This window comes from Oncorhynchus mykiss, chromosome 31 (genome assembly GCF_013265735.2).
Source record: "Oncorhynchus mykiss isolate Arlee chromosome 31, USDA_OmykA_1.1, whole genome shotgun sequence".
Classification (NCBI taxonomy): domain Eukaryota; kingdom Metazoa; phylum Chordata; class Actinopteri; order Salmoniformes; family Salmonidae; genus Oncorhynchus; species Oncorhynchus mykiss.
This window is the reverse complement of record NC_050571.1, coordinates 21999711-22143889: the sequence shown is the minus strand read 5'-3', so window position 1 is coordinate 22143889 and position 144179 is coordinate 21999711. Positions and strand designations below refer to the sequence as shown.

Genomic DNA, 144179 nt, shown 5'->3' with positions numbered 1-144179 from the left:
GTTTTCTTCCAGAATGGTCCTGTATTTGGCTCCATCCATCTTCCCATCAATTTTAACCATCTTCCCTGTCCCTGCTGAAGAAAAGCAGGCCCAAACCATGATGCTGCCACCACCATGTTTGACAGTGGGGATGGTGTGTTCAGCTGTGTTGCTTTTACGCCAAACATAACGTTTTGCATTGTTGCCAAAAAGTTCAATTTTGGTTTCATCTGACCAGAGCACCTTCTTCCACATGTTTGGTGTGTCTCCCAGGTGGCTTGTGGCAAACTTTAAACGACACTTTTTATGGATATCTTTAAGAAATGGCTTTCTTCTTGCCACTCTTCCATAAAGGCCAGATTTGTGCAATATACAACTGATTGTTGTCCTATGGACAGAGTCTCCCACCTCAGCTGTAGATCTCTGCAGTTCATCCAGAGTGATCATGGGCTGCATCTCTGATCAGTCTTCTCCTTGTATGAGCTGAAAGTTTAGAGGGACGGCCAGGTCTTGGTAGATTTGCATTGGTCTGATACTCCTTCCATTTCAATATTATCGCTTGCACAGTGCTCCTTGGGATGTTTAAAGCTTGGGAAATCTTTTAGTATCCAAATCCGGCTTTAAACTTCTTCACAACAGTATCTCGGACCTGCCTGGTGTGTTCCTTGTTCTTCATGATGCTCTCTGCGCTTTTAACGGACCTCTGAGACTATCACAGTGCAGGTGCATTTATATGGAGACTTGATTACACACAGGTGGATTGTATTTATCATCATTAGTCATTTAGGTCAACATTGGATCATTCAGAGATCCTCACTGAACTTCTGGAGAGAGTTTGCTGCACTGAAAGTAAAGGGGCTGAATAATTTTGCACACCCAATTTTTCAGTTTTTGAGTTGTTAAACAAGTTTGAAATATCCAATAAATGTCGTTCCACTTCATGATTGTGTCCCACTTGTTGTTGATTCTTCACAAAAAAAATACAGTTTTATATCTTTATGTTTGAAGCCTGAAATGTGGCAAAAGGTCGCAAAGTTCAAGGGGGGCAAATACTTTCGCAAGGCACTGTATCTGTACCATAGGTCTATAATATAATAATAATTTGGGAAAGGACAGGGAGTACGTCTCAAGGTCCCAAGGTCTCCCTAATCTTTGTCGACTGGGTAGTGGGACGGTATGTGCGTAGGATACCTACTGTTTGTGTGGAAGTATGTGCGTAGGATACCTACTGTTGTGTGTATGTATGTGCGCAGCTGTAAAATGGATGTCTTTGTATTCTTGGCTTTAGAACGTTCTCTGAATAAACTGTACTAACCTTTGTCTTTGACTAATTATTATTATAATACCCATGGTCTTACAAACCTTGGGGATTGGTCAGAGCTAATAATTGTTAGTTATTATCATTGGGATTGAACATTCTCGTGACACATATACACTAAGTATACCAAACATTAAGAACACCTTCCTAATATTGAGTGCAACCCCCCTCAGAATAGTCTCAATTCAAGATGTGGAAAGCGTTCCACAGGGTTGCTGGCCCAATTTGTCTCCAATGTTCCCAGTTGTGTCCGGTTGGCTGGATGTCCTTTGGGTGGTGGACCATTCTTAATACACACAGGAAACTGTTGAGAGTGAAAACCCAGCAGTGTTGCAGTTCTTGACACAAACCAGTGCGCCTGGCACTTACTATCATACCCATTCAAAGGCACTTAAATGTGTTTGTCTTGCTCATTCAACCTCTGAATGGCACACCTACACAGTACATGTCTCAATTGTCTCAAGGCTTAAAAATGCATCTTTAAATTGTCCCCTCCCCTTCATCTACTCTGATTGAAGTGGATTTAATAAATGGCATCAATAAGGAGTCATAGCTTTTAGCTGGATTCACCTGGTCAGTCTATGTCATGGAAAGAGCAGGTGTTATTAATGTTTTGTACACTCAGTGTAGGAAGTACATACTGTAAAACACCCTCATTGATGTTTAGCTACACATGCTGACTCGGTTAGAATGTTCTCTGGACAGTGTTTTGTTTAACAGATCTTTTAAAAGTTTCTCTTCACATCGTGATATTTATTTTACACGTAGCTGGATGATCCACTGAAGCTAATCTAGTTGTGGTTGAGATGTTGTTGGGTTGTAGTTGCTGTTGGGTTATGGTTGGGTTGGGTTTTGGATAGGTTGTGACTGGGCTGTGTTTGGGTTGGGTTGTGATTGGGTTGTGGTAGGGTTGTGGTTGTGTTGTGGTTTGGTTGTGTTTGAGTTGTGGTTAGGTTCTGGTTGTGGTTGTAGTTGGGTTGTGGTTGGATTGTGGTTATGGTCGGGTTGTGGTTGTGGTTAGATGTCTAACCCATATACAGAGTGTTAACAGGTTCAAAACAAAAACAAGCTCAGCCCCCACAGTTATGGCTACTGGCACCGTTCACTGCAGCTGGCTACATTACCACACAGCTATAGCTACTGTTTGGCACCGTTCACTGCAGCTAGCTACATGCAGCTAGCTACATGCAATCAGTTTAGTCTACCCCTCTCTTTTTACCTTTTCTTTTTGTAAAACTCAGGTTATCTGGAGTCATTCCACAGAGGCCTGCTGAAAAATACCCCAAAGCAGAGGCGTTTGGTTTATGCAAACATGAGGGAGCAGTGGTGTAAAGTGCTTAATAAAAATACTTGAAAGTACTACTTAAGTCGTTTTTTGTGGTATCTGTACTTTACTTTAATATTGATATTTTGTACAACTTTTACTTTTACCTCACCACATTCCTAAAGAAAATAATGTACTTTTTACTCCATTCATTTTCCCTGACACCCAAAAGTACTCGTTACATTTTGAATGCTTAGCAGGACAGGAAAATGGTCCAATTCACACACTTACCAAGAGAACACTCCTGATCATCTTTACTGCCTCTGATCTGACAGACTCACTAAACACAAATTATTTGTTTGTAAATTATGTCGGAGTGTTGGAGTGTGCCCCTGGCTATTCGTAAATTAATAAAACACAAAAATAGTGCTGTCTGGTTTACTTAATATTAGGAATTTGAAATAATTTATACTTTTACTTCTACAGTTGATACTTATGTCATGTACTGTCATGTTGTGTCTTGTCTCTGTCCTTTCCCTTCACCCTGTCTCCCTCTGCTGGTCGTTGTTAGGTTACCTTTTCTCCCCCGCTTTCCCCCAGCTGTTCCTTGTCTCCTCTAACTACCCATTCACCCCGTTTCCCACCTGTTCCCTTTTTCCCTCTGATTAGGTCCCTATATCTCTCTCTGTTTCTGTTCCTGTCCTTGTCGGATTCTTGTTTGTTGTGTTTCATGCCTGAGCCAGACTATCGTCATGTTTGCTGTAACCTTGTCCTGTCCTGTCGGAATCTGCCGGTCTATCTGAGCCTACCTATGTTTGGTTATTAAAGAAGCTCTGTTTAAGTTAGTTCGCTTTTGGGTCCTCATTCACTCACCATAACAGAAGAATCCGACCCTGCTTAGCTTCCGAGATCAGACGAGATCAGGCGTACTCAGGCCGGTGTGGCCGTAAGCACCCAAGTCTCCAACCTCACAGAACAGGTTCACCATCTCCGCCTCGATCCACCGGCCACTTCCAGGGCTTTCGAATCTCCGGAGCCCAGAATCAATAACCCGCCGTGTTACTCTGGGGAGCCCACTGAATGCCGCTCGTTCCTCACCCAGTGTGATATTGTGTTTTCTCTCCAGCCCAACACTTACTCCAGGAGCACTGCTCGTGTCGCCTACGTCATATCTCTCCTTATTGGACGGGCTCGTGAGTGGGGCACGGCAATCTGGGAGGCAAGGGCTGAGTGTACTAACCAGTATCAGGACTTTAAGGAGGAGATGATACGGGTTTTTGATCGATCTGTTTTTGGGGAGGAGGCTTCCAGGGCCCTGTCTTCCCTATGTCAAGGCAATCGATCCATAACAGACTACTCTATTGAGTTTCGCACTCTTGCTGTCTCCAGTGGCTGGAACGAGCCGGCCTTGCTCGCTCGTCTTCTGGAGGGTTTCCGCGCAGAGGTAAAGGATGAGATTCTCTCCCGGGAGGTTCCTTCCAGCGTGGATTCCTTGATTGAACTCGCTATTCGCATTGAGCGACGGGTTGATCTTCGTCACCGAGCTCGTGGAAAGGAGCTCGCGCTCTCCGTCGCCTCCCTCTCCGCATCACTACCATCTTCCTCTGCCGGCTCGGGTGCTGAGCCCATGCAGCTGGGAGGTATCCGCATCTCGACTAAGGAGAGGGAACGGAGAATCACCAACCGCCTCTGTCTCTATTGCGGTTCCGCTGGTCATTTTGTCACTTCATGTCCAGTAAAAGGCCAGAGCTCGTCAGTAAGCGGAGGGCTACTGGTGAGCGCTACTACTCCTGTCTCTCCTTCAAGATCCTGCACTACCTTGTCGGTCCATCTACGCTGGACCGGTTCGTCAGCTTCCTGCAGTGCCTTAATAGACTCTGGGGCGGAGGGCTGTTTTATGGACGAGACCTGGGCTCGGGAACATGACATTCCTCTCAGACAGTTAAAGGAGCCCACGGCCTTGTTCGCCCTGGATGGTAGTCCTCTCCCCAGGATTCAGCGTGAGACGCTACCTTTAACCCTCACTGTTTCTGGTAATCATAGTGAAACCATTTATTTTTTAATTTTTCGTTCACCTTTTACACCTGTTGTTTTGGGCCATCCCTGGCTAGTTTGTCATAATCCTTCCATTAATTGGTCTAGTAATTCTATCCTCTCCTGGAACGTCTCTTGTCATGTGAAATGTTTAATGTCTGCTATCCCTCCTGTTTCCTCTGTCTCTTCTTCACAGGAGGAGCCTGGTGATTTGACAGGGGTGCCGGAGGAATATCACGATCTGCGCACGGTGTTCAGTCGGTCCAGGGCCACCTCTCTTCCTCCACACCGGTCGTATGATTGTAGTATTGATCTCCTTCCGGGAACCACCCCCCCCCCCGGGGTAGACTATACTCTCTGTCGGCTCCCGAACGTAAGGCTCTCGAAGATTATTTGTCTGTAGCTCTTGACGCCGGTACCATAGTCCCCTCCTCCTCTCCCGCCGGAGCGGGGGTTTTTTTTGTCAAGAAGAAGGACGGGTCTCTGCGTCCTGCATAGATTATCGAGGGCTGAATGACATAACAGTGAAGAATCGTTATCCGCTTCCTCTTATGTCTTCAGCCTTCGAGATCCTGCAGGGAGCCAGGTTTTTCACTAAGTTGGACCTTCGTAACGCTTACCATCTCGTGCGCATCAGGGAGGGGGACGAGTGGAAGACGGCGTTTAACACTCCGTTAGGGCACTTTGAATACCGGGTTCTTCCTTTCGGCCTCGCTAACGCTCCAGCTGTCTTTCAGGCATTAGTCAATGATGTCCTGAGAGACATGCTGAACATCTTTGTTTTCGTTTACCTTGACGATATCCTGATTTTTTCACCGTCACTCCAGATTCATGTTCAGCACGTTCGACGTGTCCTCCAGCGCCTTTTAGAGAATTGTCTTTTTGTGAAGGCTGAGAAGTGTACTTTTCATGCCTCCTCCGTCACATTTCTCGGTTCTGTTATTTCCGCTGAAGGCATTAAGATGGATCCCGCTAAGGTCCAAGCTGTCATTGATTGGCCCGTCCCTAAGTCACGCGTCGAGCTGCAGCGCTTTCTCGGCTTCGCGAACTTCTATCGTCGTTTCATCCGTAATTTCGGTCAGGTGGCAGCTCCTCTCACAGCCCTTACTTCTGTCAAGACGTGCTTTAAGTGGTCCGTTTCCGCCCAGGGAGCTTTTGATCTCCTCAAGAATCGTTTTACATCCGCTCCTATCCTTGTTACACCTGACGTCTCTAGACAGTTCGTTGTCGAGGTTGACGCGTCCGAGGTGGGCGTGGGAGCCATCCTTTCTCAGCGCTCCCTCTCTGACGACAAGGTCCACCCATGCGCGTATTTTTCTCATCGCCTGTCGCCGTCGGAACGTAACTATGATGTGGGTAACCGCGAACTGCTCGCCATCCGGTTAGCCCTAGGCGAATGGCGACAGTGGTTGGAGGGGGCGACCGTTCCTTTTGTCGTTTGGACTGACCATAGGAACCTCGAGTACATCCGTTCTGCCAAACGACTTAATTCGCGTCAGGCGCGTTGGGCGCTGTTTTTCGCTCGTTTCGAGTTCGTGATTTCTTATCGTCCGGGCTCTAAGAACACCAAGCCTGATGCTTTGTCTCGTCTCTTCAGTTCTTCAGTAGCCTCCACTGACCCCGAGGGGATTCTCCCTGAGGGGCGTGTTGTCGGGTTGACTGTCTGGGGAATTGAGAGGCAGGTAAAACAAGCGCTCACTCACACTCCGTCGCCGCGCGCTTGTCCTAGGAACCTTCTTTTCGTTCCCGTTCCTACTCGTCTGGCCGTTCTTCAGTGGGCTCACTCTGCCAAGTTAGCCGGCCACCCTGGCGTTCGGGGTACGCTTGCTTCCATTCGCCAGCGTTTTTGGTGGCCCACCCGGGAGCATGACACGCGTCGTTTCGTGGCTGCTTGTTCGGTCTGCGCGCAGACTAAGTCCGGTAACTCTCCTCCTGCCGGCCGTCTCAGGCCGCTTCCTATTCCCTCTCGACCGTGGTCTCACATCGCCTTAGATTTTGTCACCGGACTGCCTTCGTCAGCGGGGAAGACTGTTATTCTTACGGTTGTCGATAGGTTCTCTAAGGCGGCTCATTTCATTCCCCTTGCTAAGCTTCCTTCTGCTAAAGAGACGGCACAAATCATCATCGAGAATGTTTTCAGAATTCATGGCCTTCCGTCAGACGTCGTTTCGGACAGAGGTCCGCAATTCACGTCTCAATTTTGGAGGGAGTTTTGCCGTTTGATTGGGGCTTCCGTCAGTCTCTTTTCCGGCTTTCACCCCCAGTCTAACGGTCAAGCAGAACGGGCCAATCAGACTATTGGTCGCATCTTACGCAGTCTTTCTTTTCGCAACCCTGCGTCTTGGTCAGAACAGCTCCCCTGGGCAGAATACGCCCACAACTCGCTTCCTTCGTCTGCGACCGGGCTATCTCCTTTTCAGAGTAGCCTCGGGTACCAGCCTCCGCTGTTCTCATCTCAGTTCGCCGAGTCCAGCGTCCCCTCCGCTCAGGCTTTTGTCCAACGTTGCGAGCGCACCTGGAAGAGGGTCAGGTCTGCACTTTGCCGTTATAGGACGCAGACTGTGAGGGCTGCTAATAAGCGTAGAACTAAGAGTCCTAGATATTGTCGCGGTCAGAGAGTTTGGCTCTCCACTCAGAACCTTCCCCTTAAGACGGCTTCTCGCAAGTTGACCCCGCGGTTCATTGGTCCGTTCCGTATTTCTCGGGTCATTAATCCTGTCGCAGTTCGACTTCTTCTTCCGCGATACCTTCGTCGCGTCCACCCGGTCTTCCATGTCTCCTGCATCAAGCCCGTCCTTCGCGCCCCCGCTCGTCTTCCCCCCCCCCCCCCCCATCCTTGTCGAGGGCGCACCCATCTACAGGGTCCGTAGAATTTTGGACATGCGTCCTCGGGGCCGTGGTCACCAGTACCTCGTAGATTGGGAGGGGTACGGTCCTGAGGAGAGGAGTTGGGTTCCCTCTCGGGACGTGCTGGACCGTGCGCTGATCGAGGATTTCCTCCGTTGCCGCCAGGTTTCCTCCTCGAGTGCGCCAGGAGGCGCTCGGTGAGTGGGGGGGTACTGTCATGTACTGTCATGTTGTGTCTTGTCTCTGTCCTTTCCCTTCACCCTGTCTCCCTCTGCTGGTCGTTGTTAGGTTACCTTTTCTCCCCCGCTTTCCCCCAGCTGTTCCTTGTCTCCTCTAACTACCCATTCACCCCGTTTCCCACCTGTTCCCTTTTTCCCTCTGATTAGGTCCCTATATCTCTCTCTGTTTCTGTTCCTGTCCTTGTCGGATTCTTGTTTGTTGTGTTTCATGCCTGAGCCAGACTATCGTCATGTTTGCTGTAACCTTGTCCTGTCCTGTCGGAATCTGCCGGTCTATCTGAGCCTACCTATGTTTGGTTATTAAAGAAGCTCTGTTTAAGTTAGTTCGCTTTTGGGTCCTCATTCACTCACCATAACAACTTAAGTATATTTTACCAATTGCATTTACTTTTGATACTTAAGAATATTTAAAAACAAAAACTAGACTGAAGTAGTATTTTACTGTTTGACTTTCACTTTTACTTGAGTCATTTTCTATTAAGGTATCTTTACTTTTGAGTATGACAATTGGTTACTCTTTCCACTACTGTGAGGGAGTGGACACACCTTGCGGTTCTGGAGCACAACAACACTGTGGAACAGAAACCAGTAAGACACTGAAAGGTATAAAATCAAGATTACAACAGTAAAGACACAACCACCTCACTCTTCTCTCTGCAGATTCTCAAAACACAATACAAAAACATACCTACAAAATTCCTCTGCAAAGGGCTACTATTGACAATGATCTGTTACTGTTCCCCAGGCGCCAATGACGTGGATTTCGATTAAGGCAGCCCCACGCACCTCTCTGATTCAGAGGATTGGGTTAAATGCAGAAGACACATTTCAGTTAAATGCATTCAGTTGTACAACTGACTAGGTATCCCCCTTTCCATTTCCCTTTTCAAAGTCAATGTAGGGGGAGGTATACCGATAGTACTTTCAGATGAGGAAGGGGTTTTGGGTTGTGCAGAGTTATGCTTAGGCAGTAAATGTATTATTGTGTATGAGAGTGATTATGGTGCCATTTCTCCTCAATCTCCCATACACAACAATTCATACTGTGTACTAACCGCCTTCCTAAGACTTTCACACCTTCATTAGCCCCCCCCCCCCCCCCCCCCCCCCGGCCCATTCACTTTGACAGATTTTTACTCTCAAAAGTAGACATCATTGTCCTTAAACAATACGCTAGCCAGTTCCATTCGGTTTACACCTTCACCAACAAAGGCATGTTGCCCTAAGTCCCTTCCACAAAAAGTGCTAACACCACAACCATGTCTTTCCAGGAGATGTGCAGCACCAGCAAATCTTCTGCAAGAGGACGGCAGAGTCTTATGCAGCTGGTCGTTCACCACAGACAGGACAAGCCCATCGCCAAAAGCACAAAGAGTCTCATTTTCCCCAGCCCACCATGCTGAACACCATTACCAGTGTACCGAAACCGGATAAAAGTCTATGGCTGCGTTTACACAGGCCATTTACACAGGCAGCCCAGATGTGCTAGATTGGGGTTGGAGTGAAAACCTACAGGATGCTAGTGCTCTAGGAACAGGGTTGGAGAGCCCTTATGTAGAACCACCATAAAATAAATATGGATATTTTCTATCAATCTTTGACATTTGTCTGCCCTTATAGATTCCCAGAATATATTTATATAAGCTGTACAGGGCTCTGTAGCATCAAACAGATGCTATACATTCAGATATCCAAAGAATGTTTATTCGTCAAATTCTAAAGTGCAAGTGAGTGTACACTATTTAATGCTAACTCAAGTGAGCTGGGTATTCAATGTTACAGAATGTTACAGTATATGGTTTCAATCCCCGTCTTTGTCACAAACGGCTGTGACCGGGAGTCCCATAGGGCGGCGCACAATTGGCCCAGCTTCGTCTGGGTTAGGGGAGGGTTTGGCCAGGGGTGCTTTACTTGGGTTATCGCGCTCTTGTGGTTGGCTGGGCGCCGGAAGGGTGACTTCAGTCATCAGTTGAACAGTGTTTCCTCTGACACATTGGCGTGGCTAGGTTAAGCGGGCAGGTGTTAAGGAGCGTGGCTTGGCGGGTCATGTTTCGGAGGATGCAGCGCTGAGACAAGATTGTAATTGGGGAGAAAAAATTACAAAACAAAAAATTAACATACAAAAATAATAGTATGAACAGTGTCGTACAATTCAGTGTGTCTCAGGTGTAGAGACACACAAGTGCAGAGAACTGTAGCTAAAGATAGTTACCCCAGATAATGTGATTTACCCAAAGATTTTTGCAGACATCTTGTCTATTTCAAGTCTTCTCTCATTGATTGAGACAGGTGGGTGGCCACCCCAAAGTGCTGCATGTCATGATGACATAGACCTGTCTCGGTCAATGAGTAAGAAGACTTGATGGTGGCGCACATATTGTTGGATTACTTTATGGAGAAAAAAATAAAATAATAACAGAGCATTTTGTAAATTCTAACTGACCCCTGCATCTGGACACAGACATTTTATGAGACTACTGTTTCCCCGAATCGAGGATGAAGATGGCATCGCTAAGGTTGGTTGAAAAAACTTTGTGCTACATCAAACAGTACCTATCATATAATTCCCAGTAATGGATTCCAAAAATCGTTGGTTAAATCATATTATCTGGTGTAACAATCTGTAACTAAGAGAACTGGTGATCAACAGATGATGGGAGAGGTGGTCAAGAAGAAATTGTCATTCCAAGGAAACATGCAGAAGTTCAGGGAAAACTTCTAAAGCTGTGGGAGGAGTGTTGTCATGATCAAATGCCATTCAGCTCCTCATGAATCATCTGCTTGAAATCCATCATAATGTCTAATCCCTCAAGAGGGATACAGTTCTCTAACAATAACACACGCAGGCAAAGGAATTATGTTTCTCTATCTAGAATCCACTACAGGAAGAAGCCCAGGCACCACACAATATTGTCTGTAAGACAAAATACAGAAAAATATATACTCTATTGTACACTTTGAACAACAGTTCAACCGTGTCAGCATAACATCCACATTAGGTAGACCAGTTAAACATCCATACAGTACATATGCACAGGCAAGGAGATTACATTTACAACAATATCTAGCCTAATAGAAAGAAATAGGGCATAACCTTTGCACAGTGATCAGACCGTACAAATGAGCCTAGGTAGGTAGGCAAACAATATCTATCTACAGCCATGTCTATCAGTTATGCTTAGGCAAAACAAATTGTTGTAAAACCAGCTTCGGTTTCAAAGATTAACAACAGTATATTGTTGTATTATTATTTTTATCCTCACTGTTTGCTAGTAAATGTAGCTAGCTTGCTGGAAATGCAATACTTGCTATTTACATCTGTTTGGAATTCTATCTAGGGTCATGCCTATAATTTTGTGAGATTGAAATTCATCCAGTCATAATCATAACCAATGTCAACCCTTGTCAATTATGTTACATATCTCGCTAGTAAAATTATTTACGGTTGCTGATGTCACACATTTGCTAAAAAGTTACAAATACAAGATGTGGTGCATTACAAGTTAGCAGGTGCCAGGCTAACTAGCTAGCCAACTCAAGTCATGTGCTAACGTTGGTTGGTAAACCTAGCTTTAGGTGGCTGGTTGTAACGTTGTAGCTTGCTGCTTAGTAGTTAGCCATATCTATGACAAAAAAATAGAAGAGGTTTTACAATCGAGATACCAAAGCTTTCAGATTGTAAAACCACTTCTATTTTTAGTCATAGATATGGCTGTGTTACACTGGGGGGATCTGACCAGGCATCTGACCAGAAGGCGCTACAGAGGGTAGTGCATACGCCTAGTACATCACTGGGGCCAAGCTTCCTGACATCTAGGACCTATATACTAGGCGATGTCAGAGGAAGGCCCAAAAACGTGTTAAAGAATCCAGTCACTCAAGTCATAGACTGTTGAAAGCGGTACCGGAGCGCCATGTCTAGGACCAAAAGGCTCCTTAACAGCTTCTACCCCCAAGCCATAAGACTGCTGAACAACTCAACTAATCAAATGGCCACCCAGACTATTTACATTGACCCCCTCCCCCCTTTGTTTTTACACTGCTGCCAATCTCTGTTTATTATCTAGGCATTGTTGCCTTACAAATTTCCGCGATGTACAATTCCTGTGCTACTTTTTGATTGATTATATATATATTTTTGACTTTAGTTTATTTAGTCAATATTTTATTACCTCCATTTAATGAACTGCATTGTTGGTTGAGGGCTTGTAAGTAAGCATTTCACGGGTAAGGTCTACCTGTTCTATTCGGCGCATGTGACAAATCAAATTTGATTTGATTATAACATAGCGCCTTATAGTGCGATCAGTGTAACATAGAGCCTTATAGTGCAGTCAGTGTAACATAGAGCCTTATAGTGCAATCAGTGTAACATAGAGCCTTATAGTGCAATCAGTATAACATAGAGCCTTATAGTGTGACCAGTGTAACATAGAGCCTTATAGTGCAATCAGTATAACATAGAGCCTTATAGTGTGACCAGTATAACATAGAGCCTTATAGTGCAGTCAGTGTAACATAGAGCCTTATAGTGCAATCAGTATAACATAGAGCCTTATAGTGTGACCAGTGTAACATAGAGCCTTATAGTGCAATCAGTATAACATAGAGCCTTATAGTGTGATCAGTGTAACATAGAGCCTTATAGTGCAATCAGTATAACATAGAGCCTTATAGTGTGATCAGTGTAACATAGAGCCTTATAGTGCAGTCAGTGTAACATAGAGCCTTATAGTGCAGTCAGTGTAACATAGAGCCTTATAGTGCAGTCAGTGTAACATAGAGCCTTATAGTGCAATCAGTATAACATAGAGCCTTATAGTGCAATCAGTATAACATAGAGCCTTATAGTGCAATCAGTGTAACATAGAGCCTTATAGTGCAATCAGTATAACATAGAGCCTTATAGTGCAATCAGTATAACATAGAGCCTTATAGTGTGACCAGTGTAACATAGAGCCTTATAGTGCAATCAGTATAACATAGAGCCTTATAGTGCAATCAGTATAACATAGAGCCTTATAGTGTGACCAGTATAACATAGAGCCTTATAGTGTGACCAGTATAACATAGAGCCTAATAGTGTGACCAGTATAACATAGAGCCTTATAGTGCAGTCAGTGTAACATAGAGCCTTATAGTGCAATCAGTGTAACATAGAGCCTTATAGTGCAATCAGTATAACATAGAGCCTTATAGTGCAATCAGTATAACATAGAGCCTTATAGTGTGACCAGTGTAACATAGAGCCTTATAGTGCAATCAGTGTAACATAGAGCCTTATAGTGCAATCAGTATAACATAGAGCCTTATAGTGCAGTCAGTGTAACATAGAGCCTTATAGTGCAATCAGTATAACATAGAGCCTTATAGTGTGACCAGTGTAACATAGAGCCTTATAGTGCAATCAGTATAACATAGAGCCTTATAGTGTGATCAGTGTAACATAGAGCCTTATAGTGCAATCAGTATAACATAGAGCCTTATAGTGTGATCAGTGTAACATAGAGCCTTATAGTGCAGTCAGTGTAACATAGAGCCTTATAGTGCAGTCAGTGTAACATAGAGCCTTATAGTGCAGTCAGTGTAACATAGAGCCTTATAGTGCAATCAGTATAACATAGAGCCTTATAGTGCAATCAGTATAACATAGAGCCTTATAGTGCAATCAGTGTAACATAGAGCCTTATAGTGCAATCAGTATAACATAGAGCCTTATAGTGCAATCAGTATAACATAGAGCCTTATAGTGTGACCAGTGTAACATAGAGCCTTATAGTGCAATCAGTATAACATAGAGCCTTATAGTGCAATCAGTATAACATAGAGCCTTATAGTGTGACCAGTATAACATAGAGCCTTATAGTGTGACCAGTATAACATAGAGCCTAATAGTGTGACCAGTATAACATAGAGCCTTATAGTGCAGTCAGTGTAACATAGAGCCTTATAGTGCAATCAGTGTAACATAGAGCCTTATAGTGCAATCAGTATAACATAGAGCCTTATAGTGCAATCAGTATAACATAGAGCCTTATAGTGTGACCAGTGTAACATAGAGCCTTATAGTGCAATCAGTGTAACATAGAGCCTTATAGTGCAATCAGTATAACATAGAGCCTTATAGTGCAATCAGTATAACATAGAGCCTTATAGTGTGACCAGTGTAACATAGAGCCTTATAGTGCAATCAGTATAACATAGAGCCTTATAGTGCAATCAGTATAACATAGAGCCTTATAGTGTGACCAGTGTAACATAGAGCCTTATAGTGCAATCAGTATAACATAGAACCTTATAGTGTGACCAGTATAACATAGAGCCTTATAGTGCAATCAGTATAACATAGAGCCTTATAGTGTGACCAGTATAACATAGAGCCTTATAGTGTGACCAGTATAACATAGAGCCTAATAGTGTGACCAGTGTAACATAGAGCCTTATAGTGTGACCAGTGTAACATAGAGCCTTATAGTGCAATCAGTATAACATAGAGCCTTATAGTGTGACCAGTGTAACATAGAGCCTTATAGTGCAATCAGTATAACATAGAGCCTTATAGTGCAATCAGTATAACATAGAGCCTTATAGTGTGACCAGTGTAACATAGAGCCTTATAGTGCAATCAGTATAACATAGAGCCTTATAGTGTGACCAGTGTAACATAGAGCCTTATAGTGCAATCAGTATAACATAGAGCCTTATAGTGTGACCAGTATAACATAGAGCCTTATAGTGTGACCAGTATAACATAGAGCCTAATAGTGTGACCAGTATAACATAGAGCCTTTGCGAAATGCCACAAAGCAGGACAACTCCCCCCCAATACACCAGAAGCCGTCATAGGGTGTGGTGTATCATTCAGTGCGCGAAGCCCTGACCTGCCTTCCTCCAGGGCAATTATATGTGAAACACATCTCACTGTCCTCAGACATAATGAAAACAAGTACAGATTCCCCCAGGTTGAAAATCCCCTTTAAAGCCATAACATGGGACATTTCCCACAGTAAAAACAAATACAGTGTGTGAATAACTACTAAATGTGCCCAATCAGATCATACTAATGTATTTGAGTTAAATAGTCAATTTTCTGTACCATACAGAAAACTGTACCATACAGTCTGACTCTTGTCATTCCAATCAAATACTCTTCAATTAAAGAATATGAAAACAATTCTATTACATAAATTTAGGGAAGCAATTAACCACTACTGTAGTACCACTGCACATTTTGGGGGTTGTTTCTTGTTTGATTGGTCTCAAAAACATCCAAAACAATACATTAGTTGTGTTTTGGTCCGTAGTCCTGGCATTAGTGTGGCAATTGTTTTGGGCCAGAGTATGGTCGTCATGAAGCTGGACTGTGGGAAATGAGTCTGAAGGCTTAGCTGGAAAATCCTTCTGTCCACACAGGCCAACATCTTCTGCTGTGGCCCTGTCAAAGAGCAGACAGCTGTGGACTTTCCAGTTTGATTAGCCCTTCCTGTGTGGGACAGGAAGCAGACTCTCCCACTGGCTCGAGAGCCTCTCTCCCAAATAGCACCCTATTCCCTATATAGTGCACTACTTTTGAGTTTCTGGCACTATAAGGAATAGGGTGCTATTTGGGAAGCAACCTAGCTCTGGCTCTGGCCCCCATCCTCCGTCCTGACACCCTGCTGAGCAGAGATCACCCCCACATCTACACCCACACCCCCACATCTACACCCTCACGTCCATATCCCCCACATCTACACCCACACATCCACATCCCCCACATCTACACCCACATCCCCCACATCTACACCCACACATCTACACCCTCACGTCTACATCCCCCACATCTACACCCTCACGTCCACATCCCCCACATCTTCACCCACACATCCACATCCCCCACATCTACACCCTCACATCTACACCCTCACATCTACACCCACACATCTACACCCTCACCCCCACACCTACACCCTCACGTCTACATCCCCCACATGTACACCCCCACCCCCACATCTACACCCTCACGTCTACATCCTCCACATCTACACCCTCACATCCACATCCACACACCCCCACATCCACACACCCCACATCTACAACCTCACCCCCACATCTACACTCTCACGTCTACGTCCCCCACATCCACATCCTCACCCCCCCCACATCCACATCCACACACCCCAAATCCACACCCACACCCCCACAACTACACCCTCACGTCTACATCCACACACCCCAACATTCACATCCACACACCCCCACATCCACACACCCCACATCTTAACCCACACCCCCACATCTACACCCTCACATCCACATCCACACCCCCCACATCTAAACCCACACGTCCACACCCCCCACATCTACACCCACACATCTACACCCCCAGATCACCCCCCTCATGCACCCCCACATCAACACCAATACCCCCCACATCAACACCCACACCCACATATCCACACACACACATCTACATCTACACCCACACCCCCACATCCACAATCCCACCCACACACCTAAACTCCCAAATCTACACCCCCACGTCAACAGCCCCATCTCCACACCCCCACGTCAACAGCCCCATCTCCACACCCCCACATCTACATCCACACCCCCACATCTACATCTATGCCCACACTCTTCCTCTCCTCAACATAGTGCCATCTATTGTGAGTCCACTGTCGTCCTGTTGCCCTCCTGAGAAGAGCCATTCAGACAGATCGGACCCAAATGCAGTAGAGAATCATGTTTAGAAATCCATTGACTTTGCCTCAACCTGAAATTCATTAGAGCTCTACTTTAACTCTCAAGAAAATAATGAGGGCCTGTTGTTTGTTAGAAATCTCTGAGAGTAAAGCCTCTGTTTGCCTGTGGCTCCTGCCTGTTGGATGTGTTGGAGCATGGAGGACAAGACGTCATGGAGTGGTGTGGAAGTCATTTCAGGCTTTGAGGAGTGTCAAGCTAACCCCAGCAGGAGGCCCGCTGCTCATCTGAAAGGCTCTAATCGCCTCTCATCGTCCCTTCACCTCCACCGGGCGCCTGCCATCTGTTCCACCCAGTCAAGATGGCCACCACACGAGCCCTGGAGATGACAGAGTCACAGTCCCATGCAATGACAGTATCACACAGACCAGCTAACAAAGGGAGTTCATCTATATGGCACTGCAATTCTTCAGCTCTCTTTTTCTTGAGAGAGTGAGAAATGCAATGGAGCATTTATCACTTTAATAATGTTTAGATACTGCTTTACTCATCTCAAGAATGTCAATTCTGTATTCTAGTCTACTGTGTTTTAGTCAATGCCACTCCGACATTGCTCGTCCTAATATGAATATATATTTTTATTCCATTATTTTACGTTTAGATTTGTGTGTTGTTGTGAATTGTTAAGTACTATTGGACTGCTAGGAACCCAAGCATTTTGCTACACCCGCAATAACATCTGCTAAATATGTGTCTGTGACCAATAACATTTGATTTGATTTGATTTTCAGAGAGAGGGAGACTGAGAAAGGCCCTTGTTTGATGTGAATATGAAATGAACTCATGGGGTGAAATAGACTGTTTTGTTTCTCGTAACATAATTCTGGTAAACAGGTTGTTGTCATTTATCATTCTGGTAAACAGGTTGTTGTCATTTATCATTCATTATTCTGGTAAACAGGTTGTTGTGATTTATCATTCATTATTCTGGTAAACAGGTTGTTGTCATTTATCATTCATCATTCTGGTAAACAGGTTGTTGTCATTTATCATTCATTATTCTGGTAAACAGGTTGTTGTCATTTATCATTCATTATTCTGGTAAACAGGTTGTTGTCATTTATCATTCATTATTCTGGTAAACAGGTTGTTGTCATTTATCATTCTGGTAAACAGGTTGTTGTCATTTATCATTCTGGTAAACAGGTTGTTGTGATTTATCATTCATTATTCTGGTAAACAGGTTGTTGTGATTTATCATTCATCATTCTGGTAAACAGGTTGTTGTCATTTATCATTCATTATTCTGGTAAACGGGTTGTTGTCATTTATCATTCATTATTCTGGTAAACAGGTTGTTGTCATTTATCATTCATTATTCTGGTAAACAGGTTGTTGTCATTTATCATTCTGGTAAACAGGTTGTTGTCATTTATCATTCTGGTAAACAGGTTGTTGTGATTTATCATTCATCATTCTGGTAAACAGGTTGTCGTCATTTATCATTCATTATTCTGGTAAACAGGTTGTCGTCATTTATCATTCTGGTAAACAGGTTGTTGTCATTTATCATTCATTATTCTGGTAAACAGGTTGTTGTCATTTATCATTCTGGTAAACGGGTTGTTGTCATTTATCATTCATTATTCTGGAAAACAGGTTGTTGTCATTTATCATTCTGGTAAACAGGTTGTTGTGATTTATCATTCTGGTAAACAGGTTGTTGTCATTTATCATTCTGGTAAACAGGTTGTTGTCATTTATCATTCTGGTAAACAGGTTGTTGTCATTTATCATTCATTATTCTGGTAAACAGGTTGTTGTCATTTATCATTCATCATTCTGGTAAAGAGGTTGTTGTCATTTATCATTCATTATTCTGGTAAACAGGTTGTTGTCATTTATCATTCATTATTCTGGTAAACAGGTTGTTGTCATTTATCATTCATTATTCTGGTAAACAGGTTGTTGTCATTTATCATTCATTATTCTGGTAAACAGGTTGTTGTCATTTATCATTCTGGTAAACAGGTTGTTGTCATTTATCATTCTGGTAAACAGGTTGTTGTCATTTATCATTCATTATTCTGGTAAACAGGTTGTTGTCATTTATCATTCATTATTCTGGTAAACAGGTTGTTGTGATTTATCATTCATTATTCTGGTAAACAGGTTGTTGTCATTTATCATTCATTATTCTGGTAAACAGGTTGTTGTCATTTATCATTCATTATTCTAGGAAAACAGGTTGTTGTCATTTATCATTCTGGTAAACAGGTTGTTGTCATTTATCATTCATTATTCTGGTAAACAGGTTGTTGTCATTTATCATTCTGGTAAACAGGTTGTTGTCATTTATCATTCTGGTAAACAGGTTGTTGTGATTTATCATTCATCATTCTGGTAAACAGGTTGTTGTCATTTATCATTCATCATTCTGGTAAACAGGTTGTTGTCATTTATCATTCTGGTAAACAGGTTGTTGTGATTTATCATTCATCATTCTGGTAAACAGGTTGTTGTCATTTATCATTCATTATTCTGGTAAACGGGTTGTTGTCATTTATCATTCATTATTCTGGTAAACAGGTTGTTGTCATTTATCATTCTGGTAAACAGGTTGTTGTCATTTATCATTCATTATTCTGGTAAACGGTTTGTCGTCATTTATCATTCATTATTCTGGAAAACAGGTTGTCATTCATCCGTCAAATATCAAAATGGTGAGTTGGTGTTCAAAGACGGAATTAAAATAGTAATGCGTTGATACCAGTGGAGAGGGCACAGTCTCACAATAGAGAATATGAACATGAAGGCTGAGGCAGTGTTTTTGATGTTATTGTCATCGACCACACTCAGAGACCAAACATGAACTCTGGGTACATGTGCAGCTCTCTAGTCAAATATTTGTTCTGTAGCAGCCAATCGGTTTCAATACTGTTTGTACAGGCTTATCATGTTAACAAAGAGCAAACACAACAGAAAAACCCTTACAAATCTGATGGATATAGGCCTCATTTTTCACACAGTTAAAAAGACAGCAACATAAACCTAATGCTGACTTCTGAAATGTATCCACAATATGCATAGCATATCAACACTAATATCATATATCCGCAGGGCTAGAGGCGTCACTACAGACTCTGGTTCGATTTCAGGCTGTATCACAACTGGCCGTGATTGGGAGTGCCATAGGGTGACGCACAATTTTCCAGCATCCCCCGGGTTAGGGTTTGGCCAGGGTAGGCCGTCTTTGTAAATAAAAATGTGTTCTTAACTGAGTTCCCTAGGTAAATAATGGTGAAATAAAAAATACAAATAAAATAAAATTCCATCATCAATGGCTTCTCCATTCTCATAAAGCATTTTAGAAAAAGTCTCAGTGCCGTTTCCTCGCAAAGTGAGGTATTGAAAATGGTTAGAAACAGGGATGTCAATCATTTTGACCCATAAAAAAGTATTACTTTTTCAACAAAATCTCTTTCTCTGAGCGATTGTATTAGTATAAAATAATATAATTTCCCAATATTTTTGAGTATATAATATAGTTCAGTATTTGAATTATTTATTTTATACAATCATTTTTTCTCACTTTTTAAGGTTGCCACTTTTTAAGGCCACTGTTTATACAGTATATTCTCTACATTTGTTAAAATATCCACTATTGTTGTACCTCCAAGGCTTAAATTTCAGGAAGAATTTGAAAGAACATCCTTTCCAGGGTGTGTACATCTGCTTCCTATGCAGCACCAGGTCAGGCAGATGTCCACTGGTAAGTTTCCAGTGCCAGCATGCCATGCAAAGTAACTGGCAAAAAAAGGCAAAAAAGGCCATGGTGGCAAGGTAAATACAATATAGCAAGTAAAACACTGGAATGGTAGTTTTGCAATGGAAGAATGTGCAAAGTAGAAATAAAAATAATGGGGTGCAAAGGAGCAAAATAAATACATTAATTAAATACAGTTGGGAAAGAGGTAGTTGTTTGGGCTAAATTATAGGTGGGCTATGTACAGGTGCAGTAATCTGTGAGCTGCTCTGACAGTTGGTGCTTAAAGCTAGTGAGGGAGATAAGTGTTTCCAGTTTCAGAGATTTTTGTAGTTCGTTCCAGTCATTGGCAGCAGAGAACTGGAAAGAGAGGCGGCCAAAGAAAGAATTGGTTTTGGGGGTGACTAGAGAGATATACCTGCTGGAGCGTGTGCTACAGGTGGGAGATGCTATGGTGACCAGCGAGCTGAGATAAGGGGGGACTTTACCTAGCAGGGTCTTGTAGATGACATGGAGCCAGTGGGTTTGGCGACGAGTATGAAGCGAGGGCCAGCCAACGAGAGCGTACAGGTCGCAATGGTGGGTAGTATATGGGGCTTTGGTGACAAAACGGATTGCACTGTGATAGACTGCATCCAATTTGTTGAGTAGGGTATTGGAGGCTATTTTGTAAATGACATCGCCAAAGTCGAGGATTGGTAGGATGGTCAGTTTTACAAGGGTATATTTGGCAGCATGAGTGAAGGATGCTTTGTTGCGAAATAGGAAGCCAATTCTAGATTTAACTTTGGATTGGAGATGTTTGATATGGGTCTGGAAGGAGAGTTTACAGTCTAACCAGACACCTAAGTATTTGTAGTTGTCCACGTATTCTAAGTCAGAGCCGTCCAGAGTAGTGATGTTGGACAGGCGGGTAGGTGCAGGTAGCGATCGGTTGAAGAGCATGCATTTAGTTTTACTTGTATTTAAGAGCAATTGGAGGCCACGGAAGGAGAGTTGTATGGCATTGAAGCTTGCCTGGAGGGTTGTTAACACAGTGTCCAAAGAAGGGCCGGAAGTATACAGAATGATGTCGTCTGCGTAGAGGTGGATCAGAGACTCACCAGCAGCAAGAGCGACCTCATTGATGTATACAGAGAAGAGAGTCGGTCCAAGAATTGAACCCTGTGGCACCCCCATAGAGACTGCCAGAGGTCCGGACAACAGACCCTCCGATTTGACACACTGAACTCTATCAGAGAAGTAGTTGGTGAACCAGGCGAGGCAATCATTTGAGAAACCAAGGCTGTCGAGTCTGTCGATGAGGATGTGGTGATTGACAGAGTCGAAAGCCTTGGCCAGATCAATGAATATGGCTGCACAGTAATGTTTCTTATCGATGGCGGTTAAGATATCGTTTAGGACCTTTAGCGTGGCTGAGGTGCACCCATGACCAGCTCTGAAACCAGATTGCATAGCAGAGAAGGTATGGTGAGATTCGAAATGGTCGGTAATCTGTTTGCTGACTTGGCTTTCGAAGACCTTAGAAAGGCATGGTAGGATAGATATAGGTCAGTAGCAGTTTGGGTCAAGAGTGTCCCCCCCTTTGAAGAGGGGGATGACCGCAGCTGCTTTCCAATCTTTGGGAATCTCAGACGACACGAAAGAGAGGTTGAACAGGCTAGTAATAAGGGTGGCAACAATTTCGGCAGATAATTTTAGAAAGAAAGGGTCCAGATTGTCTAGCCCGGCTGATTTGTAGGGGTCCAGATTTTGCAGCTCTTTCAGAACATCAGCTGAATGGATTTGGGAGAAGGAGAAATGGGGAAGGCTTGGGCGAGTTGCTGTTGGGGGTGCAGTGCTGTTGACAGGGGTAGGAGTAGCCAGGTGGAAAGCATGGCCAGCAGTAGAAAAATGCTTATTGAAATTTTCAATTATGGTGGATTTATCAGTGGTGACAGTGTTTCCTATCTTCAGTGCAGTGGGCAGCTGGGAGGAGGTGTTCTTATTCTCCATGGACTTTACAGTGTCCCAGAACTTTTTTGAGTTAGTGTTGCAAGAAGCAAATTTCTGCTTGAAAAAGCTAGCCTTGGCTTTTCTAACTGCCTGTGTGTAATGGTTTCTAGCTTCCCTGAACAGCTGCATATCACGGGGGCTGTTCGATGCTAATGCAGAACGCCATAGGATGTTTTTGTGTTGGTTAAGGGCAGTCAGGTCTGGGGAGAACCAAGGGCTATATCTGTTCCTGGTTCTAAATTTCTTGAATGGGGCATGTTTATTTAAGATGGTTAGGAAGGCATTTAAAAAAAATATCCAGGCATCCTCTACTGACGGGATGAGGTCAATATCCTTCCAGGATACCCCGGCCAGGTCGATTAGAAAGGCCTGCTCGCTGAAGTGTTTCAGGGAGCGTTTTACAGTGATGAGAGGAGGTCGTTTGACCTCTGACCCATTACGGATGCAGGCAATGAGGCAGTGATCGCTGAGATCTTGGTTGAAGACAGCAGAGGTGTATTTAGAGGGGAAGTTGGTTAGGATGATATCTATGAGGGTGCCCGTGTTTAAGGCTTTGGGGAGGTACCTGGTAGGTTCATTGATAATTTGTGTGAGATTGAGGGCATCAAGTTTAGATTGTAGGATGGCTGGGGTGTTAAGCATGTTCCAGTTTAGGTCGCCTAGCAGCACGAGCTCTGAAGATAGATGGGGGGCAATCAGTTCACATATGGTGTCCAGAGCACAGCTGGGGGCAGAGGGTGGTCTATAGCAGGCAGCAACGGTGAGAGACTTGTTTTTAGAGAGGTGGATTTTTAAAAGTAGAAGTTCAAATTGTTTGGGTACAGACCTGGATAGTAGGACAGAACTCTGCAGGCTATCTTTGCAGTAGATTGCAACACCGCCCCCTTTGGCAGTTCTATCTTGTCTGAAAATGTTGTAGTTTGGAATTAAAATGTCTGAATTTTTGGTGGTCTTCCTAAGCCAGGATTCAGACACAGCTAGAACATCCGGGTTGGCAGAGTGTGCTAAAGCAGTGAATAGAACAAACTTAGGGAGGAGGCTTCTAATGTTAACATGCATGAAACCAAGGCTATTACGGTTACAGAAGTCGTCAAAAGAGAGCGCCTGGGGAATAGGAGTGGAGCTAGGCACTGCAGGGCCTGGATTCACCTCTACATCGCCAGAGGAACATAGGGGGAGTAGAATAAGGGTGTGGCTAAAAGCAATAAGAATTGGTCGTCTAGAAACATCATTGAAACCAGGAGATGTCATTGCATGTGTGGGTGGTGGAACTAATAGGTTGGATAAGGTATAGTGAGCAGGACTAGAGGCTCTACAGTGAAATAAGCCAATAAACACTAACCAGAACAGCAATGGACAAGACATATTGACATTAAGGAGAGGCATGCTTAGTCGAGTGATCAAAAGGGTCCAGTGGGTGGAGAGGTTGGTTGAGGGTCACGGCGATTTAGACAGCTAGCCAGGCCATCGGTAGCAAGCTAGCATAGGATGGAGGTATGTTGTTAGCCACCTCTTGCGTTCGGTCAGTAGATTAGTGGGGTTCCGTGTGGTAGAGGGGATTAATCCAAATCACACAACAACAACAAAAATAAGAACAATAGATTTAGTTATAGAGGCCCGAGAAGAAAACATAATAATAATAAAAATAAATAAATTGTCCGATTGTCTATTCAGATAGCAGCCGGTAAGACAGCTAACGGTTAGCGGGCCGCAGATGGGCGTTCAGGTAACGTCGCGACGGAGGAGCCAGCCGGATCTCCTTCAGGTAGATAACGTCGGCAGTCCAGTTGTGAAGGCCCGGTGGGGCTCCGCGTAGGCAGTAAAACGGGTCCGGATAGGTGACTGCAGCCCAGGAGTGAATGATGGAACTCAGGAGTGATTGACGGAGCTGGCTAGCACCGGAATAATTGATGTTTGCTCCGGAATCGACGAAAGCCGTTTGTCACACGGATAGCAGCTAGCTAGCTGTGAGATCCGGGTATGAATGTCCAGAGAGCAGTTGAAATCCAGGGACATGGAGAGAAAAATTGGTCCGGTATGTTCCGTTCCGAGCCGCGCTGCGCCGTACAAAACTGGCGATAGATTTTCGATAGATTTTCGAGCTAAAGGATAGCTGATGACCACAAACCGTGGTTAGCTGAATACTAACGATTTGCCAGTAAAGAAGCTAACTAGCTTCTGATTAGCTTCTGGATTAGCTTCTGGGCTAGCTCCTGGCTAGCTTCTGGCTAGTTTCTGGCTAGCTTCTTGGAGTTTCTGGCTAGCTTCTTGGAGGATTACAGATCTGAGGTAAATAATACTTTTTTATAAATATAAATTGGTGAGGCGGGTTGCAGGAGAGTGTTTTGAAGATGAGTTGATGGAAAATAAAAATAAAATGTATGTGAAAAAAAGTTGTAAATATATATATATACAGGACACGACAAGACGAGGACAAAAGACGTCTGAACTGCTATGCGATCTTGGAGTTGAGTGATATACATAGAGTTGAGTTGAGGGATATACATAGATAGGCGTATGTGCTTATGCCTCAACTGTGTCTTATGATGCTGTTCTCAGGAAAAATGGTACTGTTTTAGATTGAGTCCACATTATTAATTTGGTCCCTGGTAAAAGGTGATTATGGACAATAACATTAAAGGGGAAGGTTCTAACCGTGCAGTAGATAGCACCTGGGTCTCAGCTGGTACCTAGCTAGCCTGAAGCAAGCGCTTTATGACATGTACAGTCATTAGTGGGTCTGATTACATAGCACTGATCACATTCCTCCACCACGCCCCTTACAGCTGCTAACCCCGGCCAAAAGTGTTATTCCCTCCTCCTCCACCTCTTCCTCCTCCTCCTCTCATTCCCTTTCTTCATCTTAATTCCCAACGACATGTAAGTGAGTGTATTTTCCTGGGATGGCTGCAATCCCTGTCAATATCAGTCATCTAAAGCAGCCTGGGTAAAATAGTTTTTTATGGGTCTTCTAATCCCTCACTGTTTTGTATAATCTGAGCTGCCAAGAGGCTTCTTCTCCGTCCCTCTGATCGTTGTCTTGTCAGATTACTTATACAGAGTGTTTTACGCAGCTCCTTGAAGACGCACAGGGAAAGGACAGGGACAGGACAAGGACAGGACAGGGCCAGGACAGGGACAGGACAGGGACAGGACACGGACAGGGCCAGGGACAGGACAAGGACAGGACAGGACAGGGACAGGACAGGGACAGGGACATGACAAGGACAGGACAGGGCCAGGACAGGGACAGGACAGGGACAGGACAAGGACAAGGACAAGGACAGGGCCAGGGCCAGGGCCAGGGCCAGGGCCAGGGCCAGGACAGGGACAGGACAGGGACAGGATAGGGACAGTGACAGGACAGGGACAAGACAAGGACAGGACCAGGACAGGAAGGGACAGGACAGGACAGGACAGGGACAGGGACAGGACAGGGACAGGATAGGGACAGGACAGGGAAAAGACAAGGACAAGACAGGGACAGGACCAGAACAGGAAGGGACAGGGACAGGACAGGACAGGGCAGGGTCAGGACAGGACAGGGGCCGTGACTTTGGGGAAGAGGAGGGGGATAAAGACTCTTCATTTGACCTTTGTCAGGAGTGGACTGAGAGGAGTCAATCTAACCAGCATTGGTTGAAAGAACTCCAGTGTCAAGGCAAACAAACTATATCCCCTGACCTGCAACAAAGTTTAATTTAAATCTAGCTATACTGTAAGTGATGTGGCAGAACCCTTCCTTGCATAAAAATGCCAATTTCTTTTTATCATCTATGGTCACAACTGATTGTCTTTGACCGATAAAACACTGTTCAGTTTTCCTTTTGTTACATGATCCCCTAACAGGCTAAGAGTGGGGAACAGAGAGGGTCAAACGTCCTGGTTGTCTGTATGAATATTAGTGGGGGAAGACAGGAAGAGCCCCCCCCCCCCCCTGAAACTACCCACAGCCCAACCCACCCCACCATCCAACTCAAGGACAGGCTGACCTCTCTGTGTGTGCGACTCCACTGCCACAGAACACGTCTCCTAGCAGGTCATTGGTTCCCACATCATACTTTCTGATTTATCGCCTAATCCCAAGGAGTTCCACCCGCCTTCCGTCCAGCTGCTCACAGAGATGAGGAAGAAAACTATTAAAGCTGACCCTCCAACGTTTCTTCTGCTCTTTTCCCCCTTTTTGTCAGATTTTCAATGTCAAACATGTTGTATGTTTCAGGGTGTCATCTGATGGGCATTTGGAGCATAGTTCAGAGACATAGTCATTATACGGATGGCTGTGTGGCCAGCAGCACATTGGAAACCTGGGCACTGGAACAACCCAGGCTGTTGTGGGGAAATGAGGACAACCACAGTGCCAAGGCATCTATTTTTTACAAGTAGAGGACTAAACCTGTCATTGAGAGAGAGAAAAATAGTCCCAATTATCGACACATTCCCCAGTTGATCCTCTATTTTTGTATTAACTCTCCCCATAAGCAGTTGACAAATAATTGATGAGAAATTTGAAAGCATGTCAGGTGCAGGTGAGGTGAGGCCTCAGGAGAGTACATTCTCATTGTTTCTAGAGAAGACCGTATTTAACTTGAAGAAGCAGCAAAACTCTGTTATGTAGGCATCACTCCAGCTAATTGTTGCTGTGGCAGATTTTCTCATCAGTGCCAACCCAATTTCACAGCACAACTACTGCAGCGTCATGCTTAATGACAATAAAAAATAAAACACAATGTTTTAAATGCGAATAGGCATTGGTAAGAAGCCGAAAAAGAAAGGACATTCATATGAGCGCAACAGTAGCTATGTTGGTATTGTACTTTAAACTATGTGTAGGCAGGTTGCATGGGATTCAAACCTTCTCAAGCAGCCTTATTCATACTATTAGAGGATGAGCATCCACAAAAATGGGATTTGTACCGCATACAAGGGAAAGTATTGGATTCTTCACACACTACATCTTAAGGATCAGCCTCTTTTTAAAAATATTCACCTAAAATGACATACCCAAATCTAACTGCCTGTAGCTCAGGCCCTGAAGCAAGGATGTGCATTGTCTTGGTACCATTTGAAAGGAAACACTTTGGAGTTTGTGAAAATGTGAAAGGAATGTTGGAGAATATAACACAATAGATCTGGTAAAAGATAATACAAAGACAAAACCAACAGTTTTTTGTATTTTTTTTTTGTACCATCATCATTGAAATGCAAGAGAAAGGCCATAATATATTATTCCAGCCAAGGTGAAATTTAGATATTGACCACAAGATGGCAGCAGTGAATGTGCAAATTTTTAGTGTGATCCAATGAACCATTGCATTTCTGTTCAAAATGTTGTGTCAAGACTGCCCAAATGTGCCTAGTTTGTTTATTAATAATTGTTCATGTTCAAAACTGTGCACTCTCCTCAAACAATAGCTTGGTATTCATTCACCGTAGTAGCTAATGTAAATTGGACAGTAAAGAATTTAAGCTTTCTGTCAATATCAGATATGTCTATTTCCTGGGAAACGTTCTTGTTACTTACAACCTACGTTAGCTCAACTGTCCCACAGGGGACCCACCAATCCTAAAGAAGATTTAAGACATTATCCCATTACGCTACCTTTACAAGCTATTTTTATTAAACGAAAGCAGGCTTTGCTTTTATACTTACAAGACCACCAGGCTTGATTTAGTCAGCTGTTTTGTCTTGTGGTAATGTGGTGCCTGCCTGTATTTCCTTAAACCTTTATTTTGGCAAAATAACATTTCCTCATAATAACCTCCTTTTTTGTCATTAGGTGGTGGTGTGTTGGACACAGTAGCTCAGATAAATAAAGCAAGACCGCATTCCTGATTTCTGTAACGGTAAGCTTACCTGTGTAATAAGCTTAGAACCGCTTGTGTTTTAAACATGGTCCTGTTTTATCAATTGCTGTGTGTCACGTTCTGACCATAGTTCTGTTATTATATTCTTTGTTTTAGTATGGTCAGGGCGTGAGTTGGGGTGGGCAGTCTATGTTTGAGAATCATACTTAGGTAGCCTGTGTTTCACTTTTGGTTTGTGGGTGTTTTTTTCCGCGTGAGTGTTTGTTGAGGTATGAAGAATGCCGTTACAGAAACACCCACCACAAATAGACCAAGCAGCGTGGTAATGGGCAGCAGCAGCGATCACAGGACTCCTGGACATGGGAACGAGATCTGGACTATGTCACTACTTGGGAGGAGATAGACAGGTGGTCGGTCGACACAGGGAGAGTGCTGGAGCCCGCCTGGGATTCTCTGGAGCAGTGTGAGGAGGGATACCGGCGTATGGAGTCAGCACGGCGGCGTGGAAGGAAGCCCGATAGGCAGCCCCAAAAATGTATTGGGGGGGCACACGGGGAGTGTGGCGAAGTCAGGTAGGAGACCTGCGCCAACTTCCCGTGCTTACCGGAGAGAGAGAGGGACCGGGCAGGCACCGTGTTATGCGGTGGAGCGCACGGTGTCTCCGGTATGTGTGCATAGCCCGGTGCGGTACATTCCAGCTCCTCGTATCGGCCGGGCGAGAGTGGGCATTGAGCCAGGTGCCATGAAGCAGGCTCAGCGCATCTGGTCTCCAGTGCATCTCCTCGGGCCGGTGTGCATGGCACCAGCCTTACGCATGGTGTCCCCGGTTCGCCAGCACAGCCCAGTGCGGGCTATTCCACCTCGCCGCACTGGCCTGGCTACGGGGAGCATTCAACCAGGTAAGGTTGAGCAGGCTCGGTGCTCAAGAGCTCCAGTGCGCCTGCACGGTCCGGTCAATCCGGTGCAACCTCCACGCACCAGCCCTCCGGTGGCAGCCCCCCGCACCAGGCTGTCTCTCCGTCTTCTCCCTACAGGTGCTCCCACCTGTCCAGCGCTGCCAGAGCCTTCCTCATGCCCAACGCTGCCAGAGCCTTCCTCCTGTCCGGCGCTGCCAGAGTCTCCCGTCTGTCCTGAGCCGCCAGAGTCTCCCGTCTGTCCTGAGCCGCCAGAGTCTCCCGTCTGTCCTGAGCCGCCAGAGTCTCCCGTCTGTCCTGAGCCGCCAGAGTCATCAGTCTGTTCTGAGCCGCCAGAGCCGCCAGTCAGCCAGGAGCCGCCAGAGCTGCCAGTCAGCCAGGAGCCGCCAGAGCCGCCAGTCAGCCAGGAGCCGCCAGAGCTGCCAGCCAGCCAGGAGCCGCCAGAGACGTCAGCCAGCCAGGAGCCGCCAGAGCCATCAGTCAGCCAGGAGCCACCAGAGCCGTCAGTCAGCCAGGAGCCGCCAGAGCTGTCAGTCAGCCAGGAGCCGCCAGAGCCGTCAGTCAGCCAGGCGATGACAGAATCGTCCTTCACTCCGAAGCTGCCGGAGTCTCCCGCCTGTCCGGTGCTGTCGGAATCTCTCGTCCATTCGGGACCCGTGGCAAGGGTCCCCAGTCCGAGGTCGGCGGTGAGGGTCGCCGCTCATAAGAGGCCAAGGGGGCGGTTATATATATATACATGGATGGACTCTTCTCCCTCTCTGTCACGGGTGCCATGGTTGCCCTTAGTTTGATGATGTAATCCGGAGACAGGTGTTATATACAACAGCGTGTTGCCTTTTCGACTCAATCTGCATTTTTTGCAATCAAACACCAGAATTTCCTTAGCTTTCATACTCCATATTCCACTGGGCATTCCACTGATTTCAAAACTCAGTCCTCCAGAAAGTGGAAACAACACTTTTGCAGTTCAACCTTTCATCTTTCAAAAAAGCTGCGTTAGAAACAATTACCTACACATACTGACCAGGTCATGTTATAGACAGAAGCTTACTACATATAGCAGACCATTCAAACTCTTGTCCAGCCCATCCATATCTCAGCCAATCATGGCTAGCGGGAAGGTTCCTAACTTTTTCCGTGGCTAAACCAACTAGGGTCGTAACTTAACAGTTTAATTTGTATTTACAGATGGCATACAAGTTCGTTGTGAAAGTTCACATGTTCCAGAAGCTCTTTGTTTTTTTACACAGATCACTTCAGCCTTATATAAAAAACCTTCCTTGGCAAAATATAGCCAGCTAATGTTAGCTCTCATCTGACTGGTAACTTATTGTATCTGTGGTATAAGATTACTTAGCTAGTTAGCTAATGTTACAGCTGATGGCTAGCTAGCTACCTAACATTAGCTAATCAAAACAAAACCACATTAAGCTCACTAATAACAACTGACCCATTTTTCACGTTTAACAATTATCTGTATGCATTTATTGATTTTGGTATTTTTGGGGTATTTTATTAGGATCCCCATTAACTGTTGCATAAGCAACAGCTACTCTTCCTGGGGTCCACACAAAACATGAAACATGACATAATACAGAACATTAATAGACAAGAACAGCTCAGGGACAGAACTACACCAATTAATAATTGTTTTAAATAAAAAATAATGGCACACGTAGCCTACATATCAATACCAATACATGCACACAAACTATATAGGTTAAAGGGGAGAGGCATTGTGCCGTTAGATGCTGCTTGGTCTGTTTTTTTAAACCAGGTTTGCTGTTCATTTGAGCAATATTAGATGGGACATAGTTCCATGCAATAATGGCTCTTTATAATACTGTCGGTGGGGTAAGTATGTGTGTCAGAGCTCTGTGTAAATTGACTATACATATAATTTGGGATTTTCAACACAGTCTCTCCTCAACTCTTAGCCAAGAGAGACTTACATGCAGAGTATTTATATCAGCCCTCCGATTACAATGAAGAGCAAGACGTGCCACTCTGTTCTGGGCCAGCTGCAGCTTAACTAGGTATTTCCTTGCAGCACTCAACCACACGACTGGACAATAATCAAGATAAGACAAAACTAGAGCCTGCAGGACTTGCTTTTTGGAATGTGGTGTCAAAAAATCAGAGCATCTCTTTCTTACGGACAGACCTCTCCCCATCTTTACAACCGTTGAATCTATATGTTTTGACTATGACAGTTTACAATCTAAGGTAACGCCAAGTAATTTAGTCTCCTCAACTTGTTCAACATCCTCACCATTCATTACCAGATTCAGCTGAGGTCTAGAATTTAAGAAATTATTTATACCAAATACAATGCTCTTAGTTTTAGAGATGTTCAGGTGGTTGAATCATCAGCATACATGGACACACATGCTTTGTTTAATACCAGTGGCAGGTCATTGGTAAAAAATAAAATAGAAAGAGTAGAGGGCCTAGAGAGCTGCCCTACGGTACACCACACTTTACATGTTTGACATTAGAGAAGCTTCCGTTAAAGAAAACCGTTTGAGTTCTATTAATAGATAGCTCTAAATCCATGATATGGCAGAGGTTGAAAAGCCATAACACATACATTTTTTCAACAGCATGTTATGATCAATAATATCAAAGGCTGCACTGAAATCTAACAGTACAGCTCCTACAATATTCTTATTATCAATTTATTTCAGTTATTTGTGTCAGTGCAGTACATGTTGAGTGCCCTTCTCTGTAAGCATGCTGAAAGTCTATTGTTTTATATGTTTTACATCATCAACATAAGAGACACAGCTAAATCTTTTGTATGATCTCTTATACACTATTTTAGGCCCAGCTTTTGGACCATTGGCCTTCCTGGGTATAGCCACAATATTGTGATCACTGCATACAATGGGTACAGCTTCAGAACAATGTCCTACAGTATTAGTAAAATTGTGATTGATAAATGTGGATAATCTTGTCCCTGTAGTGTTTGTAAACCCTGATAGGTTGATTAATAATCTACCAGGGTAATCTGGCTATTAGGTTATTAATTATTGATTAATAAACTAATAGCCAGATTACAGGCACTGGTTACAGTGAGAAGCTTCCTCTTGAGCGGACAGCTTGATGAAAACCAGTCAATATTCAGGTCCCCAAGAAAGTAGACCTCTCTGTTTTCATCACATACACTAGCAAGCATTTCACACATATTATCTACACACTGACTGTTAGCATTTGGTGGCCTATAGCAACACCACAAAATAAAAGGCTTTAGATGTGCCAAGTTAACCTGCAACCACAACACTACAATAACATAAATTGACATAACACTTCAATTGACATAAGTTATGCTCTAAGCATTACAGGGATATGACTCTGAATATATACAGGGTGGACATTGAGCCTGTCATAGTAGATGTAAGTAATGTCCTCACGCATTCTGGCAGCTTTCATGGCTGGGATAAATTATTTCCTCTTCTGGTGCACAGCTTCAGGGTAGTCCTCGTTGAGAAAGATATGCTTTCCTCTCAAGTTCTTGGCTCTTTCCAAAACAGCTACCTTGTCCTTGAAGCTCAGGAACTTGACCACTATCGGCCTGGGCCTATCACCTGGGGAGGTGTTGGGTTTTCCAGTCCTGTGGGCGCGCTCCACCTCAATCTTCTGGTGGTCCATCTTCAATTTCTCAGAGATCATTTCCCTCACGTTGTCCTCAGACTCTGTCCAGGTCTCATGTGGTGATTCTGCAATTCCGTCCACAACCATGTTGTTCCACCTTGATAGTCCCTCAAGATAGTCTAATTTATCCATTTGAAGCTATTTTCTTGTTGTTGTAACAACTGCTTGTGGAACTATTTTTGTTTGTTTAAAAGATCCTTCACCTGTGATAGAGAGACACCAGAGAGACACCACTGTCCTCAACGGTTCTTCCGCCAGCTTTGGTCTTTGTCATGGTAGCTAGCAACGTAGGTTACACTGTTACCCCTCGCAGTTCCAGTCAGGGTAGGGGACAGGGAAGATTGAACACAACAAACAGCAGGGATCTAGACAGCCACAAACCCAAATCCGTGGTACCGGCCTGCATTCAAGCCCTCAAGAAACCCTGCTAGCTTAAACTTGGGGATAGGCGTCCCGCTAGCGGGACACCTGTCGACAACTTAGATAAAATGCTTCTTTATATCCCAAAAAGTCAGTTTAGTTGGCGCCATCGATTTGTGTAATCCACTCATTCAACAGACAGAGAAAGGAATCCAAAAAGCTACCACTAAACTTTGTTAAAAACAAGTCAAAATATGTTTCTGTCTAATCCTCAGGTACCCTAAAATGTAATTAAACTATAACATTTCATGCAGAAAGAACTATGTTCAATAGGAAAGCGATATTAGAAGGTGTGCATCCTCTTCATCACGCGCGCACAGACTGATTTAGTCCCAGTACTGAGTCCCAGTACTAAAACTCAAAATTCTTCCTCGTTTGGGAAGAAACAAGCCTGAAACCTTGAACAAAGACTACTGACATCCAGTGGAAGCCATAGGAATTGCATACTGGGAGCTGGATTACATTTTTTCTCTATACGTTCTAACGGAAGAGCATGTGCTCTCAAAATATAATTTTTTCTGGTTGGTTTTTCTTTGGATGTTTTCCTACCAGATCTATTGTGGTATAGTCTCCTACATTATCTTAACATTTCTACAAACTTCAGAGTGTTTTCTTTCCAATGGTACCAATTATATGCATATCCTGGCTTCAGGGCTTGAGAAACAGGCAGTTTACTTTGGGCACTTCAGCCAGGCGGAAATGGAGAAAAATAGACCCTAGCCCTAAGAAGATTTATTAATTAATAGGCAGCTGGCTAGCAGCTAGGCTAGCTGCTACGCCAAATAGCTCCTCAGACCCAGCCTTGGTTGGCAGGATCTCTGGACAGAGAGTAGCAGTCCCAGCAACTGATGTCAAATGCATCACGGGATCCAAACTAAAAAGTTAGCTAGCTACTAAGAAACTTTCAAAACAAAAAACCTTTCAAAACAACAAAGCGAGCTCTCCCTCATTCCGTGTTCAATAGGAAGTGTTCAACAGGAAGTGAAATTAACCTCAGCTTAAGTACCAACATATAGCTAGCTATCTGGTGCAGTCGGCGAGCAGTTTGTGTTGCTGAGTGACTGAGTTGCTGGCCTGTTTCAACAGAACTCTGAGATTTGGTTGGAAAAAGATGTTAGCATTGTCAGAAATGCTACGAAAAGGTAGCACATTGTTGTTTCTTAATGGACAGAAATGTGCAAGTGAGAGCGATGAATTATAAATTTAATAAAAACCTTTGCACATAAAAACATAGTCAATCTGGCATTGTTTATGTCCTATGGTCACTTTATGGATGCTATTGTCTCGTTCTATTCCGAAGTCTATAATATGAGCTAGCTACCCTAAAAAAATACTCTGAAAACTAAATTGCTACTACCCTGTTAAAATTCTGGTATGTGTTTCTCGGTAACAGACAGACGGCTCATGAAGAGAGTTGAGGAGTATGTTGTGTACCTCCAATCAAGTTGATTTGCGAATATTCATCATAATTGGCATCATATTTGTTTAGATATGATGTTAGGGAAATTTGATTTTAACAGTGAGCTTCAACCAATGCCTAGATAAGAGCCACAGACACCTAGTGGCAGGTAGAGAGACCTGTCAGAACACAGCAGGTACTCTGATTGTGTGTGTAGGTGAGTTGTCATCAAATGAGACATTGAGACACATATGGGGGTTAAAATCAAAATCAAAAAGTCAGTATCTGGTGTGGCCATCAGCTGCATTAAGTAATGCAGTGCATCTCCTCCTCATGGACTGCACCAGATGTGCCAGTTCTTGCTGTGTGATGTTACTCCACTCTTCCACCAAGGCACCTGCAAGTTCCCGGACATTTCTGGGGGGAATGGCCCTAGCCCTCACCCTCCGATCCAACAGGTCCCAGACATGCTCAATGGGATTGAGATCCAGACTCTTCGCTGGCAACGGAAAAACACTGACATTCCTGTCTTGCAGGAAATCACGCACAGAACGAGCAGTATGGCTAGTGGCATAGTCATGCTGGATGGTCATGTCAGGATGAGCCTGCAGTAAGGGTACCACGTGAGGGAGGAGGATGTCTTCCCTGTAACGCACAGCGTTGAGATCGCTTGCAATGACAACAAGCTCAGTCCGATAATGCTGTGACACACCTCAACCGACCATGACAGACCCTCGATCTCCAAATCGACCCCGCTCCAGAGTACAGGCCTTGGTGTAACGCTCATTCCTTCGACGATAAACGAGAATCCGACCATTACCCCTGGTGAGACAAAACCGCGACTCGTCAGTGAACAGCACATTTTGCCAGTCCTGCCTGGTCCAGCGACAGTGGGTTTGTGCCCATAGGCGATGTTGTTGCCGGTGACTTATACACACAAGTGTAAAGGGATGAAGAATATGTACATAAAGATATATGAATGAGTGATGGTACAGAACGGTACAGAACGGCATAGGCAAGATGCAGTAGATGGTATCAAGTACAGTATATACATATGAGATGAGTAATGTAGGGTATGTAAACATTATATTAAGTGGCATTGTTTAAAGTGGCTAGTGATACATTTTTTACATGTATGGCAGCAGCCACTCAATGTTAGTGGTGGCTGTTTAACAGTCTGATGGCCTTGAGATAGAAGCTGTTTTTCAGTCTCTCGGTCCCTGCTTTAATGCACCTGTACTGACCTCACCTTCTGGATGATAGCGGGGTGAACAGGCAGTGGCTCGGGTGGTTGGTGCTGTGACAAGAGAGGAGCTGGAGGAGCTGGAGGAGAGAGGAGCTGGAGGAGATAATCTTTATGGCCTTCCTGTGACATCGGGTGGTGTAGGTGTCCTGGAGGGGAGGTAGTTTGCCCCCGGTGATGTGTTGTGCAGACGTCACTACCCTCTGGAGAGCCTTACGGTTGTGGGCGGAGCAGTTGCCGTACCAGGCGGTGATACAGCCCGACAGGATGCTCTCAATTGTGCATCTGTAAAAGTTTGTGAGTGCTTTTGGTGACAAGCCGAATTTCCTCAGCCTCCTGAGGTTGAAGAGGAGCTGTTGAGCCTTCTTCACCACGCTGTCTGTGTCGGTGGACCAATTCAGTTTGTCCGTGATGTGTACTCCAAAAGATGTTTGTTTCTGTCGGCGCGATGCATGAAGAAACCAGCTGGCTGTACCGACTGCGATAGCGTGTCTCGAGGGAGCCATGTTTCCGTGAATCAAAGAACGTTACAGTCTCTGATGTCTCTCTGGAAGGCAACCCTTGCTCAGATTTCATCAACCTTGTTGTCAAGAGACTGGACATTGGCGAGTAGTATGCTCGGGAGCGGTGCGCGATGTGCCCGTCTACAGAGCCTGACCAGAAGACCGCTTCGTCTGCCCCTTTTACGGCGTCGTTGTTTTGGTTCGCCGGCTGGGATCCGATCCATTGTCCTGGGTGGTGGGAAAAATACAGGATCCGCTTCGGGAAAGTCGTATTCCTGGTCGTAATGATGGTGAGTTGACGTTGCTCTTATATCCAGTAGTTCCTCCCGACTGTATGTAATAAAACCTAAGATTACCTGGGGTACCAATGTAATAAATAACATGTAAAAAAAACGAAATACTGAATAGTTTCCTAGGAACCCGAAGTGAGGCAGCCATCTCTGTTGGCCCCGGAAGTTCCATCATGGTCACTGACTCCTTCCTCACTCCTTAGCAATATCCACTTTCACTCTTTCTACATCTATTGTTTTTCGTCCCAGTGAGCACAAGATGTTAAAAACACGTCTTTTCAACGTCTTTCAACCAAAAATATATATTTTTTTCTGCTCATAGGTTATTTATTATCATATGACCTTCCCTATCCCTCTGTGGTCCAGCAGGCTGAGTTTGGCCCTCATTAGACCACCAATTATCCCTCGTCATCTGTCTGTGACTCAGCACCCCTTCATCTGCTGTGTCCTCCTGGCCATGGTCCTGCCTCACTGAGAACAGGTGGGCTTCCCTCCTTCACTCCTTCCCTCCCTCTTCCCTCTCCTTCCCTCTTTCCTACCTTCCCTCTACTCATGAAGGAGCCACCGCCAACCTTTCATTTCACCAACGCCCAATGTGTCACGGCCTGTTACCTGTATCTTTCAAGTTCCCTGAATTGTTAGCCTATACAAATAACAGCTTTGAGAGAGTTTGCAGACCATAAAGTGTTGTGCATTTTAACTTGGTTTACGATAAAAACAACCCCAATATTGTCAAAAAAACAAAAGACACCAACACTAAAAGGAGAATGTGTTTGTGTGAGAGTACGAAGAGTATACTTTTCAAATCCTGTGGTTTGTTTACAATTCTAAAAAGGGTGTTATTGTTTGTTGTCAAGGGAGAATTAAAGGAAGGTGTGGTACTTGGACACTCAACGACACACCAATGGAATAATATCATGACTGTCTATGACGTAACACAAGTCATTTAAAGAGCAGAGCTTGCTTTGAATCAATGGGTTGCAGAAATTGCCAAATGTGTGTCAAAGGTCCTCGTGATTAATTCGGTTACGCAATATGCTCCCTGACAGTTCTCAATCAGGAGTGAGAGGAGTGAGAACCTGAAAGAGAGAGGAGCTGTGGAGATGGAGGAGAGAGAACCTGAAGGAGAAAGGAGCTTTGATGAAAATAGATCAAAAGTGAAGAGGAAAGCAGTCAAGAGTAGGAGGAAAGAGGAGACAGGAGATAAAGAGGAGACAGGAGTGAGGAGACAGGAGAGAGGAGATAGGAGACAGGACACAGAGAGGAGGCAGGAGATAAGAGACAGGAGATAGGAGACAGGAAAGAGGAGACATGAGAGAGGAGAGAGGAGATAGGAGACAAGACATAGAGAGGAGACAGGAGAGATGAGACATGAAATAGAGATGAGACTGGAGATAGATAGGAGACAGGAGATAGAGAGAAGGGAGGAGATATAGAGGAGGGAGGAGACAGGAGATAGAGAGGAGAGAGGTTAGAGGTTAGAGGAGATTGGTGCTGTGACAAGAGAGGAGCTGGAGGAGATAAGACCTGGAAGAGAGAGGAGTGTGGAGCTGGGTTAGAGACATAAGTGAGGAGAGGAGGTGAAGGCAAGAGCAGAGTAGAAGAGGAGGAGATGAAAAAAGAGAAAGAGGTGATGGAAGAGGAAGAGATGAAAAGAGAGAGCGGTGTGGAAGAGGAGGAGATGAAAAGAGAGAGCAGTGTTGAAGAGGAGGAGATGGAGCAAGAGAAAGAGAGAGAGAGAGAGAGAGAGAGAGAGAGAGAGAGAGAGAGAGAGAGAGAGAGAGAATGCACAAACCTAAGAAAGAAATTGAGAAGCCGATCCAACCAAAAACATAGAGACCCAGAAAACCTGAGCCTATGCCTTCACTATGATAAATCACTAAAACATTACAGAAATACGCTACGGAAAAAGAAGGAACAGGACGTCAGAAATCAGCTCAGTGTAATTGAAGAATCCAACCACTTCTGGGAAAATTGGAAAACTCGAAACAATCAACAACACGAAGAGTTATACAGTATATCCAAAATGGACAAACCACTTATCCATTCTTTTTGGCCCTATAACAAAGAACAAACAGCAAAAACATATTCATGTTCAAATTCAAATATTAGAATCAACTATTTAAGAACCCACTGGATTCTCCAATTACAATGAATGAACTACAGGACAAAATACAAAACCTCCAACCCAAAAAGGCTTGTGGTGTTGATGGTATCCTAAATGAAATTATAAAATATACTGATCACAAATTCCAATTGGCTACACTAAACTCTTTAACATCCTTCTCAGCTCTTGCATATTCCCCAATATTTGGAACCAAGGACTGATCACCCCAATCCACAAAAGTGGAGACAAATTTGACCCCAATAACTGCCAGGGGATATGCATCAAAAGCAACCTTGGGAAAATACTCTGCATTATCATTAACAGCAGACTCGTACATTTCATAATCCGAAAACAATGTAGTGAGCAAATGTCAAAAATGGCTTCTTACCAAATGACCGTACAACAGACCACCTATTCACCCTGCACACCCTAATTGACAAGCAAACAAACCAAAACAAAGGCAACATCTTCTAAAGCTTTCGACTCAATTTGGCAAATTAATGGAAAGTGGTGTTGGGGGAAATACGACATTATAAAATCCATGTACACAAACAAAAACTGTGTGTTAAAACTTGGCAAAAAACACACATTTCTTTCCACGGGGCCAGGGTGTGAGACAGGGATGCAGATTATGCCCCACCCTCTTCAACATACGAATTGGCGAGGGCACTAGAACAGTCTGCAGCACCCGGCCTCACCCTACTAGAATCTGAGGTCTACTGTTTGCTGATGATCTGGTGATTCTGTCCCCACCCAATGGAGAGGGCCTACAGCAGCTCCTAGATCTTCTGCACAGATTCTGTCAGACCTGGGCCCTGACAGTAAATCTCAGTAAGACAAAAATAATGGTGTTACAAATAACGTCCAGTTGCCAGGACCACAAATATAAATTTGATCTAGACACCGTTGCCCTAGAGCACACTAAACATCCGTGCCACAGGTTCACAAAGCTGTGAACGATCTGAGAGACAAGGGAAGAAAGGCCTTCTATGCCATCAAAAGGAACATCAAATTTGACATACCAATTAGGTTCTGGCTAAAAAATACTTGAATCAGTTATAGAACCCATTGCCCTTCAAGGTTGTGAGGTCTGGGGTCCGCTCACCAACCAAGAAATCACAAAATGGGACAAACACCAAATTGAGACTCCGCCTGCAGAATTCTGCAAAAATGTCCTTCCTCTACAACGTAAAACACTGCAGAGCAGAATTAGGCTGATACTCACTAATTATCAAAATCCAGAAAACTGCTGTTAGTTCAATTCTACAACCACCTAAAAGGAAGCGATTCCCAAACCTTCCATAGCAAAGCCATCACCTACAGAGAAATGAACCTGGAAAAGAGCCCTCAAGCAAGCTGGACAGCAACACAATTAGATCCAACCAAATCATGAGAAAACAAAAAGATAATTACATGACACATTGGAAAGAATTTACAAAAAATCTGAACAAACTAGAATGCATTTGGCCATAAACAGAGAGTACACAATGGCAGAATACCTGACCACTGTGACTGACCCAAAATTAAGGAAATCTTTGACTATGTACGGACTCAGTGAGCATAGCCTTGCTACTGAGAAAGGCCGCTGAAGGCAGACCTGGCTCTCAAGAGAAGACAGGCTATGTGCATACTGCCCACAAAATAAGATGGAAACTGAGCTGCACTTCCTAACCTCCTGCCAAATGTATGACCATATTAGAGACACATATTTCCCTCAGATTACACAGACCCACAAAGAATTCGAAAACAAATCCAAGTTTGATAAATTCCCGTATCTATTGGGTGAAGTACCACAGTGTGCCATCACAGCAGTAAGATTTGTGACCTGTCGCCACAAGAAAAGGGCAACCAGTGAAGAACAAACACCATTGTCAATACAACCTATATTTACAGTTTGGAGAACAAGTATTTGATACACTGCTGATTTTGCAGGTTTTCCTACTTACAAAGCATGTAGAGGTCTGCAATTTTATCATAGGTACACTTCAACTGTGAGAAACAGAATCAAAAACAAAAATCCAGAAAATCACATTGTATGATTTTTAAGCAATTAATTTGCATTTTATTGCATGACATACGTATTTGATCACCTACCAGCCAGTAAGAATTCATGCTCTCACAGACAGCAGTGTATCAAATACTTATTCTCCCCAATGTATGTTTATTTCTTTTCCCTTTTGTACTTTAACTATTTGCACATCATTGCAAAACTATATACAGACACAATATGACATTTGAAATGTCCTTATTCTTTTGGAACTTCTGCGAGTGTAATGTTTACTGTTAATTATTTACTGTTTATTTAACTTTTGTTTATGATCTATTTCACTTTCTTTGGCAATGTTAACATATGTTTCCCATGCCAATAAAGCCACTTAAATTGAAATTGTATTGAAATTGAATTGAAATTAAATTGAGAGAGAAAGACAGACAGACAGACAGACAGACAGACAGACAGACAGACAGACAGGGACACAGAGACACAGAGAGACAGAGCTCTCTCAGAGGTCTCTATGTGCCCCCAGGCAGAGCCATCTGGCTGCAGCCCACTGAAAGCCCCCCCCAGTGCATTTATCAGGGAAACACACAGAGAACAAATCACCTAATAAACTCCATACCAGGGGATAATTAACCAGGCAAGAACATTAAACAAGACCAGATTAATGTCAAAGGAGTGCCATTAGTTCTACTTACACAACAGCAACTGCCTGGTAGTCAGGCTTTTGCCAAAAGCCGAGATGAGAATGTTAACAAAAAGGATGAAAAGGGGGTTGGGAAGTGTAGAGTGCACTTGCCCTTTAAGGGGCCAGAGGTGGGTGGATGGTTATATTAGTTACATGAGTCTTGTGTTCTTTTATCCTATACAAAAGTAAATTTGGTTTCAGACGTCCTTCTGTGGGGGTTTAAAGAGGAGAAATAGTATTCTTGTGTGTATGGTAAAAGTGTTGGATTTTGTGTGTCTGGCTGGTTGGCTTTGTCTTTGGCTGTCTTCCCTGGTGGTATTTGCAGAGTTTGCCATCTGTCCTGTCATGTTGTAAACCTGTCGCTCTCTGGAGCGGAGGAGGAAGGAAGATTTTCACCAAGCAGCAGAATCATACTTGTGGTCTCAGCTTCTTACAGGGAAAAACTCCCATGTTAGCACAGATTTACTAATTCCTCCTTCTTTAACCTTCTCTCCCTCCCTCTCTCCCTCCCTCTTCCTTCGCTCTCATTCTCTCTCCTTTCAATCTCACACCAGATGGTCTGTATCTCAGATGCATGTCTCAGGGTGTAAATGTATTAATGAGTTCTCCACGTCTTTTTCCTTGGGAGTCTAGGCATGGGACTCACATTAGGGGGTGAAGAGCCTCGCCCTGACATAACCAACCCACATAAACCTCTCCAATAAGAGGCTGTTTACTTTACAACTTCTGGGAAGAAAACATGACTTCTCCTTTGATGATGCTTCATTAAAACATGTCTTGTTCATAGCTTTGGTAAAATAGCTTTTTACTGTGTAAGGAGGTTAACATGCTAAGGTCAAGTAGGGTTCGCTAGTGAGGATCCCTTAGCAATGTCTGAGTAGTGCCATTTCTTGCTACCTTATCATGTTTCACATAATTTACTGTGCAAATTGTAACAATCATGCTCAGTATATCAGTAGGGACAGTGAAGGGCTGTGGAAATAATGGCACATCTGTTGTATTGGCAACAATATAATATGCAATATTGTATTAACAGTTGGGCCTGCTCCAGTTATAACTGACCACATTAAGTTGTGATTATACACAGTCGCTTTTCAACTGTCATTGGTCAACAGTCCTGCAATATTCTATACTGAACACACTACTTACGTTAGGATTCTTGGGGAAGTGGGCAAAGCAGTGGACAGAACCAACTTTGAACTCTTCAACAATTCCGGGGGTGTCCTCAGCTACATTAGTATTCCAACACTGACAGGGGGTGCCCTGGTGTGTTGTTGGAGGGAGTGCGCAGGCAGCTGGCCAGCACCCCAGAGCACCCCCATCAATTGTCCTCTGGTTGGTTGTTCCATATTGATGAGGGCATCCAGCAGGTGTGAAGAGCTGCTGTTAACCTGACTAGAGTATTACACATGTGTCTGGTTCCTGCACACCTGGCCTGTCCTGGTGCCAGTGTCCTCTAGTAAGTCTATAGGCTCATTTACAACAAGGCCTTGTTCTTTGTCATAAAACGAACGGCAAAAGTTATTACCACACGAAAAAAAGAGTACGTTCAGACATTGGTCACAAGTTTTTGACCAGCCCAAATGACAGCCAGGTGTTCACAACCCTCTTTAATGTGAGAGAATAGGGTCTTGGTCATCTGATACACAGCATGGTTCTAGAAAAAGAAAGCCAGCTTAATAAATAACCAACATCGTAACAACGTGACCTATCTATAAGTCTGGTATTTTTCTGACTCGTGTACTTTGATATCTAATAATACATCATTGGGATTGTAACGATTCTCTTCTTGTGAAGTAGAGGCGGACCAAAGCGCAGCGTGGTGGTTGTTCATTGTAATTTATTGACGACACTATACATGAACAAACTAACGAAAAAACAAGAAACGTGAGAACTCAAAACAGCCCTGTCTGGTGCAAACACAAAAACAGGAACAATCACCCACAAACACACAGTGAAACCCAGGCTACCTAAGTATGATTCTCAATCAGAGACAACTAATGACACCTGCCTCTGATTGAGAACCATACTAGGCCGAAAACATAGAAATGCCCCAAAACATAGAAAAACAAACATAGACTGCCCACCCAACTCACGCCCTGACCATACTAAATAAATACAAAACAGAAATAGAGGTCAGAACGTGACAGTACCCCCCCCCAAAGGTGCGGACTCCGGCCGCAAAACCTTGACCTATAGGGGAGGGTCTGGGTGGGCGTCTGTCCGCGGGGGCGGCTCTGGCGCGGGACGCGGACCCCACTTCACCATTGTCTTAGTCCGCCTTATTGTCCGCCTCCCTGGCTTACTCACCATGGCCACCCCTCTCAATGACCCCACTGGACAGAGGGGCTGCTCGGGACAGAGGGGCAGCTCGGGACAGAGGTGAAGCAGCTGCTCGGGACAGAGGGACAACTGCTCGGGACAGAGGGGCAGCTGCTCGGGACAGAGGGGCGATAGCAGCTCGGGACAGAGGGGCGATAGCAGCTCGGGACAGAGGGGCGATAGCAGCTCGGGACAGAGGGGCGATAGCAGCTCGGGACAGAGGGGCAGCTGCTCGGGACAGAGGGGCAGCTGCTCGGGACAGAGGGACAGCTGCTCGGGACAGAGGGGCGGCAGCAGCTTGGGACAGAGGGGCGACAGCTGCTCTGGACAGAGGGGCAGCTGCTCGGGCGGCCCCTGGCTGACTGACGGCACTGGCGGCCCCTGGCTGACTGGCGGCACTGGCGGCTCCTGGCTTACTGGCGACACTGGCGGCCCCTGGCTGACTGGCGGCACTGGCGGCCCCTGGCTGACGGGCGGCACTGGCGGCCCCTGGCTGACGGGCGGCACTGGCGGCCCCTGGCTGACGGGCGGCACTGGCGGCCCCTGGCTGACGGGCGGCGCTGGCGGCCCCTGGCAGACGGGCGGCGCTGGCGGCTCCTGGCAGACGGGCGGCGCTGGCGGCGCTGGGCAGACGGGAAGCTCAGCTGGCGCTGGGAAGACGGGAAGCTCAGCTGGCGCTGGGCAGACGGGAAGCTCAGCTGGCGCTGGGCAGACGGGAAGCTCAGCTGGCGCTGGGCAGACGGGAAGCTCAGCTGGCGCTGGGCAGACGGGAAGCTCAGCTGGCGCTGGGCAGACGGGAAGCTCAGCTGGCGCTGGGCAGACGGGAAGCTCAGCTGGCGCTGGGAAGACGGGAAGCTCAGCTGGCGCTGGGCAGACGGGAAGCTCAGCTGGCGCTGGGCAGACGGGAAGCTCAGCTGGCGCTGGGCAGACGGGAAGCTCAGCTGGCGCTGGGCAGACGGGAAGCTCAGCTGGCGCTGGGCAGACGGGAAGCTCAGCTGGCGCTGGGCAGACGGGAAGCTCCGGCAGAGGCGCCGGACAGGCGGGAGGCTCCGGCAGAGGCGCCGGACAGGCGGGAGGCTCCGGCAGAGGCGCCGGACAGGCGGGAGGCTCCGGCAGAGGCGCCGGACAGGCGGGAGGCTCCGGCAGAGGCGCCGGACAGGCGGGAGGCTCCGGCAGAGGCGCCGGACAGGCGGGAGACTCCGGCAGAGGCGCCGGACAGGCGGGAGGCTCCGGCAGAGGCGCCGGACAGGCGGGAGACTCCGGCAGCGCTGGAGAGGAGGAAGGCTCTGGTAGCGCCGGAGAGGCGGGAGACTCCGGCAGCGCTGGAGAGGAGGAAGGCTCTGGACGGATGGGCCGGAGAGACAGCCTGGTACGGGGAGCTGCCACCGGAGGGCTGGGGTGTGGAGGTGGTGACGGATAGACCGGGCCGTGCAGGCGCACTGGAGCTCTTGAGCACCGAGCCTGCCCAACCTTACCCGGTTGAATGGTCCCGGTCGCCCTGCCAGTGCGGCGAGGTGGAATAGCCCGCACTGGGCTATGCAGGCGAACCGGGGACACCGTGCGCAAGGCTGGTGCCATGTAAGCCGGCCCAAGGAGACGCACTGGAGACCAGATGCGTAGAGCCGGCTTCATGGCACTTGGCTCGATGCCCACTCTAGCCCGGCCGATACGCGGAGCTGGAATGTACCGCACCGGGCTGTGCACCCGCACTGGGGACACCGTGCGCTCCACAGCATAACACGGTGCCTGCCCGGTCTCTCTAGCCCACCGGTAACCACAGGAAGTTGGCTCAGGTCTCCTACCTGGCGTAGCCATACTCCCTGTTAGCCCCCCCCCAAGAAATTTTTGGGGCTGACTCCCGGGCTTCCATCCACGACGCCGCGCTGCCTCCTCATACCAGCGAAAGCGGCGATACTCTCCTGGCTGAGCCCAAGGTCCTTTACCGTCTAATTCGTCCTCCCATGTCCATACCTCCTCGCGCTGCTCCTGCTGCTGCTTTTTCCTTTGCCCATTACCACACCGCTTGGTCCTGTTGTGGTGGGTGATTCTGTAACGATTCTCTTCTTGTGAAGTAGAGGCGGACCAAAGCGCAGCGTGGTGGTTGTTCATTGTAATTTATTGACGACACTATACATGAACAAACTAACGAAAAAACAAGAAACGTGAGAACTCAAAACAGCCCTGTCTGGTGCAAACACAAAAACAGGAACAATCACCCACAAACACACAGTGAAACCCAGGCTACCTAAGTATGATTCTCAATCAGAGACAACTAATGACACCTGCCTCTGATTGAGAACCATACTAGGCCGAAAACATAGAAATGCCCCAAAACATAGAAAAACAAACATAGACTGCCCACCCAACTCACGCCCTGACCATACTAAATAAATACAAAACAACAGAAATAGAGGTCAGAACGTGACAGGGATATTGTTCCTAAAAACATGATTTTTTTCTCTGTGCTCAGTGATATCAGATACCTTGGGTGGTACATGTTTTTCTCTGTGCTCAGTGATATCAGATACCTTGGGTGGTACATGTTTTTCTCTGTGCTCAGTGATATCAGATACCTTGGGTGGTACATGTTTTTCTTCCCACACGGTGGTCTTTAATCACACAGGCATGTGTATCATGTTTCTGAAACCCCACAGATTAATCACAGCCGCAGATTGTTGAGATGGGCCCACTTTCTCATGCGAAACTGGAATGCATTCGTTTTTACGTACATCAGTGCCCTAAAGACTCCCTCATGCCCTGGCTCCTTGGAGGCACTGTTCCCATAAGTGTAGGGGGGGGGGGGTTATGACAGGAGTGCTCTGTGTTCTTTGGTAAATGTCACTCCTACCTGAGGGAGGCCTGCTTGGTGGACTAATGAGGTCAAACAGAACCCAGACCAGAGGGGGTAGGTGTTGTGACCTTCTCATGCTCTATGCACTACTCTACAGTGAGGGTTTTATAACTATAATCACCACCCATAAATGATGGGATGAGATTAGATTAGATTTGACTTTATTGTCTGATGTGTTTTGCATCACATGCTCCTTGCCACACAGGTATGATCATGATTAGCATCAGAGCTACTGCACTGTCTGGTATAAAAGTACTCCTGCTCTTGCTGCTCCCAGATTATACACTAAATGACAAGGCAAACACAGAGCTTTTAGCCAAATGTAATTCAGTGTGTTTTTCACAACAGTGCTTAGGTGGACTATAGAAGGAAGGTGTAAACATGGACACCCCAAAACAACTTGGAGAAGAACAGTAGAATTGGAACTAGGTTGAAGGTAAATTGAAGGTAAGCTGCAAAACATTTGGACTGTTGGAGTGGTCTTGTCTCTTGGCTTGTGTGCCAGTAGGCAAGAAACGGATAAGAAATTGTCTTCCATATTCTAAAGAATTTATCCTAATTGCTGGCGTGCTGCCAGCAATTAAAGTGTGTTTTAACTAGATTGGAGGGTTGAGAGGAAAGCTTAGACCCAGGGTCTGTAGCCCCACCTTACTGCTGAGTACAGTATGCAACTCCCCTAAGTTTCCTGTTCACAGACTCAACCTCCACTCATATCTCCTGCCTACGTCAAAACACCTCTGGTTAGCCTGGTTTACTGGCATGACATGTTGCACAACTACCTCTTAGTCCAATAAACAACGTTCCTTTTCCTCCAAACATGCTGAAATGTCCCATTTCATGTTCTGAAGAATGACTGCAGCACAGACAGCAATCAGTCTAATGTCCAATGTACTGTACAACCGAGGTAACTCTACCATGTTATCTTTGAGTCGTTCCATCAATTGGGTGCCTTTTGAGTTGTGTAACTTAGTGGGGGGAAAAAACTTTGATTTCACCTCATTATATCGTTCTGTTATAAAGAGGACGTGCTGAACTTCATGAAAAACATGTTTTACCATCTCAAAGAAAATACTGGGTAACAATTAAACACCCAACTGTGATTGTTTTCAATTAAAATTGCCAAAAAGTCACAAAGGTTGCTTCTTAGAAAAGAGCAATTTTTCACGCAAGATTTTAGCTAGGACTGTCTGAGAGTGGGCTGAGAGGAAAACTGAAAGCTAGCTGTTATTGGCAGAGATTCTCCACCTGGTGATTTACCACCACCTAATGTTTCGCCTGGTGATGAGGCAGGCCAAAACCCCATCCCACCAAAACAGGTTGAAATTTCAGGTGGTCTTTTCATACAGCTTTTACACTAAGGGATTTATCATAATTTTCACAACTTCACCGTATTATTGTGGAGATATAGAAAACACTGGAAAATCACGTTTAGTGCTGCACTGGGCCTTTAAGTGCCAAATAAAGTAACAGAGTTGACTGTAACAGAGTTGACTGTAACAGGGTTGACGATTTGTTGTGCGCAACAGGGAGGGGAAATTAAAAGTAAGCTTCACCCCAAACAATGTATTGTAAAAATAATTTGAGCCTGTCTATCTATGGGTAATAGTGTTTACATGTTATGTTCGACCTACTGACTTTTACATCACAAAACACCAGAACATGGTGAAAAAGAGTAGAACCAGCTCACCTGCTTTTATTCTATGGTTTGACTATTAGACTTTAGTTCAGTTTAAGTGACAGGGTTGACTTTAAAATTAGGGACAGACGTAAATGAATTACTAAACACATGAAATAAATAATAATGTTCAAAAATGACTTTGTCAAAGCAAGAAAAGTACTATGGCTTGCAATGATGGTGAAAACTTGGAGAAAGTTTGGGATTAAGTGGGTTAAAAACTTCCTAGAAGTCACGAGATTGATTTAATTCTCCATGTGGTCTATATTAAGGGGCATTTCAATTAATACAGTGCCTTCGGAATGTATTCAGACCCCTTGACTTTTTCCACATTTTTGTTACGTTTCAGCCTTATTCTAAAATGGATTAAATACATAAAATCCTCAGAAATCTACACACAATACCCTATAATGATAAAGTGAAAACAGGTTTTTACTGAGCAATCGGGGGAGAAGGTCCTTGGTCAGGGAGTCACTTTGACAGAGCTCTAGAGCTTCTCTGTGGAGATGGGAGAACTTTCCAGAAGGACAACCATCTCTGCAACACTCCACCAATAAGGCTTTTTGGTGGAGTGGCCAGACGGAAGCCACTCCTCAGTAAAAGGCACATGACAGCCCACTTAAAGTTTGCCAAGAGGCACCTAAAGACTCTCAGACCATGAGAAACAAGATTCTCTGGTCTGATGAAACCAAGATTGAACTCTTTGGCCTGAATGCCAAGCATCACGTCTGGAGGAAACCTGGCACCATCTCTACGGTGAAGTGTGGTGGTGGGACTGGGAGTAGGGACTGGGAGTAGTCAGGATCGAGGAAAAGTACAGAGAGATCCTTGATGAAAAGTACAGAGAGTACAGAGAGATCCTTAATGAAACCCTGCTCCAGAGTGCTCACGACCTCAGACTGGGGCGACGGTTCACCTTCCAACAGGACAACGACCCTAAGCACACAGCCAAGACAATGCTGGAGTGGCTTCGGGACAAGTCTCTGTGGATGTGTTGAGTAAATGTGGATGATTAGGGCTGATGAGCTGGGCTCCTGATTCCTGAGAGAGAGAGAGAGAGAGAGAGAGAGAGAGAGAGACCAGAGACCAGAGACCAGAGACCAGAGACCAGAGACCAGAGACCAGAGACCAGAGAGACAGAGAGAAACATTTCACTTGCTTTGGTAATGTAAACATACAGTGCATTTGGAAAGTATTCAGACCCCTTGACTTTTTCCAGATTTTCTTACGTTATAACCTTATTCTAAAATTGATTAAATAAAATATTTTCCTCATCAACCTACACAGAATACCCCAAAAAGACAAAGCGAAAATAGGTTTTTAGACATTTTTGCAAATTTGTCCACCAGGCCAAACTGAACAATCGGGGGAGAAGGGCCTTGGTCAGGGAGGTGGCCAAGAACCCGATGGTCACTCTGACAGAGCTACAGGGTGTTCCTCTGTGGAGATGGGAGAACTTTCCGGAAGGTCAACCATCTCTGCAGCACTCCACCAATAAGGCCTTTATGGTAGAGTGGCCAGAAGGAAGGAACTCTTCAGTAAAAGGCACATGACAGTCCCTAGTTTGCCAAAAGGCACATAAACACTCTCAGACCAGACCATGACCAAGATTCTCTGGTCTGATGAAACCAAGATTGAACTCTGGCCTGAATGCCAAGCATCACATCTGGAGGAAACCTGGCACCAGCCCTACGGTGAAGCATTGTGGTGAATGGAGCAAAGTACAGAGAGATCCTTGATGAAAACCTGCTTCAGAGCGCTCAGGACCTCAGACTTGGGCGAAGGTTCACCTTCCAACACGACAATGACTCAAAGCACACAGCCAAGACAACGCAGGAGTGGCTTCGGGAACAAGTCTCTGAATGTCCTTGAGTGGCCCAGTCAGAGCCCGGACTTGAACCCGATCGAACATCTCTGGACAGACCTGAAAATAGCTCTGTAGCGATGCTCCCCATCCAATCTGACATTGCTTGAGAGGATTTGCAGAAGAGAATGGGAGAAACTCTCCAAATACAGGTGTGTCAAGCTTGTAGCGTCATACCCAGGAAGACTTGAGGCTGTAATCTTTGCCAAAGGTGCTTCAACAAAGTACTGAGTAAAGGGTTGAATACTTATGTAAATGTGATATTTATTATTATTTATAAATTAGCACAAAACATACCTGTTTTTGCTTTGTCGTTGTGTGTAGACTGATGAGGGGGGGGGGGGGGGGGGGGGAAAGAAAAAGGCTGTAAAATGTGGAGAAAAATTCAAGGGGTCTGAGTACTTTCCGAATGCACTGATTGTTTCATCCTGAATCATCCTCCCTAACCATCCTCCAAAACCATCCTCCCCAATCATACTCCCTAATTATACTCCCTAATTATACTCCCTAATTATACTCCGTAATTATACCCCCTAACCATCCTCCCTAACCATCCTCCCTAATTATACTCCCTAAACATCCTCCCTAACGATTCTCCCTAATCATACTCCCTAATCATCCTCCCTAATGATCCTCCCTAACCATCCTCCCTAACCATCCTCCCTTAACCAACCTCCCTAACCATCCTCCCTAACCATCCTCCTTAACATCCTCCCTAATCATCCTCCCTAACCATACTCCCTAATCATCCTCCCTAACCATCCTCCTTAATCATCCTCCCTAACCATCCTCCCTAATCATCCTCCCTAAATATCCTCCTTAACCATCCTCCTAACATCCTCCTTAACCATCCTCCCTAATCATCCTCACTAACCATCCTCCCTAATCATCCTCCCTAAATATCCTCCTTAACCATCCTCCTAACATCCTCCTTAACCATCCTCCCTAATCATCCTCCCTAACCATCCTCCCTAATCATCCTCCCTAAATATCCTCCTTAACCATCCTCCTTAACCATCCTCACTAACCATCCTCCCTAATCATACTCCCTAATCATCCTCCCGAACCATCCTCTCTAACCATCCTCCCTAATCATCCTCCCTAACCATCCTCCCTAATCATCCTCCCTAACCATCCTCCCTAATATATCTCCCTAACCATCCTCCCTAACCATCCTCACCTAATCATCATCCCTAATTATCCTCTCTAACCATCCTCCCTAATCATCCTCCCTAATCATCCTCCCTTAACCATCCTCCCTAACCATCCTCCCTTATCATCCTCCCTAACCATCTTCCGTAACCATCCTCCCTAACCATCCTCCCTAATCATACTCCCTTATCATCCTCCCTAACCATCCTCCCTAACATCATCCCTAACCATCCTCCCTAATTATGCTCCCTAATCATCCTCCCTAATCATCTTCCCTCACCATCCTACCTAACCATACTCCCAAACCATCCTCCCTAACCATCCTCCCTAATCATCCTCCCTAACCATCCTTCCTTAAAAAATATTTAATACATTTTAGAAAAAGATGTGGAGAAAAATTCAAGGGGTCTGAATACTTTCCGAATGCACTGATTGTTTCATCCTGAATCATCATCCCTAACTATCCTCCAAAACCATCCTCCCTAATCATACTCCCTAATTATACTCCCTAATTATACCCCCTAACCATCCTCCCTAACCATTCTCCCTAATCATACTCCCTAATTATACTCCCTAACCATCCTCCCTAATTATACTCCCTAATCATCCTCCCTAATGATCCTCCCTAACCATCCTCCCTAACCATCCTCCCTTAACCAACCTCCCTAACCATCCTCCCTAACCATTCTCCCTAATCATCCTCCCTAACCATACTCCCTAATCATCCTCCCTAAACATCCTCCCTAACCATTCTCCCTAACCATCCTCCCTAATCATCCTCCCTAATCATCCTCCTTAACCATCCTCCCTAATCATCCTCCCTAACCACCCTCCCTAATCATACTCCCTAATCATCCCCCCTAACCATCCTCCCTAACCATCCTTCCTAACGATCCTCCCTAATCATCCTCCTTAACCATCCTCCCTAATTGTCATCCCTATCCATCCTACCTAATCATCCTCCCTAACCATACTCCTTAACCATCTTCCCTAATCATCCTCCCTAACCATCCTCCCTAACCATCCTCCCTAACCATCCTCCCAAATCATCCTCCCTAATCATCCTCCCTAACCATCCTCCATAATCATCCTCCCGAATAATCCTCCCTAACCATCCTCCCTAATAATCGTCCCTAATCATCCTCCCTAATCATCCTCCTTAACAATCCTCCCTAATTATCCTCCCTATCATCCTCCCTAATCATCCTCCCTAACCATCCTCCTTAACCATCCGCCCTAATCATCCTCCCTAACCATCCTCCCTAACATCCTCCCTAACCATCCTCCCTAACAATCCTCCCTAATCATACACCCTAATCATCCTCTCTAAACATCCTCCCTAATTGTCATCCCTATCCATCCTACCTAATCATCCTCCCTAACCATACTCCTTAACCATCTTCCCTAATCATCCTCCCTAACCATCCTCCCTAACCATCCTCCCTAACCATCCTCCCAAATCATCCTCCCTAATCATCCTCCCTAACCATCCTCCATAATCATCCTCCCGAATAATCCTCCCTAACCATCCTCCCTAACAATCCTCCCTAATCATACACCCTAATCATCCTCTCTAAACATCCTCCCTAACCATCCTCCCTAATCATCCTCCCTAACTATCCTCCCTAATTATGCGCCGTAACCATCCTTCCTAATCATCCTCCCTAACCATCCTCCCTAATCATCCTCCCTAATCATCTTCCCTAACCATCCTCCCTAACCATCCTCCCTAACAATCCTCCCTAATCATACACCCTAATCATCCTCTCTAAACATCCTCCCTAACCATCCTCCCTAATCATCCTCCCTAACTATCCTCCCTAATTATGCGCCGTAACCATCCTCCCTAACCATCCTCCCTAATCATAAACCCAAATCATCCTCCCTAAACATCCTCCCTAACCATCCTCCCTAATCATCCTCCCTAATCATCCTCCCTAACCATCCTACCTAATCATCCTCCCTAAACATCCTCCCTAATTATGCTCCCTAACCATCCTCCCTAATCATCCTCCCTAACCATCCTACCTAATCATACTCCCTAACCATCCTCCTGAATCATCCTCCCTAACCATCCTCCCTAATCATCCTCCCTTATCATCCTCCCTAATCATCCTCCCTAACCATCCCCCCTAACCATCCTCACTAATCATCCTCACTAATCATACACCCTAATCATACTCCCTAAACATCCTCCCTAATTATGCTCCCTAACCATCCTCCCTAATCATCCTCCCTAACCATCCTACCTAATCATACTCCCTAACCATCCTCCCGAATCATCCTCCCTAACCATCCTCCCTAATCATCCTCCCTTATCATCCTCCCTAATCATCCTCCCTAACCATCCCCCCTAACCATCCTCACTAATCATCCTCACTAATCATACACCCTAATCATACTCCCTAAACATCCTCCCTAATTATGCTCCCTAACCATCCTCCCTAATCATCCTCCCTAACCATCCTCCATAACCATCCTCCCTATCATACTCCCTAATCATACTCCCTAATTATACTCCCTAATTATACCCCCTAACCATCCTCCCTAATCATTCTCCCTAACCATCCTCCCTAATTATACTCCCTAACCATCCTCCCTAACCATTCTCCCTAACCATCCTCCCTAATCATCCTCCGTACTTTAGTTTCTGTCTCAAGTAACTACACCATTAGTATACTCGTAGAAAAGGTTCTATCTTCAACCTTAAAGGGTTCTCCGGGTTTCCCCATAGGAGAACCCTTTTAAGAACCCTTTTTTTCTGGGTTGAACTCTTTTGAGTTCCATGTAGAACCCTTTCCACCAAAAATGGTTATCCTATAGGGACAGCCAAAGAACCCTTTTGGACAGCCAAAGAACCCTTTTGGAACCCTTTTAGGTATTTTTCGTCTTCGATGTGCTCACAAATATGTAAAGTATATTCCGTATGCCTCTGAGACCAGACTGAGGAGGGGGTGGATTCACACACCATCACCACCACCACCCTCCTTCAACTCAACTCCACCACCATCATCACCCCTCTCTACATTAATGGAATGGCCTGGTCCCACTCACTGTTATTGTGTTGTCAGTGTTTGTCCTACATTACTGTGTTGCAATGCATTCAGAGGCATATTTAAGCATGTTTATGGTAAACAGTGTTACTATGGGAAAAATAAATGTGGAAGTGTCTTTTTATGTAACATAAAGGTAGTGTCAGCTGATACAGCTGTGAAGCTTGTGCAATACAGTTTTCAAATGTGTTTTCAATTTGGAAAATGCATTGCCTGACTAACTCAGTAGCAAAACAACATCCCACGCTGAGTTCACTTCGGCTAAGTACAGCCATTATTGAAGATGAAAGGCAAACAAACTAAAGTCATGGCTCGTGGTCTCGTCTGTAGTCCCTGGTTTACAATGTTGGGATTCTTCAATCCAAGAGAGGTGGAAACAATTATGTTGCACAACAATAAGCACAAACACTGACTCCACTAATTGTACATGTTCTCATGTAGGAATTGGAGTTCAGACAGAGTACATGATTTATAATAAGACAACAGGGACACTATCCCAGACAAAGAGAAGGGACTTTTTGGTTCCATCCCAACCTCTCTGGCTTGCCCCACCACCTGTATCTTTGTACAGTAGAAAATGTTTTCCTCTATGGCTGAGCTCCTTGGAACAATAGCCCTATCCACAGCTGTGATAAGATCTTTATGAAGTGGAGCAGTGGCATCCCCCCTGTTTGTCTTGTGATGATAGCTGTGCTGGACTCAATGCTTCTGGTGAATGGCCTCGTTGACCTGCTCTGTCAAATGCTGCTTAACACAGGCAGACAACAAAATAAAGATCAAACTGAATGCTGTTTATTCCAGGTGCTTCTGGTGGCTTTGCATGTCACATTGTGTATTCAGAGTTACAGCTATAGACAAGCACATATTCCCAATATTCACAGTCTTTTGTGAGCTTTGGTTAATTTAGTTGGATAAACGTTAGTTAGCAACTCAACCAAATGTACATCAAAACTGTCTGTTGAACTGACGTCTGTGCCCAGTGGGATCTGTCTGTTGAACTGACGTCTGTGCCCAGTGTGATCTGTCTGTTGAACTGACATCTGTGCATAGTGGGATCTGTCTGTTAAACTGACGTCTGTGCCTAGTGGGATCTGTCTGTTGAACTGACGTCTGTGCCCAGTGGGATCTGTCTGTTGAACTGACATCTGTGCCTAGTGGGATCTGTCTGTTGAACTGACGTCTGTGCCTAGTGGGATCTGTATGTTGAACTGACGTCTGTGCCCAGTGGGATCTGTATGTTGAACTGACATCTGTGCCTAGTGGGATCTGTCTTTTATTTATTTATTTAATCTTTATTTAACTAGGCAAGTCAGTTAAGAACAAATTCTTATTTACAATGACGGCCTACCAGAATGCAAAAGGCCTCCTGCGGGGACGGGGGCTGGGATTTAAAACATTTTTTTTAAATAAAAATATAGGACAAAACACACATCACGACAAGAGAGACACCACAACACCTAAGATAACAACATAGCATAGCAGCACCACATGAAAACACAGCATGGTAGCAACACAACATGACGACAACATGGTAGCAAAACAACATGGCACAACATGGCAGAAGCATAACATAGTAGTAGCACAACATGGTAGCAGCACAACAACTAATGTCTATGCTCAGTGCAATCTGTCTGTTGAACTGACGTCTGTACCTAGTGGGATCTGTCAATAGTATTATTTATCCTTTTCACAGAGTTAAAACATTTGGTCAATTTGGAGTTATGAACTCCTGCTGTACCCCCTATATGTACAGACTTTTTGAAAACATGTTGTACAACCAGCAGTCTTTGTGATTCTACAGGCAAAACTTTATTCAAAACCACTTTAACTTTATACTAAACATCATGTTTTAATCTGAAGGTACTGTATGTGCTTCAGGCTTCTGTTCAAACTGAACCTTTCCTTCGGAACAACTCTCACCGCAGTGACTCAGAAAGTGTTTCAAGCCAGTGATTTCCAGTCAATATAAAAAGAAAACATAAACATACTAATTATTGTCATCTTTTCAGGAGATGACAATGAAAATTCATTGCAGGCTGACATTTCAGATCCATGTGCCAGTAGTCTTGTGTTTTCTCTGATTCTAGGGAAGACAGACATAATAAAACCTAGTTTCTGGTCATCTCAGGGAAATGAATCCCAGTTCCGTTGGTAAGAGGATTACATTATAGTAAAGGTAATTATTGGCTTAGCCTCTGGGAATACAAGACTATCTACCCACGAGAATCCCTCCATCATTCCATAATTTCTCAGAGAGCAAGATTTATAAATGTAAATTTCCCGAACAATGTTTTTTTATTCAAACGTGATAAGTGCTTGTGGGATGACATCCTGTGATCTTTTCTAGAAGCCCCTCATTGTCTGCTTCCAAATATTCATGTGGAGAAGTTTAATGACGAAGGTTTCTAAATGTCCCTTACATCAGATCAGACGTGCTCCACAAGTGTGTCATAAAGAAATATGCATATTGAGTGGGACAGTCGCATATAAAGTACGTCATAGTATTTTTCTCTGAAATGGGGGACAAAAGGACTCTGTTTGATTTAGCTTTGTTTCATATCCAAACTCAAACAAACTGGTGATTCCTGTACATGAAAGGCATGAACAGTGAGAGTCACAAACTAAGAATTGAGTGCAACAATGTACTCCAAAAAATAGGGTTACCATCATTTTCTCCTTTATCTCACAGAAAGAGATTCTACTCAGTTGACTCATTTGATGACATCTCTGCTATCTGCGTCTGTTTAATGGCAGGATGGAGATTGAGTCTGACTGTAAGTCGCTCTGGATAAGAGTGTCTGCTAAATGGCTAAAATGTTAATGTAAAGACATAGAATCAGTCGCCCGCTCTGAAAAGTAAAATAGCCTGTTTCTCCTGGCTTGTGCAACAGTAGTGACGCTGTCCAGTCCGAGACTGCAGCATGCTGATGTTGGTGCAGTTACTCCAACAGGCATCTGCTTTCCACCGTGCCTGCCATTCCAAGTAGGGTTCCCCAAGCCAGCAGATAATGTGTGCACAAAGAAGCCATTATGACCAATGAAAAAATACCCTACCCACTGAGTGCCGGCTTGTCTCAGACCTTGTGTCTCATTCACAAATAGTTTCCGCAGAAGCAGGTCAATAGCAGTTGCTTGGATGCTGGGTTGGTCACTGAGATCTTGCCAAGGTTGAGCTTAAATCAATGAGGAAGGTGCCTGCTTTTTATGCCTGAGACAAAATCTGCACTCCGAGCAGTATTTGTTTGTTTTAAGACAATATTATTGCAGGTATTTAAATTCAGGTCCTTGCTCTTGGTCTGCTGAAGGTTCTAGAATTCGGAAGGTGTAAGCTGACATTATATATAATTCTATTGATAAAGGATCAGAACAACTGCAGGTTAGGAATGACTTCTCTACAACCTTTTGTAGGGATTTGGGCTGATTACATTGTTGTTTGTGATAAATAACACAGCTTTATTCATTTAGCAATGCAACAGCAGGAAACTCAAGAACCAAAATTATACCGACTAATAGTATTCTGTTTTGTTGTTGGCCAAAGATAGGAAGGTCCACATGAAAAAAAAGGTATGTTGAGACTGTTAACTGTTTGTGATTGCAGGGCTTACAGTGAACGTATATAGTGACTGGACAGATGACCTAAGCTATTAGTAAAGTCAAAGAAATCTAAACCCTGCAGGGAGAATCAGGTGACCAAATATCCAGGTGATAGTGTCTCTGACGCCTGCCACATATAGTTTAAGGTTAAAGTAGATGGAGATAAGTGACAGACATTAAAAATGCAAAAGGTTCATGAATATCTAATGACAATAAACTGAATGCAAAGGCCTGAGTTTCTCCTTAGAATGCCCTGAGCATCTCATTAGAATGCCCTGAGCATCTCCTAAGAATGGCATGAGCATCTCTTAAGAATGGCCTGAGGATCTCCTTAGAATGGCCTGAAGATCTCTTTAGAATGGCCTGAGGATCTCCTTAGAATGGCCTGAAGATCTCTTTAGAATGCCCTGAGCATCTCTTTAGAATGGCTTGAGGATCTCCTTAGAATGGCTTGAGGATCTCCTTAGAATGGCCTGAACTTCTTTAAGATGTATATCCTGACGGATGTAAGTAGTGAGACATCTCCCTTTACATGTCACTGTAACAATTAAACACTTTGGGGATAGCTGTCTTGAGCCCGGCTTTAGCTCAATGAGCCATGTCGTATTCACAGTAAACAGTATGCAGAGTGCACAACCTGCCACTACCCGCTAATAACACATAAATCCTGATTATGACTCAGCGCTCTGTGCGGAGAGACGTATCTGTGCAAACACTTTTCAGACAGTTGTTATAACAGGGATTTGTGTGGATGTACATATTATGTCTCATGTGGGGCCTTTTATCAACTTGAAGGTAGCACTTACTACCCCCAGGCCTGCTGTTCTTACAAATACTTCAGATTGGCTGGATTAAAGCGCTCCAATTTCTCTGTCAATGTCACAGAGGACACACTACGCAGACCAGCTGAAACTATTGTTTTAGGTTAAACCAATAAGAGATGTGATGGCACTGTAAGCTGTTTTTCGAAAAATGTCCTGTAATTATACTACACTTATGTTGTCAGACATGGGACTGCCTAAATGCTAATAGGTTGAATTTGGTGAATTATGTGACACACTCGATCTTAATCACATAACATGATGCTGTAAACATACCAGTTCCAGTTCCAATATCAATCAGTTGATATCTCTTCACAAATACTCTTCCCTATTTATCTATGAAGCCTCATCATGTCAAAGCAAATCGTTTCTGAGTATTATTAATCAATTTTGGCATTCTGACAATTAATCATCCCTCAGACACATTGACACAGCTGCTCTTTTGACGGTTTATTATTTGATGAACACCCAATATAAATGATTCACCCGATGAAATAATAGCTCCAAAATTACTCTGTTCTAAATAGTTAAAAAGCATACTCTGTGCCAGAGAAGATACAGACAGATAGACTACACATGGGGCTTATTGAGTGAGGGGAGTGATAGCTAGATGTTGTTTGGACAGGGGTGCAGAAATCCTATTGCAGACTGAGGTTGCGTCCCAAATGAAACCCTATTCCTTATTTGGTGCTCTACCTTTGACCAAAGCTCTATGGGGTGTCATTTGAGACAGCCTGAAAGCATCAGTGATGTGGAGATAATGGTGGGAGGCATTGGGCCTTGTGGGGCTAATCAGCTTATTTTTCTGCTGTTTATTTACATTGTGGTGGGATAATGTTCTGGTTCTTGCCTAGCAACCTCAGTGACAGCTAAAACCTGCAGGGCTTTATTTTCCCACAATCCACCCCCACTAATCTCATGCAATGTGGATTATTGTTGGGCTGCACTCCAGTTTAGCATTCTCCCACAGAGAATCAGACACCCTGCCTCCATTCCCCCAGTCCTTCTATCCCATTGGTCAGGAGTGTTCGTCTGTGTTCTCCGCTCCTGCAATTACTCTGTTCCCTTCATCTTTTTTGACGAGCCCAGAGCTCTCTGTTTGGACATGAGGTTTTCGATGCAGATGGGTTTATCGCACCACTAGATTACATCAATCCCACACTACAACATTCAAATAAACCATCTCTCTCTCAACCGACACAGACACTTACAGATTAATCATGTTCAGAAAAAACAAGGAAATATGGATCCCGTGAGAAAAGGTTCACCATTAATCAGCTGAATGTGTTTTGGAGGATCAGTGGACAAAGATGTCTTCCTTCCTAGCACAAACAACTTACTGGCTTACTGGTGTTTCTTATATAGTAGAGGACCAAAGGGAGTGCTCTCAGCGACATGATTCTGGAATGCATCACAGAATGAAATCCCCAAACACCAGTAGAAGGTATAAAGAGATCCTAAGTATCCTAAGAGATAAGGCCAAATCTCTATGAAAAGAGAGAGATGTTCCATACTGTATGTTCCCCTATGCAGTATGCACATAGTACAGAATGTTCTTCCTGCTGTCTGAAACTGTCACTATCCAGCTGGGTCTGTTGACAGCCTGGTACAGCCCTGGATTCCTTTACTTATATGAGCAAATCTGGAGCCTGATGAAAACTTGTCTTTTCACCCCAAGCCACTCTGACTGACTCTGACTATGGTTCTGGAAAAATCTAATAAAAAAAGCACATCAATTGCTTCGTGGACTTTATTTAAAGTTTATGTAATTCAAGTAAACAGTGACCACAGAGATCCAGGAAGTATACATTTGATGCATTTCAAATGTCAAATGTCAGCTGATAAATGTGGACTGCACTGTTAGTTTTTAGAAGTGCCTTTTATATAATCAAGGTAACTTATATAACAACATCAACAACAAACCTGCCCTCTCTGTGAAATACCTCAAAATAGTACAAATCCTTGGCTAAAATGCGCTGCTTCCACCAGGAGCGGCTAAAGCTACAACTTACATAACCTTGTCTGTGAGTGTCCTTCACATGACTCACCAAAAAGCAGACATTTTGATGATGAGAATTATGTATGTAAATCTGCTGAGGCATAAGGCAGGACATGTACTGAAGCATGGAACCGATCAACACTGCTGCAGGTTCCTGGCATGTGCTAATGCCTCCTTCTGTTTATGTGTTGAATGAGATGTGGGAGCATTTGGTTCAAATTATTTTAAACGGTCCTGTCTTAGATAAACAGTTTTGTTAGAGAGTCGAGAGAGTTTATTAGATAACTATTTCTGTGGCGGTACAAATCATATACAAAGGACATTGTGGTCTGGTTTAGTTCTTTCCACTGTTCCCTGACCTGGTTCAGATAGTCAGTCCCTCTATATGCTCACAAGAAATCTATATACTGCTCAAACTGTTTCAGGTTAATAAAGGTTATTTCCAGGATTTTAATATTAAGAAACTGTATCTTTGAGATTGTTGCGCACACTCTTGTTGGACAGTTGATAGACACTTGAATACAAAGAATGCTTTTTCTATCGTCGATAAAACAATGGTCTGCTCAATGTTAAGAGTTCTTCCACGCTTTTCTGAAATAATTTATTTTCTCTGGTAGTAGGATGACTCATGTGGTGAAACGTGGAGAGAATCTGACACCAACAGTTTATAATCAAAATGGGATTAAAACCATTTGTGGACCATAAAAATAAAGAAAATGGAATTGTATCCTGTCCTAATATAATGTAATGTAGAATATAATACTGGGTTGTGTTCTATTTAAACAGACAATCATCCCCTCTTTAGCCCTATGGGCCCTGGTCAAAAAGTAGTGCACTATGAATGGAATAGGGTGCCATTTGGGAGGTAGACATGATGATCTATGGCCCCCCCAGGCTCAGGCCAATTAGGATGCCAAGGTCTTTATTCGCCTGACAACGTCAACAGTGGCACAGCCCTGCTGTTGATTTCACTCAAATCTCCCAGTCATACTGCACACCTACTGGACCTTATAAATTCCTATGTAAGATAACAGCCATCACGGACATCTAATCAAATGGCTACCTAGACTATTTTCACCCCCCCCCCCCCCCCTACACTGCTGCTACTCTCTGTTGTTATCATTTATGCATAGTCACTTTAATAACTACCTACGTGTACATGTTACCTCAATTACCTTGACTCACCGGTGCCCCCGCACATTGACTCTGTACCTGTACCCCCCTGTATATAGTCTCGCTATTGTTATTTTACTGCTGCTCTTGAATTACTTGTTACTTTTATTTCTTATTCTTATTTGTACTGCATTGTCGGTTAGGGGCTTGTAAGTATGCATTTCACTGTAAGGTCTACACCTGCTGTATTCGGCGCATGTGACTAATAAAAAGTGATTTGATTTGAAGTCGTCCCTGGGAGTGAGCCAGCATATGTCACATACATATATCAACTCAATGTTGTTAAAGACAGCTCAACCCATGTTGCCACCTTTGATTGGACCGGCAGGATTCAGACACTATATATAAGTGAAGCTCCATCACCAGCATCAGACATGATGAGGATCAGAAAGCAGCGCTCCTCTTCAGGAGTTGGTTGGGTTTCCTCAAAATGACTCAGAAGGTCACAGGCACATATGAATGCACACATGTAGGCCTTGGTGGTGTCCCAGCAGCATCCTGAAAGGTGAACGTGAATCAATGTCGTTTTTGCGGTCAGCAAACAGGCGTCTTTGGCGGAGATGGACTGTGTGGACTTGATTAATCATCGCCTTCACTGGAACAACTAATGTTTGGAGAGACCCATCTCCCCATCCCACTCTGTATGTGTCCCAAATGGTATCCTATTCCGTATATAGAGCACTACTTTTCCCAAAGCCCTATTTTGACCAGGGCCCATAGGGCTCTGTAGGGAATATGGTAGGGAATATGTAGGGAATATGGTGCCATTTGCTACTGAGAACCCAGAGAGTTGAAACGTAGCTTAGCTGATCTGTTTGGGTTTCATAGCAAGACCATCTTTTGGCAGAAAAAAGGCTGCATTTCCACCAACTCTGACAGGGCCCCTCCATCAGTGACATTATCGCATCCAGTGGAAGACAAAGAATAGAATACAATGTTTGACTTAGGGATAAAGTTTACTTTGGGCTGTGAAGTAGTTCTGTGATAGACCATTGTCAAGGGAACTAAAAGCACACAGACACAATACAGGTGTGCTCCTAAGAGATGGGGAGTTTATAATTTCATAAACAGTTGTGCACGTTGTCTAACCCATAAACGTAAGCACAGCTATTTTTTAAATATAAATACTTCAGGTTAAATGAACTAAAGTGCTCAACTGATGATCTGCTGAATGTTAAACTTTGTTATTTAATTTTACACTTTTTGGATAGCATTAAAAGTTTCCAATGTTTGAACTGCATAACAACCAACCAACCAAACTAGGTCCTAATTTTCTCTCAAAATCCTGAATGGATGAAGAAGGTATCACTGCCTTCTGTGGGTATGTATAAACCAGGTCAACAAACATAAACTATAATTGATTTGCACTGATCCAATTGACTGGAATCCAGCTTCATCAATCTCTTCTCGTTGTGAATAGCTTCAAGTCAAACAGGGCCAATGTTACAGTTGGATTGCAAAGAATTACTTATGCTTAGCTTCAAATTTAATTAGCTCACTTTTCATTTTCCACACAGCTTCTGAGAGGCTGCAGAAAGAGACATTTCATGGAGGCTGGTATGAGTGAGTGATGACAGATGGGATAAGAGGATTGGCTGAAAATCCAAGCCAGGAAAAGAAGGGTATATTCTGATGAAGGCTTTCTGTTCACCAAATGATTGTAGCGCAAATGGGAGGGTCAAAAGGTTTTTCTCAGGGCTATCTTTTACAAGGAACAACTCTGCATGGTAATCTGCAAAGAAACAATGGGTACATGTATTCCCATGTACCCCTATTAACATTGTTGATCCACAAATGTTCCAAATAAGGGTTTTATTATGACGAAGACACAATATGCCAACACGTCTACAGTCAATCACTTTTCAATAGGATGTTATAATAAGCATGACTTCAGTTGGCTGACTATAAATTGCTATTTTGAACTTTTATTTGGTTTTGATACATTTTCAAATAAAATAGCCCTCTGTTGTTCTATGGTATATGATCAAGGAATGGGGACAATTAATTGAGTACAAATGTTTTCTCATCAATTGCAATTATACTGTATGTCCCTCTATCAATGATCATCTAATTACTTCCAGATGTGTCAGTGTTTCAATCTTTCTCAGGAATTTAAACAGGATAATCCCTTTGGAACGTCTTTGATGTCTCTAAATTGCTGGAAAAGTCTTGAGAAGGCACCAAAGTACTATTTCACCACTACTGTGATTATAAGACATGTTTGCCTTAGAAACATGTGTCAGTAGATTCAATCAGCCTGAAAATAAATATTTGGAATGGAGAGGCAGTGTGGGCCATGCACAAATGATCCTACACTGTTAGAATAGTTTGTGGAAAGTTGCTCTAGCTGTCCCAGGCAACTTTGAAAATCAGCATAATAACTTAAATCAAATATATAATTAGTAGGCTAATCTAATTCTAAACTTTCCATTTTCCTCTCCTTCTTTAGTGTTTTGTCATAACTATTCCACTCTCTTTTATGTATTCCACTTGTCTTTTTCAAGTGTTTGATTCGTTGGCTGGCTGTGCATATTAATGAGATGGGACAGAGCTGGTTTTTAAAAGCTGCTGCTCAACAACATGTAGGGGGGATAAAAGGCAAGAAACGCGAGTGCCGTCAAATGCGGATTACATTTCATCTGATCTGAGCGCTCGTCCCGAGCTACTAAGGAGTTCGTCAAAACTCGAGAGTATTCGGAAGAATAGAGATCAAATACTGTTCCTCCTGTCATCTCTAAAGTTAAGGAGCGAATACAAGGAAAGTGTTGTTTGAGTGATTTTTACCAAGCGAAACCAGTCGGGAGGTCCGAATCTGAGGTTCATCATCAGCAGACAAGATGCATCGTTGTACAACAGCAGCGTTGCTTTTGTTAATTATTGCTTTATATTCCCTACAAGCTGAAGGTAATTATCTATTACTATTTGAGTAATGAAAAACGTGTTTTAAGCATTTTACATGTTAAACTGATGGTAATGAGTTTTTAAAAACAATTGGTTGGTTTGGCAGCCAAATTGCACCTGTAATGTTTTACCATTGCCATTAATTTACCATCTCCAAATCTGCTTGCTCACTTTTGGCAACAGTAGGCTATTGTTGTTTATAACCATTGAGATATTACTGTGTTGTACTTCTTGGGTTGTTTTGTAAAATTTTGGCTTTGTTCGTTTGTTATGTTCACCACTCACCCACAGTCTGTAGCCAGGTTACTTTGTATCAAATGTATTCTTCATAGTTTTACATTTATCCAATTCATGGTGGTTAGCCGGTGCTGGTCTTCACCTAACAAAACATATTACAGTTTTGAAACTGCAGTAAAAGTGCAGTAACTGCACTCAACTGTTGTATTTTGGATGCAGTAATTGAAGAATAACTGCAGTGTACGCAGTTGAACTGCAGTTATACTGCACTGTAACTGTAGTTACACTGCAAAATTACCTCATATTTTGGACAAGTATTTGTAGCATACTGAAGTTATACTACAGTGTACTGCACTCTGACTGCAATCGTTTTTTCTGATTAGTCTTGGTCAGTTATCGTGGTTGATGATGAGAATTGTAATGCATTGAGGAATTGGAGATGGTTGATGAGGTCGCCTTGAAGATGTGGGTCACAAGTTCCATAGTGAGCACGAGCCTGGCCACATGCTTGCGCGGGAAACAGCGCGCCTTGATTTACAGTGGAGATAATAATTACGTTTTTCTGTTTTACACTGCCGTTACTGAGCCCTCTTAAATCGTTCTGTTTGTTTTATTCCATACAGGTTTAGTGAGTACTAGGCCTATGCTGCACCTGGCAATCTGTGTGAAGTCAGGAAATCATACCAGAGAGCTAGTCTACAGATGGCTGAAAACGTTCAGACCAAAGTGTTTATTTGAAAGCTTTTATAAAATACATCTGTTTTCTTCACAGCCTACAAGTGCAGGTGCACAAGAAAAGGGCCAAAGATTCGCTACAAGGATGTGCAAAAGCTGGAGATTAAACCCAAACATCCTTTCTGCCAAGAGAAGATGATATTGTGAGTCTTTCTTTGAATCATGTATCTCTCTCTTGCTCTCTCTCTCTTTCTGCATTGCCATTGTCAATCCGATGTTCTGTTTGTTTCAGAGATGTCATTGTGTGCTATTCTGTTTGTTTGCCAAATGCAGTGTCTTGTCTAAATAGTCACTCTGATGTTCTAATCTCCTACTGTATCAAAGCAGCTGATTGACCTATAAATATATTGCTCTGGAATGGAATCTGATAACTCCCCAATCTATACATTCTTGACAAAACGTATTACCTTAAATTAGACAGTAAATGATGGTCTTTGTCCACATGCACCATCCAGTCGCCTATTATTCCCTATCATTTGATCTATTACTTTTTAAGCATTGCTTGCTCAACTGGACCACAGCACAGACAGCTACTGTTGTCGGTGTGAGTGGCTTTGGCATCCAATAGGGACTTTCTCTCTCCAGATAAGAGTGACTGTTTACCTCTTTTTGAGGGTTCCAAAGGGAATTGTATTGCCCTATACTACTGCATGCATCAGACCCCATTGTCAAATAGACACTGATCTTACATTTGAGTCATTTTCGGTGGAAGCAGACCTTACTTTTGTAAAAGGTCACATACTCTTTCGCCATCTGCTGTTCACTTGAGGTATCACACAGAAATGTGTTCCCATCAACAGCATAGAAATACCTTGAAAACAAATGGTGTTTTATCCTGCTGTTATGGAGTACAGTACATTGCTCTCAATATGATCTTAAGACTATAGAGTCCGTCCAACAAAGAGTTGTGTTGGCCCTTGGACTATTAAACTGCTATTTACTGCTTTATTTACTACTGTCCTGGGGTCAATGTGATAAACTTCATTTTCAGGCAGATTAATGCCAACCAGTTAAAGCAGGCCTGCTTGCATAAGATGGTGGGGCCACTGACCTCAGTGTAAATTGAGACTCAGCAGGCTCCAGAAAGAGTACGCCTTCTCTCCTTTGTTGGCTGGCATTGGGTCACATCTCAGAATTTAACATTCTGGGGGGGTGGGGCACCCAAACTGTCACAGCAGCGCTTCCAACTCCAATTTAACCAAGACCTCTTTTGGCTGGGCAGGTGAATCCTTCACTAAGAAGCAGACACACTAATAAGAGATTGATTTGAGAAGCCCCTGCATAGCTCTGGGCACAACACACAGCACATGTCATGACCGGCCGAAATATGCCATAAAGACAGACTAGTATCTCTAACTGCTGCTCTGAATGTCAATGGGTTCATCTGGCCATGCTCAGAGATAATGTATAGGCCTGCCCACCCAGTGCTGTTTCTAAAGCCTGTTCATAGAACCCCTCCATGAGTGTTTACATTTAAGATGTCAGAGATAGAATGTATTAAAGTTATTGCAGTATTCTTACCACATTGCTTGTGTTGTTATAATTACTTTGCAGCTAACATTAACCAACATCGCTTATGATTCTAAAGCAGTAAGGTGGATTAGCTATTTTCTCTTACACTTTTCCTCGCTTCTTTGTTTGTCAGTGTCACCATGGAGAATGTGTCACGCTTCAAGGGGCAGGAGTACTGTCTGCACCCCAAACTGCAAAGCACCAAAAACCTGGTCAAGTGGTTCCGGATCTGGAAGGATAAGCATAGGTGAGAGGTCATCCCACTCCATGAACTAAAGTTGTAAGAGTACTGCTGTTGCATACAGATATAAGATCTTATTTTAATCACCCTGTTCCAGGAGAACTTTACTGCAAGGCAGGAAATGTAAAACTTGTAGTGTATTTGAGATTTAATAAGGCTTCTGAAGTTTTCATCATTAATTATAATCTACATAATAATTCACATTTCCTGTTGCTGCAGGATCATTTTCCTGCTGTAGCAAACTGGCTCAAATGAAGATCCTACATCTGTACTGCAGTTGAAACACATTTAGCATTTTACAGATGGTTATGTTACACACTGCTTTATAGGAACAGAACTGGCACCTATTGTTCATAATACGAACTATAGTGTATTATAGTGCTATTGAAAGTTTGGTTATAGGAATCTATATAGCTATCTAATTTTGTATGATATTTGGCTGTATTTAACACTTTTTTATTGTCTCCTTTGTAGGGTGTATGAAGCTTAACATATAGATTATGTACACAAAGGGAACGAGTGAGAGAAAAAAAACATTAAGACTGTTTTTGTGAAGAACAAGACATTATCTCCCAGAAATCAGTACTTGGTCTTGGAGTGACATTTATCAAGCAGTGATGTCTAGTTTTCTGGTGCCGTTTAAGTTGGCCATCAGGCTAATTATTGTTACTCACTTAAGTCATTTCAACTGTAATAATGGTCATATTTCTCCAATGCCAACGTTCAAGGCTGTGAAAGATGATACAGGAGGAAATGCTGTGAAAGAGGTCCTTCATTAATCTGGCCCAATGTGTTTTTCTTTCGAATAGGAGATGTTTTGTACGCCCTTGAACCATTTGTTTATTCTGGTGACTACAGTATGTGGATGTCTTGTAAGAGGAAAGGAACATAGGGTTCTTGTTATTGTACCAACTGGGAGTAATCCTGCTGTATCTTGCTGTGCACTCCAGAAGTGTCAAACATAGCACACTGTATACGTGTCTAGCGAATGTGATGAAGATAATTATTTAAAAACAACTCTATGTATATCATTCATTTTGTACATTTGAGTCCATTCAAAGAGAATAGTGTAGAAGAGAAAGAAACACATTCAGATGACTAGGTCAATGTCATTTTAGATGTCCTTGGTGCCATTCCCTTTCCATTATGCAATAAATCAGTTGTAGGTTATTATGAGGGGTATGTAAAGTCAGCCTGTTAATTTAGATCTTGTAAGACATATATTTTCTGTACCTGGTAGGAACTATTGTAAACAGCTATTGTATAATAAATTGTCCATTTGTCGTATTTTGTATCATTTTCCTGATGTCTTCAGTGTTCTTCTGCTGTATTTTACAAAGACTGGATGTCTACAATGTCAATATGTTCCATTGTAGAATAAACTCTTCATCATTACCTATGGAAAAGTAATCTTATCAAGATATATCTAATTGTACATCATAAGAATCAAGACATTGAATCATGAAATTGTAAAGCATTTTCGTGATATTATCCAATACCTTTCTGAATGATAACCTTCAGGAAGGTGTGGTTATTTTGTAAGCCATTGATATACATTGTTACAATGACGGTTACATTTTTATTTCACCAAAACAGAATGCTCAATATACATTTTCTTCAAAGAAGGTATACATATATCAATAAACATTTTGTAAATAGACCAATAGCCTATGTTAGTGAGAATGAATTCATCTCAGACTTTCTAGTGTAATGTATTGTATTATTGAGTTTTTGTTGTTTTGCTATTTAAATGTTCGTTCGGTAAGAGAATTTTGGAGTATCTGTTTGGACTGACCCACCAAGCACACATTAAAAACATTCTAAGGAGTGTATGTCAACAAGCACAGCTATATAAAACATTTCAAAAGCACTGTCTAAAACATCCCTTTTATTGTTTCCTTGATATTGTATGTTAGTTGCTAAATCAACGTTGTATTTTCACTCCACACATCTATGAGCGTTCACGTAGTCTAAAAATCAAAACATCAGTCCATTTGTTATCGCTAGATGGTGCTGTAGTACTTAATGAACTGGTCACTGAGCCAACTCTCTGGCAGAGCAACAAAGACACTACACAGATTAGAAACAATTAGTCTTTCCTTATTTTCAGTGTATCTCAGACAGGACCCAACACACAGACAGCACACGCGATTATATCGCACTGCAACTTTGCATTTGCCTTTATAGAAATGCAGAGATGTCTGCATCACAAACACTGTTTTCGAAAATTGAATTGTGTGGCTACCAATCTCAAATAATAAACAAACAATGGAACAAGTTTGCGATTTAAATCTGGTAGGGACACTGATGAAGAACGCATTGAGATTATGGTTGTTGTTTTATTGAGCAGGGCAACAACAGCAAAAACTATCTCGTATTTTCCCCAGTAGATGGCGCAATAACTCTTTCTATCTGATCATTGTGGACAGTACCAAATTATTACATTTCAAATCCAAGATAAACAGTCTGTATCAAATAAAGTAATCTTTGGTTTGTAATCATGTCGAATCTATTGATCGAATATATTCAGGTTGGGACAGTCTGAAAAGTAAAACCTTTTAGCCCGCCGTGACCAGTGCATTTTCAAGCAGTAGCTAGTTATATGTTGTAATTATTATTTTCAGGCCATATAATTTAATTTGTTAAAAATTATATGTGAACGAGTGCAATTGTATGTATAGACAATTTGACACTTGCATATTTATTAATATGGTCAATTATTTTTGTAGGCAGCATTACTGTATGTACATTTACCTGAAAAACACCTGGTAAACATTCAGATTGTCTAAACTGTGACTGTCTCTTCAAAATGTGTAATGACAAAATATAGCTAGATATTATATATTCTGCATTTGAGTCGGCTGCAATGCTGTTAGTGTATCTGACATTCAGATGGTGGTGTTTGCCTGCTGCTACTGATGTGAGATGCGATGTGGATGAATGAGGAAGTTTTCAATTTGGTTGTCTGGTGGTGCATCTGGGTAATATTCATTAGAGCACAACGTAGAAAAACGTAAAATAAAATGTGCACTATAAAACGAAAACAAGCTGTTATTATTGGACAAGTTCATGTAGTCCCTTCCTGTTTAAGTAAAACAAAATCGTTTGGTGCCTTATGAATACAAACCTGTTCGATGGGAGAGGCGGGGATAACATTTGGCAGCTTCATTTCTTGTGGGTGTGAGCTGCGAACGGCATCTGAATTTTAACAAACAGGAACCGAATTGTTTTCAAATAGCTAGCTGTGTTTTCGACATTGTTTGTTTGCTAATATCTGTTTCATTTTGATCAAATTTGTCGTCCGTTAAGACGTTAATTAAAGACTCAAAACGAGAATTGATGGTTTTTGCTCTCCGTTCCTGTTGGATTTGACCTGGTAGGTGCACAACATTTGCAAGCCAGTTTAGCTAACATCGTTAGCATGCTAGCTTACATTTCCTAATTATGTGTACATGTATTTTTTGCTGTTTGTTTGACTAAATAATTGCATTGTTCTGTAGACACATTCACAGGCTGTGTGATGGTTATGCATTTGGCAAAACGTCTTGCTAAAGATGTTCATTGTTTTCATTTAAACCATTGCCAATAATTGTATGCTAGCTAGCAAACGTTGGCAAGCTTGGAAAAGCAGCGTTTGCTAGTTAGCTTGCTAACTTAAAGGGGAATTGAAACACTAACGTTTGGCTTTAGAACACCAGCTAACTGTAAATCGCCATATTGGCATTGTTGCATCATCGCTAGGAGAGTTTTGGAATTCCTGCATTTACTGAGACCATGACCTCTGCGTACATTAATGAACATACTTTGCTGGTGTCAAACCATATATGAAAACATGATACATGTTTTGAAAGATGAGAAGCGGCCCTTTCAAATGATGACAGTGCAGGAGCTTTCATCTTTCCAAGTCCGTCCATTAGACTATGTTCACCGAAATTCACAAATTACATTATGCTTTAGAGACCTCTGATTATTCACTGTTAAGGGTTTATACACATTTTCCATGACTTCTCTATGAATTTTGACCCCATTGTCATGACTTATTATAGCCTACATAGAAAAAGTTAAGATAATTGACACTGGAAGGCTGCTGTGTCTGATCCCATGTAGACCTGCCGTTGTGCCCTTGATCAAGGCACTTAACCCCCCACAAAGTAGAACTGTACCGTTAATTACAGGTTGTCAACATGTGGTCAACCCTCCATCTGGGGAGCTCCTGGTTGTGCAGGCAACTTTACAACCAAATACTTTTGTCTTTTATTAGATTAATAAATCAGGGATCAAATAAGGTAGGCTACTTCAGAGCAAGGTATCTAACTAGGCATGTATATATATATATATATATATATATATATATATATATATAAAGTTATTTGTCTATTAGAATATTTTTTACGTTGTCGCAATTACATTGCTCCTATTTAATAGGGAAATCCAATATTTCCAAAGTTTCAGTGCTTGTAGAAAGGCTCCATTAATGCTTAACTATGGTTAACTAGCAAGAACTGCTCTAAGTTATATTTTAAATTGGCTATATAGTTAGCCTGTCATTATTTTATACCTGCTGCTGAAATATCATTGGGCACTGGCACACACGCAGCACACAGACACTGAAGGGTGTTTCTGAAAATGGCTGATACTGTAGATTTTTAAGTGATTGATAATATTTAAGTGGAAGACGCTGTCATACACTTCAATCCAGAGGATCCCAAACATGCTCAACGGGTGACATGTCTGAGCATACAGGCCGTGTAAGAACTGGGACATTTTCAGCTTCCAGGAATTGTGTACAGATCCTTGCGACATGGGGTGGATCCTTATCATGGCGGTGGATGAATGGCACAACAATGGGTCTCAGGATCTTGTCATGGTATCACTTTGCATTGAAATTGCCATCAATAAAATGCAATTGCGTTCATTGTCTAACTTACAGTGCATTCGGGAAGTATTCAGACCCCTTGACTTTTTCAACATTTTATGTTACAGCCTTATTCTAAAATTGATTAAATGAATAAAAAATACTTGTCAATCTACACACAATATCCAATAATGACAACTAAAATGAGTTTTATAAATTTTTGCAAATGTATTAAAAATAAAAAATTGATACCGTCTCTACATAAGTATTCAGACCATTTGCTATGAGACTCAAAATTGAGCTCAGGTGCATCCTGTTTTCGTTGATCATCCTTGATGTTTCTACATCTTGATTGGAGTCCACCTGTGGTAAATTCACTTGATTGGATGGGATTTAGAAAGGCGCACACCTGTCTATATAACATCCCACAGTTGACTGCATGTCAGAGCAAAAACCAAGCCATGAGGTCAAAGGAATTGTCCTTAGAGCTCAGAGACAGGATTGTGTCGGCACAGATCTAGGGATAGCCCACTTGGAGTTAGCCAAAAGGTACCTAAAGGACTCTGACCATGAGAAACAAGATTCTTTGGTCTGATGAAACCAAGATGGAACTCTTTGGCCTGAATGCCAAGCGTCACACCTGGAGAAAACCTTCCCTACGGTGAAGCGTGGTAATGGCCGTATCATGCTGTGTTGATGTTTCTCAGCGGCAGGGACTGGGAGACTAGTCAGGATCGAGGGAAAGATGAACGGCGCAAAGTACGTAGAGATCCTTGATGAAAACCTGATGCAGAGTGCTCAGGAACTCAGACTCTGGCGAAGGTTCATCTTCCAACAGGACAATGACCCTAAGCACACAGCGAAGACAACAAAGAAGTGGCTTTGGGACAAGTCTTTGAATGTCCTTGAGTGGCCCAGCCAGAGCCCGGACTTGAACCGGATCGAACATCTCTGGAGAGACCTGAAAATAGCTGTGCAGCGACGCTCCCCATCCAACATGACAGACCTTGAGAGGCTCTGCAGAGAAGAATGGGAGAAACTCCCCAAATACAGGTCTGCCAAGCTTGTAGCGTCATACCCAAGAAGACTCGAGACTAATTGCTGCCAAAAGTGCTTCAACAAAGTACTGAGTAAAGGGTCTGAATACGTGTGTGTGTATGTATATATATATATATATATATATATATATATATATATATACACACACATCTCTCTAAACCTGTTTTTGCTTTGTCATTATGTGGTATTGTGTGTAGAGGGATTAAATACATTTTAGAATAAGGCAGTAACGTAACAAAATGTGAAAAACATCAAGGGTTCTGAATTTTTTTCTGAATGTGCTGTATGCTTGCCCGTAGCCCCACCGCCACCATGGGGCACTCTGTTCACAACGTTGACATCAGCAAACCGCTCGCCCACACAACACCATACACATTGTCTGTGGTTGTGAGGCTGGTTGGACGTACTGTCAAATTCTCTAAAACAACTTTGGTGTCGGCTTATGGTAGAGAAATTAACAAGTTTCTGGCAACAGCTCTGGTGAACATTCCTGCAGTCAGCATACCAATTGCATGCTCCCTCAACTTGAGACATCTGTGACATTGTGTTGTGTGACAAATCTGCACATTTTAGTGGCCTTTTTGTTTTGTTATGATCATGCTGTTTAATCAGCTTCTTGATACGCCACACCTGTCAGGTGGATGGATTATCTTGGCAAAGGAGAAATGCTAACTTAACAGGGATGTAAACAAATTTGTGCACAATTTGAGAGAATTAAGATTTTTGAGCATATTGAACATTTTGGATCTTTTATTTCAGCTCATGGAACATGGGACCAACACTTTATATGTTGTGTTTATATTTTTTGTTCAGTTTACAATACAATGTAATATTATGAATCTACAGTTTGTTCTCAACCCTGGGAACCAAGGGCCTGGGAGGCTCACAGGGATATTGGTATGCACAGGACTTTCAACTGAAAACGTATGTACTTAAGCACATAAAAGCTTTAAAACAGCAAAGTTTTCTCTCTGTCTCATGGCAAAATGTGTAGAATTGCAGGATATTAGCTTTAAAGCTGCACCAACGAAAAATCTCTCTGCCCCATGACAAAATATTTAGAATTGCAGGAATTTAGCTTGAAAGTTTTTCTCTGATAAGAGGCGGGCCTTTCAAATGTCCTTTCCCTGGCCTGAGACTTGGTTCGTCCAGCCATGCGCTGCAGACGTCATACTAAAACTCCTTGTAGACTTGTGTTCTGATCACGAGGGGTCCCTGATGAATTTGCTATCACAAAAAGTTTGTGAACCCCAGCCTAATGAAGATGTAAACTCTTAGAGCATATTGAGTCATCCTTATTTTGTAAAGATTGATAATCTGAATTCAGAATGGTATTACCTTTTACTGTGAAGGAGGTACAGATGTTTTAGTGACTGGTGGAACGTACTACTATGGTATGTTCTGTGATCTGACACGCTGTTATCTGGCTAGCATATTAAACACATGCACCAAAACATATTAAAAATTGAGTCTTACATTGATAAGGAAAGACATACACAAGTAATATAACTAGAATAAAATAACTTTATTGAAAGAATAAGGTTAGGGGAATTCATTCACACCTGGAAACAAAGTTACATCATGCTATCATAAAAATAACAACCTACAGTTGAAGTCGGGAGTTTACATACACCTTAGCCAAATACATTTAAACTCCGTTTTTAACCATTCCTGACACTTAATCCTAGTAACAATTCCCTGTCTTAGGTCAGTTAGGATCACCACTTAATTTTAAGAATGTGAAATGTCAGAGTAATAGTAGAGTGATTTATTTCAGCTTTGATTTCTTTCATCACATTCCCAGTGGGTCAGAAGTTTACATACACTCAATTAGTACTTGGTAGCATTGCCTTTAAATTGTTTAACTTGGGTCAAACGTTTCGGATAGCCTTCCACAAGCTTCCCACAATAAGTTGGGTGAATTTTGGCCCATTTCCCCTGACAGAGCTGGTGTAACTGAGTTAGGTTTGTAGGCCTCCTTGCTCGCACATGCTTTTTCAGTTCTGCCACAAATTTTCTATAGGATTGAGGTCAGGGCTTTGTGATGGGCCACTCCAATACCTTGACTTTGTTCTCCTTAAGCCATTTTTTCACAACTTTGGAAGTATGCTTGGGGTCATTGTCCATTTGGAAGACCCATTTGTGACCAAGCTCTAACTTCCTGACTGATATCTTGAGATGTTGCTTCAACATATCCACATAATTCCTCATGATGCCATCTATTTTGTGAAGTGCACCAGTCCCTCCTGCAGCAAAGCACCCCCACAACATGATGCTGCCACCCTCGCACTTCACAGTTGGGATGGTGTTCTTCGGCTTGCAAGCCTCCCCCTTTTTCCTCCGAACATAACGATGGTCATTATGGCCAAACAGTTCTATTTTTGTTTCATCAGACCAGAGGACATTTCTCCAAAAAGTACGATCTTCGTCCCCATGTGCAGTTGCAAACCGTAGTCTGGCTTTTTTTATGGCGGATTTGGAGCAGTGGCTTCTTCCTTGCTGAGCGGCCTTTCAGGTTATGTCGATATAGGACTTGTTTTACTTTGGATATAGATACATTTTGTACCTGTTTCCTCCAGCATCTTCACAAGGTCCTTTGCTGCTGTTCTGGGGTTGATTTGCACTTTTCGCACTAAAGTACGTTCATCTCTAGGAGACAGAACACGTCTCCTTCCTGAGCAGTATGACTGCTGCGTGGTCCCATGGTGTTTATACTTGCGTACTATTGTTTGTACAGATGAACGTGGTACCTCCAGACGTTTGGAAATTACTCCCAAGGATGAACCAGACTTGTGGAGGTCTACAATTTTTTTCTGAAGTCTTGGCTGATTTCTTTTGATTTTCCCATGATGTCAAGCAAAGAGGCACTGAGTTTGAAGGTAGGCCTTGAAATACATCCACAGGTACACCTCCAATTGACTCAAATGATGTCAATTAGCCTATCAGTAGCTTCTAAAGCCATGACATTTTCTGGAATTTTCCAAGCTGTTTAAAGGAACAGTCAACTTAGTGTATGTCAACTTCTGACCCACTGGAATTGTCATACAGTGAAATGTGTCTGTAAACAATTGTTGGAAAAATGACTTGTCATGCACAAAGTAGATGTCCTAACCGACTTGCAAAAACTATAGTTTGTAAACAAAAAAAATGTGGAGTGGTTGAAAAATAAGTTTTTTAATGACTCCAACCTAAGTGTATGTAAACTTCCGACTTCAACTGTACATACAATGTTCATTAAGGTATGTCATCAAAATTCAACTGTAATTACAAAATATTTTAAAAATAAGACAATTGGCTTTTACAACTTAAATTCTTCTTGCATACATTCCACTAAGTCTATAGCCTAATAAGCATTTGGCTGTGCCCGCTATAAAATCTGCTAAACTGTGTATGGACCAATAAACTGATTTGAATACAGGAACAGTCCGAATGGGAACAAATTAAAAGCTTGCAAGAAAAGGGGAAAGACCAGTGTGAACCTGAGCTACTGCGTGAAGACTAGGATTTATCTTTGCTCGTAGCTATGTATGGTATGTATGTCTGTGTCATGTGAGGGTGTGATTGTCCCTCAGCCCTGTTTGCAGCCACAGCAGCATGTTGTCCAGTCTCTCCAGCCCCTGCCTATCCTTGTCACCATGGGGGCAGCTATTGACTGCCTGGCTCACAGGAGACATGTCTATAGTGTCGTCCTCCACAAAGGTCTGAGAGCTGACATCCATCACAGGGTCCTACAGACAGTGAGTATTTAAAATAAAAAATGTAAAAACAAATGTTATATATAATCTGCCTAATAGTACATTCAGTTATTTTCCAGTCAAAAAGCTGAGCTGAGAGGGACCACGTGGTGGCTCTAACTTCCTCCAGCTCCTCCATTTCAATCTCATCCTCTTTGTCCTCGTCTTCCCCAAGTAGCACATAAAGGGAATCATGAATGGAAGGGAATTGTACAAGTTATCAATCGGCTTGCAAGGCGACAAAGTTACATTTTATTATCCAAAGGTTTTCATTTGAGAACATAACAATGTAATCTGATAGTCCAAAACTGAAATAATGTGATGTATGCATGTAAGTAGCTGTCATGAACCAGCTACACCAGGATAGTTTAGTTACAAAGCTGACTACCAGCATTAGATTTCAGAAGTCGTTATAGATAGGTATATGCTTTTTGTTTTTGGACATAACACTAAAATCACCAAGAAATCAGCTTTGTTGTTGTTGGAAAATCTGTTCCCAAGTATTCCCATGCATAAATAGCACATTTGTGATCATATCCCATTGTAAACTAGGTTTGAAATTATTCTGTTTTTGTCTAATTCTATATCTGTTAGGGATTCAGCCGCTCAATGACAAATTGTCCCATGGCTAAGTGTAATTGGGGGCCCCTGTCATAAGGTTTTGCTTCAGGCTTAGGCTACATACATTCTTGCAATGAACATCCAGCAGGCTTACTATTGTTAGCTAGGATTCCTATCACAGATAACTTGATATATTATGTTGTTTTTATGTAGTTAGCTAGCTAGATAATTACTATAGCTTGTCTACTTGCCTTGTTAACAATTTAATTTCACAGACTAATCAATCTGAAAAAATAAAGTAAAAACAAATTGTTTCTCACCTTTATTGATTACCTAATCTCAGTAACTGAGCTGTCAGTTGTGAGACATTTTTCAGGTCCAGTAGAGGAAAGGTGCCTGCCAGTGGCAGCATTCACTTTCAGTATCCACGCTAAAACTCACATTTTGCTCACTCCTATCAGCGAGGCATTGGCGTCAGTCGTTAGTATGGAAATTAAAGATGGCGCTACCCAGACTTCTAATGAACATTGTTCAAGATCAAAATACTAAATATAGAGATCTTTCTATTACAAGCACATGTTTAGTATTAGTGGATTGAAAACATCTCTTTGCTTAGATCTACTTCCTGAAGGGTTTCCATTACCCTTTAACAACCTAAGTCACAGCAAGCTACCATCAGCCCTCCAAGAGATCGCTAGCTACGTTTTAATTTTGGTTTAGTATTAATGTTAATATTAGACATAGCTATGACATGACCCCAACGTGCATGTTCGTTTTCTCACAAATACTTTTTTATTGTACGGTTGATGCCTGAAATATGATGGAATGGTCACTCAGAATAGTCTGCATTACATAGGCAAGTCTCCCACATCAACAATAATATTTAGCTTAAAAAGCTTTGTTGTCATGTCCTCTGCTCTGCAATTACATTTTCTTTAGAGTAATCAATGCCAGGTCTCCCCATCCAACAATTTCTTGCTTCAAATGCAAAGTTTTCATGTCCCCTGTTCTTTTGTCTTGCCCATTCACCCTCTGAAGGGCACACATACACAATTTGTCCCAATGCTTAAAAATCCTAATTTAACCGGTCTTCTCCCCTTTATCTACACTGATGGAAGTGGATTTAAGGAGTGTGCACAGTTATGAACTTCAAGTTGTTAATAAACCAATTAGGCACATTTGGACAGTCGTCTTTACAAAATTTTGATCCAAAATGCAATGGTTCATTGGATCAGTCTAAAATTATGCCCATACACTGCTGCCATCTAGTGGCCAAAATCTAAATCCCCCCTGGGCTGGAATAATACATTATGGCTTTTCTCTTGCATTTCAAAGATGATGGTACAAAAAAAAAGAATTTTTTTTTTTTTTTTTTTTTTTTTTTTTTTCTCTTCTTCTTTGTGTTATGTTTTACCAGATCTGATGTGTTATATTCTCCAACATTAATTTCAGATTTCCACAAACTTCAGTGTTTCCTTTCAAATGGTATGAAGAATATCCTTATATCCTTGTTTCAGGTCCTGGGCTACAGGCAGTTAGATTTGGGTATGTCATTTTAGGTCAATTTTTTTTTTTTTTAAAGGGGCGGATCCTTAAGAGGTTTTAACAAATTACATCAATAAGGGATCATAGCTTTCACCTGGATTCACCTTTATTTAACTAGGCAAGTCGGTTAAGAACAAATTCTTATTTTCAATGACGGCCTAGGAACAGTGGGTTAACTGCCTTGTTCAGGGGCAGAACAACAGATTTTTATCTTGTCAGCTCGGGGATTCGATCTTGCAATCTTTCGGTTACTAGTCCAACGCTCTAACCACTCAGCTACCCTGCCGCCCATAAATTGGAGAATGGCAGGACAGGAACATCAAGTCACTAAGTGCACAGCCTCCTGCCATGTGAGATTGTTGTTGCTAGAGGATTGTTTTGTAATGGAAACGGGCCAAGCATAACCAAATCTGGTCAGATTCCCTGTCGAGCCTAGGACAGGACATCCAAAAAGCCTGAAACCGATGAGTGTGAAACTAACCTGCTAAGCCAAGAGGTTCTCTCAACAGAAAAAGGTGAGCCTTAGAATAACTACCCTTGCCTGGGTAGGCCTATATCCAAAGGGGTACAGGCCTATCTTGTGATCAGATGCTTGTAGAAGATGCGTTGAGGTGTCCTGTACTTTAAACCTGCTGAATGTCTCTGTTCAGATTACCACAGCCTAAATCAGCTGTCTATCAGGCCAGGGGATTTCTCTGCTTGGTTTGAGCTCTCCTCCTGGTCTTGGTTTGCCACTCCTTTCCATCACTGTCCCTGGCAGCGTAGATGGACAGTCGTGAACCAGGGGGTGTCACCAGTATGAATTATCCCCTCCACATACTGTAGCTGTTGTGACTGTCTATCACTTTGTATTGAGTGAAAGGGTTCCTATGTCTTTAGGCTTATGTCTTGTTGTGATAACTTATTTCATGGGTCTAGTTATTTTGATTGTTTAGCTTTATAAGTGAAATGTTAGAGAACCTGATGTAGTCTGTCTGTAGGCAGGGAAGTGTTTGACAGCAGAAGATTAACATGTTGGGATGAAGCACCATCTGACAACTGCTACATTGAGGCCATTTTGTTTTCCTGTTGATTGAGTGGAGAGAGCAGTGGAGTTGAAGGCACAGGATTTTTCTTAACTTCTTAAAGCTTTTTTTCAAACAAATGTGCATCCTGTAGTACTAACTCAAAAAAGTTCTGGGACACTAAAGTCCATGGAGAATAAGAGCATCTCCTCCCAGCTGCCCACTGCTCTGAGGCTAGGAAACACAGTCACCACCGATAAATCCACTATAATTGAGAATTTCAATAAGCATTTCTCTACGGCTGGCCATGCTTTCCACATGGCTACCCCTACCCCGGTCAACTGCCCGGCACCCTCCACGGCAACCCGCCAAAGCCCCCACCATTTCTCCTTTACCCAAATCCAGATAGCTGATGTTCTGAAAGAGCTGCAAAATCTGGACCCCTACAAATCAGCCGGGCTAGTCAATCTGGTCCCTCTCTTGCTTAGCCTGTTCAACCTCTCTTTCGTATTGTCTGAGATTCCCAAAGATTGGAAAGCTGCCGTGGTCATCCCCCTTTTCAAAGGGGGTGACACTCTAGACCTGCTACAGACCTATATCTATCCTACCCTGTCTTCGAAAGCCAAGTTAACAAACAGATTACTGACCATTTCGAATACCTTCTCCGCTATGCAATCTCGTTTCAGAGCTGGTCATGGGTGCACCTCAGCTACGCTCAAGGTTCTAAACGACATTATAACCGCCATCGATAAGAGACATTACTGTGCAGCCATATTCATCGACCTGGCCAAGGCTTTCGACTCTGTCAATCACAACATTCTCATCGGCAGACTCGACAGCCTTGGTTTCTCAAATGCTTCACCAACTACTTCTCTGATAGAGTTCAGTGTGTCAAATCGGAGGGCCTGTTGTCTGGACCTCTGACAGTCTCTATGGGTGTGCCACAGGGTTCAATTCTCGGGCCGATTCTCTTTTCTGTATACATCAATGATGTTGCTTTTCTGCTGGTGATTCTCTGATCCACCTCTACGCAGACGACACCGTTCTGTATACTTCTGACCCCTCTTTGGACACTGTTAACTAACCTCCAGATGAGCTTCAATGCCATACAACTCTCCTTCCGTGGCCTCCAACTGCTCTTAAACGCAAGTAAAACTAAATGCATGCTATTCAATCGATCACTGCCTGCACCTGCCCGCCCGACTAGCATCACTACTCTGGACGGCTCTGACTTAGAATACGTGGACAACTACAAATACCTAGGTGTCTGGTTAGACTGTGAACTCTCCTTCCAGACTCACATTAAGCATCTCCAATCCAAAATTAAATCTAGAATCGGCTTCCTATATCGCAACAAAGCATCCTTCACTCATGCTGCCAAACATACCCGAGTAAAACTGACCATCCTAGCGATCCTCGACTTCGGTGATGTCGTCTATAAAATAGCTCCAACACTCTACTCAACAAACTGGATGCAGTCTATCACAGTGCCATCTGTTTTGTCACCAAAGCCCCATACACTACCCACCATTGCGACCTGTACGCTCTCGTTGGCTGGCCCTCGCTTCAGACTCGTCGCCAAACCCACTGGCTACAGGTTATCTACAAGTCTCTGCTAGGTAAAGGTCACCATAGCAGCACCCACTCGTAGCACGCGCTCCAACAGGTATATCTCACTGGTCACCCCCAAAGCCAATTCCTCCTTTGGTCATCTTTCCTTCCAGTTCTCTGCTGCCCATGACTGGAATGAATTGCAAAAATCTCTGAAGCTGGAGATTCCCATCTCCCTCGCTAGCTTTAAGAACCAGCTGTCAGAGCAGCTCACAGATCACTGCACCTGTCCATAGCCCATCTGTAAACAGCCCATCTATCTACCTCATTCCCATACTGTATTTATTTATTTATTTATTTTGCTCCTTTTGCACCACAGTATCTCTACTTGCACATCCATCTTTTTCACATCTACCATTCCAGTGTTTAATTGCCATATTGTAATTACTTCGCCACCATGGCCTATGTATTGCCTTAACTCCCTTATTTGACCTTATTTGCACTCACTGTATATAGACTTTTTTTTCTCTACTGTATTATTGACTATGTTTTGTTCTTTCCATGTGCAACTCTGTGTTGTATGTGTCGAACTGCTATGCTTTATCTTGGCCAGGTCGCAGTTGCAAATGAGAACTTGTTCTCAACTAGCCTACCTGATTAAATAAAGGTGAAATAAAAAATGTTTTAAGAAGTTGCAGCGATGAGACAAGACAGTAACTACTACTAATTGGAGACCACGGAATTGGGGAGAGAAAGGGGTAAAAAAAAATAAGACAATGTGTTTGAACATGTAATCTGTGAATGCCTGAAATCAATTATCTTGTTGTTGTTAACCAAATGATGTTGCTACTGTGAGACTGACATACAGGCATGACTGATGGCATGAAAAACCCATGTTTTAAGTTGGCAAGAAATAGTCATGAATGTTCATAAAATATGCTGTGCATATATCAGCACATCTCTTAATTTTAGATAAAAGATTATCACTTAGGTAGAAAAATGAAATGTGTTTATCTGAGGGTAGCCTTTGACATGTGGAACTTACACAATAGTCAACAACTTAATAAAACATCTGATTGTCTTAATAAAAAGCTTATGGATATAACGACTAGATTAATTAGTTGAAACAAACAGCAGAAAATGTCCATACTTTTTTTTATTTGAATCCAAATATGAAAGTGGGCTTGATGGGTATGCTTACCTTAAAGTAAATTCTCCTAACCTGATACGAAATTTCAATTATTATTATAATTTTTTTTATTTTTATTTTTTACCCCTTTTTCTCCCCAATTTCGTGGTATCCAATTGTTGTAGTAGCTACTATCTTGTCTCATCGCTACAACTCCCGTACGGGCTCGGGAGAGACGAATGTTGAAAGTCATGCGTCCTCCGATACACAACCCAACCAAGCCGCACTGCTTCTTAACACAGCACGCATCCAACCCGGAAGCCAGCCGCACCAATGCGCCGGAGGAAACACCGTGCACCTGGCCAAGGACACCCCTACCGACCAAGCCCTCCCTAACCCGGGCGACGCTAGGCCAATTGTGCGTCGCCCCACGGACCTCCCCGGTCGCGGCCGGTTACGACAGAGCCTGGGCGCGAACCCAGGGACTCTGATGGCACAGCTGGCGCTGCAGTACAGCGCCCTTAACCACTGCGCCACCCGGGAGGCCGAAATTTCAATTTGAACATAAGTTGTATCCCATCTAGACAACCCTATAATGGTCCCACCTGATCCTACCTGCCTTCCATCTTTGAGGACATGTATTTTCATTGTTCGAGCGACCATTCGACTATCTTCTCAATATAATAGAACGTCTTGGACCTAACAAAGCAGCTTCTTTCAAACACTTAATTTTCTTACTCTCCATTCTCTCCTGCAGCTTAGCTACTGAAGTCCTGATCAGGATTCGCGGTCTGTCAATGAGGAACTACAGGCTCATCTTTTGCCATAACCTGAAGCAGCCATAGATGACCATTCGATTCACTGCTAGTGAGTGGTGCTGAAGATAAGGTGAACTACTGGGTGTTTTAAGTGCTGAACGGTGAGTACAACAACATATAGGTTTGTGTGAGCTTTGAGCTAACATTCAGAGCCACAACACACTGATGTGGTTGAATAGAGGCTGCAGTCAGTCATTGATGTGTGAATGGGTCAGATCTGGATTTGTTTTCAGACTAATATGCCCTAGGCTGACCTGTATTATAAACTGGGTGGTTCGATCCCTGAATGCTGATTGGCTGACAGCCGTGGTATATTGGACTGTATACCACGGGTATGACAACACTTATTTTTACAGCTGTAATTATGTTGGTAATCAGTTTATAATAGCAAATATGCACCTCTGGTGTTTATGGTATATTGGCAATGTACCACGGCTAAGGTCTGTATCCAGGCACTCCGCGTTGTGCGTAAGAACAGCCCTTAGCCGTGGTATTATGGCCGTATACCGCACCCCCCCCGAGCCTTATTGCTTAAGTAGAGCCATTCTTTAGGGAGGTCGCTGGCCTGGGTAGTGTGTGTTTGTTTAATAGGGCACAGAACACTGAAACCCATCACTGAAATGTAGCCTAGCTAGCGCTCCAAGCCCAAGCACCTGCTCCCATTAACATTGTAACTATCTATGCTTGTTCTGATGGCTGTCAGACACATGCACATGACACTAATTAATAACCCACTCACTCCGAGCTAGCTGGAACCTGATAACAACTACACTGGCTCAGCGCTAGCTGGGTCTGATAACCACACTGGCTGCCCTGTGTGTGTTTAGATATGTATGTTTAGATATGTATGTTGGATGGCGAACACAGCCCGTGACAGTGTCTCTCTCTCCGGTGTGTGTTTAGATGTGTATGTTTAGATATGTATGTTGGATGGAGAACACAGCCCGTGACAGTGTCTCTCTCTCCGGTGTGTGTTTAGATATGTATGTTTAGATATGTATGTTGGATGGAGAACACAGCCCGTGACAGTGTCTCTCTCTCCGGTGTGTGTTTAGATATGTATGTTTAGATATGTATGTTGGATGGAGAACACAGCCCGTGACAGTGTCTCTCTCTCCGGTGTGTGTTTAGATATGTATGTTTAGATATGTATGTTGGATGGAGAACACAGCCCGTGACAGTGTCTCTCTCTCCGGTGTGTGTTTAGATATGTATGTTTAGATATGTATGTTGGATGGAGAACACAGCCCGTGACAGTGTCTCTCTCTCTGGTGTGTGTTTGGCGGTGGCGGACATCCAGACCTTCGGAAGCAGCTCGGCTGTGGAAGCGATGAGGAAGAGCCTCTCTCCTTCCCCCAGCAACTCCCTGACACCAGCCAGGGTTTTTGGGGTTCCCCTAGATGAGGTGCAGCAGAGCGGCCAGCCAGGCCAGGAGGTCCCCCTACTGGTCAGGCACATCGTAGAGTACGTCGAAGAGCATGGTGAGTGGAACATTCACAAGCTGTATTTCTAACTAGAGACTCATTCCTCAGGCATCAAACGGGAGCCAGTACTTTGTCCAGTAGTTTATTTCCTGGTTGTCTATCGACCGAGAGCAACACAGGAGAGCTGCACAGATTGGACCTCCAAAATACATGCTCTCTCTCTGGCAAATTAATCACCTCATTAAGCATCACATTTACCTTAATGTATATTTTTATGTGCACTGTAAATCCCATTATTCTGCCACTGTCTTGTTTTATATCGTCGGGGATTGTTTTGACAATTCTCTCCGGTACTTTAGAAGAACATGTACCTGTTGTCATTTCAGCCTCTATCAATCCCAATTGGCGACACTTCGACCTGTTGTTATTTAAACCGCTGTAATCAACCCCAACTGGCGACACTTCGACCTGTCGTTATTTCAGCTTCTGTAATCAATCCCAACTGGCGACACTTCGACCTGTCGTTATTTAAACCGCTGTAATCAATCCCAACTGGCGACACTTCGACCTGTCGTTATTTAAACCGCTGTAATCAATCCCAACTGGCGACACTTCGACCTGTTGTTATTTAAACCGCTGTAATCAATCCCAACTGGCGACACTTCGACCTGTTGTTATTTAAACCGCTGTAATCAATCCCAACTGGCGACACTTCGACCTGTCGTCATTTAAACCGCTGTAATCAATCCCAACTGGCGACACTTCGACCTGTTGTTATTTAAACCGCTGTAATCAATCCCAACTGGCGACACTTCGACCTGTCGTTATTTCAGCTTCTGTAATCAACCACAACTGGCGACACTTCGACCTGTCGTTATTTAAACCGCTGTAATCAATCCCAACTGGCGACACTTCGACCTGTCGTTATTTAAACCGCTGTAATCAATCCCAACTGGCGACACTTCAACCTGTCGTTATTTAAACCGCTGTAATCAATCCCAACTGGCGACACTTCAACCTGTCGTTATTTAAACCGCTGTAATCAATCCCAACAAGCGACACTTCGACCTGTTGTTATTTAAACCGCTGTAATCAATCCCAACTGGCGACACTTCGACCTGTCGTTATTTCAGCTTCTGTAATCAATCCCAACTGGCGACACTTCGACCTGTCGTTATTTCAAGCTTCTATATTCAATCCCAACTGGCGACACCTTGACCTGTTATTTAAACCGCTGTAATCAATCCCAACTGGCGACACTTCGACCTGTTGTTATTTCAGCTTCTGTAATCAATCCCAACTGGCGACACTTTGACCTGTCGTCATTTAAACCGCTGTAATCAATCCCAACTGGCGACACTTTGACCTGTCGTTATTTCAGCCTCTGTAATCAATCCCAACTGGCGACACTTCGACCTGTCGTTATTTCAGCCTCTGTAATCAATCCCAACTGGCGACACTTTGACCTGTCGTTATTTCAGCCTCTGTAATCAATCCCAACTGGCGACACTTTGACCTGTCGTTATTTCAGCTTCTGTAATCAATCCCAACTGGCGACACTTCGACCTGCCGTTATTTAAACCGCTGTAATCAATCCCAACAAGCGACACTTCGACCTGTTGTTATTTAAACCGCTGTAATCAATCCCAACTGGCGACACTTCGACCTGTCGTTATTTCAGCTTCTGTAATCAACCCCAACTGGCGACACTTCGACCTGTTGTTATTTAAACCGCTGTAATCAATCCCAACTGGCGACACTTCGACCTGTCGTTATTTCAGCTTCTGTAATCAATCCCAACTGGCGACACTTCGACCTGTCGTTATTTCAAGCTTCTATATTCAATCCCAACTGGCGACACCTTGACCTGTTATTTAAACCGCTGTAATCAATCCCAACTGGCGACACTTCGACCTGTCGTCATTTAAACCGCTGTAATCAATCCCAACTGGCGACACCTTGACCTGTTATTTAAACCGCTGTAATCAATCCCAACTGGCGACACTTCGACCTGTCGTCATTTAAACCGCTGTAATCAATCCCAACTGGCGACACTTCGACCTGTCGTTATTTCAGCTTCTGTAATCAATCCCAACTGGTGACACTTCGACCTGTCGTCATTTAAACCGCTGTAATCAATCCCCACTGGCAACGCTTCTACTTGATTGACATAACCTGCACCCTATCATCTGTGTATTTATTATTTAGGAAGAATCTGCTCATGTTCCATATAGCCTAGCCGAACTACTGTCCGAAAAATAAACATTTACAGTCATGACTGTCCTCCTTGCAACATGATAAACCAAACATGTAGTTGAGAGATCTTCTCTTCTCACATGCTTCTTCCGTTGCATAGCTTTTTTTTTACCAACCTCGACTCCTTTTAAACTATGAAAGGATGGGCGTAGGGGGAAAAATGAGCTAGTCAATCCAATGCAGGCATAATGCTGCAACTCCACAGGCATAAACATCCATTCAGTTCCTATTACCATGACTGGGATTCTCACTTCCTCCTATGCATTTCAACTTGTTTTATCTCCAGGTAGCTTATCAGTCAACTGAATTCCATTTGACATCAGGTGTAATACATCACACACACCTTTCATTCACCTGCCAGTCGCCATATTAATGATAATTGTGCAGTCCAGAAATTAATCTGTCTGTTTGCACTCACAATGGGATCAACTGTAACGTAAGACCTCTGTGAGCATCAGGAGACCAGGCCAGCGAAATGCTGCTGGAGCCCTAGTGGGGTTTTATAGGCTGGGCAGGGAGGTGAGCAGGGGGCCTGCTGCTGGAGTCCCAGTGGGGTTTTATAGGCTGGGCAGGGAGGTGAGCAAGGGGCCTGCTGCTGGAGTCCCAGTGGGGTTTCATAGGCTGGGTGGGGAGGGGAGGTGAGCAAGGGGCCTGCTGCTGGAGTCCCAGTGGGGTTAGTTAGGCTGGGAGTGGAGGGGAGGTGGGCAGGGGGCCTGGTCTGGGCCAGGTCACATACCAGAGCGCTATCCCTTACAGTTACCGCCCACTGTTTTCTTTAACCAGGCAGCTCACTATGAACAAAGCCTAGTGGCAGATCTCCTCATTCACTGTGGTGGAACAACCCAGAGTTGTGGAATGACATGACAGTGTAATGATTGCGTTCTTTGTTTCCTGGTTGTGGACTTCCTTGTGTACAGTACACACCCCCTGCATCAATAGTGGTAATTGATTCAACGGACAGGCCATGATGTCATCTGGCTGCTGCATCTGGAAACAGAGGAAGCCACTAACACAACCACCAACACTCACTGAAAGGGATGGTTGGTAAAATAACATTCCTTCCTCCCCAACATTAATACGCTCTGTGATTGAGCTGGTAGTACATCTGCACAAATTGTAGTACCACTACAAATCTAGGAAATTGTGCAATTTCACCCATTTGAGAAATGACAAGTTGAGAAGTTTATTTGTGTAATTAAATCACTGTGGGATCTGTTTGAAAAAGTCAAGCAGCCATTCTACTCATTCAAAGCGAATTAATGCTGTATTCACAGTCCTCATTGAAATGGTCCATAGAGGATTCATTCATCAAGAACTGTTAAGCGGAGTGAGCAAGTGATTGACTACTATCCTCTGTGCCTCTGTGTTGCTCTCAGGGCGTCTGGATCTGGAGGGGCTGTTCCTGGTCAACGGTAATGCGGAGCGGGTGGAGTGGCTACGGCAGCGCTATGACTCTGGGGAGGAGGTGGACCTGGAGAAAGAGGCTGACCTGGCCTCGGCCGTCAGCCTGCTCCGTCTCTTCCTGCAGGAGCTCCCAGAACCCATCATCCCTGCTGGCATGCAGGCCCACATCCTGCAGCTCTACCAAGGTATGTTAATCTTAGTCCTCTTCATCATTCACCTCTCTACTGTCCCCTACCTCTTCATCCTCCTGTTGATGTTCTGTGGATCTGACCTGTACTCCCGATAAAGGTGATGCACATTATTCCTTCTCTAGCTTTCCACCTGCCCTCTCACCTTACTTTCTTCCCTTGGCAGCATCATCTATAAACCCTTGTTGTTGTTGTGTGTTGTCCAGACTACAGCGGTGAGGAGGAGCTCGCCCGCAACATGAAGTACTTCCTCCAGCAGCTGCCTCAGGTCAACTACAGCCTACTGCGCTTCCTGTGCCGCTTCCTGTCCAGCGTGGCCTCGCTCCAGGAGGAGAGCTGGAGCGTTGGAGCCCTCGCCGCCGTCTTCGGACCCGACGTCTTCCAGTACGATCAACAATAGTGACAGCACATCAACTATCCATCCTAAATACCTCATACCTAAGGCCTGTAGTACTTGTTCATACCTGCATATCGATGGCTCTTTCACTTTGCTGCCACTTTTGCTCAGAAGTGGTTATAGAGCACAAATTATTTTTAATTATAAACTGGGTGGTTCGAGCCCTGAATGCTGATTTGCTGAATGCCGTGGTATGAGACCGTATGACACATATATTTTTACTGCTCTAATTATGTTTGTAACCAGTTTACAATGGGGTAGCCTAGTGGTTAGAGCGTTGGACCAATAACCGAAAGGTTGCAAGTTCAAGACACCCTAGTGGTAGGCAGGGTAGCCGAGTGCAAGTTCAAGGTACAAATCTGTCGTTCTTCCCCTGAACAGGCCGTCATTGAAAATAAGAATTTGTTCTTAACTGACTTGCCTAGTTAAATAAAGGTAAAATAAAAAATGACAATAAGGCACCTCGGGGGTTTGTGGTATACAGTATGGCCAGTACAGTATCCAGGCACTCTGCGTTGCGTCGAGCAAAAGAACAGCCCTTAGCTGTGGTATATTGACAATATACCACACCCCTCAGGCCTTATTGCTCATTTATATTCTGAAATAAATAACCATGTTTTGAGAAGTTGCTCTGCAAAATAATAAAAGAATCTTCTAGACTCGAGATCATCTGTAGCCAATGTTCTGAAAACGGCAGTGTTCTGTTGACTTCAGGGAGAGAACAGCTGTTATGCCAGAATCTGATTATAATACCACTAGTCGTATATGTGTTTGAATTGCATATTTCAAATCAAAATCAAATGTTTTGTCACATGCGCCGAATACTTTTATTTTTTACATTAGTTTATTTAGTAAATATTTTCTTAACTCTTAACTGAGGGCTTGTAAGTGAAATGCTTAACTTACAAGCCCTCAACCAGCAATGCAGTTCAAGAAATGGATTTAAGAAAATATTTACTAAATAAACTAATGTAAAAAATAAAATTAACAATAACGAGGCTTTATCATTGTGTACTTACTAACATGTATTTCTTAGTCATCTGACTTTACATCAGATGACTATCTGAAGTCAAACATAATGATGCAATAAGCTACTGTATTTTTGTACGGCGTGATGGTTGGGATAACAGCTGATCTGCGGTCATTTCCTCTCAGTTTTTGTACTGTAGTTTACACATGGATGTAGAAGTCCTTTCAGTTATGAAGGTTGATCACAGCTGATCTGAGGTCATTTTTTGCCTGTACTGTAGTTTAGACACTGATGTGTGTTTATGATAACGGCTGATCTGAGGTCATATTTTCTGTAACTCTAGTTTAGACACAGATGTGGAGGGCCTGAAGGAGCAGGAGTCAGTGAGCCGCATCCTGGCGGAGCTGCTGGAGAATCAGGAGGAGTTCTTTGACTCAGAGGACGATGACGTTTCTACCACCAACGACTACAGTTCCATCAACGAACAGGTAAGGCCCTTCTCTCTGTTTTCCGCTCGAAATGTCTTCTATTCTGAGACTAATATTCAACCTCACTCACCCTATTGCATGGGTTAACGGCTGAAAGCTTAGAGGTAGGGAGCCCGTATGTCAAGGCATAATGGTCTTTGGTTGTTATTACCTAATTGGGTAACTCCCTTCTGCCCTGCATGTGTTGAGCTTAAAATATGTTCTGTTGTATTTCAGTAATGAGGAAGTAGAAGGGTTTAACGTTATTCCAGCCACTCTTGAGTCTGGCACTACCATGGAAAAGGAGAGATTCTGGAATTACTGCAGTGTTGCTTTTGAAGGCTGTCTAAATGTTGAATATTGTTTCTTGGCCCCAAGCCAAAGACCACTTGAGAGAATAGAGAAAGTAAAGGGGTGTTGAGGAGTTCTGGCTGTCTGTCTGTCTTTGTCTGTCTGCATGGCTGTCTGTCTGTCTTTGTATGTCTGCATGGCTGTCTGTATGTCTGCATGGCTGTCTGTCTGTCTGCATGGCTGTCTGTCTGTCTGCATGGCTGGCTGTCTGTCTGCATGGCTGGCTGTCTGTCTGCATGGCTGGCTGTCTGTCTGCATGGCTGTATCTGTCTGCATGGCTGTCTGTCTGTCTGCATGGCTGTCTGTCTGTCTGCATGGCTGTCTGTCTGTCTGCATGGCTGTCTGTCTTTGTCTGTCTGCATGGCTGTCTTTGTCTGTCTGCATGGCTGTCTGTCTGCATGGCTGTCTGTCTGCATGTCCGTCTGTCTGCATGCCTGTCTGTCTGTAGGTCCATGTCTGTCCATGCCTGTCTCTGTCTGTCTGTCCATGCCTGTCTTTGTCTGTCTTTGTCTCAGTCTTTGTCTCAGTCTTTGTCTCAGTCTTTGTCTGTCTGTCTGTCTGTCTGTGTGTCTGTAATAGGGATGGTTGCTCGAAGTAGCCAGCATTTAGTGGTAAAATGGGTGTTCAGGAGTTCCTCTCGGCCATGTCTCCTCTCCCTAGCATCCACAGAACACACACACATCAGTCTTCAGATCAGCGTTGAGGACAGTACCAGTCAAAAGTTTGGACACCTACTCATTCGAGTTTTTCATTTTCTTTTTACTATTTTTACTATGGTACAACATCTAAGTTGTGAGTGGCTACCTGGTTGATCCTGCCAGTAGCATATGCTTGTCTCAAAGATTAAGCCATGCAAGTCTAAGTACACACTGCCGGTACAGTGAAAGTTTAGTGAAGACATCAAAACTATGAAATAACACATGGAAACATGTACAGTCGTGGCCAAAAATTTAGAGAATGACACAAATAAGCTTCCAGTCTGTTATTTGAACTCAATCAGCATGACAGAGTGATCTCCAGCCTTGTCCTCGTCAACATTCACACCTGTGTTAACGAGAGAATCATTGACATGATGTCAGCTGGTCCTTTTGTGGCAGGGCTGAAATGCAGTAGAAATGTTTTTGGGGGATTCAGTTCATTTGCATGGCAAAGAGGGACTTTGCAATTAATTGCAGTTGATCTGATCACTCTTCATAACATTCTGGAGTATATTCAAATTGCCATCATACAAACTGAGGCAGCAGACTTTGAAAATGTGTATTTGTGTCTTTCTCAAAACTTTTGGCCACGACTGTAGTAACCAAAAAAGTGTTAAACAAATAAAAAAATACATGTTATATTTGAGATTCTTCAAAATAGCCACCTTTTTGCTTTGTTGACAGCTTTGCACACTCTTGGCATTCTCTTAATCAGCTTCATGAGGTAGTCACCTGGAATGCATTTCAATTAACATGTGATGAAACTGGCTCTCATGAGGACTGCCACAGGAAAGGAAGACCCAGAGTTACCTCTGCTGCAGAGGATAAGTTCATTGTAGTTACCAGCCTCAGAAATTGCAGCCCAAATAAATGCTTCACAGAGTTCAAGTAACAGACACATCTCAACATAAACTGTTCAGAGGAGACTGTGAATCAGGCCTTCATGGTCGAATTGCTGCAAAAAAAACACTACTAAAGGACACCAATAAGAAGAATAGACTTGCTTGGGCCAAGAAACACGAGCAGTGGACATTATACCGATGGAAATCTGGACGATAGTCTGAGTCCAAATGTGATTATTTTGGTTTCAACCGCCATGTCTTTGTGAGACGCGGAGTAGGTGAACGGATCATCTCTGCATATGTGGTTCCCACCGTGAAGCATGGAGGTGTGATGGTGTGGGGGTGCTTTGCTGGTGACACTGTCAGTGATTGATTTTTATTTAAAAAATAATCATAATTTAAAATTTAATTCAAGGCACACTTAAACAGCATGGCTACCACAGCATTCTGCAGCGATATGCCAAACCATCTGGTTTAGGCTTAGTGGTCCTATCATTTGTTTTTCAACACCTCACAGGCAGTGTAAGGGCAATTTGACCGAGGAGGAGAGTGATGGAGTGTTGCATCAGATGACCTGGCCTCCACAATCACCTGACCTCAACCCAATTGAGATGGTTTTGGATGAGTTGGATCACAGTGAAGGAAAAGCAGCCAACAAGTGCTCAGCATATGTGGGAACTCCCAACACTGTTGAAAAAGCATTCCAGGTGAAGCTGGTTGAGAGAACGCCAACTGTGCAAAGCTGTCATCAAGGCAAAGGGTGGCTACTTTGAAGAATATAAAATATATTTTGATTTCTTTAACATTTTTTTTTTCTGGTTACTACATGATTCCATGTGTTTCATATTTTTTATTTCTTTGCTATTATTCTACAATGTAGAAAATGGTATGAAAACATTAACAAAAAATGCTTGCGTTAGTGTGAATGAGTAAGTGTCAAGTTTTGACTGGTACTGTATATATGCCGCTAAATCTTGATCTAATCCTCGGCAACAGCAGCATATTTGCGTTTGAGGCAGACGCTCTCTTACACAGGAAGCTGACAATGATAAGCAACAAAGTCCTTCCATGTGACTCTCCTTTCTCCCCCCTGTATTGTGACTGAGTAGCCCAGGATTAGGCTGTTCAGAAATGGCCCTTTGTTCTCTGAAGGAAAATGTTTAACTGCTGTGCTTACAAAACCATGGTGATGTAACGGTGGAACTGACACCTGCGGCCGTCTCCGGGGACATCTCAGTTTCCTAACGGACCTTAAGGAGTATTAAGACAGTCTATCCAGGCCAGGCTAACTCACACAGCACAGGCAGACAGTAGTGCTTATTCCATCCTGTCTGGCCAGAGACCATGGTTTGGAGTGGGAAGTGCTGCCTTTAGTTTCACTGCATTTCAGCCTTGGGGCTGGGCTGGGCTAGTCCTGCCTGGGCTAGTCATGGCTGGGCTAGTCATGGCCGACAACAATGAGACAGCCTATATGGAGGAGGTCAGAGAACTGGCAGTGTGGTGCCAGGACAGCAACCTCTCCCTCAATGTGAGCAAGACAAAGGAGCTGATCGTGGACTACAGGAAAAGGTGGGCCGAACACGCCCCCATTAACATCAACAGGGCTGTAGTGGAGCGGGTCGAGAGTTAAGTTCCTTGGTGTCCACATCACCAACAAACTATCATGGTCCAAACACACCAAGACAGTCGTGAAGAGGGCACGACAAAACATTTTCCCCCTCAGGAGACTGAAAAGATTTGGCAATTGTCCCCAGATCCTCAAAGTTCTACAGCTGCACCATTGGGAGCATCCTGACCGGTTGCATCACCGCCTGGTATGGCAACTGCTCGGCATCTGACCATAAGGCACTACAGAGGGTAGTGTGTACAGCCCAGTACATCCCTGGGGCCAAGCTTCCTGTCATCCAGGACCTATATAATTGGCAATGTCAGCGGAAAGCCCATAAAATTCAGAGACTCCAGTCACCCAAGTCATAGACTGTTTTCTCTGCTACCACACGGTAAGTGATACCGGAGCGCCAAGTCTAGGACCAAAAGGCTCCTTTAACAGCTTCTACCCCCAAGCCATAAGCTGAACAATTAATCAAATGACCGCTCAACTATTTACATTGAAACCCCCCCCTCCATTTGTTTTGTACACTGCTGCTACTCACTGTTTATCTATGCATAGTCACTTCAGCCCTACCTACATGTACAAATTACCCCCTGTATATAACCTCAATATTGTTATTTGATTGTTACTTTTTATTATTTACTTTAGTTTATTTGGTCAATATTTTCTTAACTCTTCTTAAACGGCACTTTTTATTTTTTATTTTACCTTTATTTAACTAGGCAAGTCAGTTAAGAACAAATTCTTATTTACAATGACGGCCTAGGAACAGTGGGTTAACTGCCTGTTCAGGGGCAGAACGACAGATTTGTACCTTGTCAGCTCGGGGGTTTGAACTTGCAACCTTCCGGTTACTAGTCCAACGCTCTAACTTGCAACCTTCCGGTTACTAGTCCAACGCTCTAACCACTAGGCTACCCTGCCACCCTTACAAGCCCCATTGTTGGGGCTTGTAAGCTATTTCATAGCTTGTAAGTAAGCATTTCACGGTCTACACTTGTTGTATTTGGCGCATGTGACAGAGTTTGATTTGATCTAGGATCAGTTGTCTTTTTAGATCGTAATGAATAAGATTTATAGGTACAGATCCTAAATTAGCACTTCTACTCTGAAATGCTTTGTGGTGCTACAGGAAAAGGAGCACCGAGCACATCCCCATTCTCATCGACGGGGCTGTAGTGGAGCAGGTTGAGAGCTTCAAATTCCTTGGTGTCCACATCAACAACAAACTAGAATGGTCCAAACACACCAAGACAGTTGATTCCCCCTCAGGAAACTAACTATAAAAAGATTTGGCATGGGTCCTGAGATCCTCAAAAGGTTCTACAGCTGAAACATCGAGAGCATCCTGACCGGTTGCATCACTGCCTGGTACGGCAATTGCTCGGCCTCCAACTGCAAGGCACTTCAGAGGGTAGTGCGTACGGCCCAGTACATCACTGGGGCAAAGCTGCGCAAAGCTGCCTACCATCCAGGACCTCTACACCAGGCGGTGTCAGAGGAAGGCCCTGAAAATTGTCAGACCCCAGCCAGCCCAGTCATAGACTGTTGTCTCTACTACCGCATGGCAAGCGGTACCGGAGTGCCAAGTCTAGGACAAAAAGGCTTCTCAACAGTTTTTACCCCCGAGCCATAAGACTCCTGAACATCTAACCAAATGGTTACCCAGACTATTTGCATTGTGTGCCCCCCCCCTCCCCTCTTACGCTGCTGCTACCCTCTGTTTATCTTATATGCATAGTCACTTTAACCATACCCACATGTACATACTACCTCAATAAGCCTGACTAACCGGTGTCTGTATATAGCCTTGCTACTCTTATTTTCAAATGTCTTTTTACTGTTGTTTTATTTCTTCTCTCTCTCACTCTCTCACACACACACACACACACACACACACTTTTTTTCCTCCGCACTATTGGTTAGAGCCTGTAAGTAAGCATTTCACTGTAAGGTCAACTACACCTGTTGTATTCGCCGCACGTGACAAATAAACATTGATTTGATAGGGCCCTCCTCCTCAACACTCCCATATGGGCTCTCTGGGGGGCATAAAATGCACTTTTTGGTCCTTCAGCCACTGGCAGGTGGATTTAATAATCTACCAGCTCCACAAAATGATGAGCATGCTTTGTAATGTTTCTTAAACATTGTGGTATATTTTATGACCTGAGTCTTTCAATCAAAGTATCACAGATGAGCCAAACATTTTCACCTGCCCCTTTAAGGGTGGGAGGTTACCACATAAACACGACTCGTCATGTTTGTGCCTCAGATTGAGTCTGAAAAGTAGAGGCGTTGTCTTCACTTCCCTAGCAGTTGAAACTCAAACATAGGAAAACCTAGCTTGTGAACAATGTAAAAAGCCAAGAAACATAAGGACAAAGTCTCACTTCAGTAGACTTTTTTGTTTCAAGTAAATTAGACCAACTTTTATGTCTGTCACCAGCTAGGCAGTCTTGCAGCGCGAGGTGGAATAGGCTATATAGGATTCATAGTTCTTTGTGCGATTTTAATTTACCTGCTATGAAACAAAACAACATAAATACTTTGAAAACATCTACTGCAGAATTTATTTTACTATAAATTGTCATCATACTTCATTATTTTATGAAACGCTCGCACTGTGGAGCCCTGACCTCCTGCCAACGTGGCTGGTAAAATACATTTTGGCATTGACGGGGAAAATGTATCTGGCTGGCATTTTAATTTTAGGCCCTGGCTCCTGATCTCTGACTGCAATTCTCCTCCTCAACTCCCTTATGAGCGCTCTCTCTGACTGCAATTCTCCTCCTCAACTCCCTTATGAGCGCTCTCTCTGACTGCAATTCTCCTCCTCAACTCCCTTATGGCCTCACTCAGGAATGTTCTATTTATCTACCTGAGCTTTCAGTGGTCAGAGCTGTGATGTCCAGAACAGGCCACATACACCAGGGTTTCTGTTAGAAAAATGTGGTGCCAGACAACGTGACCGGGAAGATTTTTACTTTACTGGCAATTTGATACATTTTACGGACCAATATGCATTGGGTACATACCCCATTAGGGCATCTTAGAGAAACTTAGAGGGGGAATTTAAAGATGCAACAACTAGGATGGGTTGCTAATATTACATGGACTGTGCCTTTGGCTTCTGGACAACAGAAAAAACGTAGATATGAAAACGAATAGAACAGGAGAGAAATGGCATAGTGCTGGGTCCAATAGGGAAGTAAATGGAAATGCATGTATAAAAGCATGTTTTACTCCAGCAGCAACAGCTGAGGAGCTGCAGGAGAAGTCCAGCTCAAAATAGGCTCTGTATGCTGTGTGCGCATGATAGTTGTGTTGTGAAAAAAATATGCATGATGACCAATGAAAATACACACGGGTCAATTTAATTCCACTAAATTGTCATATTTACCATTCCATCAATGAATAAAAAGTATTATTTATCAATGGGATTTAATTTTCTCCCGGTAATTTTGGCCGCCAACAGTTTTTGATTTATTGGCTTTTCATAATTTTTAGGGGGGCAAAATCTGTCAATTGCCGGCTAATGGAAACCCTGGCACACATACTCACACACACAGAGAAATCAAGGTTATGCCCTCTTTAGTTCCTCACATTCTTGTCTCTGACCACTGACCCACACTGAGCCCTCTTTCTGAAACGTCATCCATTAGCTAGCATGTTGGGTCTGGAACTTTCCACTGACTCTGAGGGCCTATTCTGTTTCTCTGATGGTGTGGGATACAGAGTCAGCTTGTGGCTGGTTCACTGTGTTTGACTTGGACTCGTGGTGACAGCCTGGGATATTGACTATCAGGTTCACTAGTCAGATACTAGGGGTGTAATGGTTCACCAAGCCCACTGTTCGGTATGTATTGCGGTTTTGGGTGATATTTCGGTACAGCAGGAAAATGAAATGCCAACAGTTACTTTTGAGTTTATTTTTGTTTATGAAAATCCAAGGTGTTGGTATTCCTAATTCCATATACAGTGGGGAGAACAAGTATTTGATACACTGCTGATTTTGCAGGTTTTCCAACTTACAAAGAATGTAGAGGTCTGTAATTTTTAACATAGGTACACTTCAACTGTGAGAGACAGAATCTAAAACAAAAATCCAGAAAATCACATTGTATGATTTTTAAGTAATTAATTTGCATTTTATTGCATGACATAAGTATTTGATACATCAGAAAAGCCCAACTTCATATTTGGTACAGAAACCTTTGTTTCTAGCATGAGTATAGATGTGTAGATTGTTGACAAAAAAATAAATTGAATCCCACTTTGTAACATAATTAAATGTGGAAAAAGTCAAGGGGTGTGAGTACTTTCTGAAGGCACTGTAAAGGGGCGTGTCTGTAGCACGGTACTTGTCATTTCCCAGTCCGTGGTAATGTGATATGACTGTCACTGTGAAGTAGCTCTCTGTAGCCCTGGAGGTCCATCCATTGGTAGTAAGCGCAACACAGGGTGCGTTGGCCAATTCGTTGGCAACTTCAGCTTTACCTTGCTTATATAGAGCAGGTACTGCCTGTTTGCTGAAATGGGTGCAAGAGGGCGAGGTTTGTAACGAGGTACATTACATTGTACAAGATGTTCCATAAAGATCTAAAGATACTATAGATCACACCATTCACCACCTTAGTTACAAATTGTTCCACGCGCCATGTTTAATCTCATGGCAAGGAGAGAGGTTACCCCACTGAGTCGGTCTAACTGAGATTAGGAGTGACTAATAGATATTCAGTTTGCATCTGTGGCTGTGTTTACACAGGCAGTACAATTCTGATATTTTGCCAATAATTGGTTGACTGCAGTCTAGAAGACAGAGCATTCCCCTACTATTCTGAGATATCTGAAAACCCATACTCGGTCTCTCGACATCTCTCCCCCTCCCTACCTCCATGCCAACTGTGTTCTGCTGCCGTGTCACAGCTGCATTGCCAAGGTAACAGCTATCTGACACCTCTGATTGGATTTCAGGGCCTTCTCCCTCATCGTGTATGCAGATGGTTATGACTCATGCTTGTGTTTTCATGGCAGTGGTGTCTAGCCGCTGGCTGTAGTGTAGCAGCAGAAAAACAAACCGGGCCCAGAGGGGCGAGGATTCTCACACTGTTCCACCTGATTAAACCCGTTTATCCACATCACTAAAGAGCAGAACATTGTGCATTTAAATATGCTGACGGGGGAGACAACAAAAGAGATCTTAATAGAGAAAGAGATCAAACACCTAAAAAGGTCTCTAGTGGATGGATGGGGAGTCAAAGTAACCTTCACGTTTTACAACACCAGGTCCTGACAACACTGACACCTGGAAATGCCCACTAGAGAGACCATTGAACATTCCCCGTCATTGGGGGGATGCAGTTCATAAACTGCCCGGTGTGGACACTGAGAATGACCTAAAACAATTTCCCGTCAAAATCAGATGTATAAATTCTTAATTTTGCTAAATTTCTGTTGATTGTTTTCTGAAAATGTGGACATGTAATTTTTCATCCAAAATATTAAGTGATAGGGTAGTCAATGGCGTCATCTATCTGCTAAATGAGTAAGGAGGAAGTAATGCGTTCATATTATGTAACAGTATCAGCTGATTTAAAGGCGAGGCCAGACTGGACCATTGATTTTTATCAATATTTTTGATTTCCAATAGTTTGTCAATGGGAGTGGAATGTTGACGGTCATCAGGGATGATGTGACCATATCCATAAAATGTTCATCCATTTTCACAGACAAAAATGCTGCGTTCAAAACAACTGGCAACTCGGGGGGGGGGAGAACTAACTCCGACAGGGTCAATTATTTTTGAACGGTCATCTAACTTTCCATGTCAGAAACGCAGACATCTTTCTAGACCTCAGACTTTCTGACCTGAAGATCACTGACGTCATGATTTGACCTTTTTTCCCCCCCCCCCCCGCCCCCTCCGAGTTACCAGTTGTCTTGAAGACACCAAAAGTTCTGATGAGTTGAACTTTTGATGGGCTGATGGATACGTAACAATCCGTTTAGCCAATTTACCCACACATTCAAGCATTTAAAACGCCACACAGACCACGGACCAGAATGTATCCATTGTGATTTTGTATCAATTCTCCACAGATCAGTCTGGCCAGTCCTTGCCCTTAATTTGATTGGTCAAAATACCAATTATTGGCAAAATATCTGAATGTTTCTGTCTGTGTAAACACAGACAGATGCAAAGACAGAATATCTATTAGTAATTCCTATTCTCAGTTAGGTTACCCCAACGAGTCTCTCTCCTTGCAATGAGATTAAACATAGCTGTAAATTGTTCCGTGCCCTAAGGTGGTGAGTGGTGTGATCTATAGTATCTTTATGGAACATCTTGTACAATGTAATGTACTGCCCATTTTAACAGCAGGCTCTACACTCACTGCACCGACTGCAGTGTCATTATCTAGGTACATTTCAAGGGATGTCAACACCATCGAGTCAGTTAGGACCTATTTAAGGAACAGCAAAGCCTGGCTGAAAAATGTACAGCAGCGATCACTAATTGGTAACAGATGTTCACTTTGTGTTTCTAGTCGTTCTATGTTGTGAACTGTACACAAACATTGGAGCCCACATGACCGGTCCTGTATGGGAGATGCTTTGTTTGCAGCCTGTCTATATGTACGTTATTTGTTGATAGTGGTGCAAATTGCTTATTGATTCATTAGGAGGTCAATAATGGGGTAGGTACCAGTATGGATTTTTACAATACCGTCTAACAATATTTTGATACTGCTAAATAAAAAGTAGATTTGTCTTATTTTGGTTGAGTATAAAACATTCTGAATGGTGAAAGCAAATTCATGCTCTCTCCCGCCGTGTAGAAATTAGACTGCAACCACAGCGCACACACCCGAGGTACCGACAGTCGGGACCGACAGCAGACTGTCAAACCAGCAGGGTTTCCCTGTCACTGCTCACTTTGTGTCCTATCAATAGATCACTAGAAGATGCATATCATTCATTCTACCTGGAGAGGGTTCGGCTGACTTTAGTTCATTTAAGTGGGGAAGTACTTGGCTGAACATTATGCTGTAGTCTGCTGTAGAGCCAACAGCCAGCACTAGTGGAAAACACTGCCATCAGAAATTAGAAAAATATTGTGAAATGATATTTTGGCCATATTTCCCAGCCCCCTGTAACCTACATAATGTTGCATAATGTCTGGCTGAAAGTTTGTGGTACAGCTCCGTCAGAGGTGTCATGTATGATGATACTTAAACCTTCTCGCCTACTTCAATAAGATGACATCTGTTGGAGTGCCTCTGTCTAAAATGTCCCCCTACCCTTCTCTCTCCTGCAGATCACAGAACTCCTGGACGATGACAAATTAGAGGCGTTTGAGGAGCTGCCCCAAGATGGCGAGGATGGCCCCCCTTCCGCCTCTGAATCCCCCCAACACAATAACACCCAGGTCACCCCCTCTTCAAGGTAAGATCAGATAAATAATGACTTGGTTTATGGCTTTGTGCATATATTACAAACATATCAAGCGTAGACAAAGGACATGGACAATTACAGACCATAAATACACTGAGAATAGAAAAGTGTCTAACTCTTATGATTCATCTGTACACTATACACATCTACACTGTATAAACACACAGACCCCTCTGTGTACTCTTGTAGCCTCCCTGATATACATGCACCCACCTCATGTTTCAGTGTGTGTGTGGACATGTTCAGGCTGAATATGAGCGTGGTGTCACATTCCAGTCCAGCTGCCTGCTTCACCACAGCTATGTTCTTGAATCTGGTGGGGGAAGCCATAAAGAGCTCTTAAAGCATAATGTTATAGGGTCAGCTCAGCTCCCACATGATGCAGTCTTACATAATTGGAATCGTGATCCCATTTTTCAATCATGTGACCCACATGGGCTCCTGACCCCAAGCTTCAATACACTGAGAAAAGTAGTGACTTAGATCATTATCACGTTTTTCTCATTCAATGCATGGAGCATTATAGTGCTAGTCCAAACAACAGACTTTTCCCAGAACCGGGGTAGCAGCGTCTCTGCCAGGTCAAAGCTGCTGTGATCTCAAGTCTCCACAGTGCTAAATGTGCTAAATGGATGAGTGTGTCTCCTTTCAAAAGTCCTGACGTCTAGTTCTGAGAGAAATTCCCTGGAAATATTTGTGCTGATCTCCTCTCTCTGTTTAGTTCCAGTGCACCTGCACCCACTTTGATCTGAGCGAAGCGCCAACAGGGCTGTTGAGAGCTCCACCACAGGGCCACCATACAGCAGCTAAATGTCAGGCTTGTCTGGAATGACAGGCCGGTTAATTTATATTAATCAAATAAAATTGTATTAGTCACATGGGCCGAATACAACAGGTTTAGACCCTACTGTGAAATGCTTACTTACGAGCCCCTAACCAACAATGCAGTTTAAAAAAAAAAGAGATAAAAGCAACAAGTAATTGAAGAGCAGCAGTGAAATGACAATAGCGAGACTATATATAGGGGGGTACCGATAGTCAATGTGCAGGGGCACCGGTTATTTGAGGTAGTATGTACATGTAGGTAGTTATTAAAGTGACGACAGAGAGTCTGATTTCCTATAGACCCTGCCACATACGTCTCGTGTCTGAGCCATTGAATTGCTACTCCACCTTGTCCCTGGACTGGCATTTCACTTGTTTGATTGCCTTGTGGAGGGAATAACTACACTGTTTATATTCAGCCATATTTCCAGACCTCTTTCCATGGTTAAATGCGGTGGATCGCGCTTTCAGTTTTGCTCGAATTCCGCCATCCATCCAGTTTCTGGTTAGGGTAGGTTTTAATAGTCACACTGGATACAACATCTCCAAATGGCGTGGCTTCCGATTGGTCAGATCAGCGTTGAATGGTTATCGTCACTGGTACATCCATTTTGAGTTTCTGCCTTTAAGACAGAATGTGCAAGGTGGCATCTTGGTCGGATTTTCCGAAGGGAGGGTGGGGGAGGGCTTTGTATGCATCGCGGAAGTTCGAGTAGCAGTGGTCGAGAGTATTAACCCTACTTGTCGTGCAATCAATAAGCTGATAGAATTTTGGTAGCCTTGTTCTCAAATTTGCTTTGTTAAAATCCCCAGCTACAATAAATGCAGTCAGGAACTTTCACTGTTTTCTTGGTAAGCAACTCCAGTGTATATTTGGCCTTGTGTTTTAGGTAATTGTGCTGCTGAAAGATGAATTAATCTCCCAGTGTCTAGTGTAATCAATTTGCAGTTCAGGCTGTAACACAACAAAATGCAGGAAAAGTCATGGTGTGAATACCTTCTGAAGACGCTAGATGGAATGGTGGAGTTGGGGCAAACACTGCAAAAGTCCCCCCGGCCAAACCCTCCCCTAACCCGCACGACGCTGGGCCAATTGTGCGCCACCCTATGAAACTCCCGATTACGGCCGGTTGTGATACAGCCCATCACGGCCGGTTGTGATACAGCCCGGGATCAAACCCGGGTCTGAAGTGACGCCTCTAACACTGCAATGCAGTGCCTTAGACCACTGTGCCACTCGTGAGGCCTTAATAGAGATGAAAAGGCAACCAACAGAACTAGTGGCTGACAGTATCCCTCACAACTATTGTCGTGATGCCTGGGGTTGTTCTGCAGTCACAGTTCTGCTTTTGAAGGAATGTCTGTGCGGTATTAAGTTGTCATGTCTTTTTTTAAATTAATGTCCAATTACATAGTCTTAACCCAATTTTTCATATTTTTATTCAAGACAATTGACCACCATCCTCAACAAGAAGAATGTTGTCTTAAATGTCTTGATAGGCAAGTTTTGCTTATGATGGTGGTCATGGATCAACAGTAAAACTTGACCGATCATGTCCGATGTTGTTCAGTCATGGAGGGAAAAACTGCAGGCTTTGCTGACATGTTTGTGCCGAGCCCTGACAGACATTAAGCTGGTCCCCATTGTGCCCTGACAACATCTCAGCGACAGCTCCCATCAAATCTAAATATAAGCCCATTGGACCGTCCACTATCCGTTCCCCACTCCATTTTTTTTTTATGGGACACAGAAATAAACTCTGGTGATGAGGAACAGCGTTCTTGAGACATGCTGTTGGCTGAGGTGCGAGACAGGGGAATGTGGGAACAGCTGTTTGCACCATAGTGACTGTCTGCGTGAGGTGGTAGGGTCACAGACCTCCCTCTTCCCTCACCCTGTCCACCTCTCCAACTCAGTGCCTGCCTGCATGCCTTCCTTCACGACACCAACACCACTCGCTTGTAAAGCCAGTGGTTGCATCTGAAATGGCACCCTATTACCTACATTGTCCACCACTTTTGACCAGGGCCCATAATAGGATGTCATTTGAGACTTAGACAGTGTCCAAGCCAGAGGATCAACAGCCCCTGGGCCAAACTCCTCCTCATGGTCTACTTTCTCCATCCAGACCTGTCCTGAGGACCCTGTGGACATTATTTATGAGGGCTCCGAGGCCACTGCATGCCACAGAAACCTGCCGCTCTTATCTGTGTCAACAGAGCACTTGCTGTCTCTTTCATGAGGACGGATGAGTAACTCATCGTAGACGCATTGAGAGGCGTTTACATGGTTAGCAGCACCCCAAAGGTGGACTCCTGCTCCACTCGTGGCCTGGGCCCATCAAAACAAGTTCCTCCTACTGAATGTATTCCATATACCCACTCCTGGTGTTGGGGTCTGCTCCTGGTTTTTTTTTTAAGTAGCTGATCATTTATGTTCACTGCTGTTCCTCTGCGGGCGTCATGTCCAGGTACATCCCACCCCCTTCACCTCTTAGTTACTTCCTACCGTCCTTTCCCAGCTTACTTTGTCTCACTACCTGATTATGTCAAAGCTATAGGCATCAGAGCCGTATGTTTAGAATATATGGCTCTGATATGCACTACCTGGCTTGGAATATAGTATCCACACGACCTACATAACAAATATAACATATGTTATCAGTTCTCGCCCACAGTAGCTGGACAGATTTGTCTTCATTTCCTAGGAATTCGAACACACTTTCCACCCAGGAAAGATGACTTATATAGCAACTAAACAACTGTAGCGATGATAAATGGGTCAACAAAACATTCAGTTAGATTAACAACAAACCTGACCCTTTTGCTGCAAGTGGAAAATGATGAAGCATTGTCAGAACACATTGAACTCTCTGAACTGATTCCATCATGGTTAGTTCAGGCGGGCCGGTGACCTGGCTCAGGATGTATGGAGAGTGTATCTCTGTGTGTTTGTTCCTTATCACTCCCGAGACAAACAGATGAGGTAATTGCTAAAGAGAGCCTGGGTGTGGCCATCCTGTCCCCCTAGCTGAGCTCCAGTCAGAAGCTATAAGTGGGCCAGCCCTGCCAGTGGGATATGATTAAGTAGGATATGGGTGCCAAGCGGACATAGGGGTGATGTGCAGGTTATATAAAAGCCAGGGTGATGGGTGTCCTTGTGTGTGTTTAGTGATTGGGGGGCTGCTGTGTTGTATTATGTGTTTACTGGGTGTCGGTTGGGGAAGCCCGCCGCTCTCAGGCCAGGTAATTGGCCAGCGGGTCAGGTTCCCTGGTTGTGTCAGGCAGCCCTGTATTTGAGCAGGGTTTTGGATTGTTTACTGCAGCTGAGCCCAACACTACGCAGCCAGCCAGGCAAGGACAGAGCTCTACAATATGTATCCAGATAGTCAGGGTTTGCTCTTTGAGTTGCTCATACAGAATTTATCACCAATAAATGCTCAGTCCAGATAACCCACAAAAAAACTACTTGACTAACCAAGCAGAACCAAGAACCAGTGAAAATGGCGTGTGAAATTCTGCTGCACAGGTAAAGTCCCGGTGGGAAGGATGAGAGGGAGGAGGATTGTGTCAGCGTGTGTATTGTCACATACAGTTTTGAGATTTGTAGTGTATGATAGATTAATACAGCCCCATGATGTCACAGAGGTCTTGCACAGGTAGTTAATGATGAACTTGTTAATCAGAGGACTAATTCTACACCTCCACTACTACCCCCACAGGAAGGTTGCAGGTCTGATTGACAGATGTGTTTAGTTTTCATAAGGAAAAGAGGTGTTTACGAGCTGAAAGGTCAAGCCTGGGAGAGTGTGTGTGGGGGGGGGTGCTTTTCTTGAAGTACCTGCTGCCATACATCACTGTTTTAGCATTTGGCTCCTGGAAGAGTTTGAGTCAAAGCCTAGGCTACCTGTATTTTGGAAGAAGATTGTTCTGACCTACCACTTGGAGCCCTTTTCCCTGTGATCAGGAGGTCAGCAATCTACTTTGTCAAAGAGCTATGTGGCAGATGATATGGCAGTAGTCCTCCTTACCCAAATCACTTTGGCAAAGAGCTATGTGGCAGATGATATGGCAGTAGTCCTCCTTACCCAAATCACTTTGTCAAAGAGCTATGTGGCAGATGGTATGGCAGTAGTCCTCCTTACCCAAATCACTTTGTCAAAGAGCTATGTGGCAGATGATATGGCAGTAGTCCTCCTTACCCAAATCCCTTTGGCAAAGAGCTATGTGGCAGATGATATGGCAGTAGTCCTCCTTATCCAAATCACTTTGGCAAAGAGCTATGTGGCAGATGATATGGCAGTAGTCCTCCTTACCCAAATCACTTTGGCAAAGCTGGCACGCTTATTTCACCTCATTACGTTAGCCAAATGCATGAGGCGCTCCAGGCCTTTCTAAAGCTAGTAAAGGTTTGTGTCTTTGACTCCAGAAACCTTGGCCTGAGTTCCATCTAGTCACACATGCTGATTTCTCCACAGTCTGGGAAACAGGACTGATGAGAGGCAGTCTCATCTGATTCAGAGTGGGAGATGCACTAACAGATCTCTCAGTGCTGTGCGCTCTGGCCTGTGTCTGGCCCTGTCCAACAGCGCTCTCATTGCGGACTGCAAAATAAGGACTGCCTTGGGATTCAGAGAGATGGAATGTTGCTGGTTATGTCATCTGAACTCAGTAGACCAATACTCAGCTATACTCTCTCTTTCTCTCTTGAGCCATACTAGCTGCTTCGCTGGCCAAAGTCCAAACGAAGGCATCATTGTCTAGGTGTGCTGAAATGTTGTACGTAACGTGTTTAACTGTCAGAAGGGGAGGTGTGCGGTGGTGGGCGACTGAGTGTCTGGCCTGTTTAGTCTCTGACAGCTTGTGGCTTCAGTGTTTATGCCTCTTACTGCACAGTCAGTGTGGAATCAGAGTGCGGCTTTTTTCTCAGTAAACAAAAGGGAAATAATTAAGGTGTTAAGGTGTTATTGAATATATTTGAGCAGCTGGGCAGAGACTGAAGTGAGAGCCAAGGGGATATATTTTCAACACTAGAGAAAGAGCACTGAATCCTATTGGCATATGGAGGTCCTGTTGGCTGTGAAAAGTGATACTGGAGATGGTGAACCCCTTTAATATTCTGTGGTGGGTCAGAGTCGCCACTGTCAGTGGTTTCACAGATCTAGCCTAAGGATAGGCTAGGATAGGATGGGGCAGTAACACCATTCTACTGTTAACCTTTGTGCCTTTGTCTGCATGGCATGCTTGAGGAGGTGACCCACCCTGTCAATATCAAACTTTAGAGTCTCTTCCCCTGGGGTGCCCCTTTCCTTGCCCCCCCCCCCCCAAAGGGAAACTCCGGCTCAACCCGACACTGGCGCTAACAGTGGCGGATGTTATGCAAGCACAGATTCCTGGCATGCAACACTTTGTTTATGAGCCGGAGGGCACATACTGCTGAATCAACCCGGCCCCTTCTTCCTGTCAGCTGCCCCAACACTGCCTGATGAGCAGAGAGGCAGGCGGTGTACTGTTTGACATTTACCCACATCATTGGAATGGACCCCGTATTTGTGTGGCATCAGGAAGGGGTTGCTATGTACAGTAAAAAAGGCCTCTGACCACCCGCCCGCACGTCCTGTCCGCATGTCCTTCCTGCCCTCTGCCCATCCTTGGTGCTTCTGGGAGTGGCGATTGAGAGTGAAATGAATGACATAAGGAAAGGACATGCAGCGCTCTCATGCAGCGCTCTCATGCAGCGCTCTCATGCAGCGCTCTCATGCAGCGCTCCACAGAGGTGTGATAACTGCCTTGATACCGGGTCCTCTGGATGTACTTCCCTCCCTCGGTGGAGTTGGACCCAGGTGAAATAAATCCGTAACCTGTGGGTTACTTCACTGCAGTTTCCACTGGAGCACATGAACACTCACACACACGCACTCATATGCTCACAACCACACGCACATGCTCACAACTACACGCTCACCCACGTCACGCACACCCAGGTCGCGCACACCCACGTCACTCACACGCACGTCACACGCACGTCACTCACACCCACACGCACACTCCCGTCACTCACACTCGCATCACGCACACTCCCGTCACTCACACTCGCATCACGCACACCACGCGCACACCTACTCACGTCACGCATACCCACACCCACACGCACAATCGCGTCATGCATACTCACCCTCACACCCACACGCACAATCACGTCACGCATACCCACACGCACAATCGCGTCACGCATACTCACCCACACGCACAATCGCGTCACGCATACTCACCCTCACACCCACACGCACAATCACGTCACGCATACCCACACGCACAATCGCGTCACGCATACTCACCCTCACACCCACACGCACAATCACGTCACGCATACCCACACGCACAATCGCGTCACGCATACTCACCCACACGCACAATCGCGTCACGCATACTCACCCTCACACCCACACGCACAATCACGTCACGCATACCCACACGCACAATCGCGTCACGCATACTCACACCCACACCTACACTCACGTCACGCACCCACGTCACGCACACCCACACTCACGCACACTCACGCACACCCACACTCACGTCACGCACACTCACGTCACCCACACTCACGTCTCGCACAGCTAAACGCACAGCTACACACACACACACACACACACACACACACACTCACGTCATGTACAGCTACACCCAGGTCGCGCACACCCAGGTCGCGCACACCCAGGTCGCGCACACCCAGGTCGCGCACACCCACGTCACTCACACGCACACGCACGTCACTCACACGCACACGCACGTCACTCACACCCACACGCACGTCACTCACACCCACACGCACACTCCCGTCACTCACACTCGCATCACGCACACTCCCGTCACTCACACTCGCATCACGCACACCACGCGCACACCTACTCACGTCACGCATACCCACACCCACACGCACAATCGCGTCATGCATACTCACCCTCACACCCACACGCACAATCACGTCACGCATACCCACACGCACAATCGCGTCACGCATACTCACCCACACGCACAATCGCGTCACGCATACTCACCCTCACACCCACACGCACAATCACGTCACGCATACCCACACGCACAATCGCGTCACGCATACTCACACCCACACCTACACTCACGTCACGCACCCACGTCACGCACACCCACACTCACGCACACTCACGCACACCCACACTCACGTCACGCACACTCACGTCACCCACACTCACGTCTCGCACAGCTAAACGCACAGCTACACACACACACACACACACACACACACACTCACGTCATGTACAGCTACACCCAGGTCGCGCACACCCAGGTCGCGCACACCCAGGTCGCGCACACCCAGGTCGCGCACACCCAGGTCGCGCACACCCACGTCGCTCACACGCACGTCACTCACACGCACACGCACGTCACTGTCACGCACACGCACGTCACTCACACCCACACGCACACTCGCGTCACTCACACGCACACTCGCATCACGCACACCACGCGCACACCTACTCACGTCACGCATACCCACACCCACACGCACAATCGCGTCACGCATACCCACACGCACAATCGCGTCACGCATACTCACCCTCACACCCACACGCACAATCGCGTCACGCATACTCACACCCACACGCACAATCACGTCACGCATACCCACACGCACAATCGCGTTACGCATACTCACACCCACACGCACAATCACGTCACTCACACCCACACCTACACTCACGTCACGCACACCCACACTCACGCACACCCACACTCACGCACACCCACACTCACGCACACCCACACTCACACACACCCACACTCGCGTCACGCACAATCACGTCACCCACACTCACGTCTCGCACAGCTAAACGCACAGCTACATACACACACACACACTCACGTCATGTACAGCTACACTCACGTCACGCACACCCACACGCACACTCACGTCACGCACACCCACACGCACACTCACGTCACGCACAGCTACACTCACACCATGCACACGCAGGTGGCTCAGCCAGAGCCCGGACTTGAACGTGATCGAACATCTCTGAAGAGACCTGAAAATAGCCGTGCAGCAACGCTCCCCATCCAACCTGACAGGGCTTGAGAGGATCTGTAGAGAAGAATGGGAGAAACGCCCCCAAATACAGGTGTGCCAAGCTTGTAGCTTCACACCCAAGAAGACTTGAGGCTGTAATCACTGCCAAAGGGGCTTCAACAGAGTACTCTGTACTCTGTAAATGTACTCTGTAAATGGCTTATGTCTTTTTTAATGGCTTATGTCTTTTTTAATGGGTTATGTATTTTTTAATGGGTTATGTCTTTTTTAATGGGTTATGTCTTTTTTAATGGCTTATGTCTTTTTTAATGGCTTATGTCTTTTTTAATGGCTTATGTCTTTTTTAATGGGTTATGTCTTTTTTAATGGCTTATGTCTTTTTTAATGGCTTATGTCTTTTTTAATGGCTTATGTCTTTTTTAATGGCTTATGTCTTTTTTAATGGCTTATGTCTTTTTTAATGGCTTATGTCTTTTTTAATGGCTTATGTCTTTTTTAATGGCTTATGTCTTTTTTAATGGCTTATGTCTTTTTTAATGGCTTATGTCTTTTTTAATGGCTTATGTCTTTTTTAATGGCTTATGTCTTTTTTAATGGCTTATGTCTTTTTTAATGGCTTATGTCTTTTATTTATTTTTTTACTTTTGCAAACATTTTTAAAGAACTGCTTTTTTTCTTTGTCATTATGGGGTATTGTATGTAGATTGAGGGGAAAAAAATATAATATATTTTTGAATTAGGCTGTAAGGTAACAAAATGTGGAAAAAGTCAAAGGGTTTGAATACTTTCCAAGTGCACTGTACGTAAACCAAATGTCCTCTCTGAAAACAGATAAGGGTTTGTTGCAGAGCTGGGCACAGCCAATGATGTCTATACATATCTATTGGGCTTAACTATACCACAAAATGGTGACCAGGACTCTATGCAGTCTTGGATTGGGTTCTTACCAGGGGGTGCTTGGGCTTGACCAACCACTGGCCCCTTCGTAGATGGCTATGCTAAAGCTAACCCTTTATCCATCTATGCACACTTCTGAAGCCAGGAATACAGCAGAGTTCAGTACAGCTTAATGAGCAGGGAGTTTGGTACTTAGTTCATGTAGTGCTGTATTATATATCGCAGGACTTGTCCCTGGTTGACTTTATTATACCTGCCAGAGATCCGGAAATGGGTCGTGGAGTCGTTCAACTCAGCTTCTCATGCTCCTAATTAGATGGATTCAGAGGGTTAGTACTGTGGCAACAGAAGTTAATACTTTGGACTTGTGTTGTTTCTGCAGCATTATAAAGAGGACCATCCATGATGCAGTGGGGCAGCACTTATTTTACCTCAAGAGCTCTATCGACAATGAGATCTATGAGAGCCAAGTGTGAGCAGTGAACACACACATGTACTCACAGTATATTGCACTTCACACACATACAAATGCACATTGGGCTCCCGAGTGGGTCAGCGGTTTAAGGCACTGCATCTCAGTGCATGAGACGTCACAAAAGTCCCTGGTACGAATCCAGGCTGTATCACATCCGACCATGATTGGGAGTCCCATAGGGGCGGCGCACAATTGGCTCATCCGGGTTTGGCCAGGGTAGGCAGTTATTGTAAATAAGAATTTGTTCTTAACTGACTTGCCTAGTTAAATAAATAAAATGTCAACATACATGATGCAACTATTTCGACACGTACAGAATGACATGTATCAAAGCATGCACACTTAGCCATTCACTCGAACATGCATTCCTCTGTCACCCTGTTCACCCATACTGTACATTCTGGACAGAACTGGGTGGTAGGCACCTCCAGAAAGGTTGTGTTACCACAGCTGACAGCCAGCAATGCTGATTGTTGCTCCATGGGGCTTATTATGGCTAATGACTTTGGTTCCCACAGGGCGAGCCCCAGTGAGAGGCCAGGGCCGGGGCCATGCCAGGGCCATGGTGAAGAGGGCCTGTGTGAGAGTGAGGAGGGCCCCACAAGCAGTCCCCTGTCAGCCCCAGAGACAGAGCGCAGCCCTGAGGCCCAACAGGTCAGTCATACTGTGGAGTCAGTCACGCAGACAAACAACTCCACATGCTCTGGCTGTCAGCAGAATATTGAATGTTTACCATACTGAGCCCTGTCGCTATCAATTCATTACAAGGTTGATGCTTGTTGCTATCAGCATGGCCTTTTGTGTAGCCCATAACAAATATGTAATTCTCCTGGGAGGGCTGGGGTGCTGGGAGATGAGAGGTTTGTCAGATACATATACTGTTCTGTTCTCGCCAAGCACAGCCAGTCCTGCCTGACAATCACCATCACACACACTATATAACTGCCAATTCGATGCACTTTAGATATCCTACACAGAATCAGATTTCGCCTGTATAGCATAAGATGATGTCCTGGATTTGGGGGGAGACATCTGAAGAAATCTTTGTAGATGACTCGTCGTCTTCTGAAATGGCAGTCATTGGTCCATCAGTGTTCCTGGGCACCATTTTAGCTCTCCTGGCTACTGGCCTTGGATAGAGGCTGGATAGAGGCTTTGGATAGAGGCCTAGATAAAATGGCAGCTCATTTACGCTGATGTCTACCCAACTTCTCCCTCTCTCCTCCACCACCACAGAGATGGCTGCTGGCTGGGCTCCATAGCTCCACAGCCCCTCAGCCCAGAGGTGGGACTCTCTCCATGAATTGGGTCACCCTCTTTAAATAGTCTGCCTGCCCCCCAAAGAATAACCACAACACCTGTTCAGACCACACACTCCTCCCCTCTCTATACATGTATACATACAGGGCCATCTTCACCCACTTAATAGAAAGGAAAGGAGGCCACATTCCAGGAATTCAAGCTATAGCACCTCATCAATATAACCTCACTGTGTGTGTGTGTGAGAGAGTAAGAAATTAAGTCTAATTCTTGAGACATTGTTTTTGTTTTCTCCCAGGATTGTGACTCCCATAACGGTGCCCTGGAGGAGAGTTCTGGAATGAACCTGGACCACGCCGAGGCTCTCGTAGACACAGAGAACAATATCAACACGGCCAGGTTGGCTTTGAAGCATTTCATTGTATTACTAAAATCCACAATTACCTCAACGGCTTAAAACACCAAGGCTTTGCTGTCTACTTTACTTCCTGCCTTCCCAGAGAAGGCTGATGGCTGGCATTCAATCAAACAAGTTGTATGCTAATCTGGATTTTGGGGCTTTGTATGAGTGTTTTGTTTAGTTATTACGTAGACACAAACAGCCCTAAGATGGTTTTGAAAAGACTGATGTGATGTGAGCCATCCGCTGTGAATAGACTGGAGGGAGACGTTCTACTGTAAATAGACCCGAGACATGAGACTGTCATGTTGTTTGTCTTGTGCTGCGGAATGGAGGACACTTGACTCGTCACAATGTCTATTCTAAGCAGTTGGATACAGCGTGATCCTACCTCCGCTCAACATAAAGCAAGCATACAGACACACACGCCTGTCCATGACGGTAGTCCTCGGTTATTGTCAGCTGATCAACGGTCACTCTAATACATTGTGCATAAGGCATTGAGTTCAATAGTCAATGGCAAAAATAGCCACAGTAACAAATTAAAACATTTGCATCACCAATGAGGTCAACCATCATACGTGCCTTTCTGTAGTTCAAATGGACCGTTATTCATGTGTCTCTCTCTCGCTCTCTCTTGTTGTAGGCAAGAAAACCAAGCCTGTGAGAAGATGGACCAGGCTGATCTCATCGCCTGTGTAAGTGTCTATGTCAATGCCTTCTTCACGACTAGGGTCTACTGTACGCTGTTTAACCCTGTCTCTCCATCCAGGTCTCTGATGTGTGTGAGTGTGACCAGAATGCCAACACAGACGCCAGCTGCCCCAGCTGCCCCAGCTCCCACCACCTCCACCGCATCTTCCCCCACAGCCAGTGGGAAGGTAACTTTCTCACCATGGTTGTTGTGTGTTTAATACACAATGTTTCCTAAGGGACAGTTAGGATAGTGATGGAGTGAAGCGGGGGAGGCAGGTAGCCTAGTGGTTAGAGCATTGGGCCAGTAACCGAAAGGTTGCTAGATCGAATCCCCGAGCTGACATGGTAAAAATCTGTCGTTCTGCCCCTGAACAAGGCAGTTAACCCACTGTTCCTAGGCCGTCATTGAAAATAAGAATTTGTTCTTAACTGACTTGCCTAGTTAAATAAAAAATAAAGTCAGTGGAGACCAACCAAAATGCATATCCAAGTAAACATGGATGTAAATGATTAATTATGTATTGTGCTAGCTAGGTATGAAAGCGCCTTAGAATGCTTGCTCAAGCTGGTTGCCTGAAACGTCAGCTCACGCGGTGTTCTCTGCCATCTCTCTCTCCCTCCCTTAGCACCATCCCCAAACCATCTCCCCCTCATAGACTTCACATGTATGCACCTGCAGGGGAGAGGTCATGGTAAGTAGGAGCTCTCCATCCATCCATACTTCCTCCCTCATCATCCTTCTTTTTACTAATCCAGACCTTGTTGGACTGGGTCCCTGTCAGTGAGCCTAATCCAGAGTTCTTCACCTCTCTCGCTCTCTCTTGTCTCTTCTGGGCGACCAGCTTAGGGCTCACTCAGCAAGTTCATTCTCACACCTCTCCTAATGGTTACTGGAGTGGCTTCCATCAGGAGTGGCTGATTTGGTGGAGTGCTGCAGAGTTGGTTGTCCTTCTGGAAGGTTCTCCCATCTCCACAGAGGAACTCTGGAGCTCTGTCGGGTTCTTGGTCACCTCACTCCCCTGATTGCTCAGTTTGGCCAGGCGGCCAGCTCTAGGAAGAGTCTTGGTGATTCCAAGCTTCTTCCATTTAAGAATGATGCACTTTGTGCTGGGAACCATAAAAGGCCACTCTAAAATATGCAGTTTTGTCACACAACACAATGCCACAGATGTTAAAATTTGATTGAGTGTGCGATTGGCATGCTGATTTTAGGAATGTCCACCAGAGCTGTTTACAGAGAATGGAATTTTCATTTCTCTACCGTAAACTGCATCCAACCTTGTTTTCGAGAATTTGGCAGGACGTCCAACTAGCCTCACGACTGCAGACCACGTGTATGGCGTTGTGTGGACGAGCGGTTTGCTGTTGTGAACAGAGTGCCACATGGTGGCGGTAGGGTTATGGTATGGGCAGGCATAAGCTACGGACAATGGACACAATTGCATTTTATAAATGGCAACTTGAATGCACAAAGATACCATCACGTGAACCTGAGGCCCATTGTCGTGCATTTCATTCGCTGCCATCACCTTATGTTTTAGCATGATAATGCACAGCCCCATATTGCAAGGATCTGTGCACAATTCCTGGAAGCTGAACATTTCCCAGTTTTCCATGGCCTACATACTCACCAGACATGTCACCCATTGAGCAAGTTTGGGATGCTCCGGATCGCTGTGTACAACAGCTTGTTCCAGTTCCTGCCAAGATCCAGCAACTTCACACAGCCATCGAAGAGAAGTGGGACAACATTTCACAGGCTACAATCAACAGCCTGATCAACTTTATGCAAAGGAGATGTGTCGCGCTGCATGAGGCAAATGGTGGTCACACCAGATACTGACTGGTTTTCTGATCCACGCCCCTTCCTTTTTTTAAGGTATCTGTGACCAACAGATATCATATCTGTATTCTCATGTGAAATCCATTGATTAGGGCCTAATGAATTTTTCAGTTGACTGATTTCCTTATGAACTGTAACTTGGTAAAAGCTTAGAAATTGTTGCATGATGCGTTGATATTTTTGTTCAGTATTTATTTCAGGCCACAGTGTGAAATTGAGCAAACAATACCAAGATGGAAAAATCTAATGAGAGGTCTAAAGAAAGCTGAGGAAAGAACCATGTCTAGTGTAGTTGGCCTAGGCCTATTTTCATATTATTCTAGCGTTGTGCAACCTAGTTTCAACACATAGTAGCCTCCAGTTCTGAGGACAGCAGAGTTACTCTGCAGCCCATGATGATTCTCGTTGACTGTCACTGGATTCATCTGCATGCTTCGGCACAGACGTGCCCACACATCCTAGACAACTACACATGTCTTTAGTGCCACAGCTCCACCAGAAAGGAATAGGCTCCAAAATATACTTTATCAATAGTTCAGGTGACTCTTAGCCCTTCAGCAACCAAATGAAAGGAGGGGTGCTAAAAACACAAAGGACATATTAGAGGCAGAAAGGAGTTTGAGCACTCAACAAAAATGGCAGTGATTGATTTTAGTTCACTTTAATCCATTGTACAGGAGGAGACTAGGACACCAATGTGTTGGTGTCTCAGTAGGTCCTTGAACTGAGGTGCTGTAGATGACCCTTGTTACACACTGAGACTCATCTGTGCATTTCTTTTTGTCCCACCCAGACCCCGTGCCAGCCTTCAAGTCATGGCAGGATGAGAGTGACTCTGGTGAGGCCCAGCTGTCCCCCCTGGCCGGGCGCATGGTGCCCCTGCCCCACGAGGAGGACTCCCATCCCCTCATGGCCCGTCGCTTCCTGGACTTTGGCCACAGCCAACGCTTCCTGCAGCACCCCGACGCAACCTCGCCCACTAAAGCCCACCAGGCCCTGGGGAGGTGAGAACACACTGGCTCACTCATCACGAATGGTTATTTCTATAGACATGATGGGCGACTTTGATGTTTTCCTGTTTAGTTATTCGATCTTATAAACCGTGTTTGTAAGCCAGGATTTTGCATTGAGGCTTCAGGTGCATGGTCACCGCCTCTCACACTCTCACTCACTTGTCTCATCTAGGCCTCACCGTGCCTCCTTCACTTCCAAAGAGAGTGCTGTGAGGAACGACTCGGTCCCCCACCAGCTCACCAAAAAGCTGCAGAACCTCAAGAAGAAGATCAAACAATTTGAGGAACAGTTTGAGAAAGAGAGGAACTACAAGGTTAGATACAGAGCATTCGGAAAGTATTCAGACTTTTCCCACATTTTACGTTACAGCCTTATTATAAAATTGATTCAATTGTTTTTATCCCTCGTCAATTTACACACAATACTCCATAATGATAAAGAAAAAACATGTTTTTAGACATTTTTGCAAATGTATTAAAAATAAAAAAACTGAAATATCACAGTTACATAAGTATTCAGACCCTTTACTCAGTACTTTGTTGAAGCACCTTTAGCAGTGATTACAGCCTCAAGTCTTCTTGGGTATGATGCTACAAGCTTGGCACACCATAATTTGGGGAGTTTCTCCCATTCTCTTCTGCAAATCCTCTCAAGCTCTGTCAGGTTGGATGGGGAGTGTCACTGCACAGCTATTTTCAGGTCTCTCCAGAGCTGTTCGATTGGGTTCAAGTCCGGACTCTGGCCGGGCCACTCAAGGACATGCATAGACTTGTCACGAAGCCACTCCTGCATTGTCTTGGCTGTGTGCTTACAGTAATTGTCCTTGTGGAAGGTGAACCTTCACCCCAGCCTGAGGTCCTGAGCACACTGAAGCAGGTTTTCATCAAGGATCTTTCTGTACTTTGTTTGCTCTGTTCATCTTTCCCTCAATCCTGACCAGTCACCCAGTACCTGCTGCTGAAAAGCATCCCCACAGCATGACGCTGCCAAAACCATGCTTTACCGTAAAGAGGGTGCCAGGTTTAAGTACCTTTTGGCAAACTCCAAGCGGGCTGTCATGTGCTTTTTCCATCTGGCCACTCTACCATAAAGGCCTGCTTGGTGGAGTGCTGCAAAGATGGTTGTCCTTCTGGAAGGTTCTTCCACTCCACAGATGAACTCTGGTGCTCTTTCAGAGTGACCATCAGGTTCTTGGTCACCTCCCTGACCAAGGCCCTTCTCCCCAATTGCTCAGTTTGGCCGGGCAGCCAGCTCTAGGAAGAGTCTTGGTGGATCCAAACTGCTTCAATTTAAGAATAATAGAGGCAACTGTGTTCTTGGGGACCTTCAATGCTGCAGAAATGTTTTGGTACCCTTCCGCAGATCTGAGTCTTGACACAATCCTGTCTCGGAGCTCTACGGACAGTTCTTTCGACCTCATGGCTTGGTTTTTGCTCTGACATGCATTGTCAACTGTGGGACCTTAAATAGACAGGTGTGCCTTTTCCACAGAATAATAGTGAAGACATCAAAACTATGAAATAACACCTATGGAATCATGTAGTAACCAAAAAAGTGTTAAACAAATCCAAATATTTTCCATATTTGATTCCTTAAAGTAGCCACCATTTGCCCTGATGACAACTTTTCATGCTCTTGGCATTCTCTCAACCAGCTTCATAAGTTAGTCACTTGGAATGCATTTCAATTAACAGGTGTGCCTTGTTAAAAGTTCATTTGTGGAATTTCTTTCCTTAATGCGTTTGAGCCAATCAGTTGTGTTGTGACATGTTAGGGGTGGTATACAGAAGATAGCCCTATTTGGTAAAAGAACAGCTCAAATAAACAGAGAAACGACAGTCCATCATTACTTTAAGACATGGTCAGTCAATCCGGAAAATTTCAAGAACTTGAAGTTTCTTCAAGTGCAGTTGCAAAAACCATCAAGCGCCCAAATAAATGCTAACTACTACAGAACACCAATAATAAGGAGAGACTTGATTGGGCTAAGAAACACGAGCAATGGACATTAGACCGGTGGAAATGTTGGTTCCAACCGCCGTGTCTTTGAGACACAGAGTAAATGAACGGATGATCTCTGCATGTGTGATCCCACCATGAAGCATGGAGGTGGTGGTGTGATGGTGCTTTGCTGGGGACACTGATTTATTTAGAATTCAAGGGACACTTAACCAGCATGGCTACCACAGCACTCTGCAGCGATACACCATCCCATCTGGTTTGTGCTTAGTGGTACTGTCATTTGTTTTTCAACAGGACAATGACCCAAAACACACCTCCAGGCTGTGTAAGGGCTATTTGACCAAGAAGGAGAGTGGTGGAGTGCTACATCAGATGACCTGGCGTCCACAATCCACCGGCCTCAACCCAGTTGATGGCCCAGAGTTACCTCTGCTGCAGAGGATATGTTCATTAGTTACCAGCCTCAGAAATTGCAGGCCAAATAAATGCTTCAGAGTTCAAGCAACAGACACATCTCAACATTAACTGTTCAGAGGAGACTATGTAAATCAGGCCTTCATGGTTGAATTGCTGAAAAGAAACCATTACTTTTTATTTCACATTTATTTAACTTGGTAAGTCAGTTAAGAACATATTCTTATTTACAATGAAGGCCTACACCGATTTCCACGGTCTACTACTGAAGGACACTGAAAATAAGAAGAGCCTTGCTTTTGCCAAGAAACATGAGCAATGGACATTAGACCGGGGGATTTTTGGTTCCAACCGCAATGTTTTTTTGAGACGCAGAGTAGGTGAACGGATGATCTACGCATGTGGTGTTCCCACTGTGAAGCATGGAGGTGGTGTGGGGGTGCTTTGCTGGTGACACTGATTTTATTTCGAATTCAAGGCACACTTAGCCAGCGTGGCTACCACAGCATTCTGCAGCAATATCCCATCTGGTTTGCCAACACACCTCCAGGCTGTGTAAGGGCTATTTGACCAAGAAGGAGAGTGATGGCGTGCTGCATCAGATGACCTGGCCTACACAATGACCTAACCTCAACCCAATTTGAGATGGTTTGGGATGAGTTGGACCGCAGAGTGAATGAAAAGCAGCCTATTGCTCAGCATATCTGGGAACTCCATCAAGGCTGTTGAAATAGCATTCCAGGTGAAGCTGGTTGAGAGAATGCCAAGAATGTGCAAATCTGTCAAGGCAAAGGGTGGCTACTTTGAATAATCACTTTTTTGGTTACTACGTGATTCCATGTGTTATTTCATAGTGTTCATGTAGAAAATAGTAAAAATAAAGAAACCCTTGAATGAGTAGGTGTGTCCACATTTTTGACAGGTACTATATGTAAATAAAGTGTTTGTTTTAAATTGTTTTATTTATGTGCAACAAATTATGAAAACCTGTTTTCACTTTGTCATTATGGGGTGTAGATTGAGGGGAAACAATTTTATCCATTTTAGAAAAAGGCTAACGTAACAAAATGTGGAAAAAGTCAACTGGGCTGAATTCTTTCCGAATGCACTATAGATACTGTGATATGAGGAACAGTTTGAGAGAGTGGAAATACTAGTGTGTGTGTGTGTGTGTGTGTGTGTTGCAATATGAGTAACAAGTTCATGCTTAGAATAAATGCACAGTATGCAATCAGCTGGCAGGATGCCATTCATCAGTATTCACTCTTCTCCCCACAGCCGTCCCATGGTGATAGTGCAGCTAACCCAAAGGTTCTCAAGTGGATGACCGACCTCACCAAAATCCGCAAACAGTTAAAAGGTAAGAGCAGTCTCTGTCTGCATGGTTGTTGGGGGGAGTGGGAGGGTGCTTGGTTCCATGGCAGGGGTGGGGTTGGTTGGGTTGGGCTCAGCTTGGCGGGTAAACTTTTGTGTGCCATCCTGTTCCTCCCCTGGGCAACCTGGTCCTGCCCTGACCCGCCTGCCTGACTGCCCAGTCCAGTGGTGGTGGAGCTGGGTCAGTCTCATCAATGCATGGGTATTACAGTACACACCAACTGTGGCTCTAACATAATGGCCTTCCCTCACTGTGTTGGTCCATTGTGAAAGTCCCCCCTCATCCATCTATATCAATTCCATTTGAACACCCCACCCCCAATCGGGAGATGCAAAGCCGAATAAGTGTCTCTCTCTTCTTTAAAATTCTAAAACCGGACGTCCCCCAACTGCAGGAAGACAGCATCTCTTTCTCAAAGGGTCCCTGAGGCACCAGGCGGTGCTTCAGTCATACAGACGCCACCAAACCTCCTCCGCCCCGAACACACCCCATTTTACACTTGCACGTCCCCTCACTGCCTCTAAACAGACACCCTACCTATGTAAGTACATTAACAGCAGTAAGTAGAAACCAATACTTCCAACTGAAGGTAGACTCTCTGTTCTTTCTCTCTTCTCATAGCTCTCTCTCTTGCTCGCTCTCCCTCTCAATTCAATTCAAAGGGCTTTATTGGCATGGGAAACGTTTAACGTTTATGTTTAAATTGCAACGCAAGTGAAATAAACAAAAGTGACAAAATCGACTGGTAACACAGAAGCACATCCCCCAGTCTGGGGTTTGTCAGTATGTCATGTAGTGGAGTAATTTGGGTGTAAATTCTGCGGCGAACAGGGTGGGAGTCTCTAGCCAGAGTGTGGAAGCTGGATTCCAACAGTTCTTATTTTGAATGGATATGGTCCTTGAGAACATGCCTTTTGGAACATTGTAAAATGAATTTAGTGCAGACTGACTGGTTTATTTGATTTGCTGCTCATTCATCCGTATGCTCCTGTGGCTTTAGACAGACCTTTAACAGTGGCTAGTCTGGTGTGTTTGTGTCTGTGGACATATGGTTGATTGTCAGGGCTATCCCCTTTCTCTGTCTCTGGTTGACAGACAAGAGGACTCATGGTAGCTGCAATAACAGCCCATCAAGCTCCTGTATGTCCACTGTTACTAATGTTAATTAACCCCTCTGTTCCTCAAGTCACCTTCACGTTTCTTCTCTTTACCTCTCTCTCCCACTCAGATGCCAAACACAAGGAGGCTGAGCTGACCCCTCAGACGCGGCCACGCAGCAACACCTTGCCCAAGAGCTTTGGTTCCACCCTGGACCAGGCAGGCCACGATGTTGGTGGAGAGGCCAAGGGCCACCAACCCACCAGAGAGGAGACCCTGAACCTCATCCAGCGCCGCGTCAAAGGAAAGAGAGAGGACGACGGCTGGCCAGAGGACACCAAGGTGAGGCGGGGGCAAAATACACTATCTACAACCAGATAGTGAACAGAGTTCTGTCCTAAAACGTAATGGTCCCTGTGATAGCTGGAAAGCCATAGCAGACAATTTATGGAATGAATGTAAAAAATGGTTCTTTCCCTGTAGAAAATGACCAAGGAGCAGCTGTCGTGTGAGAAGACGGTCCTACAGAAGAACCTCCTGCACTACGAGGGACTCCATGGTCGACCTGTGACCAGAGAGGAAAGGCTGGTGATCAAACCGCTGTACGACCGCTACCGTCTGGTCAAGCAGATGCTCACCCGCGCCAGCATCACCCCCATCATCGCTTCCCCCTCCAGCAAGCGACGCAACCACACCCTGCAGCCCATCATCGAGGGAGAGACTGCCCACTTCTGTGACGAGATCAAGGAGGAGGAGGAGGGTGAAGTGGAGGAAGAGGAGGCCAAATCTAAGGAGGAGGAAGAGTGCAGTGTGGAGCTCCAGAGCTTGGGGTCAGAGGTGATCATGGCTCTAGACCCAGTGTTCCAGCCCCAGACCAGCTCCCAGAGACACAGAGACAGCCTGCTCATGCCCAAGATGGAGGAAACCTCCGGGAAACTGGCCCTGGACCTGCGCCTGTCCAGCGCCAACGCCTCGTCAATGTGAGCACACGCACACACACACATCACATCTGCATGCCACTACACTCCATTCACAACAGCCGCCTCATTCCTCAATATTCTGGCACAGTCACCAGTGTAATGCCATGTAGTTTACTACACACAAAACTGCACATCCAATTCCGAAAACGTCGGCCGTGGAGGTTAAATGGCTTCTAGCTCTGGCTGTCATATGACATGTATTTAAAGCACCTGGAACAGGGTTGATGGCTATTAGAGGAGCTGGTCTGAGGAGTGTAAACTGGATAAGGCAGTAAATCTAGCTAGGGGCGTGAGGGAGCACATAGCCCCGGGCGGCAGGGTAGCTTAGTGGTTACGGCGTTGGGCCAGTAACCGAAAGGTTGCTGGATCGAATCCCCGAGCTGACAAGGTAAAAATAATTCGTTCTGCCCCTGAACAAGGCAGTTAACCCATACATAAATAGAATCCATTTAGTCTTAATTATAGACTTAATTATAATAAACACAGAAATATGAGCCGTGGGTCATTAATATGGTCAAATCTGGGAACTATCTTTTCTAAAACAAAACGGTTATTCTTTCAGTGAAATACTGAACTGTTCCGTATTTTATCTAACGGGTGTCATCCCTAAGTCTAAATATTGCTGTTACATTGCACAACCTTCAATGTTATTTCATAATTATGTACAATTCCGGCAAATGAATTATGATCTTTGTTAGGAAGAAATGGTCTTCACACAGTTCGCAATGAGCCAGGCTGCCCAAACTGCTGCATATACCCTGACTCTGCTTGCACTGAACGCAAGAGAAGTGACACAATTTCCCTAGTTAAAATAAATTCATGTTAGCAGGCAATATTGACTAAATATGCAGATTTTAAAAAATATACTTGTGTATTGATTTTTAAAAATACATTTGTGTATTGATTTTAAGGCATTGATGTTTATGGTTAGGTACACTTTGGTGCAACAACAGTGCTTTCTTTGCGAATGCGCTTGTTGAATCATTACCTGTTTGGCGTAGTAGGCTGTGATTCGATGATAAATTAACCGCCACCGCATTGATTATATGCAACGCAGGACAAGCTAGATAAACTAGTAATATCATCGACCATGTGTAGTTAACTAGTGATTATGTTAAGATTTGATTGTTTTTTTATAAAATAAGTTTAATGTTAACTAGCAACTTACCTTGGCTCCTTGCTGCACTCGCGTAACAGCTGGTCAGCCTGCCACGCAGTTTCCTCGTGGAGTGCAATATAATCGTCCATAATCAGTGTCCAAAAATGCAGATTACTGATTATGAAAACTTGAAATCGGCCCTGCCGATTAATCGGTCGACTACATTATAGATAGATAGATATATACAGTACCAGTCAAAAGTTTTGACACACCTACTCATTCAAGGGTTTTTCTTTATTTTTCAAAACTATGAAATGACTGTAGTAACCAAAAAAGTGTTAAATCTAAAACATTTTAAAATGTATTTTTCAAAGTAGCCCCGCCTTGCCTTGACAGCTTTGCACACTTTTGGCATTTTCTCAACCAGCTTCATGAGGAATGCTTTTCCAACAGTCTTGAACGAGTTCCCTGCTTTTCCTTCACTCTGCTGTCCAACTCATCCCAAACCATCTCAACTGGGTTGAGGTCTGTGGATTGTGGACGCCAGGTCATCTGATGTAGCACTCCATCACTCTCCTTCTTGGTCAAATAGCCCTTACACAGCCTGGGGGTGTGTTTTGGGTCATTGTCCTGTTGAAAAACAAATGATAGTACCACTAAGTGCAAGCGCAAACCAGATGGGATGGTGTTTCACTGCAGAATACTGTGGTAGCCATGCTGGTTAAGTGTGCCTTGAGTTTTAAATAAATCAGTGTCCCCAGCAAAGCACCATCACACCACCTCCTCCATGCTTGATGGTGGGACCACACATGCAGAGATCATCCGTTCATCTCCTCTGTGTCTCAAAGACAAATTTTCACCGGTCTAATGTCCTTTGCTCGTGTTTCTTAGCCCAATCAAATCTCTTCTTCTTATTGGTGTTCTGTAGTAGTTAGCATTTATTTGGGCTGCAATCTGAGGTGCAGTTAACGCTAATGAATTTATCCTCTGCAGCAGAGGTAACTCTGGGTCTTCCTTTCCTGTGGCGGTCCTCATGAGATCCAGTTTCATCATAGCACTTGATGGTTTTTGCGACTGCACTTGAAGAAACTTTAAAATTTCTTGACATTTTCCGGATTGACTCATCTTCATGTCTTAGAGTAATGATGGACTGTCGTTTCTCTTTGTTTATTTGAGCTGTTCTTTTACCAAATAGCGCCATCTTCTGTATACCACCCCTACCTTGTCACAACACAACTGATTGGCTCAAACGCATTAAAGAAAGAAATTCCACAAATGAACTTTTAACAAGGAACACCTGTTAATTGAAATGCATTCCAGGTGACTACCTCATGAAGCTGGTTGAGAGAATGCCAAGAGTGTGCAAAGCTGTCATCAAGGAAAAGGGTGGCTGGCTACTTTGAATAATCTCAAAATCTCAAAAATAATCTCTTTTTTTTTTTTTGGTTACTACATGATTCCATATGTGTTATTTCATAGTTTTGATGTCTTCACTATTATTCTACAATGTAGAAAATAAAAATAAAAACCCTTGAATGAGTAGGTGTCCAAACTTTTTGACTGTTACCACACACACACACACACACACACACACACACACACACACACACACACACTGTGTTCTGCATTTCATTCTGTGATGAAACCCCTGGTTGAGATTGTCATGATGACCCCTCCTGTACAGGCCTGAGCTCCTGGAGCAGCTGTGGAAGGCCCGGGCTGAAAAGAAGAAGCTAAGGAACACCATCCGCCAGTTTGAGGATGAGTTCTACCAGCAGAACGGCAGGTCGGTACACACACACACCTACATACAGTGCATTCTGAAATTATTTAGACCCCTTGACATGTTCCACATTTTGTTAGCCTTACTTTTATCCATTTTAAAATGTTTTTGTCCCTCATCAATCTACACACAATAACCCATAATGACAAAGCGAAAACAGGTTTTTCTAAATGTTTGCAAATGTATTAAACATTAAAACAGAATTACCTTATTTACATAAGTATTCAGATCCTTTTCTATGAGACTCGAAATTGTGGTAAATTATATTAATATAATTTATATAAGGTCCCACAGTTGATCGTGCATGTCAGAGCAAAAACCAAGCCATGAGGTTGAAGGAATTGTAGAGCTCCTAGACAGGATTGTCAAAGCACAAAAAATGTCTGCAGCATTGAAGGTCCCCAAGAACAGTGGTCTCCATCATTCTTAAATGGAAGAAGTTTGGAACCACCAAGACTCTTCCTAGAGCTGGCCGCCCGGCATAACTGAGCAATCAGGGAAGAAGGGCTTTGATCAGGGAGGTGACCATGAACTCGATGGTCAGGGAGGTGACCAAGAACTCGATGGTCACTCTGACAGAGCTCCAGTTTTCCAAATGGCACCTAAAGGACTCTGACCATGAGAAAAAAAGATTCTCTGGTCTGATAAAATCAAGATCAGCTCTTTGGCCTGAATGCCAAGTGTCACGTCTGGAGGAATCCTGGCACCATTCCTACAGTGAAGCATGGTGGTGGCAGCTTCATGCTGTGGGGATATTTTTCAGCTGTAGAGACTGGGAGACTAGTCAGGATTGAGGGAAAGATGAACAGAGCAAAGTACAGAGAGATCCTTGATGAAAACCTGCTCGCGAGCGCTTAGGACCTCATACTGGGGGCGAAGGTTCACATTCCAACAGGACAACAACCCAAAGCACACAGCCAAGACAACACAGGAGTGGATTTGGGACAAGTCTCTGAATGTCCTTGAGTGGCCCAGCCAGAGCCCGGACTTGAACCCGAATGAACATCTCTGGAGAGACCTGAAAATAGCTGTGCAGCGACGCTCCCCATCCAACGTGACAGACCTTGAGAGGATCTGCAGAGAAGAATGGGAGAAACTCACCAAATACAGGTGTGCCAAGCTTGTAGCTTCACACCTAAGAAGACTTGAGGCTGTAATCACTGCCAAAGGTGCTTCAACAGAGTGCTGAGTAAAGGGTCTGAATACTTATGTAAATGTGATATTTCAGTTGTTTTTTTATACATTTGCAAACATTTCTAAAAAACTGTTTGCTTTGTCATTATGGGGTATTGTGTGTAAATTGATGAGGGAAAATAATTGAAACTATTTTAGAATAAGGAAAAAGTAAAGGGGTCTGAATACTTTACGAATGCACTGTACAGGGATGCTGAAGCTTTAGTACCTGCGTCAACCCCCCACCGTGACAGATGAAGCGCTTGGGATGACTAGTTGAGTTGTCTCAGACAGTGCTCCTGTCTTATTTACTACAACAGTTTCTTTGTTTATGATTGTTCAGCCTTCTGACGCATTAGACAACCGGCACGTATCAAACTGGTGTTTCAGGCCTTCTCCCTTTCCCTCGACAGGAACGTCCAGAAGGAGGACAGGCTACCCATGATGGACGAGTACAAAGAGTATAAACGGATCAAAGCCAAACTGCGCCTGCTGGAGGTGCTCATCAGCAAGCAGGATTCCTCGAAGTCTATCTAGAGCAAGAAGACAGAGGGAGGCCACCCTGCTTCCCTCCATCCACCTGACTGAAGGTCCCCCATCTCACCACGGGCTGACATGTCACCCCTACATGGCCCCTCCATTATCAACCATCCTCCTACCTGCAACCCTGAGAGACGGCTCAGCATCCACCGTATCTCACTACTGTCTCCCCAAAACCACCCATCAGATTCTGCCATCCCCAGCTAATGTTCAGTGTAGACTCCTTTCTAAGGACTCTGATGAAGAGACCTCTTCATCCCACCAGTCAAGACTCGACACACCCTTTTGATTTCTTTCTACCTGTTTCATTCAGAGGAATTCCCTCTTCCTCTTTAGAGTTTAGTGTTTGTTTAAACTTAATGAAAAAAATTAACTTCATGTATGTTAGTTTCTCATACTGAGAAATCCTATTTAACAGGAGCGTGTAGTGTGTTGTAGTCGCCTGGCCACAAAATTAACTCTCCCTCCCTCAGAGCAAGGACACTGCTCATTCTATTTCCGATATTGATTCAGTTAACCAACTCCACTGTCATCATTCAACACTAGGATGTTTTTTGTGTCGTCTTGAGTGAGATCTTTTTGGAAAAAGTAATTAATGTATGTTTTCTTGTACATAAATATTTACACATGTTTGTATGTTACAGTATGTCATTTTTCTTTAATGAAGAGATTCTCTCAAGTTTGAAAACGAACTTCCAGTTTTAAGTCTTATGCTATTCCAATTGTTCTATTATTACACAATTGCCACTATGGAAACTGAGCTCGCTTTATCAGTTGGGACTGGTTGTGCTCATCCTTTCTGTTTTTATGTTTTAATATTCAGTCGTCACTGAAAGGAGTTTGACACACCAGGTGGGCAGGACAGCCAGTTAGGTTCATCACTTAGCATTGTTACCTTAACCGTCTCCATTTTGGCAATAAGGCTGGACGGCTTGACTTTAGCACATAAATATGTCCCAATTTATTTTACTTAAAGGCTTTCAATTGCAGAGTGGATCTTTGTGAGGTGTCTTATTGAGTTGTCTCTGATCTAAAGCTGTTCAAACTGCATCAGTATTATGCTAAATACAGCATATGTTACGGCGGGATGACACTGGTTGGTGAAGTGTATGGGATATGTCCCATAGTGAGCCAGAGTTTTTGGCCAGGCAATGTAGAGCCAGGTCATTGTCAGGTCCTGGGGAGTTGTCTGACCACAGAGCTCTGAGAAGGCTTTACCCCGGCCAAGCAGAACCAATAGCACCTCGACCCCTGTCATCAACAATTTGACCCTGTCCCTATTTATCCCAAAGTTCCTAAGGGCTTCGTTCGAAAGGTCACATGCAACTACAACAGAGTCAAAGTGATGCATGTTGGGAATGACACTGGGGTGTGTCTGGTCTTTTGGCGTCATGCCTCCTGCCTGCCACTCCATAGATATTATCGACCCCAACCTTTTGACCCCTAGCTAAACTAGCAGTCCACCCCGGGGCAGCCTCACATCACTATCCTTCAGAAGCTATCTGGACTTGACAAGACCAAGCAGGAACTTTGTCTGTTCAAATGACTAGTTCTAGTCCTGGCGATAAAATACACAAACCATTTAAGATATGTTTGAGACTAGATGCCTACGCACTCCTTAGGGCAGGGTGGGGAATTACCGCTGTATGCTAGTTGTCCAGGAATGGTTTGGAATGAGAAGACATCCCCAGTGGCACTGACTTTAAAGATCTGCATCTGTTTCAGCAGGTAGAATAATGTCAGACCAACACACCCAGAATGACGGAATCTAGTCTTGCCTGAAGGACGTTTGCGCTGAACCAGGAGTTTGGCCTTCATCTCGCACTTCGTCTCTCACAGTCCTGTAACCTTTGTTTTGAGTTGACAGGGTTTGGTATACTGTATGTACGGGTGAACAGTGTGGAGAGGTTCTAGACTTTATTTGCACAGCATTCTGAGAATGCAGCCCTTGTTTTGTTCATAGATTTGTTCCTTTGTTTTAGAAGCACAATTTATATGGAAGGATGAACGTCAGATTTGTATTATTTTGAACACGTTTGACCCGTTTACTTTCTGTGATGTTCAAACATGAGTTTTTATTAGATTTTTATGACCATTATTTAGTATAATCTTTTTTGTAACCTTTCACTAATACTTCTATACAGTGTAGAATCTCTATTGGATAGGAATCTTCAGTGTTTTGTATAAGCTAGACTGTAGTTGGCTTGCATGGCAAAGATTTGTATCGTTTCTATTTTTGTGCCATGAAGATCAAGCAATAAATTAGCGTTGAGGCCTGTATCAATGGAATGTGGGGCCTTGTTAACCCTGTATGTGCATTTTCTGAGTATACGGCTGATTAATGTTTAATCTATTAATGGAACTAACTGTTTTCTACCTTGCAGACCAACCCATGAAACTGTCACTTGACTATAACTGCTGTGAGATTTCCACTGCGACTCAGTTTTCTTTCTGCTAAACCAGCATTTTTATCATTTTTGTTGTCAGCATAATGTTGTTTGGGGCACTGCTTAAACCAAATGTAACAAGATTATCAATATGGAGGCACATTTGGACCGAACTTTCCGATTTATATTATTTAAAAAGGAAACGAGTGAAATTGGTCGATCGATTTATTTCCATGTCCAATTCTCAAGGGCTTTTTTAACTAGATGATTTTTGCATTGTGCCTGCAGAGCCTGTTCATAGTCCCATGCCATCCCACGCATGTTTGTTTTTCTGACCCAGGTGGGCCGGTGGCAGGTTGCATCAACTGACCAGCCAATCAGCAACCGGCTCCCAGAGCTTCTATCTATCTGTGGACCTGTGTTTTACTGAACAAAAAATGTAAACGCAACATGTAAAGTGTTGGTTTCAAGAGCTGAAATTAAAGATCCCTGAAATGTTCCATATGAACAAAAAGCTTATTTCTCTCATGTTGTACATTTGTTCCTTTTGCCAAGATAATCCATCCACCTGACAGGTGTGGCATATCAAGAAGCTGATTAAACAGCATGATCATTACACAGCTGCATCTTATACTGGGGACAATAAAATGCCACTCTAAAATGTGCAGTTGTCACACAACACAATGCCACAGATGTCTCAAGTTGAGGGAGCGTACATGGTTTATGTTAGAGAAATGAACATTAAATTATCTGGCAACAGCTCTGGTGGACTTTCTTGCAGTGGTTTTAGAGAATTTGGCAGTATGTCCAACAGGCCTCACAACCGCAGACCACGTGTAACCACACCAGCCCAGGACCTCCATATATGGCTTCTTCACCTGCGGGATCATCTGAGACCGGACCGATGATGAAACTGAGTATTTCTGTCTGTGGGGAAAAACTCATTCTGATTGGCTGGGCCTGGCTCCTCAGTAGAAAACAATATGGATTTCACATGACAGGGCATAGGCCCACCCACGGCTGAGCTCCTGCCCAGTCATGTGAAATCCATAGATTAGGGCCTAGTTTATTTATTTCAATTGACTGATTATATGGAGTGTAACAGAGTCAAATCTTTATTTTTGTTCAGTATGTATATGTTTGAATACTTGTTTTCCTTTATTTACAAATTATGAAGTAAAATCAGAAATGACGTACATTAAAATGCATACAAAAATAAAGATTCTAATTTCCGTGCCTTTTTGCTGAAGTTGTCGTGTTGGGTTCAACCTGAGGGGAAAGGTTACATTAGCTTTATTGAAAAATGTACTGCGACGTATAAAGCTCCGTATCCATGCAACAACTAGGTGGTTTACAGTCCATTGAGTCAGGTGAAGGCTATTAAGAGCTGAAATGTGTTTTTATGGAGGCCAGAGATGTCTGTGAGGAGAGGGTGACCATGACCCGGCCAAATGAGAGGAAAAACTCAGAGTCTGCAGGGAATGGAGGTCAGCACGCAAGGCCACTGTTGGAACCAGCTTAATCTGTGATATATTACACCAGAAGCCCCATTTATACCTGCTTTTAACATGTGTCCTTTGTCTGGATCTTGCCCACATTTTCAGGTAGGAGTAGACAATCAAAAGACACATTGTGATCTGATTGTGATTAGATCTTACTGACCACCTCTGGATATCTTACAAGTGTAGACAGATTTGGACAGAGAAGAAACCATTTAAACCATCATTATCCACCTAAAACCATTGACAGATGGCACCATTGACTGATTACATCAATACATTTCTTACAATAAATCAGTATTATTTTGAAAGAATAGCTGTGAAATAATTGGCATAAAGGAAGGGACCAGGATATCTGGTCACCATGCAGACACAGTGGATGGAAAACAAACACTTTTTAATACCATGCGTAAACACATTTCTTGAAATGTGGGCACAATCAGAATGTGGACAAGATCATGACAAAGGATCCATTTTAGCACCAGGAAGGTGTAAACAGGGCTAGAGCTACACATAAATCCATCTCCCTGGGCCCCTGACTTACCATAGCACATGTTGATCAGCTGACCATCTGTAGGCTTTATCAAATGAATCTTTAACCAAATGTAGTGAATGATCAATGTATCCCTGAGACAAACATTTTAAAATGTCATTGCCAATCACACACTACCAGGGGAGAGCATGGCCAGGTTGTATTTTTTATGCGTTACTGCTGCCCTCTAGTGTTCACAACCATCAATAACACTTGGGTAAAACTGAAGTCACTTTATTTGGAGAGTCGCCCTAGACGGCCAATAGATTCTCAAACTACAAAGTGCAACAATTTGTTTGGGTTAAGATTATGGCTAAGGTCAGGGTTGAGCTGGGTGTGGACATGAAGCCATTCTAAGGGTTAGGGTTGCAGTTAGGATAGGGTTGAGGTTATGAAAGATTAGGACCAGGGTTAGGGTTGCGGTTATAGTGGGTTAGGACTAGGGTTAGGATTATGGTGAAACTAGGGGGAAATTGACCTTAAAGAAGACAAGCAAAGCACAGGCACGTGCTCTCTAATTCTATTGCTCCTAGGGATCCATCTTTCTAAAAGAAAGATAAGAAGATCTTTCTATAAGAAATGTGAAATGTGAAAACATTCAAAGAGGAAGGTTAAGTGTAGAGCCAAGACCTGGTCTAGTAACCTCTATCTAATGAACCCTTTGAACCTTTCACCTATTACTACCAGTCAGGGCAATGAGATTGAGACTGTAACCTCTTGTAAATATCTTGGAATTTTAATTGATGATAGCCTCTCTATTAAATTGCATATTCAACAGCGTACAAAAAAATGTAAGCTGAAGTTTTGATTTTATTTTAGGAATAAGGCCTGTTTTTCTTTTGAAGCCAGAAGGAGGCTAGGATCAGCTACATTTATGCCTTTACTAGACTATGGGGATATTTTATATATGAATGCTTCCGCTCAGTGTTTGAGATCAATTGACACTCTTTACCATGGCGAACTGAGATTTATTTTAAACTGCAAAACCCTTACGCACCACTGCACTTTATATAACAGGGTTGGCTGGCCTTCTCTAGTCACTCATAGGCTCAGTCACTGGTATACTTTTATCTACAAAGCCAGTTTGGGTTTACTACCATTTTATTTGTGCATTTTTATTGTTCAGAAATGTGGTGGGTACTCTCTTTGTTCACTGGACTTTATCCTACTAACTGTTCCAAATGTCCAAACTGAATTTGGTAAAAGGGCTTTGATGTACTCTGCGCCATCGTCTTGGAACACCTTACAAAATACTTTTAAACTGGAAGAACTTGTCCCCGATTGGTGTTTTTAAATCATTGATGAAGGATTTTGAGGCTGATTCCCTGACCTGTCACTGTTTTTCATTTGCTGTTTTATGATTTTGTTATACTCTTGTGAATTCAATGGTTTTTACTAGATTACTTGTAGTTTTTCATGTTGTCTGTCTGTAATTGTGTAATGACTTGGTATCTTGGCCAGGACGCTCTTGAAAAAGAGATTTCAAAACTCAAAGTAAGGTTAAATAAAAAATATTTTTTTAATAATCTTCAGAAAAAAAACAACCAGTCCACCTGTCTTCTCAAAACTGTCCAATAGATGGAGAAAGAGGATCCTATGTGGTCATGCCTTTCACTAACACTTGTTATTCAGACCTGTGGGATAAATAGTACTCTGTTTTTTTTTCATTCAAAAATGCTCCTTAGTCTGTCTCTGTGTTAACGACCCCCCTTGATTAGATTCTAACCCTGCTATTCTTAACTGTCGTACTATATGAGATCTAAATGTGTGTATAGTGTGGTTACGCTAGTGTGGTTGTACCTGCATATCTTTCACATTTTTGTTTTGTCAATATGCTGATATATATATTACTCTGAATTGTTGGAGAACCTCATCATCCTTTGTCTTCTAGAAATGTCCCTTTTACTACAGAGTTAAACTTCATAGAAGACAGAGTATGTGGGGACAAATGGGAGTTTGTCACCATATACTAGTCCTAACCCTACCAGAACATCACCATAACCCCCTTGCAGAACCTCAATCCTAACCTCAACCCTATCCCTAACGCCTTTTCTTCCTCTCGTTGTTGTATTTCTCTCATTGAACCATCGCAGGTGACCCCTCTGAGCTCTCGGCCTCCATTGACCCCTCAGGCAAACAAACGCCCCATGTTTTCCCACCCTCTCCTGACCAATTTGCAACATGCAGAGCAGGAAGTTGGAATAGGCCTGTGCAACCCAGGGTTTGATACCAGCACAAACAGAAACCCTCTGAAACCTAATCCTAGCACTAACTCTAACCTTAACCCTTACCCTAGCCTCATGTCCACATCCCAGCTCAACCCTAACCTTAACCCTTACCCTAGCTTCATGTCCACATCCCAGCTCAACCCTAACCTTAACCCTTAACCTAGCATCATGTCCACATCCCAGCTCAACTCTAACCTTAACCCTTACCCTAGCATCATGTCCACATCCCAGCTCAACCCTAACCTTAACCCTTAACCTAGCTTCATGTCCACATCCCAGCTCAACCCTAACCTTAACCCTTACCCTAGCATCATGTCCACATCCCAGCTCAACCCTAACCTTAACCCTTACCCTAGCTTCATGTCCACATCCCAGCTCAACCCTAACCTTAACCCTTAACCTAGCATCATGTCCACATCCCAGCTCAACTCTAACCTTAACCCTTACCCTAGCATCATGTCCACATCCCAGCTCAACCCTAACCTTAACCCTTACCCTAGCATCATACCCACATCCCAGCTCAACTCTAACCTTAACCCTTACCCTAGCTTCATGTCCACATCCTAGCTCAACCCTAACCTTAACCCTTACCCTAGCCTCATGTCTACATCCCAGCTCAACCCTAACCTTAACCCTTACCCTAGCTTCATGTCCACATCCCAGCTCAACCCTAACCTTAACCCTTAACCTAGCATCATGTCCACATCCCAGCTCAACTCTAACCTTAACCCTTACCCTAGCTTAATGTCCACATCCCAGCTCAACCCTAACCTTAACCCTTACCCTAGCATCATGTCCACATCCCAGCTCAACCCTAACCTTAACCTAGCATCATGTCCACATCCCAGCTCAACCCTAACCTTAACCCTTACCCTAGCTTCATGTCCACATCCCAGCTCAACTCTAACCTTAACCCTTACCCTAGCTTCATGTCCACATCCCAGCTCAACCCTAACCTTAACCCTTACCCTAGCATCATGTCCACATCCCAGCTCAACCCTAACCTTAACCCTTACCCTAGCATCATGTCCACATCCCAGCTCAACCCTAACCTTAACCCTTACCCTAGCTTCATGTCCACATCCCAGCTCAACCCTAACCTTAACCCTTACCCTAGCTTCATGTCCACATCCCAGCTCAACCCTAACCTTAACCCTTACCCTAGCTTCATGTCCACATCCCAGATCAACCCTAACCCTTACCCTAGCTTCATGTCCACATCCCAGCTCAACCCTAACCTTAACCCTTAACTTAGCATCATGTCCACATCCCAGCTCAACTCTAACCTTAACCCTTACCCTAGCTTCATGTCCACATCCCAGCTCAACCCTAACCTTAACCCTTACCATAGCATCATGTCCACATCCCAGCTCAACCCTAACCTTAACCCTTACCCTAGCATCATGTCCACATCCCAGCTCAACCCTAACCTTAACCCTTACCCTAGCTTCATGTCCACATCCCAGCTCAACCCTAACCCTTACCATAGCTTCATGTCCACATCCCAGCTCAACCCTAACCCTTACCCTAGCTTCATGTCCACATCCCAGCTCAACCCTAACTCTTACCCTAGCATCATGTCCACATCCCAGCTCAACCCTAACCTTAACCCTTACCCTAGCTTCATGTCCACATCCCAGCTCAACCCTAACCTTAACCCTTACCCTAGCTTCATGTCCACATCCCAGCTCAACCCTAACCTTAACCCTTACCCTAGCTTCATGTCCACATCCCAGCTCAACCCTAACCTTAACCCTTACCCTAGAATCATGTCCACATCCCAGCTCAACCCTAACCTTAACCCTTACCCTAGCATCATGTCCACATCCCAGCTCAACCCTAACTTAATGTCCATACTCTGGTTCAACACAGCCTAGTTTCATGTCCACATCCCAGCTCAACCCTTACCCTAGCTTCATGTCCACATCCCAGCTCAACCCTAACCTTAACCCTTACCCTAGCTTCATGTCCACATCCCAGCTCAACCCTAACCTTAACCCTTACCCTAGCTTCATGTCCACATCCCAGCTCAACCCTAACCTTAACCCTTACCCTAGCTTCATGTCCACATCCCAGCTCAACCCTAACCTTAACCCTTACCCTAGCATCATGTCCACATCCCAGCTCAACCCTAACCTTAACCCTTACCCTAGCTTCATGTCCACATCCCAGCTCAACCCTAACCTTAACCCTTACCCTAGCATCATGTCCACATCCCAGCTCAACCCTAACCTTAACCCTTACCCTAGCTTCATGTCCACATCCCAGCTCAACCCTAACCTTAACCCTTACCCTAGCATCATGTCCACATCCCAGCTCAACCCTAACCTTAACCCTTACCCTAGCTTCATGTCCACATCCCAGCTCAACCCTAACCTTAACCCTTACCCTAGCATCATGTCCACATCCCAGCTCAACCCTAACCTTAACCCTTACCCTAGCTTCATGTCCACATCCCAGCTCAACCCTAACTTAATGTCCATACTCTGGTTCAACACAGCCTAGTTTCATGTCCACATCCCAGCTCAACCCTTACCCTAGCTTCATGTCCACATCCCAGCTCAACCCTAACCTTAACCCTTAACCTAGCATCATGTCCACATCCCAGCTCAACTCTAACCTTAACCCTTACCCTAGCATCATGTCCACATCCCAGCTCAACCCTAACCTTAACCCTTAACCTAGCTTCATGTCCACATCCCAGCTCAACCCTAACCTTAACCCTTACCCTAGCATCATGTCCACATCCCAGCTCAACCCTAACCTTAACCCTTACCCTAGCTTCATGTCCACATCCCAGCTCAACCCTAACCTTAACCCTTAACCTAGCATCATGTCCACATCCCAGCTCAACTCTAACCTTAACCCTTACCCTAGCATCATGTCCACATCCCAGCTCAACCCTAACCTTAACCCTTACCCTAGCATCATGCCCACATCCCAGCTCAACTCTAACCTTAACCCTTACCCTAGCTTCATGTCCACATCCTAGCTCAACCCTAACCTTAACCCTTACCCTAGCCTCATGTCTACATCCCAGCTCAACCCTAACCTTAACCCTTACCCTAGCTTCATGTCCACATCCCAGCTCAACCCTAACCTTAACCCTTACCCTAGCTTAATGTCCACATCCCAGCTCAACCCTAACCTTAACCCTTACCCTAGCATCATGTCCACATCCCAGCTCAACCCTAACCTTAACCTAGCATCATGTCCACATCCCAGCTCAACCCTAACCTTAACCCTTACCCTAGCTTCATGTCCACATCCCAGCTCAACTCTAACCTTAACCCTTACCCTAGCTTCATGTCCACATCCCAGCTCAACCCTAACCTTAACCCTTACCCTAGCATCATGTCCACATCCCAGCTCAACCCTAACCTTAACCCTTACCCTAGCATCATGTCCACATCCCAGCTCAACCCTAACCTTAACCCTTACCCTAGCTTCATGTCCACATCCCAGCTCAACCCTAACCTTAACCCTTACCCTAGCTTCATGTCCACATCCCAGCTCAACCCTAACCTTAACCCTTACCCTAGCTTCATGTCCTTATCCCAGATCAACCCTAACCCTTACCCTAGCTTCATGTCCACATCCCAGCTCAACCCTAACCTTAACCCTTAACTTAGCATCATGTCCACATCCCAGCTCAACTCTAACCTTAACCCTTACCCTAGCTTCATGTCCACATCCCAGCTCAACCCTAACCTTAACCCTTACCCTAGCATCATGTCCACATCCCAGCTCAACCCTAACCTTAACCCTTACCCTAGCATCATGTCCACATCCCAGCTCAACCCTAACCTTAACCCTTACCCTAGCTTCATGTCCACATCCCAGCTCAACCCTAACCCTTACCATAGCTTCATGTCCACATCCCAGCTCAACCCTAACCCTTACCCTAGCTTCATGTCCACATCCCAGCTCAACCCTAACCCTTACCCTAGCATCATGTCCACATCCCAGCTCAACCCTAACCTTAACCCTTACCCTAGCTTCATGTCCACATCCTAGCTCAACCCTAACCTTAACCCTTACCCTAGCCTCATGTCTACATCCCAGCTCAACCCTAACCTTAACCCTTACCCTAGCTTCATGTCCACATCCCAGCTCAACCCTAACCTTAACCCTTAACCTAGCATCATGTCCACATCCCAGCTCAACTCTAACCTTAACCCTTACCCTAGCTTAATGTCCACATCCCAGCTCAACCCTAACCTTAACCCTTACCCTAGCATCATGTCCACATCCCAGCTCAACCCTAACCTTAACCTAGCATCATGTCCACATCCCAGCTCAACCCTAACCTTAACCCTTACCCTAGCTTCATGTCCACATCCCAGCTCAACTCTAACCTTAACCCTTACCCTAGCTTCATGTCCACATCCCAGCTCAACCCTAACCTTAACCCTTACCCTAGCATCATGTCCACATCCCAGCTCAACCCTAACCTTAACCCTTACCCTAGCATCATGTCCACATCCCAGCTCAACCCTAACCTTAACCCTTACCCTAGCTTCATGTCCACATCCCAGCTCAACCCTAACCTTAACCCTTACCCTAGCTTCATGTCCACATCCCAGGTCAACCCTAACCTTAACCCTTACCCTAGCTTCATGTCCACATCCCAGATCAACCCTAACCCTTACCCTAGCTTCATGTCCACATCCCAGCTCAACCCTAACCTTAACCCTTAACTTAGCATCATGTCCACATCCCAGCTCAACTCTAACCTTAACCCTTACCCTAGCTTCATGTCCACATCCCAGCTCAACCCTAACCTTAACCCTTACCCTAGCATCATGTCCACATCCCAGCTCAACCCTAACCTTAACCCTTACCCTAGCATCATGTCCACATCCCAGCTCAACCCTAACCTTAACCCTTACCCTAGCTTCATGTCCACATCCCAGCTCAACCCTAACCCTTACCATAGCTTCATGTCCACATCCCAGCTCAACCCTAACCCTTACCCTAGCTTCATGTCCACATCCCAGCTCAACCCTAACCCTTACCCTAGCATCATGTCCACATCCCAGCTCAACCCTAACCTTAACCCTTACCCTAGCTTCATGTCCACATCCCAGCTCAACCCTAACCTTAACCCTTACCCTAGCTTCATGTCCACATCCCAGCTCAACCCTAACCTTAACCCTTACCCTAGCTTCATGTCCACATCCCAGCTCAACCCTAACCTTAACCCTTACCCTAGAATCATGTCCACATCCCAGCTCAACCCTAACCTTAACCCTTACCCTAGCATCATGTCCACATCCCAGCTCAACCCTAACTTAATGTCCATACTCTGGTTCAACACAGCCTAGTTTCATGTCCACATCCCAGCTCAACCCTTACCCTAGCTTCATGTCCACATCCCAGCTCAACCCTAACCTTAACCCTTACCCTAGCTTCATGTCCACATCCCAGCTCAACCCTAACCTTAACCCTTACCCTAGCTTCATGTCCACATCCCAGCTCAACCCTAACCTTAACCCTTACCCTAGCTTCATGTCCACATCCCAGCTCAACCCTAACCTTAACCCTTACCCTAGCATCATGTCCACATCCCAGCTCAACCCTAACCTTAACCCTTACCCTAGCTTCATGTCCACATCCCAGCTCAACCCTAACCTTAACCCTTACCCTAGCATCATGTCCACATCCCAGCTCAACCCTAACCTTAACCCTTACCCTAGCTTCATGTCCACATCCCAGCTCAACCCTAACCTTAACCCTTACCCTAGCATCATGTCCACATCCCAGCTCAACCCTAACCTTAACCCTTACCCTAGCTTCATGTCCACATCCCAGCTCAACCCTAACTTAATGTCCATACTCTGGTTCAACACAGCCTAGTTTCATGTCCACATCCCAGCTCAACCCTTACCCTAGCTTCATGTCCACATCCCAGCTCAACCCTAACCTTAACCCTTACCCTAGCTTCATGTCCACATCCCAGCTCAACCCTAACCTTAACCCTTACCCTAGCTTCATGTCCACATCCCAGCTCAACCCTAACCTTAACCCTTACCCTAGCTTCATGTCCACATCCCAGCTCAACCCTAACCTTAACCCTTACCCTAGCATCATGTCCACATCCCAGCTCAACCCTAACCTTAACCCTTACCCTAGCTTCATGTCCACATCCCAGCTCAACCCTAACCTTAACCCTTACCCTAGCATCATGTCCACATCCCAGCTCAACCCTAACCTTAACCCTTACCCTAGCTTCATGTCCACATCCCAGCTCAACCCTAACCTTAACCCTTACCCTAGCATCATGTCCACATCCCAGCTCAACCCTAACCTTAACCCTTACCCTAGCTTCATGTCCACATCCCAGCTCAACCCTAACCTTAACCCTTACCCTAGCATCATGTCCACATCCCAGCTCAACCCTAACCTTAACCCTTACCCTAGCTTCATGTCCACATCCCAGCTCAACCCTAACTTAATGTCCATACTCTGGTTCAACACAGCCTAGTTTCATGTCCACATCCCAGCTCAACCCTAACTTAATGTCCATACTCTGGTTCAACACAGCCTAGTTTCATGTCCACATCCCAGCTCAACCCTAACACTAGTAAACTGTTTCATATCAACAGTTGCGGTTGATAGTTTAATGATTGAGTATCTATAGACCAAATAAGGCTCTTCAAATACAGTTTGACCAACACGTCTTCATTTCTAGCTTCTGAATTACTCATTACCACTTAGCAGACACCTTTATCCAAAGTATTTTAGTAACTACACTGAACAAAAATATAAATGCAACATTCAACCATTTCAAAGATTTTACTTACAGTTCATAAATGGAAATCAGTCAATTGAAATACATTCATTATGCCCTGATCTATGGATTTCACATGACTGGGCAGGGGTGCAGCCTTAGGTGGGCTTGGGAGGGCATAGGCCCACCCACCTGGCAGCCGGGCCCAGCTAATCATAATGAGTTTTCCCCAAAAAAGGGCTTTATTAAAGACAGAAGTACTCCTCAGCACACTAATTCTCTTGCAACAGCTCTGGTGGACATTCCTGCAGTCTACATGCCAATTTCTCCCTCAAAACTTAAGACATATGTGGCCTTGTGTTGTGAGACAAAACGGCACATTTTAAAGTGGCCTTTAGTCCCCAGCACAAGGTGCACCTGTGTTATGATCATGCTATTTAAAACAGCCTCTTGCTACGCCACACATGTCAAGTGGATGGATAATCTTGGCAAATGAGGAATGCCAACTAACAGGGATGTAAACAAAATGAGAAATTAGCTTTTTATTCATATGGATCATTTCTGGGATTTTTTATTTCATCTCATGAAACATGGGACCAACACTTTACATGTTGCGTTTATATTTTTGTTCAGTGTACATAGGATCCCTGCGGGACTGGAACACACATCCTTAGGCCACGCAATGCAAGTTTTAAAGGCAATGTTTCTGCGGGCAATGTTTGCAGAGACCACATTCACAGTTAACGCTGCATATGTTGTCTCAATCGGAAATAGTGCATTGTCTAAATCGGCGATGGGATTGAATCCCAGCTTTGATACTGCAACTTGCTAGTGTGCTATACTCTTATCATTGTCACTGTCAAATTATAGAATTATAGAATATTTCACAAAAAGACAGACACCACATCTATGTAAAAAATATATATATATATCCATATATACAATTGAAGTCGGAAGTTTACATACACCTTAGCCAAATACATTTAAACTCAGTTTTCACAATTCACAAATCTAATCCGAGTAAGATTTCCCTGTCTTAGGTCAGTTAGGATCACATCTTTATTTTAAGAATGTGAAATTTCAAAATAATAGTCGAGAGAAAGATTTTCTTTCTTTCATCACATTCCCAGTGGGTCAGAAGTTTACATACACTACACTCAAATAGTATTTGGTAGCATTGCCTTTAAATTGTTTAACTTGGGTCAGGTAGCCTTCCACAAGCTTCCAACAATAAGTTGGGTGAATTTGGGCCCATTCCTCCTGACAGAGCTGGTGTAACTGAGTCAGGTTTGTAGGCCTCCTTGCTCGCACACGCTTTTTCTGTTCTGCCCTCAAATTTTCTATAGGATTGAGGTCAGGGCTTTGTGATGGGCCACTCCAATACCTTGACTTTGTTGTCCTTAAGCCATTTTGTCACAACTTTGGAAGTATGCTTGGGGTCATTGTCCATTTGGAAGACCCATTTGCGACCAAGCCTGTTACTTCCTGACTTGAGATGTTGTTTCAATATATCCACATAATTTTCCTCCTTCATGATGCCATCTATTTTGTGAAGTGCACCAGTCCCTCCTGCAGCAAAACACCCCCACAACATGATGCCACCCCCGTGCTTCACAGTTGGGATGGTGTTCTTCAGCTTGCAAGCCTCCCCCTTTTTCCTCCAAACATAACGATGGTCATTATGGCCAAACAGTTCTATTTTTGTTTCATCAGACCAGAGGACATTTCTCCAAAAAGTACGATCTTTGTCCGCATGTGCAGTTGCAAACCGTAGTCTGGCTTTTTTATGGCGGTTTTGGAGCAGTGGTTTCTTCCTTGCTGAGCGGCCTTTCAGGTTATGTCGATAAAGGATCTATATTCACAGTAAAACGAGTCATTTTGTACCCGTTTCCTCCAGCATCTGCACAAGGTCCTTTGCTGTTGTTCTGGGATTGATTTGCACTTTTCGCACCAAAGTACCTTCATGTCTAGGAGACAGAACGCGTCTCCTTCCTGAGCGATATGACGGCTGCGTGGTCCCATGGTGTTTATACTTGCATACTATTGTTTTTACAGATGAACGTGGTACCTTCAGGCGTTTGGAAATTGCTCCCAAGGATGAACCAGAATTGCGGAGGTCTACAATTTTTTTTTATGAGGTCTTAGCTGATTTCTTTTGATTTTCCCATGATGTCAAGCAAAGAGGCACTGAGTTTGAAGGTAGGCCTTGAAATACATCCACAGGTACACCTCCAATTGACTCAAATTATGTAAATTAGCCTATATGAAGCTTCTAAAGCCATGACAATATTTTCTGGAATTGTCCAAGCTGTTTAAAGGCACAGTCAACTTAGTGTATGTAAACTTCTGACCCACTGAAATTGTGATACAGTGAATTATAAGTGAAATAATCTGTCTGTAAACAATTGTTGGGAAAATTATTTGTGTCATGCACAAAGTAGATGTCTTAACCGACTTGCCAAAACTATAGTTTAAGAAATTTGTGGGGTGGTTGAAAAATTAGTTTTAATGATTCCAACCTAAGTGTATGTAAACTTCAGACTTCAACTGTATTTATTCAGTTACACAGTACCAGTCAAAAGTTTGGACACACCTATTCATTCAAGGGTTTTTCTTTATTTTTACTATTTTCTACATTGTAGAATAATAGTGAAGACATCAAAACTATGAAATTACACATATGGAATCCTGTAGTAACCAAAAAAGTGTTTAAAAAAAATTCAAATCTATTTTAGATTCTTAAAAGTAGCCACACTTTGCCTTGATGACAGCTTTGTACAGTCTGGGCATTATCTCAACCAGCTTCATGAGGAATGCTTTTCCAACAGTCTTGAAAGAGTTCCCTGATTTCCCTTCACTCTGCGGTCCAACTCATCCCAAACCATCTCAACTGGGTTGAGGTCGGGTGATTGTGGACACCAAGTCATCTGATGCAGCACTCCATCACTCTAATTCTTGGTCAAATAGCTCTTACACAGCCTGGAGGTGGGTTGGGTCATTGTCCTGTTGAAAAAGAAACGATAGTCTCACTAAGCCCAAACCAGATGGGATGGTGTATCGCTGCAGAATGCTGTGGTAGCCATGCTGGTTAAGTGTGCCTTGAATTCTAAATAACTCAGTGTCACCAGCAAACCACACCCACACCATCACACCTCCTCCTCCATGCTTTACGGCGGGAACCACATTTGAGAGATCATCCGTTCACCTACTCTGCGTCTCACAAAGACATGGCGGTTGGAACCAGAATTTACACTGGTCTAATGTTCATTGGTCATGTTTCTTGGCCCAAGCAAGTC

The 144179-nt window shown here is 44.1% G+C and overlaps 2 protein-coding genes across 6 annotated transcripts; both read left to right on the top strand.

The window, feature by feature from the left end:
• The first annotated feature begins 64487 nt into the window (after nt 1-64487).
• On the top strand, nt 64488-67766 carry cxcl14 (chemokine (C-X-C motif) ligand 14). Its single transcript, NM_001281358.1, has 4 exons — nt 64488-64554; nt 65561-65666; nt 67169-67282; nt 67751-67766. Exons 1-4 carry the CDS (start codon nt 64488-64490, stop codon nt 67764-67766), a joined length of 303 nt encoding a protein of 100 aa, NP_001268287.1.
• Nucleotides 67767-69472: 1706 nt separating this feature from the next.
• On the top strand, nt 69473-130410 carry LOC110504785 (protein FAM13B). 5 transcript variants are annotated; one of them, XM_036969781.1, is made up of 22 exons: nt 69473-70652; nt 76763-76927; nt 83472-83633; nt 84833-85013; nt 88589-88801; nt 89011-89188; nt 90515-90659; nt 101463-101590; nt 111775-111864; nt 112386-112521; nt 113426-113526; nt 114174-114225; nt 114300-114408; nt 114850-114915; nt 116860-117070; nt 117252-117393; nt 120735-120816; nt 121226-121372; nt 122060-122271; nt 122413-122909; nt 125693-125794; nt 127378-130410. In XM_036969781.1, exons 4-22 carry the CDS (start codon nt 84863-84865, stop codon nt 127499-127501), a joined length of 2886 nt encoding a protein of 961 aa, XP_036825676.1. In that variant the 5' UTR covers nt 69473-70652; nt 76763-76927; nt 83472-83633; nt 84833-84862; the 3' UTR covers nt 127502-130410. The 5 variants fall into 5 exon arrangements, with proteins under 5 accessions (XP_036825676.1, XP_021439272.2, XP_036825678.1 ...); XM_021583597.2 differs by lacking the exon at nt 76763-76927; XM_036969783.1 differs by lacking the exons at nt 76763-76927; nt 111775-111864.
• Nucleotides 130411-144179: the final 13769 nt, after the last annotated feature.

Excerpts from the sequence above, each read along its gene's own strand:
- cxcl14 (NM_001281358.1), top strand. The coding sequence starts at position 64,488 with ATGCATCGTTGTACAACAGCAGCGTTGCTTTTGTTAATTATTGCTTTA. Across the intron at positions 64,555-65,560 it reads ATATTCCCTACAAGCTGAAG|CCTACAAGTGCAGGTGCACA; the intron begins GTAATTATCTAT and ends TTTTCTTCACAG. Across the intron at positions 65,667-67,168 it reads TGCCAAGAGAAGATGATATT|TGTCACCATGGAGAATGTGT; the intron begins GTGAGTCTTTCT and ends TTTGTTTGTCAG.
- LOC110504785 (XM_021583597.2), top strand. The coding sequence starts at position 84,863 with ATGAGGAAGAGCCTCTCTCCTTCCCCCAGCAACTCCCTGACACCAGCC. Across the intron at positions 88,802-89,010 it reads CATCCTGCAGCTCTACCAAG|ACTACAGCGGTGAGGAGGAG; the intron begins GTATGTTAATCT and ends TGTGTTGTCCAG. Across the intron at positions 121,373-122,059 it reads TAAACAGACACCCTACCTAT|ATGCCAAACACAAGGAGGCT; the intron begins GTAAGTACATTA and ends TCTCCCACTCAG.